Source organism: Perca flavescens, chromosome 18, assembly GCF_004354835.1.
Source record: "Perca flavescens isolate YP-PL-M2 chromosome 18, PFLA_1.0, whole genome shotgun sequence".
NCBI classification, from domain to species: Eukaryota; Metazoa; Chordata; class Actinopteri; order Perciformes; family Percidae; genus Perca; species Perca flavescens.
In genome coordinates, this window is record NC_041348.1 from 7,148,129 (window position 1) to 7,288,420 (window position 140,292).

At 40.1% G+C, this 140,292-nt stretch overlaps 1 protein-coding gene across 1 annotated transcript; it reads left to right on the forward strand.

Moving 5' to 3' along the window:
• The first annotated feature begins 35,086 nt into the window (after window positions 1–35,086).
• ptchd4 (patched domain containing 4) lies at window positions 35,087–116,900 on the forward strand. The gene is made up of 3 exons (XM_028605714.1): window positions 35,087–35,629; window positions 64,199–64,694; window positions 115,225–116,900. The coding sequence occupies exons 1-3, from the start codon at window positions 35,204–35,206 to the stop codon at window positions 116,898–116,900; spliced, it is 2,598 nt and encodes an 865-aa protein (XP_028461515.1). The 5' UTR covers window positions 35,087–35,203.
• Window positions 116,901–140,292: the final 23,392 nt, after the last annotated feature.

Below are 140,292 nucleotides of genomic sequence, written 5' to 3' on the forward strand. Positions count from 1 at the left end.
AGCTTTTCAATAGTTAAGGAAAGAGAGGGCACTGACATTTCAACATAGGCCTACACAGTCTGTCATTTAAAGGCTAGTCTCAGTGGCGGTTCTACATTGACTGGGCGAGACCGCCTTCGAGGAAGATTTATCAGTGTGTGGTTTGGGTCTTTAATGGGATTTATTGATAAAAAAATATAGACCAGCCTTAACCTTTAATCGATTAGTAGTTTTTTAAAGATAGAAAATACAGATTACTTTCTTATTGCATTATGACATCACAATCACTATATTTCACTACAATATCTCTAAAAGCATGTATTGGGTGAATTTATGTCAATATGGGGATAATACCCAGGTGTCCACTTATACAAATTATGTGAAAATATACCCCAGCACATACAGTAATGCTATGCGACATCCCAAACGGGACACATCTGAGAGTAACTTTTTTTCATGTAAAATGTGAATATTTCAATGGATATTCCAAATATATTTAAGACTTAGCCTATAATGAGCTATGTATGGAGCTAATTCTCTGCTTTGGTAAGACAGGCACACATACACAAACACACGCCTGTGTGCACATCCCATGCATGCACCTATGGCCGTGGGCGTCACTCCTCCTTGTGAATCCTTAATAGCGTGCCGAGCCGCAGAGTAGAGCTTAGCCCAAAAATTCAAGCCTGACCCTACTCGAGCCTGTGCACATTGGGCCGACAACAGTGCTGCAGAAGGGGGAGACATGATGTAGCACAGTTTACCTCACACTCAAGTCACTGCAGGACATACACCCAGAGCTACGGGAGAAGCTGGAGAGGCATAGCTTTCTCCCCACCGAATTAGGCTAATAAAGTAATGATTAAAAAAACACAAATGCTTGATCAAGGGCCAAGTTCTGGCTTGTGCTCAGGCAGAGAATCTAAACTCTGCCGCAGAGCTGGGTGGCATCGCAGGGTGTCTGGTGACAGACTGGAACAAAGACCAAATAGGAGTCATTAGCGCGGATACTACTGCCCACCGGCCTGGGAGTGCACCATCCCTTTATCACTATTAACTCACCGTTCTTTATTATCAACGTTTCATTCCTTGGAAGACATTTGGCAGAGCAGCATTGTCTTTTTTTTAACCTAGTTGGATTGCTCTCGTGAACTTCTACTATCTAGCCTACTTTTAGTTTAGTCTGTTTCAGCCCCCCCCATCTCTTCACCTCTGCCTATCCCTCCCTTTTCATCTGTGCCTGAATCTTATTTTGTTTTGTTTTGTTGTGCATTGTTTTATTATCTACCTGCCCTGTAAAGCGACTTTGAGTTCGTGAAAAGCGCTTTATAAATTCAATTTATTATTCTGTGCACTGCACCGTCTTAGCAAGCAGGGGCGCCTGCAACTTATTTTTTTAAGTACTCGTGCCGCCCCCCATGTGTCATGAAAAAAATGCCACCCCGGGCGGCTGCCCGCTTCACCCGTGCCAAAAACTGCTACTGGCTAGGCTTCAAAAGTCACATCCTTGCCTAAAGTTTTTGAAGTCATCAAAAAATTATTTAGTATTTGTTGAAGACAAAGGTGAGGAGGTTATTCCTGATGTAGCAACACAGCAGTCATCATCATCAGACCAAAGTGATGATGACAATGAGAATGACACGGAGCCAAGCCGTGTTGTGGAGGGGCAGACTTATGAGAGACTTCTGTATCATGCAGCCATGTCTCTCAAGGAGATCATACAGGACAAATGCAAATGTACAGCTAAACTGCTATGGCCACCAACAGCCCAAGACCTCAACAATGATAATGCTTTGAGAATGCTATCACCCGAGTTGTACAATGTTATTGCTTGGATAACAGGTACAACTTCAGAGTTTCAATCCGGTGTTTAGCGTGTCAGTGTTGGATGTGGATGAGACGCATAAGATTGGGTCAATGTGCAAGGACATCATGAATCTTGCCATGAGAGGAAGGTGGCTCATGCCAAAGCATACTGAGCACAGGTAATTGGGATTTTGAATGGTCTTGAGCACTCATAAGTGCTTGAGTATGACACTGCTCTCGCAGAGCTGAAGCTTGAAAGAGGTCGTACATACATCCCACCAAACATTGTACCTGAAATCTCTGCAACCCTTGTTTGGGACAACCATGACTTTGATGAGGAAACGCTGTCAGGAAAGGGCACAACGTATAACACCAACGGCATCATAATTCAGAGGCCCACCTCCAGTGATCTACCTACCTCAGAATTTGTATCGCTGCAGAAAAGCAGGAAAATGTCCCTTCAACCTCTTCCTATCCAAATTGACATCTTTACAAGAGGAAAAAGGGCCGGTCCAGAATGTTTTAGGTCAAGAATGTTTTAGGTCAAGAATTGAAGTTGGATGTGATATCAACATTCCAGTGCAGGTGACAGCAAGGACAATGGACAGTGCTTACTTCTTCATGAAGTCCAAAGAAGTGTTCTTCCTGGATGGACTGGCTACAATACACTGCTGCAGAGAGATGCAATTCCACCACAATCTAACATCAGTTACCTGCATGTCATTGATGCCAGTCCAACAGACATGGTGAAACATAAACATGGTGCACACCATCCTTAACACGTTCCATAGCTATAGCAGACAAATCAAAGCTGAACGAAATTGTGTTAGTAATGGATAAGGCCATATACTCAAAAACCCAAGAGGTTCGTTGGACAAACAAAACATTTTTCAGTGTTGGAAACGCAGTGGAACAACACTGAGTTAACCAATACTCAATGCTTCCTCAACCTCAGCACTAGTAGCAACAGTCTGGTGGGACTCGTACAGCCCCTCTTTATATTTTATAATCTCTTGCCTAATGTTTATTGTCTTGACTGTCTTGGGCCTTGATGGATGATTAGCACCGAAGAACTTAAATCTACGCTGTTTTGCGGGGGTTGACTCTGGAGCCTCTGTACCCTCATTTGCGACTTGCTCATAATCGGTCAACTGCTCTTCTTGTACTTGCACTCTTTGTGGCACAAGATGAGCAATGTAGTCCTCTGCCTTTCTGACAAGATTCTGTACTTCATTGTCATCATTTTACAGAAGGCTTTTAGCTACACAAAGGTCCACAAAGCATGCTGCTGCAGGAAGTGGTGAGAAGTTGTCAGCCGTTATGTCAAGAAACACACTAAAGCGCTTCTTACAGTCCCATTGTGTTTTTACTCTTTATATGTAAAGTGTTTGTTGTGTACTTTGAGAGCAAAGACAAACTGGAGTCAAATTCCTTGTTTGTATGCAAACCTGGCCAATAAAGCTGATTCTGATTCAGAATTAATAGCATAGTTTCATACACAGACTTAACTTACCTGTCATCCTCCCCTTCCTGATGCTCATAATCATCATTGGCATCGTTGTGCTCTGCCTCTGAGTCCTCTTCAGAAGTTGTGGGAACTTCTGCATGTGTGTGAAACGAAACCACCATATAGCTGCCATTGTCAGTAATCGTTGTGAGGACCTTCTCTCTGGGGATCCCACATTCTTCCATTGATTCCTCCACAAGTGTACTAATTGAATATGCGGTGTGAACCATCTCCTTCAGGTTCAGGAGTTTGTGTTCAGCCTTGTTGTCCTCAGGTTTGAAGTAACAGGCGCTGACTTCCAGAAGGATGCTGTAAGCCCCTTTTTAGTCCAAATATCCAACTCTGTGGCCAGGTTTTGTTTGATCTTTTCTTTCTCTTCTTTGTAGATTTTGTCAATCAAGTTTAAAATGTTATGACTTTTTGGCACTTTGAATTTTTTGTCAATTTTTGACATCATGGCAATGAACTCAGCGCTGGAAGTCCTGTGTGGCCTATCCACTGCGCTATCCCCTCCTCTTTGGTACGTTGCTCTGGGGAGCAGTATATTGCATGTGCTAAAACGCAATTAATTAGTGATGCTCATTGTCAGAAAGAAAAAGAGAGATCGATGTCCCTATCGCTGTGTTTGACAGGTGTTTGTGTGGGCTATGCCACCCAATGATATCAGCAGTGGAGAGTATGTGTTGCCGTGAGGTGTACGCGTTTTGGAGTTTAGTGGAACAGCTCGACCCGCGACCGGCAGATCTGACGTGTCTCACGCAGCATCCTGGTTTTGACGCATGCTGCCTGAACCTGTTTGTTTTACGAATAGCTTACTCTCATTTCAGGCAGGATCACGGTCCTCTTGAAGCCAGCACACATGAGTATGTTTACAATTGAGTTATTTCATTCATCACTTCTGATTCTAAAAAAACATATAAACAACGTTTCTACTGTATCCCTACCCCTAGGCAATACAGGTATACAGCATACAGGCAGGTTGTACGTTAGGCATATGGCATTCTGGGGAGGCATATACGGAAGCTGATACCGTCCTGCCTGGTTTCAGCCATCCAACATCACTTCCAAGCAGGTGCCTACAAAGGATTTGAATGGCCTCGTTTGGATGAAGATTAGCTTAATTACATATTTCAGTTTTTTAATAGTTTAGTGGTACGTTTGTTTTGTTGTGAGTTTACATCCCCAACCACCTCCATGAAATAAATAACTGATTATAAAAAACAGTAGACAGAAGACATGAATTTCATTTCAATAAAATTTGTTTATAGGTTACTCACATATGCACAAACGCATGCAAAGTGACCAATGAAAAATCACAATTAAAAGCTCACACCAACAGGTACAATTACAAGCAAACAAAAGACAAAGCAACATTAACATTAGTTTTGTAATGTAACAAAGTACAAATACTTCGCTACTGTACTTAAGTAGAATTTTTACGTATCTGTACTTTACTTCATTATTTATATTTCCGGAAACTTTTACTTCACTACAGTTTCCAAATAAATGGTATACTTTTACATTTACCCTGAGCATCTTCGTTACTCATTACTACAAAATAAAATCAGAAGAAATTTGTTACACTGGAAAAAAGTGTAACAAATTGCTCCTACTTTGCCAAGATAATGCATGCTCCATTCCAGTTGGTGACCTAATGCCTATTTGTTGCAAAGCGGCAAAAAAGAAATTAAATAAAACGTGTACATTTTAAAAATCACCCAAAATATATCTTTGTCATTTTTGTACTTCAATTTCTTATCACTTACCAACATACATACTGATAGCAACATACCTGTATTATATGAGCTGACATATCAATAGTTTAAAGGCTGAGCTGTAGTTAGGTATAACATTGACATTTTTATGACATTTGTATTACTTTTTCAACATACGTTACTATGACTTTTTTATCACATACTATAGCATGACTTTTTATGACTTACTATAATAATAATAAAAAAAAAAAAAAACTAAAGACGAAGAGGAGGAAGCATAATGACTGATAGTGTCATGAAAGCACCCTGTGCAGGCTCTGCTGCCATGGTAACAGACAATGATCTGTTACCTTTGGCCACAAAGTTCCCAATCAATGTTTTTTTTACTTTTACTTCTAATACTTAAGTATAATGACTTGATACTTAAGCACAGTAACTATCAGATACGTTAACATTTTTAATCAAGTAATATTCTAAAAGGAGACTTTATTTCTACCAAAGTCATTTTCTGGTAAGATACTTGTACTTTTACTCAAGTATGGCTTTCAAGTACTTTATACAAGACTGCTAACATGCGACAGCACACAATGAGAGACCATGGCAAGGATCCCACCACCAAGTAAAATTACAGAACAAACAAAGAAGGAGAAGGTGCAACCAACAACCAACCACTACAAGATTCTAAATTAAGCTTTTGCTGAAACGTGATTTCTGTGTGAGATAAAAGTTAACTGCTTCCTGTTTTGGAATTTGATTAAATTCCAAAACAAAACATTTGATTTGGAGATGGGGGCAGGTGCATTGCTATTCAAGGAAGCACTAGATTCTCGGAGAGCCTTAGGCGATCTGGTGTAGCCTTCTTGCAGAGATTGAATGAGTGCTGATGCATAACCTGGGGAAATAAAAAACATGTAGATCATATTCACTGATTACCGAGGTCTCATGCATACATATCCAAATATGATGGAAACTGCCTGAAACTGCTTACCATATGAGGCCTTCTGTTTAATTGGCCGGACTACATGTTCACCTTTCCGGAACCTCGGGTATTGCACGCCATATATTGCAACGCCATCAGTTGTTCGCACAACTTCGCGGCTGCCATTATGGTTGTAGTGCAGAGCTGCCAACAGAAGTCTATAGAAAAATCACATAATGAGGGCAGATGTTGAGCTAGAAATAGGTGTCTGTATCATATGATAATATGACATGTAATTCCTCCATTGCGCAACACTGACCTACTGTACATCCCAAGGTAAGAAAACCCGGTATGTTTGGGAGCGAAGAGGATGAGGGAGTGAAACGCCTCAAGGGAAAACGTTTGGTGCTGTGGAGACAACACATCCTTCAGCAAGGATGCCTTTGTCACAAAACATTTTATCCTGATTTAAAATGTATTAAAATACAGGTTCCAGCAAACAATCTCTCAGGTCACATCATCATAAAACCACAGAGTACACATATTTTATGGTGTATACCTGATTCTAGCCATTCCTTTTTCCGTTGCTCCCCCTCAAGAGGTGGATGAGCACAACAGGGAAAGGCAGGAGTGTCATGCTCATGGACGTCCTGTATGTGGTTCACCATGCGCTTCCACTTGGCCTCCATGACTTCTGGGTTGCCATCAGGATTGGAGGCTGCAGTCCAGTAGAAGTGGTTTATAATCGCAGGCCTCCACAATTTCAGGTCCTCACAGTCCTTTTCCTTGGCCATTGTATCCAAAGCCTTGCTGAGATCTTGTTTACAACAAATGGAAAGTATTATATTGATGGAAATGCAATTTCAAGAATTACCTTCCAACATCAGGATACATACCTTTCCCGACATGCCAGACATCAAAGAAATGCCTTGTCCCCTCAAGACACATCTCCTCTTGCACTCACTTTCCAACCTTAAAAAGTAATACACAAACTTTTAGGAAGCTTGCACTATCTTGCAATCAGTGCATCAGCATGAGTACATTATTCTGGCAATAGTGTAATTATACCATCACATCATTCAGGCCTGGTAGAATGAACAGCCTGTGGTCAGCAATGACCTCAAGGGGATGGGTGGTGACCTAATTGTTGCAGGTGACTGTAGTTAATGCACTATTTACATGGTCTGATATGCTTTGTCAGTGTTAGTGTATTAACCTGGCGATGCCTGTCGGTGATGAGTGTTGACACTTGAAGATCCTGCCCCCTGAGGAGGGTTATGCTCCTCTTCAAACCCTCTAACTCGCACCAGTTGCTATTCGGGACCTCTGAGCACTGCAACATGACACAATCAGTGTAAGTGGTGAAAGTGCACAAAAAGTTCTTTGTCTGATAACATCACACTTACCTGGACAAGCTGAAGGTTGACGACCTTGTTAATTCTCTCCTCAATCAGCGAGTAGGTCCCATATTTCGCACAATGTCCAGGAGAGTCTGACCTGGCTATGATTATAAATTATGTTAAAGACACAACATAGCACATCAGAACATGTCATTTGTAAACATTTTTCATATTAACATCAGGCAAATTGTGCATTACCTGCAGTCCCCTGCTACAATCAGGCCACCTATGGAGTTATATTCCTATCTTTATTCAAGAGCGCATTCTTTCAATTTGAGAGCATTTCTCACTGATATTACGTTCAGATTTTGTAATAATTTCCCTCAAAACCTTGCTCTCACACTCAAATGGTCATGCTCGCGTTTGGATTGGATAGGCTGGTAGTCTACAGCCCTGAACCCCAGACTAAAATCTATCCCTAGACCTACCAAAGGATTTTTCATCAGGTTTCAAATCACACTGTGACCCAGTGTGGCATAGGCCATGCAGGTGGGAGGGTTTCGGGATTGGGATTGTCAGGATTTTCTTCTTGGGGTGTTGCATTTTTCCAAAATCTTGTATGAAAACCAGTGAAAACAGGGCAGAATCACAAGCATAGTGAGTAACAAAGTAAGTAAACATGTATTTATATAGCTAGCACACTGTCTAACACAGTGGTCACTAAAAGAGCCTCATGTAGACGGACAAAAAAATATATATATAACATAGCCTTATCACTACTCCTAACTTTCAGCACCAGTGATGGCTAGCTGAGGTGTGATGTCTGCCTGCCTCGGGTATGCTAACGTTGCTAGCCATTAGCTACATTAAAATAGTTGAGACAGCCGTTAGCTAGCCTACATAGTAAAATAGTTGAGACAGCCGTTAGCTACATAGTAAAATAGTTGAGACAGCCGTTAGCTACATTGTAAAATAGTTGAGACAGCCATTAGCTACATAGTAAAATAGTTGAGACAGCCATTAGCTACATAGTAAAATAGTTGAGACAGCCGTTAGCTACATTGTAAAATTGTTGAGACTTACCATAGCCAGCTCAGCCAGCTCTCGCTTTCAGCGAGCACCCCGAAACTTAAAGGAGAATTCCGGTCGATTTCAACCCGTAGCTCTGTTGTTTGTAAATCAGGAGTACTGTCAGTAGCGAGAAAAACGAAAACAAACGGTGCCGCCTACACCGAGTTATCCTCCTGCTAGATTTTGCACCCAACAGTCTTAAACAAGGCTTAAACAGGGCAAGTTTTAAACGCGTTTTTAGCCTCTAAACGTGTTCAAAATGCCATTACTAGTGCTTAGCCATGTTCAGTTATTCCTTACGAGGGAACACAGCGAATTTGACGGCAGTAGATGTGACAGAAAGGCATAAAAGTTGTGTTAATCCTTACCTCTGTTTATGTACTGCTTTCCGGTCAAGTCCTCAACAATCGAGTGCCGATCTCATACAATCCAATAATCCAAAATGTATTTTTTCCACAAAAAAACGATTTGCCGAGGTCCTGTCCATAGTAATGAGCATGTATCAACAGGCTGTAACCTGACACCGCAGTGAAGCAGAGCTGACCTACAGTTCAAGAGTTCAGGAGCTCATTTGCATAGGTAACCTAGCAACGGCGGAGCCTGCCTGTGGCAGAAGCAGGGAGGAGCTCACAGAGCTGACAGACGGAGCTTGGAGTTAGATCAGGACTAATATCAGAAAATGCTTCGAGTTTGTGCCTTTCCAAATTGCGGCAACCAAATGAAGAGATATTTGAGCTTGAGCTTTCACCGTCTACAACCTCCGCAGCCGGGAGATTTTACGATTATGGCTGGTTGCACTTCAGCTCCCTTGATATTTAGAACAAACCGAATATCATGTGCTTTCCACCTCTAAAAAATTGCGGGTTAGGGTTAGCAATTGCTGCTTAAAAACCACCAATCTTTATTACATGGATAGAAAGCAAGCAAATTGCTAGCATCTGAGGCTTGTCAATGTATCGCCTCCCTCCTAATACCCCAGGTTAAGGCCTAGTCCACACGGACACGGGTATTTTTATAACCGTGACTTTTTTTACGCGGTTCGGCCTTCCGTCCACACAAAAACGCAGTTTCAGGGCACTGTAACCGAACATTTTTGAAAACTCTGTGCGACTTACTTACTTACTTGTGCGGCGCTAACTGCTTTGTTGATGATTCTTTGCAATGGCTTGACAGCGTGTTTTTGCGTTTTCATGTGGACGGAGATTTATTTTAAACCAAGCATGTGTGGACGGGTTTTTTTTTTTAAAACGGAGGAGAAAAAACTCTGGTTATAAAAATACCCGTGTCCGTGTGGACTAGGCCTAAATCTCCCAATGGAAATATATTAACCAACCACAAAGACGTTAATGATTGTTTCTCTACATTTTATACATCCTTATTTACTTCAAAATGCCCAGATAGTTCCTCTCTAATGGACTCCTTTAGGGATTTAGAGTTACCGTCTGTGTTATGGGAGCGGTTGGGCTTGTTTGTTGTCTTCCTTGTCCTCTGTGTCTGTCCATGTTGCTGGAGCGGCTGAAAGTAGGTCAAGGGGCGTGGCCAGGCGATCTAACTACCTGCACGGCTGCTGGCTATCCTGCAATCTCTTTCTGCTCAGCTGTTGCTGATTCTCTGATCACGGCTGCAGTATTTAGACCTGATTGGAACCTGTCTTTGGCGCCAGATCGTTACAGCTACCAAAGTGGTAACTTGGCTCCCAGTATATCGTGCTCTTAAGTTTTTTGCCTCGTGTTTTGTCCCTCGTGCTCCGCTTACCTGTGTTTGTTTTTGTCTTCTCATCCAGCCCTACACCCCTAGACCTGTGCCTAAGACTGCTGTGCCGCCAGCCTTTCGCTCCTCAAACTTTCCATCTCCTCGTTTGGAACCCTGTGAGAGTTGTTTTTGGACACGCCACGCTCTGCCCACGCCGCTCCAGTCCTGTCTCCTCCACCAGCGCAGCTGACTGTCTCGGGCTGCTGAGTTTTTGTTTGTGACGTTCATTAAAGACATTCTAAACGTTTTCCTCCGTGTCTGTGTGTGGTACTCTGTGTTCTGGGTCTTAGCCAAAGCCATAACAGTCTGTTGCTGACCATCTCAACTCTGAACCTGGGCGCCCACTAAGTCTTTCTGAAATAACCAGAGCAATAACATTATTTGTTATCGCTGTCGAACCACTTGCAATTTTGTTACACCACTGCCCTCACTTTAATGGGATTATTCGGAAAGACACTAAACATAAGGTTTTATTGTATGCGGATGACCTGCTTTTTATATCTCCAACCCTACCTCTTCTGTATCACATATTCTCTCTATTCTACAGTCCTTCAGTGAGTTCTCAGGGTATAAAGTTAATCTTTCTAAAAGTAAATATTTCCTGAAGCAGTGTGCAACCATTAATACATAATGGTCGCCCATTTTTGTCTACAGAAAGCATCAATCCTGAGTACGATTGTCTCTAACCCAGCCTTTCCTTCCTCCCACTCAGACAAAGCCTTCTGTTTGTAGTAAAGGAATGGAATAAAATGCATTAAAGACCTATTCATTAACAATACTTTCCTGTCTTTCGAGCAACTTAGCCGGTGGCTCATTCTTTCCAGGGCTCATTTCTTTTCCTACCTGCAGATAAGACATTTCACACAGAGCAACCTGTGTTCCTTCCCAAATTTACCCCTACCATCTGTAATTGATAGCCTTTTAGATCTCAATCCCAACATCAAGGGCGTAGTCTCCTCTATCTATACATAAATTAGTAATATAAACCCACAAATGCTGAATCATCTGATGGAGGTGTGGGAACAGGACCTGCAGGCCTGAAAACTTAATGACTGAATGCACAAGTCCTGAGCAACAACTGAGCAGTCCTTATCTGTCTCTTTCTGTCTCCCTCTCTTCCCTCCAATTCATTTAAATTTTATTATTATTTTACAATGTTTTTATTGGTTTCACTTTATTGCTATTGATAAATTGTATTTATTTCATTTAGTCATTTTACTTTATTTTCTTCTCTCCTTTTTACTTTTTTATTTATTGTAATATTACCGACACCATTTCTATTGCTATTATTACTGCTGCCAAAGTTTTGGTACAAAGTTTTTTCTATACATAAATATGTGTGTGTATACATCTTTATTGTTTAGTTATTTTTTATTAAATGTATTTATTTTAATACATTTACTTATTTATTCTATTTATGTATGTTTATTTTAAGATGGATACATTATTCATTCACAAAGAAAATTGGTGTCCTTAAAGGTTGGATTTTTCCTCATTTTTTGTAATTAAAGGAGAATTCCGGTCGATTTCAACCCGTAGCTCTGTTGTTTGTAAATCAGGAGTACTGTCAGTAGCGAGAAAAATAAAAACAAACAGTGCCGCCTACACCGAGTTATCCTCCTGCTAGATTTTTCACCCAACAGTCTTAAACAAGGCTTAAACAGGGCAAGTTTTATTCTTTAATGCCTTAAAGAATTCTCCTTTAAGGCATTAAGATCAATTTCCAAAAGATAATTTTTTATTTCTCTTTTTAGTCAACTTCAGCATGGGTATGTAAACTTATGAGCACCACTGTATATATATATACGTTTTCTTTTCTTATTATTTTTTGGGCTTTTCCGCCTTTACTTGATAGGACAGCTAGATGAGAAAGGGGAGAGAGAGGGGGAAGACATGCAGGAAATCTTCACAGGTCGAATTCGAACCCTGGACCTCTATTTCGAGGCATAAACCTCTCAGTATATTGGCGCCTGCTCTACCCACTGCGCCAACCTGGCCACAGGTTTTGATAATGAACAACTAAAAATGTTATATACTGGACCTTTAAAAGAAAATCTATGTACTGTCACGCTACAAAGGTGGCTCAGAAGGGGTGGTTAACTGTGTGTACTGTGTTACATGCTACTTGAATAATCACTGTACTGTTTCCATGTTTCCTAAAACAATAAAAAGTTTGGGGAAAACAGTAACACTCCATATCTGGGATCAAGTAAGGTTTCAATGCAAAACATGGGATCAGACTCAATGTGATTGAAGCGTTTGTTTATGGCCTCTAACAATGCAGTCTTTGTTGTTTTCATGCCATAATCACCGAGGGTCAATTTTGATGTCCAGCCGATACATCGGTGCGTCCCTAATGTGAATACATTAATATAATAAGTTTCAGATGTTTCAAAAAAGGTGACATGTGCCGATGGCAGTAGCCAAAGTTTATTTATTTTGCCCTGCCTCGTTGTTAATTGGTCTTACCTATAGAACAGTAGCCTAACCCAGCTTTCGAAAAAGGCAAAGGTGGGGACTCTGGCATGCCATAACGCAAGGGGGCAGCAGGTGCACACATGTGTGGTTTGTTTTCAAAACTGTCGGTGGTGTGGGAGTATTTCACTGTTTCTTCCTGTATGTAATCTTACTGTAAATGTGTTCACGTATCAAAGCCTGTTGACGATTTGTGAGTTATGTGCAGCTTTGAGGCAATGACTGGCTCAGATAAAACACTTCTTTCCGCTTTCCATAGACAAAAAAAACATGAGTTTGAGGAAGAATATGTATCTTTATATCTCATGTAGATGTTTGCTCTACTATACTGTACTAACAGCTTTGTTGACAGCTGTAGCATGTAAATTAACAAGATACTTTACCTATTTACACACAGTACCGCTGTAAACAACAGGGTCTGGAATAGCATCCATAGATAACTCTCACACACATACATACACCTTGTTTTATGGTTGAACTATGAGCACTGATAGATGACACTGTCAGAGTCACTGTCTAGAGAGAAATGATGATGTATTACTTTATTAAAGCCTGCCAAAATAAAATAAATAAAACATTTGGTTTGTTAAATTGTATTATGTGTAATTTGGGGAAAATGGAGGGGGTTAAACACAGATGAGCAGTGACCAGTGTGATTACATTAAGTTTAAATGACACAGTGAACTTTCTAATCACCTTGTGATCACAGGAAAGGAGCTGTTCCATAAAAGGAGTAATTGAGAGGGGCAGGGATGTGATAAAATTGGTGTTGCTGCTGGTGGATAAGCTGACAAGCATTCACATCTCAGGTAATTGATTATGACACCGGAGCTGGGAATATATCCTAAAATTGCTGTTGACCTATTTTCAAACAGCTACAAAATCGAAAAACATACAATGCCGACATAGGATCTCATTCAAATTTGTCTATTTCATATTCTTGTCAAGCGTGAGACATTCTACAGTATATTTAATTGTGACACCCATGTTCACTAAGGATGTAACGATGCATCGTGAATCAGTTAAAAATCCATAGAAATGTGTAAAGATTACAACTGGTTAAGATGAAAAATGAATCGTGACGCAAATTGTAGATGTGAACGGTCTACTAATTCTTTACTTTTGATTTCACTTATTTGACTTTAGACCTCACTATGTCTTCTTAGTTTGTTTTTTTTGCCTAAACCTGACCAACATTACCGACGTGTTTAAAACCGGGACCATTCACGTAACATTCTCTGGTTTAGATAAAAGGTTGTATTTCCTGCCACCGCTAGGGGCGCAAATTTATGAAACACTCTGTGGGTGGAGGGTGGGAAAAACAACAGCTATCGTCTGATGGTTTGGAGGACTTGTTGCTTTCTGTCACAGTTTAGCATCTTTTGGTGCATGGCTTGCATAATTTGTATAAAATGGTAAAGTAGTGCATTAATTTACTGTATACAAAATGCTCTGAAATTAGTATATAGTACATACTGTATGGTATTAGTACTGTGTATGGCATAGCAACACAAGTCAGGCTGTGTTTTGGTCTAATGGACATTTGGATATTTTGGAGTGAAACCAGTCAAAAAATGCACACAATAGATGCACACACACTGCATCCCGGATAGCTAAGATATCTGAGTATGTGCAAACAACGTCATGCATATGGATCAGTGTTCTTCCCGGTGTTCTGTGAAAGCCTCACAATGCCAGTTTTGGTGTTTTTCTTCATTTCCTCATTTTCTCAAATTTGAGATTTTTCATTAGTACAACATTTACATTTTTACTGTCTTCTCTACAGAATCTATGCTTGGAAGAATTCCCCCCTCAGTCTGCTAGGCACGAGAGAGAAGTGAACCCAAGTGTGTGACAAACAATTTCAATTTATAAATGCAAATCACATCCTGACTCCTCTGTCCTCTTATCTCTGTATTTTTCTTCCCCTTTTGTGTGTGTGTACATAGTAGTGTGTTTTTTCCAGTTGTGTCTGTCTTGCACCACACCCATTCTCTCTCTCTATCTCACACACACACACATACACACACACACACACACACACACGTATGTAATTATGGGCATGTTTCAGTAAGAATAGCTGCACACACATACAGTATATAAGCACATAATGAGTCCCATCTACCCTTCAACCCACACACACAAACACACACATATCTTCAAAAATAAAGGTAAACAAAGAAAAAGAGAAAGCCCTATTGATATTACTGTGTTTATTACAGTATTAATGTCTCCAACGAATAGCATTTTTAAGGGCCAAAATATTGTGCGTGACAATATGACACAATAGCGCCCCCTACAGATTTCTTTTAAGTCTCCACATCTAAATGTCTAACGGAAAATTAGTAGGCATATGTAACATTGAGATGAGAACATTGAGATGTAGAAAAAGCCTCTTGGGGTTGTTGCCAACAGAAAGTCAGCCATTTTGAATTGAGTTTTTGTCGAACAATGTGGTCGTGGCATGGCAGCCATTTTGCCAGAACTTTGCCCAAGGGTCAGCTGCGGTAAGGAGATTACATTTTCTCTCGTGCCAAGGCTGGGGTCTGACCATGAAATTGTTGTTTCCATCTCGGTTGCAACTGTCCAAGAGTTGCTCGTCCTCTCATATCTGGTGAAGTGTAGTCTTGCATTGCCAGACCTTCCTCCACAGCGCTGCAAAGGAGGGTCTGGCTAGTCCACACAGCATTCTGGGATGGAAGAAAAACGTGCTCTGGTTTATTGGCATGTCTTTAAACCAATAACAATTGTCTTGGGCGGATCACAATTGTTTTGGGTGGAGCTAAGCGCTGGGCAGAGCCACGGTGCCGCTGCAAAATAGCCTCGGGAAGGAACTAGTCTTGGTGGAACGTGTGTACGTTCAAAAGTGGTTTTAGTCGTGCAACAGAAAACTCTGATTGGACAGATAGTCTAGCTAGCTGTCTGGATTTACCCTGCAGAGATCTAAAGAGCAGTTAACTATAGTCCTCATAAATCCACCAGAGTTTAGATTGCAGACACAAACACATTTTTTTATTTAACCTTTATTTAATCAGGTAGGCCGTTGAGAACAAGTTCTCATTTGCAGCGACAACCTGGCCAAGAATAAAGCATAAGTGTGCAAGGCAACATACAGTTTCACATTCAATACAATACAAGAAAAACAGAATACAATAGGCTACATAAAGTGCAGATTAGGTAGGCAATAGAAAGCCATCGCGAAGGGAGGGGTAAGTGAGTCGAGGGTGAATAAGGTAATAACAACACAATATACATGAATATTCTATAGTCTATAACAATGCTGAGATGTATTGAAGAGTCAGTATATAGTTAGTGCAAATAGTGGGTGAAAGATGGATGAAGGAATAACAGTTAGCACGTGCAGTGAACAGACAGGATCTCAGACAGACGTGATTTGAAGGCAGTTAGTGGGATAAGGGTTTTAAGTTTCAGGGTTTTTTGTAGTATGTTCCAGTCATATGCAGCTGAGAAATGGAAGGAGTGGCGGCCAAAGAGGGTGCGGGCTTTTGGGGTGACCAAGGAGATGTAACAGCTTGAGTGAAGATGGTGAATGAGGCTATTGTGAGTGCTAGTGAGCTTAGGTACACCAGGACCTTGCCTAGTAAGGACTTGTAAAGGAGTTGGTACCAGTGAGTGAAGCGTTGTGTGTGTAACGAGGGCCGGCCAATTAAAGCATAGAGGTGACAGTGGTGGGTGTTAAAAGGGGCTCTGGTCACAAAACGTATGGCACTGTGATAGAGAAAATCCAGTTTTTGCAAGAGAGAGTTTGAGGCAGTTCTGTAAATGACATTACTGAAATCGAGGGTTGAAAATTGTCATTTTCACCAAGGCGAGTTTGGCTGCGTGAGTGAAGGAGGCCTTGTTGCGGAATAGAAAACCGATCCTAGACTTAACTTTAGATTGAAGGTGTTTATGTGTTGCTGGAAGGAGAGGGAACTGTCTAACCAGACACCTAAGTATTTGTACACCGCCACATTTTCTAATTCCAACCCATCGAGCATGGTAAATCTAATCGGATAGGTAGGGGTGGGATCGATTGAAAAGCATGAACTTGGTTTTGCCAGGGTTTAATAGTAATTAGAGGTTTCGGAAGGAGTGCTGGCTAGCATTGAAGCTCTCCCGAAGGCTTGACAGCAGAGTCTCCAATGAGGGGCCAGATGTACATAGGATGGTGTAGTCTGCGTATAGGTGGGTTTGAGAGTTCCCGACAGAAAGAGCCACACCATTGATGTATATGGAGAAGAGAGTCGGCCCGAGAATCAAACCTTGTGGTACCCCCATAGTGACATCCATAGGACCATTGGAGTGTTTTAGACAATGTTTGAAAGAGATAAGATATGGGCGTTTGACCGCAGACCCATTACGGGTGCATGCAATCAGACAATGATCACTGATATCCTGGTCAAAAACAGCTGGGGTGTATTTAGAGGCCAGGTTGGTCAGTGTCTATGACGGTAGCCTTGCTTACTGATTTGGGGTTGTATCTCGTAGGTTCAGTTATAATTTGTGTGTGGTTGAGGGCATCAAGCTTAGCAAGTATAGAAGCTGGGGTGTTAAGCACATCTAGGTTTAAGTCACCTAACAGTAAAAATTCTGCAGTAAGATGGGGGGCGATTAGTTCGCAAATGGTATCCAGGGAACAACTTGGGGCTGTAACAAGCAACGACAGTTATAGCCTTACGTCAGGAGAGCTGGATTTTTAAAACTAGAATTTCGAATTGTTTGGGTACAGACCTGGATAGCATGACACACCTTTGTAAGCTCTCTCTATAGTATATTGCCACACCTCCCCCTTTAGCAGTTCTATCTTGATGGAAAAGTTTGTAGTTGGGATTATAATTTCCAAATTTTTGGTTGATTGATGGTCCTGAGCCATGATTCGGACACAGCTAGAATGTCAGGTAGGGCCTCGATGAGGCTATGTCTCCTGAGGAGCAGAGGAGAAGAAGGATGAGTATGTGACCCATAGTTTCAAAGACTGGCCATTTAGTCTGACTAGTGGAGTGAAGTAACTTTATGGGTAGAGATGCACAAATTACAATTTTCTAGGCCAATTCCGATTTCAAATTTTCCATTGAGTTTGACCAGCCGATACCGATTTTAGCCGATTCCGATTTCATTTTTTCTAACCACTTTAAAGCACACACAAATATTTATTTTCTATCTTTTCTTTAATAGAAAATTTGACATTTTGCATAGAACATTTTTTGAATAGGTAATCTATCGCTATAAAATAGAACAATATAAATTACTCCTGGTGTGGGAAATACAACGTGTTGGAGGAATACGTCTCTTTTTTTTTTTTTTTTTACACAGCAGCCAGCGGGGTGTCAGAGGCAGAGGGACCACAGCGTTCACTAATGTTAGCTTCTTGTCTCATCTGGGGTCTGATAAACAGTAAATTCATCAAAGTCAGTGTGCCCAATGCTATTTTCCGATAAACTGTAGCTGTCATATTTCATGGGACCCACGTGAGTGCGGTTTTCATATTCCAGTTTTTCAGCCTCAGAGGGGAGAGAGAGAACGGCTGACTGTTTGCCTGAGATCAGTAGAGCAGACGGCTCTGCAGATTGTGTATAATTACGACTTTATTTCATAAACAGCTGATTGAGTGGCAGTGCGCCGCTGCTACATGCATATAGCGGAAACCCTGCATGTGCACGTGTGGTGCTGATGTTACGTGATGTAAATCATGCGGCGCCCGAGGGAATTTGACCGGCATAAAATCGGCATATGTCAGACTGACTGGCAGGTCGGCGGTCATGGCCGATGCCGGTTATCGGCCAATTCCGGTCACCAGTGCATCTCTAGTTATGGGCATATGGTCGTAGTAAAGAAAATTCAGGGCCGCATATGAAGCCAGGGGAATGACGGGAAGAGTGGTCAGTGAGGGTAACCTAAGGTATTTTGTGACAGAGAAGGAGATTGAATCGCTATACAAAATAGGTAAACAACATGAAGTTTCGGAAGTTATATGGACATCCGGCCGTAAAGAGTGACATCCGGCGGAATTTCCGGCGGCACCAGCACAATCCCGGAAGTGGAACGTCGTGGATATAGACTAGGTGAAGTGTTAAGATCCTCCCTTCCCGTTCAGTGATCTTCTGGCTCAGGGTAGAGCAGCTGGCAAAGGTCAGAAGAGTGGAAGCATCGTAAACTAGTCAACAACTTGAATTTGCATGTCAAAAATCACATAGGTTAAACTTAACATGAAAGATTTGCAGAGATTTATTTGGCAACTCCAACTCAATACCACAGACTGCGACAATTGCATTGTAATGAATTTATTTCTCAAGAAAGTTCAATTTCAAATGATGGTCTGGTTCAGTCAGATTGAACACTGCACCAAGCAAAAGAGGGGATGATAAATTGCAACAATAAAAGTAATATATATCTGACCTTCTTCACCAATAAAATTATTGGGGAGTGATTTTGGTCCTTTTTATAGGTTACTCTATTTAATCCTTTTTTTTTTTACATTTGGGAAATGGAACTGATTTTGCTACAAATCCTCCATACAGGGATAATATCATGTTAAGGAGCTTGGAGGCAAAGGTGTGATGCCTTTTTACTCTATAAAGTAGGGGTATACAGGATGTCAAACCTGAAAGTAAAGAGAAACTGATACAGAGAGTTTGGAGTTTGGAGCTATATTTCCTGTTCTTGTTTAGTTTGCATTAATAATTTTGGAGAATGCATCTTGATTTGGAGCTATTATAAATCTTAGAGTAGGAAGCATACATTACAGCATGCAAGCCCAGTGGGCAAAACTAGATTTTTGCAAATATACAAAACGAATTAAAACACAATACATAACGCATGCATAAAACAGCTTTTTGTCTAGCATATGTTTATACTGTGCACTTTCCATTTGTGTATTTTCCAACGTATCTCTTTTTTCAGGAACCCCCTCTGGATGAGGGACAATCTATTAAGTGTCATTCACGTGACTGAATCATGGATTTATGCTGCTGTGAAACCAGCAGAGGTTATCCACTCTTCAATCACTCAGTTCTCCTCCTTCTCCACAGCCCTTCGGTGGCTTCCCCCCCTCTCCCTCCCCTCGGAGACAATCAAATGACCTTCACCCAGACAGATTGTTTCAGGCTACATGATCAACACCAGCCACAATGAGTCACCTCCGCCACAGTGACGACAAAGGGAGAGGGGCGGATGGTTGTTTGACACAGGGACAAAACAGAGGGGAAAGACAAGTGTGAGGGAGAGGATGATAGGAAGACAGGTACATGGGAAGGAATAGAAAAAGATGCTATGCTGCTGCATTATTCATCTTCAGCGTGGGGGAGAAAAGTCCTCCCCAGGAAACCCCTGAGTCAATTAATTAGCAACTTCGCACATGTGCAAGATGGAGGTGTAAGGAAGGAGGACAGGAACGCCAGCAGAGGTGTAAGAAGGTTGGTAAGGCCTTTGGGAGCACGTAAGGAAGCAAGTTTATATTTTTTTAAAAAGGGACAAGAGAAAGAAGAGGAAAAGCTGATGGAAGAATGGAAAAAGAAGAGAAGAGGCATAATCTCTCATGGCTAGGAAATGTTAATGATTGCACCTTTTGTTGGGAATAGGGTTCACAACTTTTGATGCATTCATATATTTTATTAAAGGAATAGTTCAACACTTTGGGAATTAAACTTATTCAATTCCTTTCCAAGACTTAGATCGGTATCACTCTTACAATTACTTTCTTACAATTACTGTGTTGTGTTGTTGACCTGGCGGTAAGCAGAAGTTATGTTATAGGAAATAACTTCCACTTTAAGAAAGGGAGAGAATCTGCTAAAGGTGGAAGTAAAAGAAGGGTGGGAGAGGATCAGAACAACAGGTGGACAGGTGGTTCTAAGTAAGAAAAACAAAAAAAAGAGTAGGTGAAAGGGTACAGAGAACATCTAGAAGACTGATGGAAGACATGAATGAAAGACAGTTGCATGGAGAAATCCCCCTTCAGCCTGGAGGGCTATATATTTCCAGAAATGCTTTGTCAGCAAGGTGTCGTACCGGGTGCTACAAGTGCCAGTGATTAATGAGATTGGGAATGACTGCTTCGACGTCATTTAACGAGTAGCTATATTTTTTGACGAAGACCGCTTTGCAGTGCATTCCAGAGGTGGTTAGGCATGGGGACCTTGTACCTCCAGCTAACACAATCACCCCTTCCATCAGTGTTATTTATGTACCTCATGGAGGAGAAATATGTCATGACAATCTGTGTCGTAGATCAAGGGTTGTGGATACAGGCATGCAAATCAGATAGAAGGCTCAAATGCTTACGGCAGGTAGGTGTTCATTTTCCATATATTTAATCGTTTAAAAAGCAAGTGCATCTGAATATACCAATAAAAAAAAAAGACAAAACGGCAGAGCAATCATTTTCTATTCTCAATGCATAGCATCATTTTATCTTTACTTTAACACCAGCATATTCTAAAATCCTGGTGTTCTCCATCTCCCATCTGTGTCTGTACTAGCTTCATAAGTGAAACAAAAAGTTGTTAATAATACAGTGTTGCCCAAGCTGAATAAGGCCTTTTTTGTGTGTCTGAGAGTCGCTTGTTGTCAGGGGGCTCTGAATCCTTAGTAGAAGGCCTGGCTTTCTCAAGCTCAATGTGGCATCACTTATTCAAATAAAGACATTTTCTAAGCCCAGCTGGGATATAGCATTCAGCATTATGGATTTTTAGCTAAGCTGTCATCCCCTTTTAAAAGTTTTTTTTTTTCAACCGGGACCCTATTTTACCATGCACTGGTGTCTAAGTGACTAATGTGAACAAAAATTTTCAAAACTGGTCCAGTATTGAGGGAGAATGCTAATTGGCAGCCACGAACCCGGGCAAATGTGCATCGTCAATTTCCGCCCACTAAATGTGTTTGTTTTGTCACTGACAGGCTCAGATTATTATTCTAATTGTCAGACAACATTATGGAAAAGATTCCTACAGAGATAGACCTTTTTGTAAAAAGAGTAAGATCCTTTTTGTTTAATCAGAAACAGCTCTGAAATTACTATCGCCAAACTCACCAGATTCCATTTAAATAAACAATACGTGTACCATGTATACAGGTGAATAAAGGTAGACAATTTAAGGGTTTATTTCAACCAAACCAGAGCGGTAATTGATGGAACAGTGAAAATAAGAACCAAAAAGGCTTTTGATTTAGTTTCTGTTTCGGTGTTTTACGATGATAAAATTACTGTTTATTTAAATGGAGTCTGGTGGGTTTGGTGATTATGATTTTTCACAGTTTCATGGTAAACAAAAATGATCTTACTCTTTAACAAAAAGGTCAACCTCTGTAGGGATCCTTTCCATAATGTTGTCACACATGGAACAATATTCTGAGCATGTGTAACAAGCACTTTAAATAAATTGAAGGTGTGCAATTGCCCAAAAACCTACATTGTAGCTTCTTTCGCAGCTGCCCACTGCAGTGGTCTCGCTTAATACTGGACCAATTTCAAAGATTGTTGTTCACATCAGTCACTTAGACAGGAAAATAGGGTCCAGGTTAAAAAACTAAAACAAAGCTACCCTTTAAGACTACTACTTGTTACTGTATGTTTTAGAAAATTATAAATTGTTGTGCATGATCCATGCCAATTGTTAAGTTCAAGCTAACCTAACGTGGATTTTTAATGTCAATTACTTAATCTCAAAATATTGTCTTCTCTTCATTTATCTATATAAGTATCTCTTATTTTAGTTTTTTTCTGCAGTAGAAATCTAAGGAAGCACATTGAAATGTTTGATATAGAGTATTTGCATATAAATCTTCCTAGGGTCAAGATTAGTTTAGTGAATGGATAATTTCAGCCAATTTGGCTACCAATTTAGGCATTATCAAAAATACTTTTTGGCCTTGATCAACTGCCACTTTGCTTGTTTGAAAGCCATGATGTCTCTTTCCCATGGGTGGGCCAAATTCTCTGGGCAGGTTAAAGCAGTGAAAGGGGAGTTAACCTTGCTCCTTATGACCTCATAAGGAGCAAGATTCCAGATTGGCCCATCTGTGCTTTCATTTTCTCAAAGGCAGAGTAGGATACCCAGGGCTCGGTTTACACCTATCACCATTTCTAGCCACTGGGGGACTGGGGACAGGCTGGGGGAACGCATATTAATGTTAAAAAACCTCATCAAGTGAAATGTTCATGCCATTGGACCTTTAAGAATAGCACCTGCATATAAAATATTCCCCATTTGTCCCATACTGTCTTTTTCTTCCTCCAAGCTTGGGTCCAAGACAAAGTGCCGTTTCTTCATTGCTTCAGAATTGAGACGCTCTCTCTGCCTCCATTTTTTGGCTTAATGGGTGTACCGTGCTGGGAAAAAGCCTTACCCCTTTCGCTATCTCCACTATGATTTTTTAAGGGCACCGCCGCTGCATCCGGGGCTTAGCGCTGCCCAACATGAATGTGATTGGTTTAAAGAAATACAAACAACCAAGAGCGTTAAGCCAGACCAGTATGGTTTTCATATGGTAAATCTTTTGGACAACCCAAGTCAAACTTCAACATTGGTTCTAAAACCAGCAATCAGATGACAGCTGAAAACAAAGAAACTGACGTAGCATATTTTATTGAAGTCATAGATTAGAACAACAGAATTTACGCAGACTAACTGTTCAGCAGGTGGCTGATAAACTGTACTGAATGTGCAGTGTAATATAATTCGCCTCACACATCACACATTTGAACTAAATAAAATAAATGTTGAGGAGACAGATTGATAGGGGCCACTACTGTAAAGTCTTTTAGGCTTGTGAAAGCAATCAGAACCATGGAACGCGACAAGCCTCTACTGACTTCAGCACCAAACACAGCAACTGTTTAAATTTGACTGAAGAGTGGGAGAATAGATGAGAAGCAAAGATAATGGACCAATATTAAACCTGCAGCTCTGGGAGCAAACTATATGAACGTACCTACCCACTCCCCAAAATGTCCTTTTTCCATTCACTGTAGTACAATTACATTATTCAGAAATCTATAGCACATGTCAACATCACTGAGGCATACTTACATTAACCTACTGTACAACCACTGTGTAAGTTACACTGTTCACATTATGTAGGCTATTAGCTTAATCACTTCTGCTTTGACTCTTTATGGGCCAGTGTGTAGCTCCAGATCCTGAAGCAGATCCATTCTGGCAAGTTCAAAGACTAGTAAAAAAAAAAGTGCAGAGGTGATTGGGACTATGGCATCCATGCTCTTAGTTTTTTACTGGATGCCTGAGAAGCTTAGGGCAGCAAAACTGGTGTGATTTGACATAATTTCTCAATAAACATCTCTACAGACTAGCTTTTAAATATATAGATAATTTTGTATTATATGTTGTGCCTGTTTCATATCACATATGTATTTGTACTACAGCAGGCTCTTCTTAAAAAAATTAAATTGGTCTACAAAGACAGTCTTTGTGCAAAAGAAAGTTTTCAGTAGAGTGCCATTGTTACAGAAAGTAGGCAAAAAGTGACACTTTCACTGTGGCTACATATTTATACCACAGTTTTTATCATGTAATTTGACAGCAGTTGTAAATTTACATTTTGTGTTTTCTTTTTTGTGTTTACATTTTGTGTTTTCTTTTCTTTCCCACATTGATGTTTAAGAGTAGGATCCTTTTCTATAGCATGAAACTGTGAAAGATCCCAAGCCAAACCCACCAGACTCCATTTAAATAAACAGTTATTTTATCATCGTTAATTACACTTCATTTAAAGTCAGCCAAAACAAAGTAAAACTATAAAAAGCTGTGTTAGTTCTCACCACTGTTCCAACAATCACCACTCTGGTTTGGTTGAAATAAACCCTTAATTTACCCATTTATATGTTGAAATATGCTAAAAGTATTGTTATTTTTAACTTAGACACCAATGCATGGGAAATAGGGTCCAGGTTGAAGAAAAACGAAATTACCCTTTAAGACAGTAAATTTCAGTCTTGATTTAAATGTTCCACTTTCAGAATGTAAGAAATTTTACTTTGACAATACAGCAGACTAGAACACTCTTACCCTGTGGTGTTGCAGTTACCTGGATGATGAAGAACTAAGCTTATAAATATTACTGCACTCTGCAGTGACTGGGGAACTGTGGGTTAATGAGGTATATGAGTATTACTCCCACTATACCACTTAATGAGGCTTTGACAAAGCCCCTGAACCAGTAGGTGCTCCAGAGTTGTGCAGTAGCTAATGATACAGCTATGGTTGTACTGGGCAGTTTCTAGGTATGAATGACTCAAGTGGAATACCAGGAAGCCCATGGCCATGTCTATTGTAGGATCACACATTAAGATAGAAAAAACCTTCTCTGGATGGAACAGCCATTGAGCAGGCCCACTGCCATTTAAAAAGGATGGGCTGACAGAGTGTGGAGTAAAATGGACAGATGGCCGCTCTGGAGGTGATTCATGGTGCATGTTTATGTGTTTGTGTGTCAGCAAGTTCAAGGAGGAGAGGTGACAAGCCTTCCATCCAGGAACTGCCACGGCAACTGCTCGTAGCCTTCAAAGAAAGGATGGAGAGGACAATCGGTGCTTGAGGACTGTGACACATAGGTATGTTTTAGCAAGTTGAAAATCCTCCCTGCACAAACTGTATCTGCTACCTGCAAGTCCCACTCTTATAAGGAAATTGCTCTGTGCCTTTTATTCTCCTTGCAGATATAGTGATGTGATGTTAGAATGTCAGTGAAGCTCATTGGCCAGAAAGATGCTAACTCTGCACAGGGTTTCCTCCATCCCCCACACACACAGCGGCCGACTTCTATCATCTTTCTCCTACTTTTTCTCTACTCTCTGGCTCTACTGCTCTGTCTCTATGGAATAAAAGCTCTTTTCATGTGGGTAAGTGCTGAAAGAAACCCAGAAGGATATCTCTCTCTCTCTCTCTCTCTCTCTCTCTCTCTCCTGCACAACTTTAAATCCTTCAGGGGGTTGGTATGTACTGCATCTGCAGATTCATAAAACATGCACTGCATCGTCCTGAAGTGTATGCACCGCTGCATGTTCATATGCTTCCGACATTAAATATTAACACCATGCATTTGTGTTTCCACAGTTATTTCTAAGTAACAACGCAAGGAACAAAGTCAAGCAGGAAAGGACACATACTGCACATTTTAATAGACATATGGTGCATCAGAAAACAACATCAAATCTGTCAGATGTGTGCATGTCTAACTGCACACATCTGTCATTTGCAATTTGTCATTTGCAAATACAGAAGCAGCTGTGTAATTTATGAGGTACATTTGTTAGAATAAGATCAATTGGAGAAGATCTTTCAGGACATTTTAGGTTAGGTCTAATTTTAGTAGACACCTTGCAGCCAATCAGAATTGAGAGTTCACCCATACTGTGGTATAACACCAACTGATTGTTGATCGGTTCAGGCACTGTTTAGGCACCAGTATCGGAAAAAACCCAAATGATACCCAACCATAGTCTGGTCTGTGGGGAACAGTGGGGCAGAAGCACAATCAGTCAGTGACATCCACTACCGAACCTTCTAAATTTAGCTAAAACTGGAGGAAGTCTGTCTCGCAAGATTAATGGTCATTAGAGGAGAAGCTGAAGAGTATGAATCCATTGACAGTCTGAGTCCCTTTGCTTTTTTATGGGTATTAACGTCATTTAACTCAATGATTAAGGTCATTTAACAAATAAAACGACAACACCTCCTATGCACATCATGCAGTGCTCCATTGGGTGGATTCGGCAGGTTTAGTTGTGCTGTCATGCAGGAAGGAGGGGGCATTCATTAACTGTCACTACTCCTGAAAGTTATTGATATAGCAAAGACAGAATTAGAATCATAAAACCTCCTTCGGTGCAGAGATATTTTGGATACCAATGACACTTTTCTGATCTTCCTCGTGCTGTGAGCTATTTTCAGGGAGGTAGATGTGTATCCATTTTATTTCAGTATCAGAAACAGTTGCTTTTATACATCAAATTAAGTCATTGATGTGAATGCTATCTTCTTCAAACATCAAAACGTTCAGCTCAATCAGGACATTCTTAATATTACTTTCATCATTCATACCTTTCATACTATCCAAAATATTCAAAATTTTCCGGGAAATTTTCTCCAAGCGCTGGAACAGTCACAACACAGCATTCCAGATGCACAGAACCAAATATTTCAGAGAAGAACTACGACAGGACATTCACCCTACTCCCTTTCCTTGGATGAAACAACCAGCATTACCGTATCTGTTTGTGAGCACTTACCTGGGACTGATCGAACTTTTGGACATTGATTCTAGTGGTATTGTGGATGCTACATTGACTTTCTGCAAGTTAATGTGTTGGATATAGCGGATATGGTAGGCATAGCAACAGATGGAGTGAGCGTCATGGTAGGGAGACATGCTGTGTATACGCTGCTCAAACAGAAGCAGCCTAATTTACAGTTGATTAGGTGTGTATGCCATTTCCTGGGCTTAAAAAGCCATGCAGCAGCTCCCTAACAATGTAAAATATATGATCAGGAAGACTTACAACTGGTTTGCCCATTCGGCAAAGCGTCAGAATGACTACCGAACTCTTTATGGGACAGTTAACAGCAGAGGATGCCCTTTGAAATTGCTTTCTCCAAGTCTCACCTGCTGGTTAGTGACAGCAGATTGCATTGACAGAATCCTTGATGAAGAAGACCCTAACTTTACATTTCAGTATGGCAGCAAGCTCTGAACACTGCTATGCAGCACGACTTCTGAGTGAAATAAATAATTAAAAACAACTCAGGGGATTGGATCTACAATCCTCCAGTAAACACCTCTCACCTGCTGATGCTGACATGGGGACAACATTCAGTCAGAAGTTGGAGGAAAGCGCTATGCCACCTGAGAAAAAGCAAGTGGTCTTGACACGCTGCACAGACTCATTAAAGTAACTCCTGGTCCAGTACCAAATGTGTTTGCTTGCATACATGGAGTTTCTTCAGAAGCTGGAGCTCCTGTGCCCCGCTATTGTTGTGTCCAACAGATCACCGGTCTAACAGTTGCCTAAGGAGTAAAGATGCTGGAGGAAGCCACTGCTTTCACGATTTAGCACACGGTGAAATATGATTGCTCACTCTCCCCATATCCAATGCTCTCGTTAAAAGAGCATTTTCTCAAGTCACACTGCTTAAAGATGACACCAGAAATCGAATGGGGTTGCCACTCCTTTCTAGTTTGATGGATGTGCGCTCAGGACTGACACGGAATGGATGGACACCTGCAGCAATCCATCCTCCACGACAACTGTTGGCAACAGCTCAGCAGACTGTACATAGTTCTACAAAGTTGCATTCAGTTTTGTTCTTCAGCAGCCTGTTCAAGTTGCAACTGACAGCCAGTATTTAAAGGTAAGCTCTCACACACTTGTCAGTCTAAAATGTAATACTTACAGTATTTAATAATTATTGTGTATGTAAATAATTATCTTAAATATATAAAATAATGTAAATCTACCCTGTAAAAGTTAATTTTGAGTGTGTGTGTGCGTGTGTGTAGAGGATATTCTCATTTCACAGTGTCGTTAACAGTGTCTGAAAAAGGACTAAAAAGTATTTTTGGGCCAGATGGCATCATGTGATGGGCTGGAAGTTCCAAATCCACCTGCTGCTGTGTTCAATTTGCTTTAAAGCCAGGTGCACTTCCTTGGGGCCTGCACTAGATCTTCTGAAGTTATTTTGTTGCCACCTATTAGCTAAGCTGTGTTCCAAGGGGGACATTAATTATTTTAGCCTCCAGAGGACACGTGTGGGTGTGAATGCATACATTTGTAGATGTATGCATGTCTTTATGTATGCTTGCAATGTCAGTGTGTTTCTGTGCATAAAATTGCATTTGAACATCTTAAGGGCTATCTTGTGTACAGTATGCGTGTGTGAGAGTCTTTGAGGAGGTGCTGATGAATGGCTTTGATTAGCAGTGAGTATGACACTGGAGCCCTTGGAGCACCCTGCAGGATTACAGGACATCGCCAGCATTTGGGAAACAACCATCCAGGCAGAAAATCACTTTCAGAAAGTGACACACACACACACACACACACACACACACACACACACACACACACACACACACACACACATTAATTTGTACCTGTGTTTTATTGGTATGAGTCCCCCAAACGTCATTGCTTTATTTTAACACTTGTGACAAGTCTCTAGTTCTGTGGTTGAAATGAAAGGCTATACCTAATTTTAATTATGCCAATTGGTGGTGGCATTCACAATGTTCAGGTAAGTGGATATGGAACACTTGTTAGCAAACTGTTTCTTATTCACACATCCAGCCATCATCATTCATTTGGATTTATTATAGTCACCTGATGAGTGGAACTTTAATATTATAATTATTTAATTTAAAAATAAAATTAAAGGGACACTGTGTCAGGTTTTTTACCACTGGTGGCGCTGTATAAAAACATTGCGGGGCCCCTGTATGGTTTGCATATGGTGTTATATTAAATCATTTTAGTGACCCAATACACATTTCTACCAACTGTGCAGGGCATCAATGCTTATATAAAGTTGGTATTAGTATTGGAGCATGAATGTGCTATAGTAATAGAGGAGATAAGGAGGGTTGCAAATTGAGTCATGAAAAATGTATGTACAGTCTCTTGTGATAACATCCACCATCAACGTCTTGCTTGCCAGACCTATCTCCACAGCGCTGCAAAGTAAGGTCTGGCCCTTCCCCACTACACTCCTGGGTAGGAGAAAAAACATTTTTGTTTGTTTGTTTTTCTTTAAAGCTTTAGTGCATAACTTTTTGATATTACAGTTTTTTCCAACTGCTGTCTCCTTTTTTTCAAAACTCTACACACAATTCCTAAAACTGCACACACAAAATGCCAAATGCCTCACATCTCCTTCAAAATGAAACACTGCATTCAAAAAACCATGAACACATCTCAAAATGAAGCATTTGCATCAAATGGCAAACACTTTTTTCATAACAGTACATTTGTGGATATACCATGTACACACTGTTGTTCTAAATCTAAAGCTCTTTTGTCTTTCATAGGCTTATAGCTACATTTACAATGTTCTAGAGAGAAAGTAATCTGCTGAGAGGAATTGAAAAGTGCACTGTAAAAAACAAAATAATGTTACAGTAAAACAGAAAATATTTATTGGGCAAAACATTACGTTTATAAGAGTAGCACGGTGTTGTATACAGTAGCATGAAACAAGAAAACACAAGTACAAACATATGTAAACCAAAGGTATCAATTTTAGAATAAACAATATGTGTATATGTGTGTGTGTGTGTGTGTGTGTGTGTGTGTGTGTGTTGTGAGTGTTTGTGCGTGCTTGTGTGTCAGGGCAGGGTGTGTGTGTGTGTGTGTGTGTGTGTGTGTGTGTGTGGGGGGGGAATTGTATGCACTTTGTGCAAAACAAAGTCTGATTGATTTGTAATGCTGAAATAGTCATTAGATAGTTGCATGCAGTATGGATGCCACTGTAAAGCTACTTAAGATGGGCTTCTCTTACATGATGAATAAGTGTGGCCCTGATCTCATCAGAGATGGCTCTCCTTCTTCCTCTTCTTCCCTCCTCCTCCTCCTCCTCCTTGTTGTTGTCCCCTGTCTATCCCTCCTCCTCCCCTTGCTCTCTGTCTATTGTTGGCATCCATATTGTTCAAAACAGGAAATCTGACCTTTGACCTTTGTATAAGCCTATACTAAAGCAGTGATTGGTTAGTGTTGCAAATGTGTGGAGTGTGTGTGTGCCCTGGTAAATAAGTGTAGCATTTTGATTGGTTGTGTTTAGAAATGGAAAGCAAGTTACTTCTTGTTAGATTTTTGTGTCGAGGTAGAGAATTGTGTGTAATGTTTTGAAAAAAGTGTTTTATGCAATTGAAAACTGAGTGAAAAGCTGAGAAATAGCTTATGGTTTTGGAGATTTGCTGTGCAGTTTTGCACTTTGAGTGAGAGGTTTCAAAATTCGTGTGACATGAAAAGATTTTGTGTGTAAGCAGTTGGAAAAAACTGTAATAAACGTCTGTTTCATTTAAGCCATTGCCAAATGAGTTGCTACAGAGCTAATTAAGACTATCAGCTCCACACAACTCTCTCTGGATTTCTCAGTATCTCAGAAGCTCGAGTGAAGATAATTACCTCTTCTGAAGAGTCCATCAAGTTTTTTTAATCCTCCGTGTCCTCCTTGGCTACAAGTAACTGTGTGGGGTGGGGCGCGTGTGCGCTCACGGAAGGCTGTATCATGTGGGGGTGCCGACAGTTTTGTTGTCATTCCTTAGAATTCCTCATGGGGGAGACAGAAACTATGCACTATAGCTTTAAAAAGACAACGCCACGTACAATATTAAATAAAGTTAAATGTTCACACAATGCAGTAAGTAGCCATTGCCTGGCTACATGGTTAAAAGTAATTTGCTCTTACCAGTGCATCACCCATGTGTATTTTGGCTATAGCAAATCCCCGTCAATAGGTCCCAAAACATCCCAATTAGAGAGTAAATGCAGTAAACATATTGCTCGATGGAGTTTTAAGACGTCAACGTCTCCTTCCAGGCAGCGCTGCGACCGCTGACTTCAAGGCACCTAACCCTAACCCTAACCCTAACCATAACCATTGCCTAATCCTAGTGCTTTCCAGGCAGCGCTGCGTGGAAGGAGACCAATGTCTCCTGGCTTAAAACGCAGATAAACAAACATATTGCTCGTAAATCTTTACAATCATTCCCCGAAAGAACCAAGCTGGTTTGCCTTGTTGCACAATCTAAATGTTCTTCAAAACTTGCCATTTTCTGCATGTACGTTAGCTTGCTAGCTCGAAGGTTCCGCTTCCTGTTCCTTGTGGCGACCAGAGTTTAGAACGTAAACACAAAGAAAGCGAAAAGTGAGGGTCGTCGATCCAGACTAATTACAGTAAGTAAAGCAGTTATATATGTAGGTTTACTGCAGAACACTTTCATAATACTATCAGGTTACCAGCAGCGACTATCTCTCCTGTGATCAGAGACTTTGGTTTCTAAAGGGTGCACTTGGCATTCAATCAGAGGCTAAATGAAATTTGGTCACTGTGCGACCTTTAATTAAGTCCTTCCAGTAGGGGAGGATTTACTGTTCTGGAAGGAGAAAAAAATGAGTACATAGTATTTTCTCACCCACATTGTTACCACAAACTGTGCGTACAAATGAGGACTATTGCCTCAGTGATGTATTAACAGATGCATACAGCAGCTATATTATAACATAGTATATTTGCAGTGGCATGGAAATGAATGGCTGAATTTGAAAAGACCTCTCCGAGAGTAATGCATTAACATTTGATATAATACCAGTTTTAGACTACTCGCTATGCATGGGCATGGGCTTCTCGAGATGCACTGGATGCCACGCGCTTTTTGATTCCAATGCTTTGTGCCTAGATAAAGGTCTTTTGTCAAGGCTTCTCCAGCCCAGCTGATAGTGGATTACAAAGAAAGGTTGTTTATCTCAAGTCCTCAGCAGTGGAGACGTGTTCTGAAGAATGAATTTTTGGAACACTGAACATCTTAAAATTCTAAATAATGATTAATTCAACAAAAGTGCACAGAAGTGAATTCTGCAGCGTTCTTTGTGTAGGTCTAGTGAGCAGGGCCAGAGCTTTGTCATTTAAATGGGAAAATACACCCAAACATCTCCTGACATTCAAAAAGAAACAAATAAGGACAAATAACGCTTCTGCATCTTTTGCTCAGGAGGCCTGTTTGGCAGACTGGTGAATGAGGCTTTACTCATGCCAAGAAATTATTCAGGAGCAGAGGTAGTACTACAGAGGTAGGTACTGTACATGCCCTACTTTTTATGCTACATCGCCACTGCTGATGCTCCAATAAGAGTTGCTGCTTGGACAATCTAAGGCTCTACTAAAGCATGAGTAAGGTTTTGGTCAACAACAATGACATCAGTCTCCAACACTTATGCAATGAGATCTTGGTTGTGGGGGATTCTTCAGTGGCTTTCTATGTGCACAGACTAGGAACGGGCTTCGATGATGATTACCATTGTAAACCCAAGAGTATACAAATGGAATTTACAGTATAACAAGCATGACTTAATCCTGAGCTGTAATTGATTTTTCAGTGATGAGATGTTTACTGGAAGACATTAGACTAGGACGAGGTTTAATCCCTGTCTGTGAAACTGTTCGACAAGCAGGCAGCTACGTGAATGGGCCAGATACTGTAGTGTCTAATGTTATTAGTGCAAATTATTAAATTATTAATAATAATAAAAAATGATTAAATAAAACAAAAAAAAACATGCAATACCCAAGGTTGGATGACCTAGAAAGTGGGCAATTGCCCCAAACCCCCCAGATCCTCAAGGGGCTCCTTAATATTTACCCAATCGTATGGCTCTGTCTTGTAATGGGGCCCTGCGTCAAAATCCAGTTTTAAAGGTGCACTCCACCAATTGTACCTGTCAAAGTAGAACATTTTTGATGTTCTGGAGGAGAAGAAATTGTTTGAGGACATGATTATTTACCATACCAAAGATTGGCGACACTTCTCCACTTCCTCCCACTGTACAAAAGGGAAGCCAAATTATCCCGGCATACAGGCGATGCCATCTTGTAATTTTCTGCTCAATAGTGACTGGGTAGTATTGAAGTCCTGTTAAGTGTCTTGCTCAGGGACACATTAGTGGATATATTGCAGTGGGTATTGAACCCGGGTCTCCCACACCAAAGACATGTGTCATATCCACTGCACCATCACCACCCATCATGCTTTTGAGTTTTATTATGGGTAATGTAAGATCCATTATTTTTGGCGCCGGACCCATACAAGGGAATACAAGTCAGGATAGCTCTACCTCTGCATCTTTGAAGTTGGACATTCTTTTTTTAATCTGTCTCTCACAAGTCCCTTTATTTAATGGCAGTACAATCCAAAATGTTTGGAATGCCCCTTTATTACCTTTAATATTTCAGTTGTTATTATGCCGACATCGTGCATTTGTAAAAAAATTAAAAAAAATATGTGTTTTATTGCAAACTTACTCAGTGGGGGGATACTGGTTGGTTCTTGGGGGACTGGACAAAATAAGCTTGAAGTAATGACATATTTAGCCATGACAATGAAGGTCCCCTTACCTTGACAAATATTTTACCAAAACTGTGACGTTTCTCTAACCCCAACAAGTCTACCTTAAGCACCATAGAGAAAATATATGCCATATGAATTTTCTTTGCAATGGTTTTGGAAGGCAGTGGCAAACAAAGTGCATTTGATTTAAAAAAGACTTTCATGAAGGCATTGGCAAATCATTTATTTATTAATTTAGACTGGACATGTTGGTACTTTATGTGAAAAAAAAAACTGGTGTCAAGTAACAAAGCATGATTTACTCCAATAGAGTGTGATGTCTTATATTAAAGTTAATGCTAATCATGTAAAAGTGAAGATGGTGTAGGATTTACCTTGCCCTCTGACTGAGCATGTTCCTGCAATACAGGAATCTGCAGTTTCGGGACTGCATTCCTAGGGCCCTAAGTAGATGCTAGAATGTAGCTACCGTAAACTTAACCTGGACTGCAGCCCTGAAACTACAATTGACTCAAGGTCATCACTGCTATAAGACCTTGCCCATCAGAATGGCGGTCAAATGGACATCATTCAATTATCATGTCCAACCATATAACATTTTCACACTGGTAATGGAAGTCTGTCAAAAATAGACTGGAAGCTGCCATTTCCATGCACCTGCTCTATTTATTTATTGAAGAAAGCACAATAGATGGAACTAGATGTGTGTGTGTGTGTGTGTGTGTGTGTGTGTGTGTGTGTGTGTGTGTGTGTGTGTGTGTGTGTGTGTGTGTGTGTGTGTGTGTGTGTGTTCTGTAATAATCACAAACCACTTAAGCAGACAAATTATTTTTGAAAAAATTCAGGGAGGTCTGCTTGTTGCTGTCACACCACCCTGCCTGGGACTGTATAAAACCACTTAGCACGAAGCACACACGGTGGGTTTGCCCCATTCATAAAGCCAGCACTGACTCATCCGTGCAAGTGCTTTTGGTCATTTGGCCACAAGCAGGAACTCTCATGTTGCCTGTTGCCTCCGCTGTTCCTAAAATAACCAGGCATCATCATCCAGCACCTCCTCCCCTGCTTCAAACCCCGCCACATTGGTTACAGTTAAGTACATGAATCAGGCGCCACCGCTGCTGTAAGAGCCGTAGAGGCTGACAGGAGACACACATGCACTTCATACCGCCGCGGCTTGTCGCTGCTACTGCAGCCGGTGATGCGAAGGAGAATCGCGGCTTCACCCCCTCCCACCCCCCCACCCCCTCCATCACACAGAGGCGGAATGGCTTGAGATCAGACAACACGGACCCGTCTCGATCGGCTGGTGCACGATGGTTTTCTGACTGTCTGTATGTCTATCTGTCTGTGTGTGTCCGTGTGTCTTGCCGCGAATTGCTGCAGTGCTGTTTTTCCAGGTGTTGTGGTGCGTGTGTGTGTGTGTGAGTGTGTGTGTGTGACTGAGTGAGTGAGTGAGTGAGAGAGTGTGTAAATGTGTGTGTGAATGTGAGTGCATGGTGCTGTAGCATGGTGCAATTCTCTTACGAATTGAACTAAGCCGGGGAACGGAGTCTGATGTCACATGTGCTTCATCGGAGGAGACGGGGCATCTGGAAGCTGGATTTTGTGGAGGATGCTGCGGCAAGTGATACACAGAGGGCTCAAGGCTTCGTTCTACTGGCTCGGCTTATTCGTTAGCAGGCACCCGGTTTTCTTCCTCACTGTCCCCGCGGTCCTCACCATCATTTTCGGATCTACCGTGCTGAGCCGATTCAAGCCGGAGACGGACCTGGAGGTGCTGGTCGCCCCTACTCACAGCCTGGCTAAGATCGAGCGGAGTCTCGCCAACAGCTTGTTTCCCATCGACCAGTCGAAGCACAAGCTGTACTCGGATTTGCACACCCCGGGCAGATACGGCAGGCTGATCCTGCTGGCCAAGTCCGGGGGGAACATCCTGGAGCTGGCCGACCAGGTCCTGCAGGTCCACAAGCAGGTGTTGGATTTGCGCGTCAATTACAAGGGATTCAATTACACGTTCGCTCACCTCTGCGTGCTAAGCCACAGGGACAAGCGCTGCCTCCTGGATGATATCATCACCATCTTCGAAGATATCAGACTGGCTGTGCTTTCCAACAGCACTTTCCATAAGGTGCCCGTGAGCTATCCAAACACAACATTAAAGGTGAGATTTGATTTATTTTACACAATTATTACACTATTATTTCTTTTTTTTTTTTTTTTACATAGCCACATGTCAGCCAGGCCTGTAGCCTACACACTACAACAACCCCCCAGAAAGAAAAAATCTCTCCATGAGAGCGTGGTGACAGTGCAGCAGCAGTAGTCAGCATGGCTGGCCCTCAGAGCTTGCCATAATTTCTGAATGAATGCAGTGGGTTTGTATTCGCTCAGGCTGTGATGTGGGGCTGTAGATTGCTGGATATGTGAGGGAACCCTCTCCATAACACAGACAGCCGGCTTTTCAGTTGTCACCCTTCCTTGCAGGTGAATTGATTGGCTGCATGTAGCCCCTCACTGCCTGCTCTCTCTCTCTCTCTCTCTCTCTCTCTCTCTCTCTCTCTCTCTCTCTCTCTCTCTCACACACACACACACACACACACACACACCCTCACTCACACACACACACACACACACACACACACACACACACACACAGGGATATCCTGTTTTTTTTATGCAGTGTCTCCCTCTTGCCTTCCCCTGGCTGCACATGACATGGCTACATTGGCTAATAGACTCCCAGGTATTATGCTTGCCTGGATTATTCTTTCTCTCAGTTTCTCAGTGAGATCTGACTGCATATATATGCAGCTGTAGCAACCACACACACACACACACACACACACACACACACACACACACACACACACACACACACACACACACACACACACACACACACACACACACACACACACACACACACACACACTTTAAGCAGCACTAACACACAACAAAACATATGAGGATGCTGCATGTAGTGCAGATGTGCTCTGCAGATGGGGCCTGGTGCTATTTGTCTGATCAGGTGTGAGGCTTTAACAATACAGTGAAAATCTGTTGCATACTTGCAGCATTTGCAATAAGTAGACCTACTGTTTGCCTAGGTTTTTGTGTTAATATTCAACCAATTCCATCATTGCAAATGCAATGTAAGGTTATATTTTAAATTTGCTGCATGATGTGTGTTTTTAATTAGTTTATGTTGTGTTGCCTTGAAGCACGTTCACTGTACTGTACAGATTTGATAGAAAATAGACATAATGGACATTACAACAACCAGCTTATTCAACACTAGGGGACTAGATTGTGGGGTTCACACCACTGTACACTGCTTTTTCCCTATCTGCCATACACATACTGTAGGCGCAAACTGACACAAGTGCATATTTAATGTATCACAAGCTGAGTTGTAACTTCCACTGAGAGCTGCCACAGCAGTGTGAGCTATCCGAGCAGTACCGGTGTCTGAGTGGAGTAGTAAGATCATTCATCGTCGTGTTGCAGACTGTTTGCCTCCTAATATTCAGGTGAAGGGATGCATAGTGTTTTCTTGTTTTGGATGACAAGTGGGAGTCAAATATGGGTTGTGCAGTTTTTTTGTTCCAATACGCCTGTTTATTCCATTTAAAAGCACGATAGCATTCTCTCAAAAGAGTGATAAGAAAGGAAAATATGATTGCCTCTACATATTAGTGGTGGGGGGAAAGAAATCGATACAGCATAGTATCGCAACATTTTCCGTGGCAATACTATAGTGATACACAGACACTAAGTATCAATCTATTATTATATATGTGTTGGTCAGTTTGTCTGCTTGACAATCCCCATTTTCTCCCAAAGTGAGACGAACAAATAGAGAAATGCATCTTTTTAGATAAAACAGATGTTGAATAGTTTTCCTTTGGGGACATCATTTGAAATTGGGAAAAAGTTTAAGTTGCAATACATCGCATTAATATCATATCGTGATGATATCGTATCTTGAGGCCTCTTGTGAAATCATGAATCTTCAAATTTGCGGATTTAGCTTTTTTCAGAAGCGTTCCGTGGTACTTACTGTAATGGGTTGAGAAATTTCGACATCATAAGAGAAAAAAACATTTTAAAACACACAGAATTATCTGAAAATGCAGTATCATAAAAGGGCTTGGGTTTCTTGGCTTATACAAATTTGGTATTTTGGAGATACATGGTTTTCACAAGGCATTGATGATAATCAAACTTTTTTCATAGCAGACATTTTGACTGGTCGCAGCAGGAACCAAGGTGTAATTAATAACATTAATGATGGCTCAGTTCCATTAAGTGTCCCATTGAGCCAGCACACACAATACCAGGACCTCCCCTAAGTGGTATGCAGCCATCATTAGTGTCATTAAATACACATGTGTATTTCTGCTTTGTCAAAATGTCTGTCGTGAAAAAGGTATATTACTGTACTGTATCAGAACTGTGTCTCAGAACTGTGCACCTTACCCCCTTGTTTTTTTTTGCACTACTTATTTTATTCTATGTTGCTATACTTATTTTACGTACATGTTGGCACTGGAAAAGGCGTTTCTTTTAATCTCATTGTGTACAATGTGTATAGTGACAATAAAAGGCATTCTATTCCATTCTGTTCTATTCATGATACACAGTTAGTTACACAATGTATCCTCATATAGAAATGATCGGCATGAAGTTTATTATGAACCAGACAGACTTTAGTTCTGGAGAACGATGCAATTAGAATGAGTCACTTCCTGTCTTATCACAGGGAGAATAAACAGCCACTTAGGAGAGTCAGATAGTTTACAATATATATGTTTTAAATACCTTCATACTATAGACATGTATTGCAGCAATATCTATTTATTCCAAGACAGGAGAGAAAACATTAACATAGCAACAACAGAATAAAACAAAACAAACAAAAACTGACTACAGGACAAGAGATGCCGGTTGTTAATGTGTGTGCGTGTGCATTTATGCATGCACACATCAGGGTTTCTGTGGGGTCTTAAAAAGTCTAACATTTCAACTCAAAATTTTAGGCCTTAAAAGTCTTACATTTGCTGAAGTATTGTGTTCTAGGCCTTAAATCATTTTAAACAGGTCATAATTTTCGTACGTCCGTGCAACACTACCTCATTATGCTCATTGTTTTTGTTCCGTGGTGTTGTAGTTCTTTCTTTCACTAGTCCAAATATTATTTGCTGTATTACTACAAATGAGACCAACATGCAACTTATATTGCAACCAAACAGCTTTTGTGTTATCGGAGTGAGTATCTTTTGGATTGTACCACAGACATCAAACGGATTTTATTATTCAAGTGCAAGTTAAGCGATACTTGGCTTGAAAAAATTTAATTTAGTTAGTTAGTTAGTTAATTAGTTAATTTTAGCTTAGTTGATGATGGGATAAAGGTCTTAAACTTCATTCATAATGGTCTTAAAAAGGTCTTAAAAAGTCTTAAATTTGACTTGGTGAAACCTGCAGAAACCCTGTCGACCTCTGTAGTCGTGTGTGTGTGTGTGTATTTGTGTGTGTTTCTGCATGTATGTGTCTAAACGATCAGTCTGGGACAAAGTCTATAGAGTGGATGGGTGAGAGATGGGTCGGGGGTGATGGACTAATGGGAGATCTCACGACACATTTTTAAAAATAATAACAGTAAAAACTCAAAAAACTACAACAACCGCCAATACTACTGGTAAGTATTAAAGTAATAAAGTAATACACATATCTATAATGAAAGTAATACAAGTATATCAATAATAATGATGATAATAATAATAATACGAAAAATATTTGGTCGGGGCATCTTCAGGGAACTCCAGAGAGGGTCAGCAGAGTCATTCTGGCTGGGTCAATGGGTTAATGTTTTCTTTTGTAATTACCGCAATTAAGTTTAATTATTATTTTTTTTGACTGATTGGTCCAATCATCATCATTTCAAACTTTTTTTTTGCCCATTCAAGTGAATTCTATGGAGTATCTTGTATTGTATAAGTTGTAGATTGGCATTTTTAGTCATTAAGTAGATATTTTTGCAAATTTGGATCCAAAATTCAGCATCAGGAGTCTAGTTCCCCTTTGTCAGATTGTGATGCTATCCTGTAGATTTTGGAGAGGAGTATTTTTGAGGAGGGAATGTTAATCAATTCTGAGGTTGAGGGAGGAGGATCAATAATGGCCATAATGTATAGTTGTATTATGTAGTTTGAACAGATGCTTTAAGTTAAAGATATTCCAGAAATTGTTTGCTCCTGATGTACTTCTGGACCAACCGGGGGAATGAAACCAACATGTTATTATGGAAGATGTGTTTAAGAAGTGTGATGCATTTTTGGGACCATGTGTGGAAATTAAGTGGTTTGTTATTACTTGAGATAATCTGTGTTGTTCCATAGGGGGGGCTCAAAAAGTGGCATCTGTGATTTTGTGGAATTTCAATAGGCTGTCAGAGTTTCTGCTACTGTTGATATTTTAAAACATGGATGATGTTTTATGGATTGGCTGAGAAATGGTAAATTTAAATTCTGAATGTCTTTACAAGTGGTTTGCTCTCTATTTAACCATGTGTTATGTGATTGATTGGATTGATTGATTTATGGAGAGTGGCCAGTTTAATTCTTGGTGTCTTGTTTTTCCAGTAGAATTTGGAGTCTAGCGAACCAGGTTAGGGTGGGTTGAGTTGTGTATCATTTTTACCCATTATTTATCCAGTGCAATAGGAGATTCTGATTTAATTCCAGAAATGATGATTAGACTCCAGAAACAAAATTCCATTTAATCCTATGGTATTGTGGTGATGGCAGTAGTCTCAGATGCATTGAAGACACATTGGGCTCTAGGAAATTGTGATGGCCATTTTCCCGTTTTCTTATGTTCAAGTGAGTTATTATCGACTGAGTAATGAAAATAATCATAAGCGCTGCAACTAACAATTATTTCTGTTATCAATTGATTTGCTGATGATTTCCACTAATTGATTAATCATTTTGGTCAATAAAATGTCAGCCAATAGGGAAAAAACATTGATCACAGTTTCTTAAGGCCAAATGGGATGTCTTCAAATTGCCTTTTCCCCTCAAGACAGTCCAAAACCCAAAGATATTGTGTTTACAATGAAAGCAAAAAGTCCTTACAATTAAAAAGCTAGAACCAATTAACATTGGCATTTTCTTTAGAAAAAATGACGGTCAATCGATAATCTAAAGTGTATCTACAGAATGCATGCATATACTCAGGAACACTCGCGTTATCATTAACTTTTCTCCAACACAAATTCCAGTTTTACTATTTTTTAAGGGGTTAAGGGTTGATGTGACCTCCTTAATCTCCAGCTCTCCTCACTGTGTATTGGGCATTCGGCATTAACCATGTTCCTGAATCCTTCTTCTCTACGTCTGCCTGTTTGACGAGCTGTCTGGGCTAATTCATTTGCCTGACTTCTTATGCTTTATCCTCCTCTTTGATGTCACAACCGGAGTTTATTTCTGTGCTTTGAAAAAAAGACTCCTACTTTTTGCTGAGCTGAACTTTAGCTCTGTTCCCAGGAGAAAATGCTTAAAATATATATTCTTTGTTTTTCTCTGTCTATGTCATTTTCAGCTGTGTAGTCTTTTTAAACTGTAAGGTATTACAAAACCTAAATTACATTAAACAATATGATTAAAAAAAAGAAAGATACAGCAAATTGGGCTTCATTAACAAATACAATTAGACAATTTCAACATATTAAGGTGAACTATATCTAATATAGAAAGATGTATTGATATCAAAGTACAAATAAGCAGCAATAAGGAGAAATGTGATAAATATGAAGAATACCTGCCAGTTTTTGTACTTTGGTTTAATCCTGCATTCATACCAGCAGCAACCACATCTCCATGCTAATGTACGATGGTTTATTAGAGCTTGTTGACTGGTAGGTGAAGTGCCAAAGTTGTTACAGCAACAGACTGGACATATGGCAATGCTGGTATGTGCCGATAGGGCCCAAATATTAGTTTTCCCTTAATGACAGTCAAGGCACAGTTTGTCTCAGGTCATACAAATATGAACTTCAATTGCCAAAATGTACATAATATATACACGTGAGGGTTATAGAAGTAATACAGAACCAGAACAGCCATGGTTCAACGTTACATAACATTACAAGATTTTAACTGAATTATCTCATGATTATATCATGTTCAACAGATCAACAGCATCAGCTGAACAGTTAAAATGACCTTTGTTTATGTTTTCCTGAAAAGCGACCTTGTCATGTGAGTAATATAGCCCAACAGATACTTGATTTTTTTCAAGCTGACTCTGATAATGAGTATAAAAACTATAAGCTATAAGCTTCTTTTAAAAATATTTTTCTTTAAGTTTACTTTTTTGCCATGTTGGCTACAGGGATGGCACTGTCAGCTGGTTGGTTGGTCTGTCAGTCAGTCCACCACTTTGAGCCAAACTGAAATATCTCCACAATTATATGATGGATTGCTGATGGAACTTTTTCAGAAATCCCATTGACTTTGGTGATTGCCTGAAACTATGGAATCCCGTTTTATTCAATATTAAATAAATACATAACTAAATTAATAAATACATAAATACATGAATAAACAAATAAGCCTTTGAAATACATCATGAGATAAATAAACGAGGCAATAAATACATACATAATTAAATAAATGTAAATATTCATATAAAAATGAATCAGTTAGTTAAATAAATATATTAAAAGGTTTTACTTTTAATTATTTCATGGTACTTTTATTTCATAAGTCCATGTTTATTTCAAGAGACTTTTATTTCATAAATCCACATTTATTTATTTCCGTGGACTTTTATTTCCTAATGCCACATTTATTTATTTTTTCCAGTTCTTATATGCAAATCAGGGGGTGTGGCTATCTCTCACATTCAGAACAGAGCCGTGTGCACCACGACCGAGTGCACCACGATGGCAGCAGCGGTGCTCTGTACCCAGCGCATAGTCACCTATTCTGGAGAGAACTGAACCACCAACTAGCGCTGACCTGACTGTGGGTACAGAGCACTTTTTTAGTCTTCTAAATTATAGAAGACTAAAAAGATTTAGCCTATAATAAAATATTGGTTAACCTCCTCTTATCTCAATTTTAGATATCAGATCCCCTTCTAATGGGAGGCCACTCTTCTGTGGTCTCATATGTTATACTTGTAAAAGAACATTAATCAGTCCCTGTCGCGATCGCGCCAATTCACGCGAATTCAACCAATCACCGCGACTTTGGTGCGACTCGCAATTTTGACCAATCACCGCAACTTTTCTGCAACTTTGACCAATCATCGCGGTCTCCTGCAAAGCGTCGTCATACGTCAGCAAACTCACTTCCTTGTTTTGTTCAGAAGATGCAGCAGCATGCGCAGCAGACGTGTGCTGCCAACGTCTCACATTTACCTACAAAAATAACAGCAAAGGACCGTGAAAAACAGTATCCAGATGTTCTTTACGAAAGCGGGGGTAAACTGTTTTGCAAGACGTGCAACAATTTAGACTTTAACGATTTAAAAGTCGCTGCAGTTTCAATCCTGGCTGTCGGCTCTCTGCAGCGGGTGGGGCTACTACTCCGTTCCCTCCGCGACTGACGCTTACACACACACACACACACACACACACAGACAAACAACACACACGGTGGATGCAGGAGAAAAAGGAGATGAGAAGACACGATGACCTAAATTGAGGACAGCTACGCTCGTTATTGTAAGTGCAATGATAAGTCAAAGTCAGTACTTTATCAAACTGTATGAATGTGAGTCCCAGGCCAGGTTAGGAAATTAACTAACAATGTAAAGATCAACAAGCCACTGATAGATATTTTCAAATTTGATTCATTCAATAAATTATAATTTTTTTGTCTTAAATCCACCAGCCATTTTCATATTGTACCAACATTTACAGCATCCTGAGCCTTTTTGGTAAGGTTACTAGGAAAACTCAGCCCAGGATAGTTTTATTCTCCCCAAAACATGTTTCCTTTTTATTTTTAAAGAACTATAAAAAAAAAAAAATCACAACTTTTTTGCAACTTTCACTGTCTCCCGCAACTTCGTTGCAACAAACATACAAAATACATTGCAAATTGTATCGCAAGTGTTTACAAAAGCTCCCGCGAAATCAGGCATTTTGGACCGCAACAATCTCAAAAAAAAGGCCGCGAAATCCTGGAGGGACTGATTAATTTTAGTATTATGTGGGTGGCTTCATTGCTGAGCTATATATATTTTTTTACTGTTATGATTTTGCAAATAAAGCATTAATAAAAAAAAAGTAAAGTCATCGCAGGTTTCATGAAATAAACAACAAATGTTAACATCAGGGAGACAACATTAACATCCACAAATCTGCCAATAGGCTATGTATGGCTATCGTTAATTTAAGAATTTAAATGGCATTCAATTAATTGCATCATGCATCATGCTCATTGACTTAACCGTGACTTCATTTAGAAAATAATTCACGATTTCGTATTCTGAACATCTGAATTTACCGTCGTCGTAAACGAGATGAATGAGGACAGAAAGGTCCACATAAATAGCTGGTGTAGTGCTCTGTCAGGTCAGCGGTAGTTGGTGGTTCAGTTACCGCAGAATAGGTGACTGTGTGCTGGGTAAAGAGCACCGTGAGCTGCCGGTCGTGGTCCTCCGTCAGGTTTATTTATGTATTTATTCATTTATTTAATATTGAATAAAACAGCATTCCATATAAAACCACCATTAGCATCCAATCCACCATGTTTTTTTATTACCATAACCAGGACATTTTCGTTACCTTAATCAAGTAGTTTTGTTGCCTAAACCAGACTGCAATTGTAAAGGTGGCTGCTTTAATGGATTGTTTTGTGTTGCATTTACATGTGGCTCTTTGTAGTTGGCTTATTTGAAGCCAAAGTACTTCTCGATTCTTGCTGTTTGGAGTTTGTACCTTCATGGTTGAATGCACTTATTGGAAGTCGCTTGGCATAAAAGCGTCTAATTAAATTTAATGTAATTTAATATTTTGGAAGGTAATGACGATGACCAGCTTTTTATTTCATGTGCATTACAGCCATTATCCTGCAATAACATTTTTACTATGTTTTCATTTTGACGCATTCAATGAATCGATGAAATATCAAATGTAATAGTTCATGAACTCATTAACAATGCCATGGTTTTCTAACCTACCTCGGTCTAAAGTTAATCTATTCTTTTGTTGAATGAAGAGCAAATGGTGATTTCTTTTAATGTTTATAACAGAGTGGCACAATGTAATTTCTGCCTGCGTCAGACATAGATCACTGTGTGCTTTACCTGATATCCTGGCCCCTTCTGATATTTTCTGTCAGGCTAAGCTGTTTTACTTAATTATTCAGTATGACTATTGTATAGCATTTTAACAGCTACTGTCCTAATCAAAACAATTGAAGACTGCGTTCAAGTAGCTATATGGTCTGATATCATTGTAATAAATCAAAATTGGATCTAACAGGAGTGAGTGTTTCTATGACTTCCTGTACAGACTAAAGGTTGATTAAAACAGCGGGAAACTGTCTGACTTTACCGCAGCTTTTTTTGTCACCGCCCTTTCCTGCTGCCAGCCTGCTCCCGTCCACTTTACAGGCTAGGTGCAGCTCATCTTGAACAAGCCTATTCTGTTGTCCTTTTTCTGGCTCCAGCACAGGAAGATGACGTCACGATTATTTATCTCTCGTCTACAAAGTTCTGATTGGCTCGGCTGTTTCTCCCAATGGCAAGCCAGGGGGCACGTTCAATCTCAAAACGGTGTGCAACGTTTTGCTACGGTTTCCGTGTTAAACAACATGTTAACTCGTAACAATGTGCAACAGTGTCCAATGGTGTAGGGCTGGATCCAAATTTAAATATTCACTTGATGGGTAGGTATTAGATTTTCAATTTTGGGATTCAAATATTCGTTTTTTTTTTTTAAGACCAATTGAACTTTTGGAGGAAAGCAACCCGACTTCACCCTGCGGTGGACAATCATGTGTGAGAGTCCCATTAACGTTACTGTAAACAGGAAACATCACTGCCTCTATCGCTGCAACAAAAAAGGTTCAAGGTAAAAAAACAAAAACATTTCACTTCTGGGATTGCTCTGGTACTCAGGAAATTCTAGCCTGACGTCGTCATACTTATATGATACGATATCTTCTATAACAGGCGATGGTGGCATCTACACATCTCAATTCTCCAGCAGCAGCCAACTCTCTGTTGTAAACAAATTCAACCCAAGTGCTCTTTGGTGACGTGGTTGATTACGTTACTGTCGATCATCTGTCCATTATTGTATAAAGCCCGCCCTGACAATTTGATTGATCCAAACAGCTCTGGTTTGAGAATAGTTGCTCCACAACGGATCAAGTCCAGACTGAACTTCCCGACGGCCAAAAAATCGGCTGGCATCCAGGCTAAGGAAATTCTGCTGGATGCATGTCTTTTCACCGATGTCCGTTATCTTACTGCTTTCTTTGTGTTGGAATTCTAAACACTGGTGGTTTATGAGGACTATGGTTAACTGCTCCTCAGATCTCTGCACGGTAAATCCAGACAGATAGCTAGACTATCTGTCCAATCTGAGTTTTTTGTCGCACGACTATAGCAACTTTTGAACGTACACGTTTCACCAAAACAAGTTCCTTACAGAGGCTATTTTGCAGCGGCACAATGTGGAGCTTAGCTTTAAAGAAATGCCAATAAACCAGAGCATATTTTTCTCCCATCCCGGAATGCTGTGTAGACTAGCCAGACCTTCCTCCGCAGCGCTGTGGAGGAAGGTCTGGCAAAGCGAGACTAAGCAATAGGTGACTGTGTCCAGCAACAACAAAGCAAAGTCACTTCAACTGTCGCTTCATCTTTTTTGTCTTTCTTTTTCTCCGCTTCCTTCACATGCTGCTTTCATGTAAGCTTCAAAGTTCAAAAAATGGTGGTTCACAATCAGTAGCAATGTGTATGTAAACTCCTGGTAATTAAAAAGGCAGTAAGCTTGCACACACAGCAGTGTTCAAAACATGTTTTGACAAGGCTGAATGTGGCCCAGGTGAACACAACACCAGACCTATATAAATCACTATAAAATAAAAAAAAGAAGATAATTGCATTACAGGCTGAGAATGTTTGATTTCTTCAGATAGTATGATTAATTAAATATATCTCAAGATAATTGAATTAAAACATAAATGAAACATGGTTGTGATCAAGATTGTGATTTGTCTTGATCAGATGTGGTGCCTGCCTATGGTTTCAGCCCATTCTCCTGAGATACCAGTTTGATATCTCAAGATCAGAATCAGAAAGAGATCATCTTGTGATAATAAGATACCTTATAAAAGAGTCTGGCTGCCCTGGGCTTCTGTAGATAAAAGCTCCTATGGTCAAAATAGATTATAAAGGGTTAGGGTTATATAAAAAGGCAGAGGTGTGCCTTTTCTGCAGTATATTCTAACAATATTAAGATAGTGTTTCACAAGATCACGCTTCTTGTTCCATTCATGAGAGGACAGTGAAATTGAGTGCTGGATTGGATGAAGCTATCAGGTAGTTTGGGTTGGATGGTGCATGGCAATGTCAAGCTAAGGTCAACCTTTGTTTTACACCCCCCATTCTCTTTAATAAATCATAAAATTGGAAATGAGCGCTGCAGTGGCGAGGCAGTAAGAAAACAGCTGATGGGCAGAATGAGCTCTGTGACAGTTTAAATGCTGCAGTAGAGGGAACGTGATTGGAGGATGGGAGAACAGACGAGGCACAGGAATTAGCTGATGGGATTAGCTCTGTGTGTGTGTCAATAATTGGCTCGCCCTGGGGTGCGTTTGGGCAATAAAAAACAGTCAATACAATCCTCAGATGTCTCCTGAAGTTGCATTAAAACCCTTAATTAGGAATTGTCAGCATAACATAGTTTATTTTTATTGGCTTGAGTCATTAAGTAGGACAATATCATTTTATAAAATAAAAACACACTGATATCATTATGGTACAATCGACTGAAAAGAACTGAATAATTGCCCAACCTTGCCCCAATAAATAGAGTGGTTGCATGGCTGACAATGAATGAAAGGAAGACAGATAAGTAGGTAGCATCACTTCAGGATTATTTTTCACTGAAAATAAAGAAGAAAAACACACCCAATAAGGTTTTGATTCGGTGATGTCATCAAGAAGTGAAATGTTGCACTTTTTATGAAAACAACCTGGAGTGTTTTTGACTATTTCATGTTGTTCAGCTCTGTGGTATGTGGTCCTGCTACAAATACAATGAGTGTGTCTCTGTTTGAGAAACCTCTGATTTTACATGCTGATGGTTACCAACATGTATAAATACTTAGGCTGACAAAATAAACGTGATAATAACTAGTAAACACAAATTCCTTTTTAACTTCACAATTTTTTTTTTAGGTGCGATTAAGTTTTGGGAAATCAGGAAGCAATGCACCGCTACATCAATGCGCCACACTCCCCAGAGACTAATCACAGTCACAGCACATTATTTTGACCCACTAGTGGGAACTTGCATGCTTTGACTGTTATGAAGAGCACTTTCCGCAAGTAGCCAGACAGTGGGTCATTGCCAGCACTATGACCACCAGTGCCGGAGTGGGACTCATTTTAAGCCCTGTAGTTTCATGCCTTAGACCGGCCCACTTTATTTCACAACTGACTATATTTAAAAAATGTGATCAAAGCCTTAGTATATAAGTCTGCAATAGCGCCCTTTCTCTACAGCATTGTAATTCAGTGAATCTTTGTAATGGTGGGTAGGCAAACGTCAGTAAATATCGAGAGGTGTGAGCCGCAAGGTCTGTGGTGCATCGTCGTTGCAAATATCCCATTAACGTTGATTGAGTAGAATGGCCAAAACTCGTCTACGTTGGCTATAGCGCCCCCAAATGGGTGATCTTCGCCAAATTTGGTACAGAGCCTCAGAGCGGCATGCCAACCACGCATCACAAGTTTCATGTTGATAGCAATAACTAGGGAAGATAAATTGCAATCGCAAATGTCCCTTTGACATGCATTGAGTTATTGGCCAAAACAAATAAACGTTGATTATAGCGCCATCTATTCAATTCAATTCAATTCAATTTTATTTATAGTATCAAATCATAACATAGGTTATCTCGAGACACTTTACAGATAGAGTAGGTCTAGACCACACTCTATAATTTACAAAGCCCCAACAATTACAGTAATTCCCTCAAGAGCAAGCAGTGCGTCAGTGGCGAGGAAAAACTCCCATCTAATGGCTGATCTTCACCATATTAGGTAGAGATAGGATAGAGTTTGTGTTTGGTAGCTAGCTAGGAAAATTAGTTTGGATTTAAAATGTGCATACTTTAACGTAGCAAAATTCTTTTGACAAATTCTGGTCAGGTCCATCTGGAGATGCAACATACCAGGTTTCGTGCAGATCTGTCGCACGGCCCAGGAAGAATTTGAAAAAGTTGGTTTTGCACATTGCGCAATATTGCGGAAAAAATTCTTAGCGGAAATGGGCGGGGCCTATATCATGTGATTCAACTCGATTCAAGGAACACGTTAATGTAAGGGTTTCTAATGTGCAATGTGTAATGTGGGAGTTTTAAGCAAAAACACGTTTGACGTCATTATAGCGCCACCTAGTGGTCCACATGTCTATTTTTTGGTAGGTGAGATCCATGAACCATTGTAAATCTACCCTGAAAATGTAAAGTTATTCACATTAATATAAGTGGTGAATCCAAACATGGGTCGCATAGGCCATGCCCACTTTGACCAATCAGTACCCCACTATAGGGGTGGCCTCAGGAGTGGCCCTAGCTCAGGGGTGGGCAATTAATTTTCCCAAGGGGCCACATGAGAAACAGGGACTGTTGTGGAGGGCCGGACCAATAGGCTGAACTTGATTCTGCTCAATGTTAATTCTATCTCTTTATGAAAAGCAGTAAATTGTAAGGTCTTTGATAAGCTGCGACTGGAAAGGGCACAAATGAAGAGACATGAGGCAGACATAGTACAAAATGCCAACATTATGTAACTATTTGAACAGCATTCACAAAGCAATTGTGAACAAAATGATATATATATATATATATATATATATATATATATATATAATATTTTTTGCCATTTTTCAAAAAACATCATTAAGTTAACTTCATTCAAAGTGTCATTATCTTTTTGCTTTTTGTTTGTAGTCTTACTACCTCATTTGCTGTTTTTCAGTTATTTTTCTTGTTCAGTGAGATATGCGAAGGACAGCTGACAGGTAATCATCAGTGAGAGAAGATCTGTTTCTGGATTTGTTAAACTTCATCACTGAAAATGTTTGTTCACATATGTAGGTCGATCCAAAGAGAACCAACATCTTCTGAGCGTGCCTCCTCATGTGTGGAAAGTTCTCCTCTCTTCCTCAAGCAATGATACAGACTTAAAGTGCTCTGACAGCACTGTATCTGACTGCAGGTCAATGAGTTTGAGCTGAACATCACTAGGTGCAAATGTCCACACTGCAAGTGAAGGGAGAATCATGTGCATTTCACCCTCAACTGTCTTGAAATCGTCTTGAAAACTCACCATGCAGTAAATAAATACTTTGATGTCCATGTTTGGTTAAAAACTTGGCGCTCTGTATCAACCTTTCTTTTTTTCCCATGAGCTGACAGTTTTTAGGGATAACAGCTCATTTACGTCCATGCTAACGTCTCCCGTGAGCTCATTTAGCACCGCGGCTCTCCGACACATTTCAGTTCTTCTTCTACTTATTTTTAATTGCGACTTGCAACCAGAGAAGAAGAAGCTGCATACGTTCGCACAAAAAAAGCAACAACAAAAAGTTGCCTTCAAAATAAAAGCAAGGCAGTTGTATTCCATGCATGCTGTACACTTATTTACGTTTGATTGATAACTTCCCATTGACCTCATACGAGCCGGTTATGGCTTCCCAAAGGGCCAGATGTGGCCCGGGGGCCGTACAATGCCCAGGTATGCCCTAGATAGTACCCTCCAAATTTCGTAAAAATCGGATGAGCCGTTCATGAGATATAAACGTTTTGTACTTTTTGCACTACCCCCTAGTGGCCATTTTTTTAACATGTGTGGGGGACCTCCAGAGGGTCATGGCAAACAATAATCTAAAGTTTCGCGTTGGTAGCATTTATTTTGGTCGAGATATGGCAAAGTTGGTGTTTACTTGATTATGAAGGAAAATACTGAAAATAAGCCACCAAAATTTTGAAATGTGTATTTTGAACATACAAAGTTAAATGAGCATAAGAACGTGCAATACTTTTTTAAATAACTTGAAAATGAAATACCAAAAATATAAATGATTACATAATTAATATTATTATTATAAGTTATTAAATTAATACATTTTGTATGCCCTTTTAAACAATGACATATAAGATGGCTAATATAATTAGTGTTTAAAGCTATAGTGCATAGTTTTTGTCGCCCCCATGAGGAATTCTAAGGAATGACAACAATGTGGCGAGTCCACATGAAAGCAAGCCTTCCGTGATCTCGACCCCAGCCCCCAAGTAGCCAAGGAGGACACGGATGATTAAAAAACATGGTGGACTCTTCAGAAGAGGTAATTATCTTCACTTGAGCTTCAGCATGGGAAAGTCAGCGAACGACAATATCTTTTGAACATAGCCATACTGAGAAATACAGAGAGAGTTGTGTGGAGCTGATAGTCTTAATTAGCTTTGTAGCAACTCATTTTGCAATGTCTTGAATGTAACGTACATTCATTAATATCAAAACGTTACACACTAAAGCTTTAAGTTACAAAATAAACTTTGTACAACCTCTGTTGTCTGCGTGCTCTGAACCCCTCTACACTTCTGGTAGCCTACTCACATGACCATATGCAACATGCGCTACTGCCTAAACAGACCTTTTTGTGGCTTTCTGACGAGGGGCGCTCTTAATACATCCATGGGACAGCGTAACTCCATGGGCAGATTCAACACAAAACCATGAATCAGGCATTAGTGAGAGCGAGACCGGCAGGCATTGAGTGGTGAAGCGAGGAGAGTGACCGTGAGCAATGTCGGACTTAGCTGTAGCGGCTGAGTGAGAGAAAAGCGAGAGGAAAAAGCAAGTTAGTTTAGTTTACAGTAAACGAAAAGCTTCTTAAGACACGGTGGCTTCATCTATTGTTAATACTGTCAGTAAAGTGAAGGGTGTTACAATGTGGAGATTGCAGTGCACACAGCACACCTTTTTGTTTACTTAAATCGCACAATTTTTGCGGTTATGTAATCACACAGAGTGACATCGCGATTGCCATTAGATTAATCGTGCAGCCCTAGCAACCCTGGAATAGCAGACAGATATGTGAAAGAAAGGACTCTGTTAGCTGTTTGGACAATCAGCAATTACGACCCGTATTTACGTTTTATTGTTAGGCATTAGCTCCCTCCAATGGCCATAGTAGTTATAAGTAGATCCTCCAAAATCCCGTAATGCAACTCTATAGCATCTTACATTAGAGCTTCCTTGCCTAATAAACATCCACATTCACCCTGTTTGTAAGAGTTTGTAACCCAGTTGTATCTGATTTTTTTTCTTATACTCCTTTATATTTTATTCTACATCACACTTTGACATGTAACATTAGTTGAGGGCCCCGTTAACCAAAGGCTGTTCATACACAAACAATATCAATATTAGGTTGCCTTAGAAAGCAGTAATAGCATATAAATCTATAATTATTTGAATTGAATGGTTTCTCTGTTTAAATGTGTTAATGAAACCTGGAAGCTTCTCTCTCTCCACCTCTCCCACCTGCCACCTCCATCTTTTCTCAGAATGCTCATGAGGTGTCACTTCCTCCCTTTTCACAAATCACTCAACCGCTCACAGAAATCACATACTTGCTTTTGTGTGGTGCCCCATTCCCCACCTACTCTCATTTTGTTTCTCACATACACACACACACACACACACACACACACACACACACACACACACACACACACAGAGAGAACTATATTTTGTCTTTGCTAAAGGGTGCCAAAAACAAGAATAGAAAACATAGCTTGAGCATTTTGAAAAGCTCAACCGCACAGGCAGTTTGCAGTAGATATAGAAAGTGTTGCCCTAAATATGTCTCATTATTCACACATTTTGCATGTGTTCCAGCACTGCACACTGTATAAGCATGTATTGGCTCAGTGTTGGCTGCAGATGTTTATAGATAAGTGTGTTGTAACTACCGATATTCATTTGAAATGCGCAAGTAAACTTAAAGCTGAAACTTTCAGACTTCCCTTAGCGATGGCTGAGTGATTACATTACACAAATATACACTGTCATGAAATGACAAATTTGAAGGACTAAGTAGGAGTGTTTTGAGAGTAATAATGTAGCACAGAAATAATGTGCAGATCTTGCCTGTTAAATTTGATGTATTAGAAGAAGTCAGTTATAGAATGTTTGGCTCACAGGAAAACTGGCTATTGACTTATGAATGTTATCAATTATGTGTCTTTGAGTTGCAGCGTCCACCACCACTAATTTATCCTGCTGCCCACATAATAGCTCCATCAGTTTTCTTTCTCACTGCAGTAAATTGTTTACAGAAATTGAGGCAAACAATCACTGGGATTTATTTATCTCGAAGCGTGAGATTTATATCACGCTCCCCACTGTGAAACAGCATACTGCGGCTGTTTGATTGTGCTGGATTATTGTGTTCAAAACAAGATAAATCATATCTACAATAAGCTGCAAATTAACATTGACATTGTTCTGGTTGCAACAATAAAGCAGGAGTTCAAATTCACATCAGAATATTGTGTGGGTGAGTGACATAGCATAAAGTATAAAGCTTTGATATATCAGCTAACTACATTAAACATAAGGAAATGCTGCTTTTTAAAATGGGTCATACACCCAGGTGGCCAGCATAATCCCCGAAAGCTAAAAAGCCAGTGTGGAAGCTGAACTGTATGAACTGGATACAGCGTTGGAGGCGGAGCCTCGTTCATTCCTATAAGAGTTTTTCAGTGGCACATGAAGCCTTCATGGAGCCTATACTGTAAATACCCGGATCTTCCACTTTGCTTCCACATTGTGCGGCCCATAGAGCAGGCACACTAGAGACCTCCGCCAGCCGAGCCGGCTACTTCTGGTTTAGCGCTCCACTAACTTGAATGGAGATTAAATGATTAAATGATAAAAACTCTTCTACACTTTCCAAATTTTATCTGACCGAATGGATCAAATTCGGATAGTGAAACGATTCATTTTACAGGGGGTTGTGATGCTCAAAAAAATGTATCCACTGATTTACAGAAGTCTCTCACCATTTAAGTCTATGGGAAAAAGTCCTTTTGGGCCAGAGGGCATCACGTGACATTGCAATTCCATCTTTATGTTCAATTTGCTTCGAAGCTAAATTTTCAGCTTAGCTGTGATATACAGTAGCTTCATTGCTGGTTAAATGTGCTTTGAATGTATATTCCATTTTTGATAGCTATTTAGCCATTTACTTAAAACTAGCTGTGGCTCAGTAAACAGAAAGAGACTAATCTATTGGGTGAAAGACAAAGAGTTACTGAATGTTATCAGTGTCAGATATGTTAGTTCAGCTAACAATAAAAAAGGACTGTTTAAAGATACAACACTTTAACATTAAAATGTCTAAAAATGACTATACCTATATTTTATATTTTATTTTGTGTGTTTCCAACAATTTTCAAACCCAGAGGTTTCGCCTGTCAGTGGCGTCATATAACCTTTGACCCCTCTGGATCCACTAAATTCCGTCAAAACACGGGAAACCTGATGGTACATTCGAGAGTAATTGTAAATCATACAATGCCACAGAAAGAGTTATACTCAGTAACCATAATACAGTTTTTTTCTGCCACACGGCATCATTTTTTCATTGATTACATGCCACTTTGCAACACAGTAATACAGCAGAGACCTTATTTATTGATATTGATTGATTTCAATATCAATCGATCTAGCTTAATGTTAGGCTACTACAATGTGCTGGTTGACAAGAAGCTAATGCTAATGCTTGGTGGGTAACATTATAAGGTTACAACATCGTTCAACATGCTCATAAAGTTATTTTTAGTATGATTGTTTTGACCACAGTTAGCAGCACTGGCTTAACCCATGAATAAGTTCATCAGTAACGTTAGCTGTATAGATAGACGCTTAATCTGATGCTATTTTAGCCAGCTAGCACACCCCAGTCTGTTTGCCTTACTCCTACGGCGCAATGAGACTTCAGTCGGGATGAGAGCTGACAACAGCCACGGGACATCTAGTTAACGTTAGCTCCCAGCCAGCTAGCAGCCAGCCACTATTATTATAGCAATCCAAACCTGGCCTGCACTCCATTGCCAGGTTCTAACAACGCTAACAGCAGTTTAATGAACCGTCTGGAAACAGACCATATCAGACCCAGGCACCCGAATCATAACAGCAGCCATCCATCCTTTTAGCTGTCTTTACAGTTAGCTAAATTAACCCGACAAAAGGGGGTTCCGCCATCCATTCCGACATACTCCCACTCCAACATTGACGTCTAATTGTCGGAGTGGAGGCACTTGCATTGTTTTCAAATGTCCCACCACTCCGACAATTTTTGTTTTGTTGTTTGAAACTTAGGAATGTAAGTGATCCAGTAATAACAGCTATCGAGTCGAAAATGGGCAAAATATTGCTCCAAAGTTAAGCAAAATTGTGAGGGGACAACATGGACATTATCATTTTTCCTAATTTCAATAGGCAAAATTCAAAACAATGCTTTTATTACACTGTTATACATACATGTAAAATATAGTGTGAAGCACTTTCATTTCCAGTTTACCTGGAGAAGCTGGATAGCACCCTGTTGTTATCCCAGCTTAATCTCCAAACTTTGCACCCACATCCTTAGGGGAAAATGAAGACAGGTCACTGAAAGGCACATATATCAAAAGGCACATATCAATTCAAAATCGATGCAAAGAACCAATAAAAGCAGACCATATTTTAGTTGCATGCATTTATGGTTTGAAAGAGATGTTGTAAAACAACATATATACTGTATATGTGCCTATATGTTTTTGTGATATTGCTCATATGTTACAAATGTGCATCATCAGTTTCGTCCACTGAAAGTAGTGTTTTAGCCACTGATAGGCTGGCTCAGGTTCTGAAGCAGATTGTTATTACATTACAACAACATTATGAAAAAGAAACCCATACAGGTAAAGACCTTTTTGTTAAAGAGTAAGATTGTTTTTGTTTAACCAAAAACAGCTCCAAAATCACTAATGCCAAACCCACCAGACTCCATTTACTGTAAATAAGAATTTTTATTGTGTATAGAGCCAGCATATTTTCATATGTAAATGGGTGAAATAAGGTTTTATTTCAACCTAACAACAGTGGAAAGACAAACCAAGATGGCTTTTGATAGTTTCATCTTGTTTCTGGCAACTTTGAATGAAGTGTATTTTATGATGATAACAATACTGTTTAATTAAATGGAGTCTGGTGGGGATAGCGATTTTGGGGCTATTTCATGTTAAACAAAAATAATCTTACCCTTTAACAAAAAGGTTGACCTCTGTAGGGATCCTTTCCATAATGTTGTTAGACTTGGAACAATAATCTGAGCACTTCAATGATAAAAAAAAGAAGCACTTTTTGTGGACGTAAATTGAAGTTGCGCAATTGCCCAACAACTTACATTGTAGCTTCTGTCGCGTCCTGCCTAATACTGGACTAATTTCAAAGATTGTTGTTCCCATCAGTCACTTAACACAGAAAAGCATAGATGAATAGGGTCCAGTTTAAAAAAAAAAGGAAGTTACCCTTTAAGAATGAACGTCGCACAGTAATGTTGCCTGAGGTTTACACTACTATTTTGCCTAGATCTTTTTCCATTGTTAATTGACTCAGAAATAACAAGTACGAACCTGGCGAATCAGCTCTCATGTCACTACCCAAGGTGATGGGCTTTCCCGGCTGATTTGCCTTCTCAATGACCTGCTGCTACTCAGCCCTCCGCTGCCAGAGGATGGTTGGTTGGAAGAAAGCTCTCGGGTGATTGAAGTAGTTCCAGGAACACATGCACTCTATATGCAGTGATGGCAGTACCTTAAAAAGAACATATACCACACTTAGCCACACCATCAAAACATATCGCATCTTACCTAACCATAATCCATTTAGAGTTTACCAAATGTAAATTAAAAAAAAAAGTTAAAAAAAATGTATTCATGTTTTTACGTTGTGAGTCTGAATGCAAGAAGCACCGCTGCAACTGACAGCTGAAGATTGCCCGCTGTAATGTTCCTGATGTAAAGCTGGCTTTTCCACTGTTTTTTGTGGTGGCAGTGAAAACCTATTGTAGGCCTACCTGTGTGTCATGATTCAGCAATATGATGTATGTAAACAACAGCCGGTTTCCAGGTAAAATAATATGTATGCTAATACTGTGTGTTACAGTTTTTCTTGATTGCTTTGACCTGCTTAAAGAAACTGGGATCCACTTGGTTTTCATCATCACTGTCTCAGCAGAGCAGAAGACACCTCTTGCAAATGTGTTAACCCTTCCTCATTGGATTGACACATTTTCCCCCATCCTTTTGCAGAACAGTTAACACAGATGTCATTCAAGCAGTCCAAACTCCATTGTTTTAGCTATGGTAACCAAACAGAAAGCATCTGTTCCTAACTATTTGAAACTACCTACATCATTATGAAATCACTGAAGCACCTGTTTGACACTCCTTCACACAAATCTTCAATTAGCAATCAGTCTGCAGGGTTAGGCCATGTGGCCCCATCATCAACACAGAAGAAACTGAGTATCAATAGTGGCTATTTCTTATATTTTACTGTAATAGATTTTATTTTTATTTTCTTAATTTCTTATACTCTAATAGATTTTATTTTGGTTTACATGTATCATGTGTAATATTTACAGTATTTCAGTTTTCAGCCACAGTTTGAAAATAACAATCAAAGGAATCAATAAAATTTGCATCAAAGCATTTCTGATTCTGGATCCAATTCTTTGCAAGAAGGCAAATTTGACAACAAATGGCACTGGCATGAAAGCTACGTACAGTAGGCTACAATGACAAGCAATGGTGCACTGATTCACACTGAGTGCTGTATTTTGTATTTTGTTGTCCACTGTGTAATTGTTGATTGGAAGAGCTCATACACTACACGCAAGTTGTGTTGTTTGAAGGCAAAATTAGCTTTTGTTGCATATTTAAAATGTTTTGGCACGGTTAGAGCCTTTTGCAAACAAAATGTGTCATTTTGACCATGAGTGCCACTGTTTCGGCCTGTGTGTTAACTGTTTTGAAAATGTGGAGTTTGAGTTGACTGCTGCATCAAAGCAATAAAGAAAAACTGTAATACTATTTGGTCTGTAGTAAGATTGTGATTACCTATATGGAGGATACAAGGGTCACAAAAACAAATGTTTCAGTTTGGCACGTGAAGGTGCATGTTGGGCGCGTCTTTAAGAGCTGCATTAGATCTTTCTCATACACCATACTTTCTTGTGTTGTACAGCGGTAAATAAGCACTGCTGGGTCCTGCTTGTACACATAGGAATTGTATCCATAGGTCTGGTTGATAGCCATCTTCACCTTTTACTCTGTGTTTACTCTAGCGTCTCATAGCCACGTCATCAACTAAACTTTCTAAAATAGAAAATTCAGTATACGTTTTGACTGAAGGGGTGCGCTCCTTCTAGGTTGAACACATTGTTAGAAAAATTACTGGTGTTAACTTCTATAACAGCACTACATTATCCAGTTTTGTAGCAAGATAGGTGCCCCAGAACTACACACAGTGTTGTAGTGCTATTTCTGGTAGTTGTCGTGCTACTACTGCATGGCTATGATTATATTGTGTAGACAGTGCCTACATTTGGTTTATCATCCCTGCACCAACCCACACACACCCTGCACACAGTACTGAAGCCTACCTTTCATGGTCCTCTTGTGTCAGATCAGGCACATAGGTAGCCCTGACACACCAGGTCGGTCAGCTTATTGAATCAATGCAAACAAGAAAAACGGAAGTGAGGAAAGATAGCAAATGACGAAAGTCTAGAGGGCATCTCATCTCATCGGATTAATCCAATACACGATAGGGCTGTCTAAATTGAGGCCCCGATGGTGTACATCGGCAGGATGTGTTCATCAGGGAGAGAGAGAGAGAGAGAGACAAAGCCCATCTTATGCTCCATGTAGTTGCTGAAGCAGTCCACTGTAAAATGCCATGTGTATAGTTTGAAGCTTTTACAAATACTGCTTTCCTCATAGTGAACAAATTCTAGCCAGCAGGCCCCTAGTCTTGCATTGCCAGACCTTCCTCCACAGCGCTGCGGCGGAGGGTCTGGCTAGTCCACACAGCAATCCAAGATGGGAGAACAACGTGCTCTGGTTTATTGGCATTTATTTAAAACAATCACAATCGTCTTGGGCAGCCACGGTGCCACTGCAAATTAGCCTCGGGAAGGAACTTTTGGTGGAACGTGTACTTTCAAAGGTTGTTTGAGTGCAAACTGAGCAATACATACCACCATCCTCGTCACCCAGGGGTACTGTGTTTTCCATGACGCTAGGAACACACAATTTTATATTAACATCTTTAAAATGTTCAGTAACACTTTACTTGAAGGTATCTACATAAGAGTGACATGACACTGTCATGATGCCATTTTTAGGCCTTCATTGACAGGACAGCTGAAGAACTGAAAGGGGAGAGAGGGGGGGATGATATGCAGCAAGGACTTCTATATATGGGCGCCCGCTCTACCAAGTGAGCTATCCGGGCGCCCATCAATCAGTTCTTAGTTGTTTGGATGAATCATTACAATGTGTATATGTTGCCAATTGAGGCAAGTAAAACTTGGATCTAAAGGGAAAAATGTTAACTTGGACACTGATTTTAGGGAAATGGAACAAGGTTTGAGGTGGACTTTAATTTAAGAATACGAAGACATGGATTTGTTGTATTTTTTGGCATATATTTTAAAGTAGGTGAACAATATGACTGGGGGTGTGATTTATAAGAGTTAAACATGCATTTTTAATTTCCTCTGGACTTTACTTAAGACATCCTTTGGTCACTGTCTTCCTCAGCTGTACTCTTTTTTTTTTTTTTTTTTTTTTTTTTACTGCTGCTAACAGGCTACTTCAAAAAATGAAATATTGTAACTTGTGGCATAGTGTAAATATTCAGAGCTACATTGGCAATATTTTCAGTTTAAATATAAGAAAGGTTGTGCCAGCAATACAGTTCTGTCTTTATTCCTCACAGACCCACTGTTATTGCCTCACTGAGCTCTTCACTGCTCTGCACAACTCCTATTGCACATTATTTCCAAACTCTTGTCACTGTGAGGTCTTGCATGCGCTATGAGTCATTACAATGGAGCAGCACATCAACCTTCATAAGCAGTTCTGTCCACAGCTGTATGGTGAGTTTAAGTTAAACGGTAAATCAACGCTGAAGCAAATAGGGCAGAGAACTTGTGTTGCACTGCTCTGTGTGGGCTGGAACTTTCCAGTATATTATACAGCTGGCTGCTCCCCAATCACTGGTGTTTGCTGTCTGCTGCAGGCACGTGCACACATAGTCATCAAAAGGGGATTGAGCACCTGCCCGTTTTCTGCCTTGGGAGAAAGTGCAATGTTTTCTGGATGCATGCAAAAAAATAATGTATTCATAAAAATACCCTATATATACTATATTCCGGTTTGTACACAGCTTCCCTGTCAAACAAATATATTTATTGAAGTATAAAATCTAAATATCAGTTTGCGAGATTAGACTTTGTCGATCCCTCTCTCTCTCTCTCTCTCTCTCTCTCTCTCTCTCTCTCCCTCCCTCCTCAATGCTTCACCTGGCGCACGCACACACACACACACACACACACACACACACACACACACAGAGAGGTAGGCAGACAGACAGCAGTCCTTTCCAGCTCCTACCTCAGAAAGTTCTTTTTGGCTTGTGTGGAGATGAGTGGTAATGAACAAAAGACTAAGCAGCCAGTGCCCCATGTTTACAGCTAAGTAGCCAAAAAATAAAACTAATAGTTAAAGTGCTCATATTATGCTTTTTGGCTTTTTCCCTTAACTTTATTGTGTTATATATCTTTTTTGTGCACATTATAGGTTTACAAAGTGAAAAAGCCCAAAGTCCACCCCAAAGGGACTTACCATCTCCAACAGAAAACACTGTTCATAAACTGCTCCAAACAGCTCTATTGTAGTCCAGCCTTTACTTCCGTGACGAACGTGCGCCACTTTGTAACACACGTTATAATGCTCACCTAGCAGCTAGCGTGGCATGCCCTCATACTCCGCTTCTGATTAGGCTAGTAGTCCTTACCTAGCTACTGAGCATGTGCAACTCCCAACAAAGATGGAATGGAAGTGACATGCCTCACTCTGTAGCTAAAACAGAGAGCTCAACATACAGGGTGAAAAGAGAAGCTGCAGCAATGTGCAGTTCACACAAATATATATATATATATATATTTTTTGTGATACATTTTTTGATTTTTTTTATTAGCACCTTCAGACATACAAAACAATCTCCACAATATGTGACAGATAACGTCAGATGGCGCACAGCAGAAGAAGAAAAAAATTGAACAAGAACAAAGACCCTCACTCACTCCCCACCCTCTGCAGTCTCAAGGAAAACAAAACAAACAAACAAACAGAAACCACACCTTGCCTAATCACTCTCCTCTAGTTCTGGTGGGGCTGTGGTCATTAAGTCTGATATTTGTGCTGCTGCGCTTTCCCATAGGCTGATAGTTGATGATCTGGCTTTGTTAATCCTTGCTGTAGAGAGCTCAAGCATAACTATGTCCAGAAAATATGCCAACCACTGTTTTATACAAAGCGAGTGAGGGGGGAGCCAGCGCTGAGCTATAATTTTCTTGGTTGCAGTTGAGCCGGCTAGCCAAATTTTCCTCTGTCTCCCAAGCAGGTGTAATTTACAGTCGTCATTAAGTAACAAAACAATCGGGTCAGTAGGAATTTGACATCCTATCACATCAGATATTATTTATGATGTTTTATTCCAAAACTCATGCACCTGTTCACACTCCCAGACCATACGCAGGAAAGTTCCAGTTTGTTCAGGTTGACATAATTCGCAATAGGGAGTGGGAATGACTTTATAGACGTATCTCTTCTGAGGAGTCCAATATGTCCTATGACATATGTTGAAGTGGATATACTGGTGATTTGGATTTTTGGAACAGTGGAAAAGTCCCAAAACTGTCTCCCAATTAATTGCCTTCCCCTCAGGGCTCAGCTCTCGCTCCAATTTCTTTACATCCTGGGCACTAATCCTCTCACAGGAAAAAACATTTAATGACTGACGCGTCAAGAATGTTCCCCCGTGGCACTCCATAACATTTTAGGGATGATCTTAAGCGCAGATAAAAGTAAAAGGATGTCCTTTGGACCTCAAAACTATCTCTCAGGTCTTCAAAACTCAACATACCTTTCTTATTGAATAGCTGGTCTAAAGTATAAATACCTCTGTCACTCCACTGCTTACAAGCAAAGGGTTTGTTACCAGACATTAAGTGTGTATTGAACCATATTGGGGTGTTCAAATGCCACTTATTGGTGTAACGTAGTTGTTCCTCCACCTGTTTAAAGTTGGTCAGTGCGTTGGTGATAATAGGGCCATAGGCTAGCATACACTTTTTTGGACACATGCCTGCAAAGGCAAGGCCTTGCAGTCTTAGACTTCCAGTGAGGCTTTGCTCTATTTCTCTCCATGGAACTGTAGATGAGGGGTCCATCCACACTCTGAGGGCCCGTAGCTGAAAGGCTCTGTGATACACTTTAAGGTTGGGGAGGGCTAGGCCTCCCGTGTTTGTGGTACATTGCAGGGTAGAGTATTTTAGCCTAGGTTGTTTATTATTCCAAATATACTGCCGAATTAAGGTATCAAGTTTCTTCCAGAAATTTATTGGTGGGGGTAAGGGGATAATTGTACTTAAGAAATTCACACAAGGAACTATGTTCATTTTAACAACAGCAATCCTGGACCGTAGTGATGCCGGCCACACAGACCAATTGGCCAGATCCCTTTGAACACTACTTAATATAGTTTCATAGTTGTCCTGGACAACTCGCTGTAGCGATGCGTGTATGGTGATGCCCAAAGATGTAATTTTGGTTTGGGTTGGTATTGTACACTAATGGCTGATATTACATGCTTGTTGTTCAATAAAAGAAAATTTGATTTATTCCAGTTAATTTTATAGCCGGAGATAAAGATCTTAAGAAGTTTTGGAATAGAGTCCTCAAGATCAGAGATGTACAACAAAATATCATCAGCAAATAACGATATTGAGCTGCAATTGGATTTAATCTGGACATTACGGATTTTATTTTGCCTTATGGCTTGGGCTAACGGTTCAAGAGAGATTGCAAACAGCATGGGTGAAAGCGGGCATCCCTATCTCGAGCCCGCTTGATGGGAAACAGCTGAGAACGCAAGCCATTGGTTGAGACTATGGCCGTGGAATTCGCATATAAAGTACACACCATGTCAAAGAATTTGGCCACCAAACCAAGCCTCTCCATCTGTGTCTAATAACATTATCACTAATAATAAATAATAACTAATAACTAAACATATCAGCACAGAACTTTCCCAGTTAATGAGTTAAGAGTCTTTTCCCCTTAAATGTTAGGTTAAAATATGTAGGTTAATTTAAGAAGAAATCTACAGATGTAGCCTAAAATAAATACCATCTAAATGTGTATTTTGGAAGTTTTACTTTCATTAGAGTAAAAGAAGACATGGAAGTAACATAGACCAAAATCGGCTCCTACACCTATTGTCCAATCAATAATAGGCTCCTCGTCTAATAAAGCGTTTTTTCATTATTGGTGTAGCATTTTTTCCTGTAAAATTAACAAAATTGCAGCAACAGCTTTTTTCAGATTAGTGGGTTGATTTTTGTTGAGATTTAAAAAAAAAATTATTTGAAGTTTTATTTATTCCAATAACATTAAAAGATTTAAAATGATTTATTGCCATTTGCAAAATAAACAAAACAATTTCCCTCTCCTTGGTGCAGTCACTTATTCTAAATATATACTTGAAACTAGTAGCATAGTAAACATGCACATTGTGGCAGAGTTTCCTTTGCTGTTTGTGATTAACCTGGTGAATATAAAAAAATTTCTCCATGGGAACTGATTATTTTGTTAAGTATTTATTAAATATATTAAACAATTGTGTAAGGGAAATAAGATAAATTGGTATGGTAGTCAGAGTTGTGTTAATATATTTAATGTTTTGTTTAAATTTCAAATAAATAATAATTTTTTTTTTCTTGAGCCCCTGCCGCCCAAAATGTCTGTGCACGTCACTGGTCTGCTGTCAAGGCCAAGATAACTGGTTTAAAGTCAAATTGGGTAGAGCATTTTAAACAGGTCGAATTATGTATTTTTATGAAAACTCTTATCAGAGCTAATGTCAGATATTTGTAAATCCCCAACAGGATGGCCGTGTGTCCTTCATAGGCCACCAGCTGGGCGGTGTGTCCTTCTCAGCTAACAGCCGCGACCAGCAGGTCAAGTTTGCCCGCGCTGTCCAGATCACCTACTACCTCCGCAACCACGGACCGGTGGTGCAAGATGCCATTGCCGAACGCTGGGAGAACGAGTTCTGCACCCTGGTCACCCGGCTGTCCATGGCCGAGGCGCCCCACGCGTCAGACCAGCTCCACATCCAGTCGCTCACATCCTTCAGTCTGTGGCGGGACTTCCATCAGACGGGCGTGCTGGCCAAGGGAGAGGTGCTGGTCAGCCTGGTGCTGGTGCTCCTGGCCGCCACCATCTCCAGCTCCATGCGGGACTGCCTGAGGGGGAAGCCGTTCCTGGGCCTGCTGGGTGTGCTCACCATCTGCATCGCCAACGTGACGGCCGCAGGGATCTTCTTTATATCGGACGGGAAGTTCAACTCTACACTGCTGGGGATCCCATTCTTTGCCATGGGTGAGTTGAAGCAAGGGTTATGTGACTGATACTGCCTGTGTGTGTGTGTGTGTGTGTGTGTTGTGTGTGTGTGTAGTGGTTGGTTAAGGGGCTTATCAGGGGTTGACACTCATGTCATTGTGATGGGCTTTTTCTCGGAGGGGATGCAGTTCATTGTAGTTCCGTGTGTGTGTTAGTGTGGACCTTGCAGCTGCATTTCTGTAGCACATTCCTTCGTCAGGTAACTTTCTGTGACTTTTGCATTAAGGACACATTCAATTGTTTACTGAGCTTCAAGTGATGTTATCCCCAGTGTAGTGGATTTGATAATAAACTCTATTACAGTGTATATCAACCACAAGAGAACTAACACAAGGCTAACACATCAGACTCCCGGGAAATGGAAAAATGCTGGAATTGTATTTCAGTGGTTTCGCACACAAACACTGGTTGTTGAGTAAGCAAGGAAAGTGCTTTTTGGGTAAGCTTGAACTGATAAAACTTCTGTAGTCATCAAAATGTATTAATATGACGCACTGTAGCACAGCTGTTGTGTTTAGGGACAAGGCATTAGGGATTTCAGTGGCGAGCATGACTTGTAAGGCTGAAGGTTACAGTATGGCATGGGGATGAGGTAGGGGATGTTCAATAACCTTCTGAAGGAATTACAGGCTAGATCTTTTAAAAGTAATGAATTTTGATATTAAAAAATAGCTTTGTACATCTGGTTCCATTAATGATTAAATAAAACCCCCAAACTACAGTATATTATCATGACTGTTTTTAGTGGTGATTAAGGCATTACATTGGCCTTTGGAAGTACTAATCATTTTTGTGATGACTCATTGCAAAAGCTAAAACCTTTTAAGATGTATTCTTTTTGCCTTGATTAGATAGTGACAGTGTAGATACAGACGGGGGGGTGTCGACATGTCTAGCTGGAATCATACTGACTTTGCGGTTGTATGGTAATAACTAGGCCACCAGCACTGGGTTGCTCCAGCTGTGTGGAGGTTCAACAGCGGAAATAGTTTGAATGAAGGCATACGCTATAACTTAAATCTTACACCTAGCCCATAGTAGTTGTAGTCCTCAGTAAACACCCCTTTGATATTTTTTGATGATTTGAATTAATACAGTATTTTCCGGACTATAAGTCACACTTTTTTTCCTACTTTGGCTGGTCCTGCGACTTATAGTCAGGTGCGACTTATATATCAAAATATATATAATTTAACATGTTTTTACATGTTAATTCATATTGAAAACATTACCATCTACAGCCGCGAGAGGGCGCTCTAGGCTTGTGACAACTAGAACGCTCCTCCTAAAGACAACTGAGAAAGAAAAGAAATAAACTGCAGGTAGTAAAATATGCAGCCAAAAACGGTAATCGAGCAGCAGAAAGAGAGTTTGAAATGAGGGAGAAACTTATGAGGGAGACTGGCGAAAAGGTGACTCTTACTGCAATGAAGAAAACAAAGAAAGCTAATTGGCTAATCGTGGGCTGAAAGCAAGACGGCCAGAGCTGGAGGAACGAGTCGGGAGGGGCTCGTTCACGGTGCAGTTACGTCTCCACGCCTTTTAATACCTCCATGCTTCACGCCCTGGTAGCTAGTTGTTGTGTGCTATTGTATAGTTCAATAACTGTTAATGTGTTACGTTAACATACCGGACACCTACCGTATTCAGCGTATTGTTCTGTGTGCTATTGTGTAGTTGAATAACTCTTGTATTTATATTCTAAATAAATGCGACTTATAGTCCGGTGCGACTTATATATGTTTTTTTCCTCTTCATGACGCATTTTTTGACTGATGCGACTTATACTCCGGAGCGACTTATAGTCCGAAAAATACGGTACTCACGCTTTCGTTTTCCTTGAGCAGAGATATAGAGCGGAGATCTTTAAGGGCCGTTACAGAGTCAACGCAAGCAACACGAACAAGCAACGCGAACAAGCAACGCGAACAAGCAACGCGAGTGACGTGCTCCCTTTCATAGTCTAAACAGCGGACGCAAGTAGACCCAAGCGTCACAGGCGATGCGTGAAATGCAATACACCGCCCAAGCAACAGGGGGTAGCAGAGCCAGACCCTCCCGGAGAGTAGCTCTTGTCAGGGAGCGGCTGGCTGGCTGACTTCTTTTTATCAGATGCTGGCGTGTTTCCCCACCAGTACAGAATGCTACAATTGGGTAGCACTGACCAATACATTGATAAAAGGTAGCTTAAACATGGTTTAGCAGGTTTTAAAAATATATAAATACATTTGGGTCTCTCTCTCGCCTCTTGAGGAGGGCACACAGCATAGACTACACACACACAACGTTGATACATATCGAAAAATGTGACTCAGTAGTCCTATGTTTGATGAATTTGCTCAGCTAAGTTGATTCAATATTTTTGAGTAATGTACAATACGTGCAGTGTCGCCCCCACCGACAACGTATAGTATTGTGCGCATTGCGTATCAAAAACTGAGACGACACATTTGGCTACGCATCGACGCATAATGGCGGCCGAAGCATAGCGATGCGTATCCTTGCGGACGCGTATGCGTACCGATGCGTTGACTCTGTAACGGCCCTAACAGGCTCCTTTGCGTCGAAAGCAGCCAGTTGAGGTAGTTTGGGCATCTGGTAAGGATGCCCTGTGTGCGCCTCCCTAGGGAGATGTTCCAGGCACGTCCAGCTGGGAGGTCCCAGGACTAGGTGGAGGGATTATATCTCCAACCTGGCCTGGGAACACCTCAGGATCCCAAAGTTGGAGCTGGTTAATGTGGCTCGGGAATGGGAAGTTTGGGGTCCCCTGCTGGAGCTGCTGCCCCCGCGATCCGACCCCAGATAAGCGGACAAAGATGGATGGATCTTTAACAGGGGGTCCGGGACCCCTAGGGGGTCCTCAGAGTTACTGCAGGATGGCCTTCAAGTTATTGTTAACTTTTGAAAGTTTTTTCAAAAATTCAAATGTCTTAACATGAATCAAACATATTATTAACTATAAATCCCCACCGATGATAACTGGCTCATAAGGTAGTCACCAAGCCCATCCACACATACAGTTCATCGTAAGGATTCACTGTGCCACATGTATGTTTAACATTAAAAAATCATGCCAACAATTATTATTTTAATAGCTTAGTATTCATTTGTTAAACACAGTCTACATACAGTCTATGCCGTAGACATATATAGTTTCTGACTGGGAACCCAGAAATTCTGACATTCCCTGTCAAATTCAACACAACATAGTCCGTGCTCCTCGCCTGGCATCATGGTGGTACCAAATGTTGGATGATAGCGGCAGATACCTATTTGATTATGAAAAGCAAGTGCCTTTCAGTGGAAGGTGGTAAAATATGTGGACAATTTATTAAAGGGAAAAATCCCACAAATTTGAATGTACATTTGAGAAGCGCGCACAAGGAGTCTAACCTAGCCTACCTTAACAAGGTAAAGGAGAACGCAAAGCCCCCTTTCACCAAAACAGAAACTAACCCCGGTACAGGGCATGGATGTATGGGCAGAGGGCATGGATGTATGGGTACAGGACCAGGCAGCATGACGGAGACAACCGCAGGACAGAGAACACTACAGGCGTGCTTTCACCGGCGACCCGATAGCTGCTGGTTAGTAAATACGCAGGAACACCACAAGCGGGAGTAAGCATGGGTTAATATGTGTGTTGATACTGGGATGTCTACACAACTGTGTGAGTCGATTGACTTCAAAAAGTTATTATTACACAATATTTTTTTTGACCTTTTTGAATCTTGCCCCTTACAAATAACCCATATTACAAAAAAGACTAAAACTAATAAAAACTAAGCATTTTCAAAAACTAAAAACTAAACTAAAACTAAACTAAACTAGCAAACCTGCTTTAAAAACTAATTAAAACTAAAAGTCAAAACGAAATAAAAAATAAAAACTAATGAAAAATGAAAAACTATAATAACCTTGTCACCAACACACTTGTGTATGTACTTTCCCCATTTTCTAGTGTAGGCATCCAATCTGGCAAACTGTTTCAACATGATCTCACAGAATTCTGTGAAATGAACACGGCCCCTTAACTCAAAATCGGTGGCAGTTTCACAGAATCGCAAAACATTCCGTAATGGGCCCACGAAAGAATTCCGTGAAATGAACACGGATTGCCGAAAATTCAGTGATGGGCCCACGGAAGAATTCTGTCAAATAAACACGGCCCTTTAAGTTAAGGAAAAGGTCATAAGGGCTTACGGTTCGGTGACACGCGTGAAGAACGGGATGGTTCAGTTCAAAAAAAGGGTCGTGGGTGGGCTTACGGTTCCGTGACACACGAAAAGAACGGGATGGTTGGGTTTAGGAAAAGAAGAAAGCGACTTAAGGAAACGTGACATGCGGGATACAAACCCTGGTCTCCTGGGTGAAAGTCCTGTGTTTGACCCATCCACCACCCCAACCAACCTCGGAATTTCAGCCTTACATACTACTCGCTACCTTAATACTACATCATCTTCTCATTGACTTTACATTGAATTTTCCGGCATTCCGTGCCACCACCAGGTAATGAGCTGTTAACAATTCATGATCATTTCACGGAATTCTGTGAGACCAGAGGCCTGTACTACGAAGCAAGATTTGGCGTTAACGAGCTAGGATGCTTTTTTTTCTGTACCTCGACGGTGGATTAGTTGTTACCGGGTTCAATCGCCGTGGTAATTTATGCTGCATGCCTAACCTGGTCTGGAGCAGATTAAATTGGAGATTGGAGATCAACCAGTGTAAAAGCCCCACCTAGTGACCAATCAATACTCGACTGATAACGGTTCTTATAGAAGATCAGGCGGAGCTCGGTGCGCAGAGAGAGAGAGAGAGAGAGGCAAAGAGGGAGAGGGGGAGAAAGGGGTGCACACATAAAAGTTAAAACATTTAGCTAGAGACCGACAACCCCGTTAGCATTCCCTGATGGGTATATTTATGAAATACATAGATTGTAATGGGAGGGAATTAAATATCGGCTTGGCTTCTTGAGCCGTGTGTTGCCAATGCGCACATTAGTTTGAATTATGTTTTTATATATTTTATTTGCTCTCACGATCGATGGCTTCCCACTGCCAGGGTTGCAACTGAAATAATAGCTTTCCTTTGCCAGCTTTCCTTCCTGTTTTAGGAAGCAGCGACTGTATTGCGTTTTGCCTGCAAAACCGTGTCTGTGTTCTTCATATTTATGTAGAATTATAATTTCCTCTTTTTATGTAAAATATGCAGCTCTGGTAGATGTTTGTGATTGGTCATGCTGTGCAAACACCGCCTCTTTTATGTGCCTCTTTTCTGAGGGGAGGGTGAGGTCTGTGATCCGAAAGTTCTGATTGAAAATAATGGCGAGGCCACCTCCACGGCGGGAGGTGCGGGGTTTGCAGGGGGACAGGGGAAGCTGTAGCCAGGGATGATTGGTTGAGGGAGAAGAAGTCATTGGGTTGTTGCCAGGTTTCGGTGAGCAGAAGGAAGAAGGAAGTCCAGAGTGTTGTCAAGGATTAGTTCATGGAGGGTAGAGGCTTCATTGTTGAGCGAGCGGGTGTTGGCATGGTGAGAGGGTTGGTAGTATGGGGGCAGGCTGGAGAGATCTGAGGTTGTCCCGGTTAACAGTGCGTGTGGTCGGTGAGGAGGGGGGGTACTGCAGTTGAGGGGGGACAGTGAGTGGATTTGCAAATGATTGGACAATAGGTGTATGTGAAGGGCGGAGAGCACTGTAGTCCAGTCCGGGTTTTTTGTGCAGCCTGATGGTGTGTTCAGCCCTATGTGATACAGTGGTGGCAGCATTCTGATGACATGGCAGAGGTGCGACAGAGCATGCAGATGACCAGATGGATGGAATGGATCGTCAGTGGTGGAAGTAAACAAGCTTGCGGCGAGAGCTTCTGTGGACGTAAGGGGGTCGATGTAGATGTCCGAGCTGTTTGATGACTGGGATGCAAGATGGAATGGAGTAGTTGAAGAGTAATGACATGCAGCAAAGTGGCGCAGGTTGGAGTTGAACACGCGTCCGCTGCGTCGAGGACTAAGCCTCTTTCTATGGGAGTGTGCTCTACCAGGTGAGCTACCTGGGTATCTTTTTAAATGTAGAGAGGTTAAAGGTGTCACTAGCATATTTATTGACACAATTGTGTGTTTTGAAGACGGCATATGTAATATTAAGGTTTCAGGCAGCATTGTACATTTCTTTCTCTTTCAGTATGGGGATGTTGTGCATGGATTAAAGCACATATTTCTTTAGGGGCTTCATAGCCAACCGGCAGTAGAGGGGCGGTCGCAATCACCGACACAGATTTTTTTGTTTTTTTTTAATTTTAAGGGGAAATATGGGTTTGGATCTGTGGTTTGGATTCTGGTTTTCTAAAAACGTATCAGTCTCACGGCCTTACTTTCCAGCTATAGCTATTTCTGTACACTCCATACACGGGCTGTTAATAAACATGATCTAAAAAAAATGACAAAAAAATATTGTATCTGAATGCCCCTTTAGCATGCATTGCTTAATAAAGCTGCCTCTCTACATCAGCAAGCCAGTGTTTGTAATTATTTGGTCTAGTCAACAGACCAACCTACAGTAAGTACGTTGCCATGAAAATTGTGTCCTTTTCACAATTTAAAATTAATATTTTGCATAACAGACAAATGTTCTGTAGACTCTAACAGTAATATATCGTTTTTCTTTGCTTCTTAAGATATACTTGGTCCACTTAAACTACAGTATATCTTTCATTTCCTCCCTGTGTGTTCCTAAGGTCATTGGATCCCTGGGGCTTTGGTACAGCTCTGCTGCAGGCCGGCTGACATAACTTAAGTTTAAGTAAGACTCAGGAACAGGAGGCTGGATCAGCTCCATGTGACCTAGAGGCTGGGAAGGAAGGTGTGGTGAGGGGTGGGGTGGTGAGAGAGGCTAAAAAGGAGTCAAGGAGAAAAGAGCGAGGAGAAAAATGCATGTGATGTATAGGAGTGAACAAAAGGAGGGTGTAGAGGAAGAGGGAACAGACAGAGACAGATACAGAGGGGAGAGGTAGAGTAGAGGGGAGAAAGTCACATTGAAAGGGAGGAGGTTGAGAAGGGCATAGGAGATGGAGAGGACTTGATTAAGTCTGTAATTTCATGTGACAGGACCTCAAAGGCAGCAGATGTCCACCCTCCTCTTGGGAGGTCCTGCCTGAGACACACCCCTATCACTATATCAACGCCACATTGGGGCAGACAATAAGAACTGAAAAGGATACTGATACCCAAGCTGTAACGGCAGTGTGGCGCCCCCTGCTGAGACGTTATCATTAGGGTTGATTAAAAAGTAGGCGTTGAAAAGTTATCTTATGAGTTTAAAATGATGGTTTTGTTTATTATGGTATATATGAGGGACTTGCTGTGAAAACACACCGGGCGTGTAAGGGTAGCCCGCAAAACGCAGATACGTGCCTGATTGCGCGTCTGGCCATTCATACCGGGCACTTATTTCTCCACGCTGGTCACAAAGCGATCCTTCTCTGCTCTCTCCTTCTCTGACAGAATGAGTGGGGAAAACTGTGGTAATTGTAGCCTAAATGTGTGTGTGTGTGTGTGTGTGTGTGTGGATGTGGATGCGAATGTGGATGTGTGTGTGTCACTCTCTCTGTCCATCCGTTGGTCTCTCTCTCTCCATGTGCCTGATCGCGTGTCTCGCGTCAAGACAGCCAAAATCACCATGATCCTAGGTGTTTTATTTTGAAATGTGTTTTATTTTTGTAAAGCATCCGGCTACACTGTGGTCTTCCTGTATGTGATTACCTGCCTGGCTTGACACATTCTCTCGCGCTTTGCGCAAGAAATAGAGGTGACGCCGGAAAGATCGCAGCAGCGCGTGGGTCAACGATAACATGGGCGCCAAAATGCTTTGTGCGACGAAGGTTTGCGCGACGTCCCCGGTGTGTTTTCAGAGTTAGTATCCTTACAGCGCACTCTGTGGTAGTAGGCTGTAGTGAGTCTCCCGTAGGGATGGGTATGAGTAAAATATATAGAAAATGAGATGAGATGAAATGAAATGAGAAATATACATGAATGTCGTGCATTTAGTATGACGTTATTATATGGACTGATTTTCTGTCAGCACCCCCTACTCTGACTGACTTCCAGCGTACCTTCAGGTGATTGTCACTGTACCATGTGACAAATCTCTCCTCTACTCGTCTGTACATGTATAGTCTTTAAAGGAACACGGCAACTTATTGGGAATTTAGCTTATTCACCGTAACCCCCAGAGTAAGACAAGTCGATACATACCCTTCTCATCTCCGTGCGTGCTGTAACGCTGCCTGACGGCTCCAACATTAGCTTAGCCTAGCATAGATCCTGCAGGTAACTGGTTCCAACTAGCCTACTGCTCCGAATTGTGACAAAAGTAACAAAATAACGCCAACATGTTCCTATTTACATGTTGTGATTTGTATAGTCACAGCGTGTACAAAAAACAAGGTAACATGAGACACAGCCATCTTCTAACAGTAAACAAACCGGGAACTATATTCTCAGACAGGCTTGCTGCGAGCATATCACTCCGCCCAAGTACTATATTCTTCCACCTAAGAATATAGTTCCTGGTTTGTTTACGGTTAGAAGACGGCTGTGTCTCATGTTACGTTGTTTTTTGTACACGCTGTCACTCTATAAATCACAACATGTAAATAGGAACATGTTGGCGTTATTTTGTCACTTTTTCGGAGCAGTAGGATTACTGGAACCATTCACCTGCATGTTCTGTGATGGGCTGATGCCATCAGACAGCATTACAGCACGCACGGAGATGAGAAGGGTATGTATTGACTTGTCTAACTCTGGGGGTTACGGTGAATAAGCTAAATTCACAATAAGTCGGCGTGTTCCTTTAAGTGAATACAGCATCTCACTGGAAATTATTCACTGGAATCATACATATAATTACTTTTCGTCAAAAAATAGCTTACATTTAGGGTTCAAAGTTCTTGTATATTGCCATGTGCACAACAATAACAGAAGTACTTGATGGAAATGAAAACCCTAGGCATCAGGCTTTTAATGGCATTTAATACATTTATCAAATTCCTTCAACGTCTTTACTACATTAATGAGTCTGGACAGACATGGCTGTAAACTGAAACTTGACTGGCTGGCGGAGTAATTCAACCGCCAGGTGGTAATTCTGGTTTCTTGAAATGATTGCTTGAAAAATCAGGGTTGTATTATATTTGAGGTGTAGACAATTTTTACTTGTAGACAAGTTTTATTCACATCATTTTTTTTAATGGAAAAAGTGTCTCTTACAAAGAGTGTTGCATTGCATGTGTTGTTTTTGTAGCCTTAAAGGTCCCATGGCATGAAAATGTCACTTTATAAGTTTTTTTTTAACATTAATATGCGTTCCCCCAGCCTGTCTATGGTTCCCCCAGTGGCTAACACCAGGACATACAACGGTCTGCAGCTTAGACACAACCTAGCACTATGGTCACTGCTGTTGTCGGAAAAACAACACTAAGACTAAATTCTGCATTACTTACTTAAAATTCTGCATTTAATACCCCTTTCTCGTCTGTTTTTGTCGTTTAACAGCAATTTACAGGTGACATAAGTTATTATTGTTATAAGTTATTGTTATTACATTATTAATAAATCATTTAAATTCCCCCCTTTTTTGTGCTGATTTGAAAAATTATCCAATCCGTGACTCAAAACGATGATCCGATGACAGAGGTCAATCTTTTTGTTAAAGAGCAAGATCCTTTGTCATTACTTAGATTCCTCAATGGGGCGACAGAAACTACACACTTTAGCTTTAAAAGTTGCTCGTTAATTAACTTTTTCCAGTTTATATTCATTGTCAGTTGTTGGCATTAAAAGGCTTTTAATCCAAATTTTTTGAGGAATATTTTAACTTCACTGTTATCCTTTGTGCTAGTAAGTTAGCCTGCAGCTTCTGATATCTGTTGGCCACAATCAGGCCTGCCATCAGGGGACAGATGACCCATGCGAAAACTATGGTGCTGGAATGGGTTGGATGAAGATTTTGTCCCCGTCCACAGTAATTTTGCTGTTATATGATTAATTTGTGCTGGTTATATACCAGCCTAATTACCAGCCTGTAGATCTACTTATCTTATCTGAATATAGTCTCTCTGGCTTTTTAGCTTGTTCTGGCTCCCTTCATCTCCTCCATGGAGACTACAATGATACTTGGGATCATAGAGTGCTATTTAAAGCCACTATGTGTAGAATTATGTTATCATAAAACCTTTTGTCATAATTATGGTGGTAGAGGCTTATGTTTGTAGAAAACAATAAGTGCCACAGTGTCTTTTTAAATATACCTCCACTAAATGCTACACATAGACACTTAAATGTTACCTGAATCACTGACTAATATTAAATAGTATGTTTGTTTATTTATTTATTTGGCAGCTTTCAAGAGCAGATGTTAAAAAGTGCTTCACAACTAAAGACTGAACAAAAACAAGTCTTAACAAATTAGAGCTGTCAATCTTCCTCTGTAAACCATTCAAATTTGTTATTTTTTTGAATATTCGGATAATACTTGAATAATGAATGCTCAAATGCAGCCTGTTATTAATATGTTTAGTTTATTTATTTAAAAAAGGGACAGTGTAAGTTAATGAACATTTCAAAGAATGTAAATATACAGGATTATAGCCAAAGGCTAATTTCCATCCTTAGTCCCAGACAGGTTGATGGTCCTCATAAGTTTAACATAAAGTGCCCATATTATGAAAAAAAAACACTTTTTCTGGGATTCGGGGTGTTCTTTTGTGTCTCTGGTGCTTCCACACGCATACAAACTGTGAAAAAAAAATCCATCCATGCTGTTTTCAGTGAGATACGGTTTCTGAATGTGTCCTGCCTTCAGTCTCTGGGTAAACTGTTCAAAATCGGCACGGCTTGTGACTTTACAAGCCAAAACGAGCTGGGTAACCGCAGCCGTTAGCTCGTAGTGTAACGCTAGCATGCTACCTTGTTCTCAATAGCAAAGCACTGCTACAACACACACAAGTTCACCATAATCTACAAAAGAACTAATTACATGTGTGCCCTCATTTAGAAGTCTCCCAGCTAATCCTGCCTTGTAACTGACCGAACAGGCTTTCTTTTACGGTCTATGGAGCTAGCTAGCTGACATGATCTACATATGAGCTACTGCGCATGTGCGAGTGCAATCAAAGATAGTACAGAAGAAGAAGAAGAAAAGAGGTCTCACTCTGTAGCTAAAACAGAGACCAGGTGAAAATAGGATCTGCAGCAGTGAGAGAGAGCTGTGCAGTACAACAAAAATATGGTGTTTTTTGAAAATTAAACCATGTAAACCTATTCTGGTACAACCTTAAAATACAATTATGAACCTGAAAATGAGCATAATATGGGCGCTTTAAATAAATAAAACAAATCAGAGTATAACATCACAATAAAAAAAAATACATAAATTACAGATCAACAAGAGAAGACAAATTTGTTATGGTTTCAGTATTTTGCTTTGTATTTTGTTCCATTTCTGTTGCCTGTTTGTAGTTGTCTCTATGTTTCCTGTTTTTGTATATTGATTCTGTATTTCCCTGTTCATGTTCTGTTTCCTGTTTTATTTTGATAGTCTTTTCTCTGTCTTGTCATGTCTAGTTTTACTTCCTGTGTTTTTCCGCCTTTGTTGATTACCCTAGTCTCTCCTAATGTGGTTCACCTGTTGTCTCACCTGTCCCTCATTTGTTCATTACCTCATGTATTTGACCCCTGTGTTCCCTTTGTCTCGTGTCAGATCATTTTGAGTTTGTGTTGGTTCCTGTTTGCTCCTGCCTATAGCTATGTTTCCATCGACCCGTTGTTATCCAAATTAAGTGATATCGAATGAAAAATGCCTTATGGAAACAGTAAAATCCGATAGAATTCCATGAATATCGACTCAAAGAAAATACGCTCGGTCTCATTGGATTTTCTCTTGATCGATATACGGCTTATGCGATAAACGCTGATGGAAACGTTATTTGCCGAATAAATAATGAATTGCGATTAAGTTTTAGGTCATTTTATGGTTGCAACCCACAACAAAAACGACAAACGAGGAGACAAGATACTTTTTTAATTTAATTTACCAGAGAAATATAACAGCTATTTTAGATAGCAAAAATCTAAGAAACACCATCATTTATCAGGAGCTCGCGAAGGAAATGACCAACAAAGGTTAAAGCTTAACGTGGTTTAATGTATCTAAACAACAATCAAACATCACCAGATTTATCACGGTCATATCTTGTCATGAACACTTAAGCCTGTCAAAAAAACTAAATCGAAATCCAACGATTATAGAAGTTATCTCACGTTGTTTTCTTCATCAGTGGCCGTATGGCGAGGAAAAAGCTTAACGTGGTTTAATGTACCAAAACAATGATCAATCATCACCAAATTTCTCTCTCATATTACCCATCATAACCACGGAAAACTGTCAAATAATCTAACCCAATGTCCAATTATTTTGGACGTCATCTGACATAAAGCGTTTCTGCTTCAAGGCAGCGGAGCGGCTGGGGGTTGACTCTCCACGGTTCTCGTTGGCTTTATAAGTCCTAATGTGAAAAAGCTTAATGTGGTTTAATGTACCTAAACAACGTTTAATCATCACCAAAAAAATCCTCTTCTATATTGCTCATCATAACCACTTAAAATGGTCAAATCTAACCCAATGTCCAAATATTATGGACGTTATCTGACACATTAACGTGAGATAACTTCTATAATCGTTGGATTTCGATTTAGTTTTTTTGACAGGATTAAGTGTTCATGACAAGATATGACCATGATAAATCTGGTGATGATTGATCGTTGTTTAGATATTAAACCACGTTAAGCTTTTTCACGTTAAGCGTTTTAGAATGTCCCTTACAACAAGCCGTGGGAGTAGTCTAAATGGAAGGCGCTCAAACAGATACACGGCTCAAAAAAGAGAGTTGTCTCGCAGCGGTGCCAGAGGGAAAATATAAGGCAAGTTCCACCTTTTTGATGAGCTGGATCAGATCCTCAGCCAAAGGCCCATCGGAGCTTATAGCTTGGCTTCTAATATTAACAACAACAACAACAACTGTCTAGCAAAACTTTGTTTGCAAAAGTTTGTTTGAATCTTGTGCGATTCAGTGCAAAAATGAATGGAAACCCCTTAAAATGTCTCAAATCAATTCGATATACAAATTTAATCGCAAAACAGCATGTGACGTCATTACGCACAGGTTTTTATTTGCTTTAAAGCTGTTTGATGGAAACACACTTTCACCAGCTTTATTCGCTTGAGTTTTTTTACCGAACTTCAAATAATTCGATTGAAAAGGGGATGGAAACTTAGCTTGTGTCTTGCCCGTCAGCTTATGCATGTTATCTCCTATCGCCGTTGCTTTTGATTTCTCCCTGTGTGGTTTAGTGAGTTTTTCCGGTCTCTGTACTGCCGGTTTTCGTTATATTAATAAATCCGGAAGTTCACACCATCTCTTGCCTGCCTGCCTCTCCCTGCATTTGGGTCTTCTATCTCCCGCGAACCTCAACACAAATTACTACACTACTCAGGCACGCATAAGCATTGTCAACAGGATTGCCAACATTAGTCTGGCCTTGTGGGGGTCCTACGTCATGGCACATTGCATTTCTTGCACACCACTTTGTTTACATTAATTTTCCACCAAGATCGCACAGTGAGAAACACAAATCAACAGAGAACTCTGTAATGAAACATTATCTTACAAGTGTATTGAAGCAACTCTGTTGTAAACAGTGCTCGGTTAATGACATCAACGATTTGTCATATACTGAGTAACAATAGTGTTAGCCACGATGGTGCTGTCACATTTTTTTTAATACAGCTGTTAGAATGTAATGTAATATATGAAGTTGAAGCTAACTCTGACAGCTGTAGGGCAGCTAACATAAACTTTAGCTTTCTCCATGAAGCTTCCAGCTAAGCTCCTATAACTCGCAACGCAGTTACGAAACAAGAACGAGCTAACTAATGATAACATAAGCATTTTGGCTTGGTGGATGTGGATTTTAAAGTCATGTTAAAACTATTTCCCAACCTTCTTCGGATTTCCAGCCGCAGCCTGTCCCTCCCCCCTGTACTAATGTTACTTGGTACGTAACGTTAGCTCCGTGACCTTAAGACCTCACAATGCCTTGTGTTTCTCACTCCCGCTAACTTATTGTTCATCACATGTGATATTAAAATAGCATTTTCGTTATCACATGCGGGTAGGCCAAGTCGAGAAGAAGGAGATTAGCTAATGCTAGCTAGCATATTTATAAAAAAATCACATTTAAATAGTAATTTCAGCATTCAAATTGTATAATTTCTTTTTTACTATTCAAATTATATTTGACTTTCCGTACAAACCTCAAAAGCAGTCTCCTTTTGTCTTGAGCGAGGAACAACCAACAAATCCTAATTAGAGGACATCGGAGAATTGTTGCTGGACCAATTTTAAAGACCCCCTCCAGTGTATTTTGACATTTTTATATTTTTTTAAATTTTTCTGAGCCAGTGTTAACTTTATTTTTTGCTCAAAGTTAAAAACAGAAGGTTGTTGCTTAAATCGGAATATGATGTATGACAGTGATGTAGTAGAAGCTGCGGATCATATTTCATCCTCCAAGCTTGCACAGTTAGCTAACTTAACAGTGTAGGGGCTTCATTTAATTTTTTTTAGATTCCTCCACCTTAGTTTAGTGTTGTTTTATGTATGTAAATAATAGCATTTGTGTTCGTGGTGAACGGATGCAATCAATGCACGTAATCAAACCTGCAGAAACAGCACAGCACACCGAATGTCTCTCTCTCTCTCTCTCTCTCTCTCTCTCTCTCTCTCTCTCTCTCTCTCTCTCTCTCTCTCTCTCTCTCTCTCTGGCTCTCTCTCTCTCTGGCTCTCTTCTTTACCGGCTCGCTGTCCACAACTTCCACAACAACCGCAGGACGGATGGAATGCTGCTGAGGTCCGCTGTTTGGAAAACAGTTTTGCCACTAAGTGGAACACAATCTGCCCTGCCATATGTCATTCAATAATAAAGCAAAGTTTATGAGATCTGCCGGCTATGGTAATAATAACTAAGCATGATTGATTTTACAAGGTATTGTTACATTAATTGCAAAACATATAAGCAACATCGCTGCAGTCGGCAGTCAGCAAAACAAGCTGTAAGTTATTGGGCAACTGCGCACCTCGATTTACTATTAAAAGGTGCATGTCTTGCCACTGACAGGCTCAGATTATTATTCTAAGTGTCTGACAACATTATGGAAAGGATTCCCACAGAGGGCGGCCGTTCTGTTAAAGAGTAAGATCCTTTTTTAAACATAAAAACATCTGCATAATTGCTATCGCTAAACCTACCAGAAACCATGTAAATAAACAGTAATTTTATCATCGTAAAATACTTCATTCAAAGTTGAAAGACACAAAATAAAACAACGAAAAGCTATTTTGGTTCATTTGTTAGATGGTTCCAACAATCACCACTCTGGTTTGGTTGAAATGAACACAGAACTTACCAATGTACACATAAAAATATGTTTTGGTTATTTAAATGGAGTCTGGTGGATTTAGTGACAGCAATCTCGTAGCGGTTTCTGGTTAAACAAACATTTTACTGTTTAACAAAAAGGTCTATCTCTGTAGGGATCCTTTCTATAATGTTGTCAGGAACCTAATAACAGTCTGAGCCTGTCAGTGGCAAAAACGGCACTTTTAGTGGGCGCAAATTGACGATGCATTTTGACCATGGCTGTATTATTTTGACTGTGACATGGGGAGCATTCGGTCCAAAATGGCAGATACACTGTCAGCGCGCCATCGTGTAGCGGTTATATTATTATAACCTCTTTGCTGTCACTATACTGACCACCAAACAGCTGACACACCAAAGTAAGGTAAACATAGTGCAGCATTTAGAGGTTAAAATGACAGATATTCCCCAGAGGAGTGCAGAATACAGCTAAAATAAAAGTAAATATTGGAGTTATTGGATGCAATGAATGCTAATTTTCTGTGTTTGGTTGAGGTGTAAATAATAAGCAGCAACCTCCGGGGCTGAAAAAAGAAGCCAATGTGGAAGTGACAAAAACTCCAGTTTCTCCAATGGCTGGGTCCAAAAGTGAGTTAATCCCTATAGACTCCCATGTCAAAATGCCCAACTTTACAGCAGAAATAAACATGTTTACAAAAAACGATTTTGATTTCTATAACTAATTTATCCATTCATGACAACTTTACGGGTTGTAATTTTTTATTTAACTCACCCATTTTAATTATATAAGACTTAAAGTTAATCTTATTAAGGGCTTGGTCGCTTTGAGTGACAGGTGAGTGCTGTCACAGGTGGCGAGCATAAACTGTAAGCCTTATTCGGCCCACCTCCGTTCCATCCACACATTGGATTAGCCGGGATTTAAGCGTTATCAGGCACTGCCGAGATGGCAATGGCCGGAACCACCAGGAGACGGCTAGTTTGGGCTTCATTTTGGCTCTTAAGAAACCTATGGAAGACTGTTTATATTTTATACAGCAATTGTTGGCTAACATAAAAAAAAAAAACAATTAATGCAGTTTTACAGATATAGTATTCGTCCTGATTTTGAATAGTTAGTTACAATTAAAGGCTCGCTATGGACATTTTTTTAATTTGAAAGTTCTGTTGGGTGCTATGACAACTTTTACAATCTGTATTATCGTTTGCATGAAATTTGAGCTAAGATGCATTCTGTCTCATCGAGCCATCCCTAAACTGACCTGAGGTAGATTTGATTGGTTGATGTATTTAGAAAGACACACCTATGCCCATCTGTCATGTGATCAGTCGTCACAAACCCATTCAACACATACAAAACATATGACTGCCCAACTGGTGGAAATGTGTTGGCACTTTGAGAACTCTGAGAGCATGATGCGAAAAATCCAATCAGAATGGAGAGAAATTACACCGACCAAAATTCTGAGTGCTATGTGCGGTGGGGTACCGTTCATCACTGTGAGGCATGGTATTGGCAGCACTATGCTACTGGGAAGCTTTTATTAGGGACCAAGGATGCGGTCAAATAGTCAATTTAGCATAGGAAGGTTCCTAACGCAGTGAAATGACTAAGTAGTTAAGTGGCTGCCATGATACGAGCCGTTGGAATTGTCTAAATGATAAGGAAAGGTGCTTCATTACTTCCTTTGTTACCTCCTTTAGCATAGGATACACTGGATCATCCTTTACAAAAGGAAAGGAGATAATGCCATCCCACAAGTCCTTCCGGTAGCACACTTTAAAGCGACGCATCACCATTTTGCCGTTAATAATCAATATAAGGTGCGCAGTAGCGGCGTAATCCTGTACGCACCGTGCACAGCCTACATTTTATTTTCTGTGAGACATTGCAACACATAATAGGCATAAAAAGGATAATGTACTTTATGGCACTGTTTGAGTGGTTTAATAAACTGGTTAATGCGAGAACTTTACTCTCCTCTCCAACACGTAAAAAATACAGTGAGTATGTGTCCTACAGAACTGTGATGAATGGATCGCTGAATCCAAAGTTACACAGCACATCAGACAGCGGTTTATTTATAGCCAAGAGCAGCGTCTGAAACAAGGTACCTGTTCGCCCCTCATGGCTTATTTCAGTATATATGTTTTGTTAAAAGTGACTACAGATATGACTACACCATTATGACCATGTGAAAAAGTAGGAATAGTATGTGGCAACTGTGCCGTTGGCTCTGACATCATTGAAATCAATTACCTGAAATCCCCCACCCACACCCACCCAAATAAGTTATTTGCACCCTTTCTACAGTCTATGTAGCCTATTGCTTTTAAATGATGCATTGTAGTGATGTATCAGTGTTTTCTTTAAAGAGTTACTGTGAGAAAGGCTGTTCTTTTTTAGTAAATGTTTCCAAGAGTGCAGTAATGTCACTGTAGCTGATATCGTGGGATATTTAAACAGCAAAACTAAAATCTGTAGTTATAAACTTGACAGAGAAGGCACAACTCAACTTTTAGCTTATGAAATAATCAATGGAGTGACGCTGTGGACTGCTGTCCTTTAGAGAATATTGTCCTCAATAATGTATTTCCCCCCCACCCGCAACCATCTAACCCTTATAATATAGAATATGAAGCCTACAGTAGATTCGTAGGTCTAACGTGTTCTACAATCGTCCTAATCGGGATGCATTTGGATAAAAATGAGTGGGCAGGACGTGAGTGTGAGCCGACAATAATGAAAATCAACTTAATTTGCTGAACACCTTTCATACAAGAAACCTACACCCCAGTGTTTTATAATAACTTAATGGCATGCAGTTAAACCACATCATTATTGCATAATGAGAAGGGGAATAAAATGGGATGAAGTAATGTTTTCCATCGGGTTGTCCACGTTTATTAAGCCTGCATGAAATATCACGTTTAGAACACACGGGGAGAAGTATCCAGATGCGCATGATTACGCAGCTGAGTGTAAAGGCAGTCAGATTCCCCTTGCACCACGTTAGTCTTTTCCTAATTCCTTTTGAATTCTCCTTCACAACTTTTCCTTGACTTCATGACGTTTACCATCGGTGTTAAGGAAAAGTGATTAGGAAAAAGGACATAGGAGGTAATTTTTTTACTTTTGACCGCAGCCTAGGTCTGGATGAATTGTCAAGATTGAGGGAATGATGACACTGAATGAATGCCCAAAACAGAGAGGAAACTTGGAAAAAAACACTAACTGCACACAAACTCAAACGTGGCAAAGTTTCTTGGCACAACAATAGGCAAGACGAGGTTGAGTATTGTTTCAAATGTTTCCATACTTTGTCAATCAACAAAATACCAACCATGGCTAATAGAAATGGAGTTTCAAATTAAATAAATCATGATTTGAAATGAAAGACTATACAAATCTGACCAAACATTCAATGCCAACCACTTTACCTAACAGTTGTCAATACTCCAGGTTCCATATCCAATGCTACAAGGCTCACAATGCACAGAAATAACCAAATAACACGCCGTGTGGAAATTTGCTTCCGGGTATACAAGAGAGACGTTTCTCCCTTCTGAAGCTGAAAGTGGCTCGCTAAACGTAAAGCTGTGTCATAATTTCCCTTTTATCTGCTTCATCAAAGCCTCCTTTAACATTGTAGTAAAACTAATCCATTATTCTCTCTGAACAATCTAGCTAATGTCTGTTATCTATCAGGCTTTGTGAACCATGTAGAGCAGGGTTATTCAACAGGGGGTCCTCAGAGTCAATGCAGGGGGGCTTCCAAATTATTGTTAATTTTTGAAAGTTTTTTCAAAAGTTAAAAAGTTGTAATCCAACATATTATTAGCAAATATAAATCTCCACTGTGGATAGGCTTACTGTGATATAGGAAAGGTGGTCACTAAGGTAGCCATCCAAAGATACAATTAATCCTGAGGATTTAATGTGCCACATGTATGTTTTAAAATGAAAACCTGGTTTATAAAAGCATGCCAACAATTATAAGGCTATTTCAAAAGCTTAGTATTCTATGCAAAAAAAGGTATGTAAAAAGGCTTTAGGCCGCCCCTACACGTAATTGTAGACCCAGTTTAATATGCACCTTTTATTTTCTACAATATATGTAGTAGGGGGTCCCTGCTCCATCTCTCTTTCAGTTAAGGGGTCCTTAGCTTAAAACATGTTGAAGACCCCTGAAGTATAAGAAGAAACTCTACACAGGGATGGTGGACGTGTGGGTAGACCTTGGTTAATTATGGAGCAGCTTCTCCTCCTGTCTGTGTCCCCTGTGTCTATCTGCTATGTCATCTGCAAACTTGCCAATTACTGCTGACCTGAGCTTGTAACTCTCTTCTCTCTCTGGACAGGCCTAAATCTGCTCAGTATAGTCTTCCCAAACTGTATTTTAGTTACTTGCCACAACATGCATCCACCGTACATCACAAAGGGACATGGTAGTAGGTAATCCAATCTTTTTCACCTCAGCCACATTTGCCTCACAGTAAATTGTAAATTGTTTCAAATGGCTACATTACCTAAACTGTGTACAGGTGTTTTTGTTTTAGTTTGCGTTTACCAGGCGGAGCTCGGTGCACGGAGAGAGAGAGGGCGAGAGAGGGGTGCGCTCATAAAAGTTAAAACATTTAGAGACCGACAACCCCGTTAACATTCCCTGATGGGTATTTTTATGAAATATATATATTTTAATAGGAGGGAATTACATATCAGCTATTTCTTGGCTTCTTGAGCCGTGTGTCGCCAATGCGCACATCGGTTTGAATTATGTTTTTATATTTTTTATTTCACGATCGCTTACCACAGCTGGGGTTGCAACTGAAATAATAGGCTGAAGCAACAACAGTTTATGGAAAGCACAAGTGTAATTATGGTCAGATCTTGTGCCTGACTCATGGGGAAGTGACCAGTGTAGTCTAATGTAGGCTATTGTAGTGGGTGTACTATATATTGGCCAGAATCTGCCTTTGGGGGAGGAGGGGGGCCTGGATGTCCTCCCCCAGGGAAGTTTTAAGCATCAACGACTTTATTTCCTGCATTCCGATACACTTTAATGCACCAATTTATGGTAAAAATACCTTTATTCAGCCTATATATGGTAAGAAAAAAGCACGGATGACAATTCAAAATTTATCAAAAATATAATGGAAACTAGCCATCTTGTTACGTGTCATTGGGCATTTTTAAGTGGGCATAGCCTATATAGAAATCCTGGACGAAATCACGTAGACTACACCACTGGAAGTGATATTGATAGGATACTGTAAGTGTTGTGATTTACGTAAAACAGCGTCGGGTTTTTTGCCAGCTTTCCTTCCTGCATTTTGGCTGTAAAACGTGTCTGTGTTCTATTTCGTATAGGCTTCGCCCTCTAAGGCTACGCTATTGGGTTTATCCCTTCGCGCATGCGCAGTCGTAAAGATTTTCTTTCCCGCCCTTGCGTGCAGTACGGGCTTCAACTACGTCCGCAGATACTGTATATGTACAGAGCGGACCCGTTGTTCATCTCCCACTTTTTCTTCAAGCTAGCAGTATGAAGACAAACTCGACTTCCAGCGGTGTTCGCCTCTGCTCCAACTGCCGGACCGGCTACATCCTGTCGTCGGACCTCCATCCCCGCTGTGAGACCTGCCTCGGTGCCGCTCACGCGGGCCCGGCTCTCGCCCCCGACACCTCCTGCCAGTTCTGCGCCTGCCTGCCATCTAAAGAGCTTAACCGGCGGGCGGAAGCTTTTCTGGTTTGTCAGGCTAGCGGGGAAGGGGATGGCAGCTGGGCAGACAGACGGCAATCCGTCAACACCCTGGATCCGCACGACTTCCAGCGGTGTTCGCCTCTGCTCCACAGTCTGCCGGACCGGCTACATCCCGCCGCTGACCTCCATCCCCGCTGCGAGACCTGCCTCGGCGCAGCTCACGCCGGCCCGGCTCTCGCCCCCGACGCCTCCTGCCAGTTCTGCGCCCGCCTGCCATCTAAAGAGCTTAACTGGCGGGCGGAAGCTTACTGGCTTGTCAGGCTAGCGGGGAAGGGGATGGCAGCTGGGCAGACAGACGGCAATCCGTCAACACCCTGGATCTGCTGGAGGAAGGCTTTATCGAGTGGATAACCCAAATAGCGTAGCCTTAGAGGGCGAAGCCTATACGAAATAGAACGATAGTTACGTTATTGTAACTCCAGATTCTATGAGTATAGGCGTAGCCCTCTAAGATTCAGGCCACCTGCTCCTATTACATTAGCTGAAGAAAAAGCTGATGTTGGGAGATGAACAACGGGTCCGCTCTGTACATATACAGTATCTGCGGACGTAGTTGAAGCCCGTACTGTACGCAAGGGCGGGAAAGAAAATCTTCACGACTGCGCCTGCGCGAAGGGATAAACCCAATAGCGTAGCCTTAGAGGGCTACGCCTATACTCATAGAATCTGGAGTTACAATAACGTAACTATCGTTCTTCATATTTATGTAGAATTATAGTTTGCTCTTCTTGTTTAAAATATGCGGCTCTGGTAGATGTTTGCGATTGGTCGTGGTGCGCAAACACCGCCTCTTTTATGTGAATGTGCGCGCCGCTGGATTAGGAAACCCTGAGTTAACTTAACTAGTTGATAACCAGCGTCGTGATACAGCTTATGCGGGACCGCGGTTGTTAGGTTAGGTGAAGCCGGATAACTGAAGGTAAATTAAGCTAAAAAATCAACATAGTTCCCCTTTAAATAACCATCTCTGTTGTCCATCAATTTGTGTACACTCTTGGGGAAATCAGAGGTGGAAGTACAGTTTTTTGCAATTGGTTACACATTTCTTAACACTAAGCAGTTGTTTTTTCAAAACGTATCAGTCAGCAAAACAGAACTCAATGTGGACTAAACTGTGGATCACTTTTCATTGGTTTGTCACAAAATGCTCTCTCAAAATTAACTGTTTACTCACTCAGACTCACCACCACTAAATTGCACATTTACATGAAATCCCCCACTATTGTCCATACTGTAAATTTACGTTCAAAACATAACACAAACTAAAGATAATAAGAAGGCATTTCATTCCATGAGGAAAGGGAAAACGATTCTTTCCCACGTGTGTTACATACGATGTGATGTGGAGAAGAATGTGGCCAAATGCAAAATAACAGGTTGAACCTTAGATGTGAACAAGGTATAGATAAATGTGAGTTTGCAATTGTAAAACATTGTAATAACATTAATGATGGCTGCATTCCATTTACAGTAGGTGAGCACGTTCCAGAGCTGTGGTGCATGCTTACTCACTGATATTCCCTTACTGGGACACTTAAAGGTTAATTTCAGTATTTTTCAACCTGGACCCTATCCCTGGTCCAAATCAGTTGATGAGTTTGTAAACTTTAAGTGTTTCCCAACTAGTGCATACTTCTCGCATCTCCATGTATGGTGCTCTACGTCTACTCACCGCGACTTTGCTCTGCCGGCGTCTATCTCCAACTTAAGCTTGACCACAGTCTACTTCTGTAAGAGAAACATTGCAAGTTGCTACAGTTTGCTGCATCAGAGATTACAAAGCACACCTGACTACAGGAGATGTTTAGCTCAGACTTGTGGCGTAGGCTACATTTCAATTTATAGTATCAAATCATAACAAGAGTTATCTCAAGACACTTTACAGATAAAGTAGGTCCAGACCACACTCTATAATTTACAAAGACCCATTCCAGTAATTCGCCCAAGAGCAAGCATTTAGTGCGACAGTGGCAAGGAAAAACTTCCTTTTAGGTAGAAACCTCGGACAGACCCAGGCTCTTGGTAGGCGGTGTCTGACGATGCCGGTTGGGGGTGTGATGAACAGTGGCAATAATAGTCACAATAAAGATAATTGAACTATGACTAGAAATAGTAGTTGTAGTAGTTCATGGTGTAGCAGGGCACTGCAGGGTGTAGCAGGGCATAGCAGGACGTAGCAGGGCTTAGCAGGATGTAGCAAGGCACAGCAGAGCGTAGCAGGGTGTAGCAGGGTAGCGGGGCATAGCAGGGCACGGAGCAGGACCACAGCAATAGCTGCAACCATGATTTAGGTGCCATCCTAATCCAAGGAAAACTGCTGGGTGACAAAAAACACAAGGACTCTAGGGAATAAGCTCCCCAGAGCTAGGTTAGAAACAAGCATTTCTGGGACATGGATGCACACAGACGGAAAGAGAGAGGAGAAAGGAGCTCAGTGTGTCGAAGGAAGTCCCCCGGCAATCTAAAACTATAACAGCATAATTAAGATCTGGTGCAAGGCAAACCTGAGCCAATTCTATAAGAGTTGGAAGATCTGAGGACTATGAAGAGAAGCAGAAAATAGAAGGGGTGCCGTGACTGTAACAATACACCCTCCCCCGCTGGTCTAGGCAAACGCTGCAACACCTCACTCCCTAACTATAAGCTTTATCAAAGAGGAGAGTTTTAAGTTTACTCTTAAATGGGGTGACGGTGTCTGCCTCACAAATACAGACCGAGAGCTGGTTCCACAGGAGAGGAGCCTGATAGCTGAAGGCTCTAGCTTCCATTTTACTTTCTCTAGGAACCACAAGTAGCTCTGCATTCTTGGAGCGCAGTGTTCTAGTGGGACAATAAGGTACTATGAGCTCTTTAAGATATGATGGTGCTTGACCATTTAGAGCTTTGTAGGTCAGGAGAAGGATTTTAAATTCAATCCTGGATTTTACAGGAAGCCAATGCTTATAAGGGAGAAATATGGTCTCTTTTCTTATTTCTTGTCAGAACATGCGCTGCAGCATTCTGGATCAGCTGGAGAGTCTTTAGGGTTTTATTTTATTTCATCCTGATAATAAGGACTTAGAATAGTCCAGGCTGGAAGTAACAAATGTATGGACTAGTTTTTTAGCATTGTGTTGAGACAACACCTGGTAGTTGGGGCGGATCAAAGTCGGATCATATTCTCACCACAAACGAAACGTACCGAAGCATACCAGAGTTTGTTTGTAACTGGACTGGCAGCCTAAACGAACCGCACCAAGGGGTAAATGCTCCATGGATTGCTTCAACCAAACTAAACAAGGCAGGTCTGAAAACACCCCTAGTGACTAATGTGAACAAGAATCTTTGAAATTGGTCGAGTATTGAGCAAGAACACAGTAACCGGCCACGAACCAGGCTGCAATGCACATCGGCTTTTTTTGCCACTGACAGGCTCAGGTTGTTATTGTAAGTGTCCGACAACATTATGGAATGGATCCCTACTGAAATATACTTTTTTTGTTAAAGAGAAAGATCCTTTTGTTTAACCAGAAACAGCTCCAAAATCTGCAGCATATTTTTTACATGTAAATGAGTGAATTAAGTGTTCATTTAAACCAAACCAGAGTAGTGATTGTTGGAACAGTGGAAAGACAAACCAAGACACCTTTTGATAGTTTTATTTAGTTTCTGTCAACTTTGAATGAAGAGTTTTATGATGATTAAATTACGTTAGCGATTTCAGGAGTGTTTCATGCGAAAAATGATTTTATTTTTAAGAAAAAGGTTGACCTCTGTAGCGATCCTTTCCATATTGATAAGATAAGATAATTCAGACACTTAGAATAATAATCTGAGCATGTCAGTGGCAAAACAAGCACTTTTTGTGGATGTAAATTGAAGGTGTTGAATTGCCCAATAACTTACATTGTAGCTTGTTTCGCCGCTGCCTTACTGCAGCGATCTTGCTTAATACTGGACCAATTTCAAAAAATGTTGTACCCATCAGTCACTTAAACACAAAATCATGGGAAAATAGGGTCCAGGTTGAAAAATACGGAAGTTACCCTTTAACTAAAATGGAGCAATTGCTTTTCCTGCTTTGAAAAGTCAAAATGTCTGCTGTGAAAAAGGTCTTTAGATTCTAGGCTCTATAGGTTGCCAAAATAAAAGTACAGTATAGCTATTAAGTTGTGGTGATATGCTCTTCAAACTATATACATAGCAGATTGGGCGATTGAAGGGTCATTAAAGATGTTTTCATGATTCAAGTTCTCTCCATCATGCCCGCTCTCTGTGTTCTGCCACATTGATCTGAGCCTGTGATGTTTCTGCCAGTGTTGCTGCATGATTTACAAGCTGTTTGGAGTGTTCTTTTTCTGGACCTTGATGTTTTTACGGACTGATGTTTTTTTTTATCCTCAACGTAAGGGCAAGATAAATAGTGACACTCGGCATTCGCAGCCAGTCATGTGCGGCTATCTCCGCTGACGGTGAAAAGCGCCCTGGGAATTCCTGCCTGTTTCTATTCATAGGGCTGGATGACTGATGATCGATCTATGGATGTTATTGCCGTGAGTGGCTCTGGCATGATGGAAGTGTGACAGCTTTAGGGTCGTTATTAAGGACTGCAGGGAAGAATCATAAACCAGGTCTATACATCAATTAATATAGCTATATGAGTATATGGTCCCAGATGGAAAAATATGCTTCTTTCTGGAAGAGCAAGCCATTTGGAGTCTGTACAATATACTCCTCCTTATGTTTCCACCACAATTTTATGTTGCCATGGGCAATAGGATTTTTTTATTTCTTATTCTGGGAACTAGGTTTATTTCTGGTCCCATTCCCATTATCATGTTCTTGTACTGATTTTACAGTTTTTTACAATCACTTTGGTGCTAATTTCAGAACCCTGACGTCATTTTTTAAAACTCTAGACACAAAACTCACAACCAATGATCAAAATGCACATTTTTCAACACTTTTTTCAATTGCTTGGATACAATTCACATAAACCTAAGATCATTTGTTCATTTAACAAAGATCATCTGTTCAATATGACACAACTTAACATCAAAGTACTACTATTTCAAAAAGCAATTCACACATTACATTTCAGATGATTGTCAATTCATTTCAATAATCTAACTATCAATTGATACAACTGCTCAAAATGATAAGTAAATGTTGCGTTACTCTTAATGCATAGTTGTATGGAAACAGACAAACAATATTCCATGTTTAGATCATGAAAGTTTCAAGATAACGAGATTCATTGTCACCAATTAGCGTGGAGCATGAACCAATTAGAATACATGATCTATGGATGTAATATTTCATCATTCTTCTTTACTGTAATATATTACTGTTTATCAGGCACTGTTTCTATGCTCCCGTGTACCACCTTTAAGACTATTTACTGTATTGACAGTACTGCACTGTATGGATGCAGGCCCTTGGAATTGCTGGTCCAATTCTGCCAACTCGTGACAGATGATTGAGATATATATATATATATATATATATATATATATATATATATATATATATATATATATATTAGGGCCGGGACTCGATTAAAAAAATGTATCTGATTAATTACAGGCTTTGTAATTAATTAATCGAAATTAATTGCATTTTAATTCCATAAATATTTGACCTGAGAACAGTGAGAAGTAATTTGTTTCACATGGATTTTTGGTATACCATTGAATAATGACTGAATACATAAGCTTAAGCAACACAATATTGTTTATTTTTGTTCAACCAAGTCCAGCAGACCAGTGCAATTTTTGCCATTAAGTGTAGCAATAGCATATTTAGAAATGTAGTACATTTCAGAAATTCAGGTAGCCTATAGGTAGGTAGACCTTCTGTAAACTATGTTTTTTTAAGTAAAACACAATACTTTCAAGTACATTCAGACTTAGTTACCCTGGTCCTTAAACCAGTCATCTGGTGGAGTGTAGGTTGGGTGTGGCTCCTTGTACTCGGAGTCGGGCTAACGTCCACGCTAGCTGCTAAATGTTTTGCGTCGAGGTGATACTTGAGGCTCGATGTGCTGCGGCGATATGCAAATTCCTTGTTGCATAGCTTGCACACAACCATGCTCTAATCGACGCTTCCATCCGTTCGTTTTTTATAACAAAATTTCCCATCCACGGGGCCAACCAAAGCGGTCTCGTCAGCTTCTTCGTTCATGTTCACTGTGGTTTGTTGTCTGAAGCATTGACATATATAAAAGGTCTGAAGTCATGAACGCTAGTTGGTGCTCCAGTATAATCGGTCCGCCGAAACTCATCCAGTGAGAAACGTCCCGCGGTGCAAAAATAAGTGTGATTAAAATGCGTAAAAAATGTTTAACGTGTTATTTTTTGTGTAATTAATTAACGCATTAAAGTCTGTAATTAATTAATCTTAATTAACACGTAAATAAAGGGTAAATACAGTATATATAGATAGATAGATAGATAGATAGATATAATAGATATACTCATACCACATTGATCTGTAGTATTCTCTCTACTACTGCAGTACTTTTACAGGGATATATTTATATGTAGTACCATAATGAAACATGTATCACCTATTTTGTAATACAATATTTAATGATTGTACGAACGATGACACAGTGAAACTGTGTAGCTTGTGTGTGGGTGATCTAAAGTAACGTTTCAATGGTATTTCACAATAAATTTGTTTTTTTAACCAGTGATTGTGCAAGTGCAATATTTCTTTAAAAATATGAATGCACAATGCAATGTTTTGAACAATGGATAGCCTGTGTTACAAGTGATGACCGTTTTGAGTTTTGTGTCTAGAGTTTTGAAAAATGACATCAAGGTTCTGAAATTAGTAGCAAAGTGATTGTAAAAAGCTGTATTTATCTTTTCCACTTATTTCTTCCCTCTTGGTTCAGAATTATAAAACCAGTGTAAAGTATTCTGCCTCACAGCACCTTTAAGTGAAGCATGTGGCTGTATTTATAGTATAAAGAGAGTTCTTGCAGGTAAACCTAATTGCAGTGGCAGTAAGAAAAGTGTCACAGTTTAATCAAAGCAGAAACAAGATTAATACAGTTTGTGCCTGCACCATCTCTGCACATACCCATTGTGATCTGGCCTATAGGTAAACCGAGGAGATCACTTTGTTTCCTATAAAGATGAGATTTAATTCTGTTTACCTCAAAGTACTCTATTGCCCTGTTTCACCACTGTGGTCAACGCATTCGACCACAGTTACATGGCCGTTGAAATTTAGTCGACAAAAGGTTACTGGGAGCCAGCTTTAGAGCATGGTGAACTGTCTGTCATTTCAGAGGCTGTTGCTGAGTTGAGTTTAGCTGACAAAAGGTGACTTTAAGGCAGTAAAGGACATTTTGATGGTTGTTTTAGCGGCCATTACAGTCAAGTTTTTCCAACATTAATTGAGTTTCCTGCAGCAAAGAGAATAAAGTTTAGGCACCAAAACGACAAGTTAAGATTAAAACACTCCCGGGACACAAACACTATTTCCTGGGTGAAAATCTTGTATATTTGAAAGTCTTTTATGAGAGTAGGAATTTTAAAAGCTAAACTACTATTAAATCCATCTGCTGATTATGGGACCTGTCAAAAAAGCGATCTGCTCTATGTTTATGCAGAGTAAGCATGGTAACATATATGTGCATCAACATGTGAGTGCAGGGATTTTTCTGATCAATGAGAAAGTAAAACAGTATTGAAACTGTTTTGTGCTTCTGTCCTCCATTTACGTATTTTCTAGGCAGTTTCTCAATAAAAGTGAAACATAGCGACCAGCAGCAAACTATCCATCCGTAATATTATGGTGCAAAACATTATGCACATTATGTTTTCTTCTCTTTGTTTGATGCAATGGTACAAGTTATACAATTTTTTTCATATCCGTCAAAAGCCTGTGATCATGCAAAACGTCATCGAAAATGGCATCTGATAAGCTGATTCAAGTCTCCCTACACAAAGCACTTTACAATGAACCAACTAAAGTGCTTTAAAGTAAAACCCAATCTTCAATTCCATTTAGGATATTGTTTTGTGTTCATATTACAAATTACATCCAAGTCTTTTGGTTCACATTACATTAATGTAAAAAGTCTTCACTTAAGTCTTTACTTACATGTAACAGCACAAGGCATTGAGGAGAGAACTATGACCGAATAATAATTTGAAAAGGAATACAAGGTTTTACCTAGTTGTAATCAACTGAAATTTCATTTGGTATTGCTGGCCATCACTTATGAAGCATTGATTGTTGACCTTACTAGTACACTGTTAATCTCAATCACACTAATTGGAAGAGAGGAGGCACCAATTCATTAGAATGTAGCTTCATTTTTCATTTGGCAAACTGCCCAAATGGTAAAATCATCACAAGCCACCCAAACCATTTTCACCCACCCAATCAAATAAAAAATAGCCCAATTTGGCAGACCATATCCCAATCTGGTAAACTGATTTGCCATTTGTGTGAATATTGACTGGGATGAGAGCCACTTTTACAGATAACCGTAAATGAGCAGGTGTGTTGTGGGCAAATGCATTTTTTATAGATTCAGCAGGAAGGACTGCTTTTAACAGCGCTAAATATAGCATCAAAGGGTGGTGAGCTCTTGCATATTTATTGGATCAACAGAACATCAAAAAGATCAACAAAAAGGTCTACCTATGTTCACTGTGCATCATACTTCTTGTGACTGTATATTTTGGTCTGTTGTGGTATTTTTGTGCACTGCATGTGACTAATTGCGTGTGAACTAATTTCACGTCAAAGGTGAGAGAGAGAGTCACAGCAATGTTTTTCTCATGTTATTTCAGACTCATTGATAGATGTGGGTTTTACTTGACAATTACGTGAAATATCATTCGGGAAAAAATGTGAAACACACAAAGGCATTCGATTGGTTGGAAGGCTGGGTGTAATGGTGCTTTTCCCAACAGGGAAGTCGGAATTTACAAGTTCCCAGTCAGAACACTCCCTGAATTTGGATTTCCAACTCGGAAAGTCAGAGAACTTCACCAACGAAAGAAAGAAATTAAAACATTGCACATCACGGCACAAAGCTTTTTCACAAGGCATTTTTTCCGATACTCAATACTATAGAGGCAATTTGGTCGGTGCCTAAAAAGTACTGAATTTGGTACCCATCCCTACTCCTCTGTGCATCAACAGTGTTTATTAGCACTTCTGTCTTGTCTCATTGAACCAGTTGTACACACAGTACTGTACAACTTCTATCTGGGGACATGGCGAAAGTTTTTGTATACACAAAATACATGCCTAATGTGTTGTTATCAACAGGTATTGCTAACAATGGCTAACCTGGCTAGAGCTAACCCCACTGTGAACAAATGGTTAATTCCGACTTGTTGTGTGTGACGTCTTTCCCAGCTCTGGCTTCTGTCTCCTGAGGTAAATGGAACGCAGATCAACTGTAAGTGCTTACTGCACTCTCTGTTGTCATCTGAAACTTTAAAGAACAAAGGCATCCAATACATTATTCTTTCATTTAAGCATCCCAAAGCCCTTTTCCTCTCTTTATTTTCTTTTTTCCAGATTCAGTCAAAAGCATAAATGGCTCAGGAAAACTCCAACAAAATGCTATAAAGCAGACACTTACTGCAATGTATTATTTAAGATCAGCATCTCCAGTGAATTAATCAACTTTCAGGATCTGACTTAACAGACCTTTCTGCCAGACTCAAGGGAAAACGCATAAATCTGATTCTGTATAGACAGACCATCAAGCAGGAAACCTGAAACTTTTTGACATGGCTTTTATTGTCTGTGAGTTTGAAAATGTCCACCTATGGAAGTGGAATCAGCAGTTGGATAAAAACAGGCTGTTATTTGCACACTTCAATTGATTTGCTTAGTTTATTTATGCTATTCAAAATTCGAAATTCACCGTTTTGAAACCAGAATGGGTCACCTAGGTGATTTGTGCAGAAATATTATATAATAGAATAGCACCTGGGCCATTTTCAGCTCAACCAATGTTACATACCCTATTAGGAGACTTTAAAGGTCCAATATGTAATATTTATACTGTAATAAATCCAAAAATGACACCAATGCCTCATCAGATATTAAGGAAACATGTTAAACTGAAATACTATCTTTTCTGACAACAATGCTAATTTCAGTATTTTTTCTTTTTGAAATTTACATTCCATGACGGAATTTATGTTTATGTTTTGGTCTGTGTGTTGTTATCAACGGCCCAGTTTGACAGGCAGGCCGGGTTCCAAGATATACCTGTAAAAACGTAAACCCAGCACGCTACAGCTGTAACGGTAGTACAGCCATGAAAGCAGCAAACAAACGAACAGGATCATGACATAAAAAAAAGAAAACGGCATGTTTCTAACAGTTGCGTGACCAGAGACGTAACAACCCCCTGGTAAATATTGGAGATGTATTTGAAAGATGGAGACAGCTTAGAGCCCAAAAGGACGCAGAGTTGGCTTATTTTCTCCTGAACAGGTAAGCATTAGCTTCATGCTAATTTATCACAGCTACTAGGGACGGGCATTTTTTGTCATTTCAACATTTGTGTACTCACATTGAATTATATAGCTAGAGTAACCGAGTTGGTTACTCGCAAAAACAATTGAGACATAGCCAGTAAAGTGATCCCGACTGGGTGATTCTCACGAAATTAGACTTATGAGGTGTCATGAAGCATTTTGATGATAAAAGTAAATGCTATCAAAATAAGAAGAATACAGTTAGAAACATCTCTTCATGTACTATTTTGCACATGATTTCAAATGACATCATAATCATGTTGCCATTTTCATTTTTTGATTACTATATACCCCATAATGGTCTAAATATAAAAAGTGTGGGAAAGTTTAGCTAACCCTCATTTAGCTTCCACAGTTAGCAAGAATGTTTAAGGTCACTCATCCTCCGCAACACCATTATCATTCACCGCAACAATTGAAGGCCTGTTGCGGTGGAGAGACTCAATGTTTCGGTAATGAGAAACAGACTTATGAAGGAGGGACATGAGCAAGCTCATTTCAATATAACTTGATATTTGCCTTAAACACTTCTTGAACAGATTGCGTAAACAAATTAGCTATTACAAGCCCCCCAGCAGGGGTCACTAATTTTACATTTTTATGTAGTACTTCCACAAAAAGCAGTATGAATGCAGTATAGGCCACCTACTATAAATGTAATATTATTTGATATTAAATAGTTTTACTGTGAAACAATGTATTTCTATGTCTTTTTACGAAATGTTACATTCAAGATGGCTATTGTGTATTTTGTTACAGGCAAGCATCAGTTGAAAAGAAAAGGGCATCAGCGAAAGACAGGCTGGCAAAGCTTAGAGAAAAAATATACAGCAATCCAGTGTTACTGGAGGAGTACAGAAGAACTGGGAATGATCAGGTAACCCTCCACACTGGGGTACTCTATCTTAGTAGGGGCAGAGTGGAAGCCTTTGCATCCCTCTCAGACTGCCTAGCACGATGCAGTGGCAACCTGGGCTCATCTTGACCCAGGGCTGAGATACATACGAGGAAAGTATCCTGAAGCCCACAAACTACATTTCATTTCAGATGGCCCAAATTCCCAGTATAGAAACAAAACATCTTTCTATCTAGCCTCCCCTTTATGCATGGATTTCAATGGGTGACCTGGAACTATACTGAGGCATCACATGGCAAAGGTGCACCAGATGGAGTAGGGGGGGCCTTGAAGAATCTTGTGGACAGAATTGTTTCTTATGGGACCAGTATTCCTGATGCAGAGTCTCTGTATGAGCAGCTGAAGAACAATTCATCAGTGACTCTGTACAAAGTATCAGAGATGAAAATAAAGGCCAGCTGTGACTTGGTTCCCCCCAACCTGAAAACAGTTCCTGGGACACTGAAAATACACCAAGTGAGTCAACATGTATATTAATTATATGAGTAAATATGAAGACATTTAATTAAATAAGTAAATGTAGTTGCAGAAGTTAAATAAATAACTTAAATTCCCCATGTAATTAACCACACCAGTATCTGAAATAATCTCAAAAAAGAATGTCTGTAACTTAGTCAATGTGTGATACTCCAATTCATCTTCGTCTTTTTGAATTCCACCCTAACAGCTGACATCCACAAAACCGGGAGTCATAAACACACGGGAGGTGTCATGCTTTTGTGGAAAAAATTGCCAGTGCTTTTCTGCAAATTGCCACGTGCCACGAGGGAAGACATGAGGACCCTGAGAGAACCGAAGCCACCATAGAGGTTGGACAGTGAGTCCTGGTTGAATACGATGGTGACTTGTTCCCTGGTACAGTCACACAGGTGAATTTTATTCTGTTAATATGTGAATATTTCTCCAGTTACATTATAGTACAAGCTGTCCAGCCAAAATGTGTAGAGACTATAAAAATGTTTCTTAAAACAGATTGCTAAAGGGCAGTATGAAGTCGACACCATGACTTGTGCAGGGGAGAATCGCTTCTATGTGCCGAGCATCAGATTTCCAGGAGGAAGGGTCTGGTACTATCGTCAGGACATACGGGACATAATCCCAGAACCACTTCCTGCCACCTCCTTTGCTAGACATTTCTGCATTTTACCTGACATATGGGCAAAACACAAGAAACGCTCATGAATGAGTTACAGTTGGGGGAAAACGTGATTGGTACAAAGCAGTCGTTCCAGTTGTTTGTTTTAGTTGTTTGACCAACTCATAAATTGAGTTGCTGCTATTCAAGTTCTTCAGATGAAATTATTCTCAGAAAAAGGTTGTGTGGTTGAATGTCAGGACCAACGTTTTTTAGCTAACAAAAATTATTTTACAAGAGCACATGATGCTGTTACATTTAAATGTTTCTCAGGACCACATGATGGTATGTTATACTAGAATGGATAAGATTTATACTAATGGTTGTATATTTGTTAGTGCTACAGTGTAGGCTATATGACATGATTCTTTATGAGCATAAGATTGTAACTTGTAAACACAACACTTGTTAACACAAGGCATGGTATTGTGATGATTACGATAAATGAGAAAATTAAACACTGTTTATGAAATAAATATTCTTTTAAAAGTTGTATGTGTTTTAAATATGTAAAATAGGGTTAGGCATCAAACCCCTTTGTCAACATTCTCTGTTGACAAAGGGGTTTGATGCCTAACCAGCTAAATCTCATTTCCGAAACATTGATCGTCATTACCGCAACATGCATATTTTTTACAAATTAAGTAATAATTAGATAATCATATTTTGTTTTAAAATGTATATACATATTATACAACACTACTTATTTAAGGTCTGCCACATAACAAATGGGTATGTTATCTTTTAGAATAACAATTAAATAAAAGAAATTGTAAATCATCATGTGTGTTTCGGTAATGAGAGAAAATTAGGAAATTACAAAAAATAATAAATATGAAAAAGTAATCTCTCCAGAGTTTTACATAGCTATGAGCATGAGTAATAAGAGTCTCCTTTAACATTAGACAAAAATACACATTCTAACCTTATATTTAATGTCATGTTGCGGTAATGATAATTTTTGATGGACTTCATCTAAAAATGTAAATATTTCCATAGCAAATATTTTTTTAAATCTTCTGAAAATAATGGTTATAATAAGTTCAGACCTTAATCTTATATGTGCAAAAAGAAAATTGGCTTTAAGGGCATTTTAAACATTCTGATGCTGGACACCTTCTAAATCTGGATTTCGTGAGAATCACCCGACTGGAGAGGACAGTGAGGTTGTTGTATTTTTAGCGGTTCATACTGTAATTTTAAGCCGAAAAAGTGTGTCTGTCAGTTGGTTACAGAGCTCCGCGTGAGCACGGGCTTTTATGACTGTCAATATAGCCAGCATCTAACGTTAGCTACTCCGCTGTGCTGTGGAGTAATGTCTGGCTATGTGAGACTAGCATCTAACGTTAGCTACTCCGCTGTGCTGTGGAGTAACGTCTGGCTATGTGAGACTAGCATACCGTTAGCTACTCCGCTGTGCTGTGGAGTAATGTCTGGCTATGTGAGACTAGCATCTAACGTTAGCTACTCCGCTGTGCTGTGGAGTAATGTCTGGCTATGTGAGACTAGCATCTAACGTTAGCTACTCCGCTGTGCTGTGGAGTAACGTCTGGTTATGTGAGAAAAGCGACTGGCAACATTGTTGTGAATGCTGCGGTCTCAGCCTGGCAACCCCCGTGAACTTCGAGTCTGGGCAAGAGGGGGCGGGGGAAACGACTCTCCAGTATTTTGAATTGGTAGTGCAGTAACTATTTTAACCGCTAGCTGCCAGTATTACACACAATATTACATATTGCACCTTTAAGGAACAGTGTGAAATACCCTATATAATCATTCTATCACCCCTTTAGGTGATGCTTTGTACTTAAGCTGCAGATCACCTTGCCTTTGCTGTCTCAGAGAACGGTCTAATAACGTGAGAATGAAAAGGCTTTCCTTCAGAATGAGATTTTCGTCCTTTGACACCTGTTGTGTACTTTTCAAAGAATGAGTGCTTAAGGTCCTTGTTTCACAAAATTAATATTACATGTACAGATAGGATGCTCCATATGTAATAAGTATTTATAAAATGAAATTAGCGTGCAAAGCTTGTCCTTTTGATGTGTGTATGGTTAAATCGCTTACAAGAACACAACATTGTTTACAAGAGCACAGATTCTACATAGATCTAGCCTCTTAAGTTTGCTCTCAAAGTGCACCAGATTGATGCGTTAAACTTTAAAATGTACAACATTTTCCCCCAAGATGGTCAGGGAACCTCCGTATTTTTCTCACCTTTTTTACGCATGCCTGTATTTTAGTGTGGTGGATAACAACTTTGTGAGTTATGTATTTGCAGGCAGACACAGAATGCACAAACAGAAGCCTATAAATAAATAAATAAATGCAGTCACGCATACACAATGCTCATTCACCTAAAGATAAAAGAATTGTACGTAAGGCTATTCTCAAGACATATTAAGCTACTTAAATAAACAATGCTTAAAAATCTAAAAAATTCGAGCACAATTTTACAACAACACCTGCTGCTGGAAAGCGACACGTAGGTGTACATGTTTTGCTACAGAAAAGCTGTAGGAGAGAACTTTAAAATGCAAATGACCAAATTTACTGTTTCACACGTGGGGGCAAACCGAGCCAGCCTACTAAAAATCCAGGACAGTTTGCTGCTGAAATTATGGAGCCTGCAAACAACCATAAACAAGACTAGTGCAGCTTCACATTTGAACAGCAAAAGAAATGTCCCACGTACCGTCCCAGTCGGGACTGGACAAGTGGGAGGCAGAGTGCACCGTGTGCAAAGCTGGCACATATGTTTCAGTGTCTTTATTATTTATCTTATTACATTGAAAGTTATTAAGAGATATTTAGTTGAACCTGGATTTTCTAACACAGAAGAGGTCATATTTAGAACATTATTTCATTTTATTTATTTATTTTAAAAGAGAGCTATTGTTTTGTTACAGGTTGTTACAGATTTTATTTGATTTTATTACAGAAGTTTTTTTGCACCATTGAGGCATAATAAAGCATGTTCATTAACCTCTGAGAAGCCTGTCTGTATTTGTCTCGAGGCCGGGCCGAGTGTAATTTCATTATGGTCTAAGGTAAAGCTAGCTAATCTCAAGTGCATCTAAATGTTTACCACAGGAAGTCCATTTTAAAGCCCGTGCAAACTTGGCAGAACTTTTGTCTCCCCCCTCTGCCAGTGTAGAGTAATTATACAAATACTGTTGACTTGCTTCAAAAAAGCAGTGGGATTCATAGTAATGCCGTGTAACTAGGGGTGTCATGATTCTCCAAATCCACACATTCGATTTGACTTTCAAATCAGTGATTTGTGATGGCAATGCCACGTTAAGAGCCACAAGATGGCAGAAGGGTACTTACAAACAACACTACAACAACAATTTGAGTTTGTCAAAATTACGAAGTGCATTTGAATGCACCATTAGTTTAATGAGGTGCACATGAACACACCATGAAGTCCCGTTGGAGCCCAAATGCTTTACTTTCATTGTTTGCTTCCATAACTTACTTGCGGGGAAGCCAATATGTTGCCACACCGGTGACTTCAGGGAAGCAGGAGGATTTTCCAGTTCTGTTTCTCTGTTTTCCCGTTTTCTCAGACTCCGTCATCGGCCATAGTGTCTAGAAAAGAGCAGCTACAGGCTACCGTAAGCTAACGTAACCCTGTGTCTATTGCTGCATGTTACTAGTCGGTAAGCTACGCTGAATCTCTTTATTTTCTCTTTGTATGTGCGCAAGTACATGTGCACCCCTTTGCATCACTGTAGTCTCTCCCCCCATTCCTGCCTGTAAAGGTATTGGGTATTATATGTAGACTGACATACCGTATAACCAGAAAAAGCAGCTATGCTGTGAAGAGCTGTGAGGGAAGTGAAGTGAAGAGAGATATCTCTTGTGTAAAATTACTAAAACTGCCTTTAGCTCATAGGAAGAAGCTAAATGAGAAAATAGTTTTTTGGGGCCTTTAAGTGTGATTTGAAGCCAAAGAGGAAGGAGTCCCTGAACGTGTTAGTTTTCATTAATTGTAGTCTGATGCTTTGTCTGGAAGCTGTATGTGAATCCCACCCTGCATTCTGGTGACTAATGACTTTCATCAGTTATTCCTTCTGTATGTAACCTACCGCAGCAGGGTCAAACTCACCTCCAGCTAAAATAAAGTATGAACTACATTTAGCCAAGCCATTAAATGTAGGTAGCACTGTGAAAATGTGCATTTAAAATTAATAGTTTAAATTGACAAAATATTTATTTGGATGAGAAGATAGCTTTTTGCCCTCCCGTGTTCATTCTCACTTTCACTCCCATCATCTGTTTTTATTGAGTTTGGATCACTCTTCTGCAGCGGGACCTCCTCCTTGTGATATTGGCTCCTCTGTCATCTTCACCTGTGTGACAAGCCGGCATCCTGATTGGATGAGTTACGGTGGGCGGGAGCAACTGACATGCTCTGTTGCCACGTGAAGCGGGTCTGCCTGCCACAGAGATTTTAGAGCAGTAATGTAGTTCAATGACTCGGTGGCTTTTTGGTGTGGGCCAGGAGAGGAGGGGAGGGTGAAGGCAGGCTGGGCCTTCATTAAAGGAGCAACATGGTCAGGCTGTGGAACTGTAATGCTTTTTTTTATCCCCCTGCCTCTCTTCTCGGCAGAAAAATAGTCTGCTGGACAGCCGGTGACAAACTGCCCTCTTACAATCTATTCAGGGATGTACCTGCATCTGGAAGAGGCTTGAGATACAATGCCTCTTGCCTATTCATCCTTTCATTCTGAGCTACAGCTTCCCATCTTTCTTTCTCTCTTTATCCATGTCTGCTTCCTGATACACTGCTGTGGTGGCTGGCAGACAGCACAGGCTGTCCTCGATTAGAGGGAAGGGGAAGAGGTGATTCATTAAAAGGTTGCAGAGGGTGTGAAGTTGTGCTTTGCAGCTGCTGTCTTGGTGCAAAAGTTCACCAATGTTCCAGGTAAAAATGAGCAAAGGATATCACCAGCTAAATCAGTAATAATGGTCAGAGAATTACTAGAATGAAATGCCCATGCTATCAGGGTCATAGCCACGATTTTAAAAATATTGAGTCATGAGTCTGAGACTCTCATACAGTGCCTAACAATGGTCAGGCCTGGAAGAGATAAAAGCATGAATGACTTGCTCCAGGTCTGCAAATGAGAGGATCATGACCCGATTTTGGCAATATGCCTCGATTAAACCAAGTCTACAGTACCTAAGTGACATGTGCATCACATTACAGCTCAGAGTAAAAAAAATAACATGGATTACATGCTTCTCATTTAGATAGATAGAGCACTCAGACTAGACATTAGACTAACAATGCAGGTACTAGTACCAGGGGAACTACAGTATAGGGATTTTATTCAGCTGGACATCCAGCACTTAACATCAGCGATGTAAAAGATAATGGAGGACAAATCCATAGCACCAGGCTTCATTGGGAATTACAATTGACCCACATTAACCTCAACACCTGTTACTTATTGTTGCTAAGTCTGTCAAGCTTTTCAATCAAGCCCTGCAAATATGCAGTTTACAATGATAACAAGATTTACCACTCAAAACTTAAAGTTATTTTTTTAATGTGCCCTGATCATAGACCAAGCGGCATCATCCGGGTCTAAAATGTGAAGCCAATGCAAAAGTGCCTTAAACCTGCATTCTATCTAATTACCAGCAGAGGGCAACTCCACTGGTTCCAAAAAGAAGTCCGTTTGTATAGAAGTCTACGGGAAAATGACCCTACTGCTCACTTGATTTATTACCTCATTAAATATTTTCCTAACGATTATTACGATTTATGGTCTTTTCTTCAATACAGTATGATGTTCATTTTGTAAATTATGATCCAATTTATTTTAAAACCAACGATAATGCAGGGGATGTTTTAAGGGCATGGCTACGTCAACTTGTCAATAATAACGGAGGCTTAGAAATGCTTATCCATGGCACTAGAGTTGGGTACCGACAATCAATGCTAATATGGCACCGATGCCTAAGCGACTGCTATTTAAAGGACCGAATAGTAACGCAGATTTTGTTGCCTCATTTCAGTGCCACTGAAATGCCTGCGCTTCTTTCTGATGCTCCGAAATGGACAATATAGGCAAGAGAAGCATAGCTGCATGTCACGCTAGTTAACACTACACTTGACACTATTATTTTGTAGCTGGATTAAACACATTTATATTCTGACAGCTAATGTTAAACGATGAACGAAGTTCCTACACCTGGACATAAGTCTGCAGCTGCCGTTGTCCAAAAAAAACAAACAGATGTTCACTTGAAACTGCTAGCCTAAACCTTTAATGACTTCTTTTTTTGTTATTTTTTAAACTTTTAAAAAAAAGTATCGGTTCAGGCATCGTTTAGGCACCCGCACCATTTTAAAAATATCGCTTTAGATATCGAAAAAAAAAAAAAACAATACTCAACCCTACATGGCACTGTGTACTGTGCCGTGGACTTGTTTTTGGGTGTTGTCCATGTTTTTGTCTCAAACTTTGACCCTCTCACTCTGTGTTTTCACTTCATCAGTTAATTGGAATATTTTGGTATATTTAAATCGGTGACTCGTCACTCTTTAGCATTTAGCTTAGCGCAGCACCATTGCAACCTTAAACAACACTGGCTTAGATGTGTCATCCTCCCCAGCTCCGCCCCGTTGTTCAAATATAAAAATACTGAAAAATGAAAATGCAAACCATGCAAGAGGGTCTTGAATATCAATTTGATGATAACATACATGACATGATTATGTAATAATGCAAAAAAGACTGAGGCTTAAGCTGCATTTCCCAGGCAAAAAGTCAGCTTCTTAATAACTGAAATTTCCCATTTTTGGGATCATTAAAAATCTATCTATCTAATCCATATGGAATGAAGTAGGAACAGTGTTCTTGTATTGCAGGATAACTAGTATTATATTTTAGTATACAGAAATATTTGTTATATTCTTTATAACATTGTATACACACTTTATACCACCATGCAGATGCCTACTATAGAAATACATAGGATACATTTATGTCTTATTGTCAGTATTTCCAGGCAATATGTTTCCTTTTCAGAGAGGGTGTTGATGAAGACCAACCGATGATTTGGCACACTTATTTCTGGTAAACTTTCCCAAATCCTATAAAGAACAGATAAGACTGTCTAGTCAAGTGTTACAAGAGTGGTGTTGCAGTGAATGTGTCGATTCTGGGGATTTTATTAATGTAACTTGTAACTCCACACAATAACACAGTTATTTCTCGACTGATTTTTTTTAAACCAAAAAACTTCTGAACAGCAGACAGCTCTTCTCTTGGGGAAAAAGTTATGTTGGTGCATCTCTGGTCCCTCTTTCTTCATCCTCCACCTGTCTTTTCTGTTTTTTTTTTGTTTTTAACCTTTATTTATCCAGGTAAACTGTTTGAGAACAACTTCTCATTTACAAACATGACCTGGCCAAGAGGCTACAGTAATAAATGAAAACGTACTCTACAACTAAACATATACATGTCATACACATAACACACAGAACAAGCAAATAAAAGTAGACAGCAAAGAAAAAAAATAAAATGCTTAAGTATATGTGTATAAATAGGATTCATGTTTATCAGCAGGAACAGGAATCGACTATGCTGTTTTGAAGATTAAGCTTAAAGGTGGATATTGGGATCAGAGACGTAAGTTTCAGAGTATTTTGTAGTGTGTTCCAATCATGTACTGCTGCAAAGCAGAAGGCATTGCGTCCAAAGGTAGTAGAAGTAGAGGGGGTACTAAACTTAATAAAATTACTTGATCTTGTGTGATAAGTGTTATGAGCAACATGAAAAAGATGACAAATAGAGAGGTGTCTTGCCCAAGATTGTCTTGTATATGAAGGAAAACCAATGATGATTAGACAAATCACAGTGATGAGTATGAAAAGGTGCATTAGTGGCGAAACGGATGGCTGAATGATAGAGTGTATCAAGTTTTTTTAGAGCTGTGTTTGGAGCTGTTCTGTAAATAGTATCGCCATAGTCCAAAATTGGCAATACTGTCATCTTAACAAGGATGCATTTGGTAGCATGAGTAAAGGAAGCTTTATTGCGGAAAAGAAAGGCTAGTCTAGCTTTGACTTTAGTTTGAAGGTTCTTGATATGTGTAATAAATAACAAAGATGAATCCAACCAGATACCTAGGTATTTAAAATATTCTTGAATGTGCAGTAGCAACAGAGCCTCTCCCGGATGTTAACAGACTGTTATGCTACCTGGCAAGCTAGCAGCTATAACATTACCCTGCATGCCGTTGGTAATGTAAATTTGTAAATGTACAAATACAAATTATGTTACAAATTATTGTGGGCCATGGTTTTTTACCCTTTTAAAGAGCAAAAGAACTAAATTGTTGTATTATATAACTTTAACCATGAGTGATTCACTCACAGCTTCTGACCGTAGCGCTTTTAGCAACTATGCACTGGTTTTGCGGTATATGAGATATCCCCTGTGGCTCAGTTGGTAGAGTGGTCGTCTAGAAATCGGAAGATGCTCTGCATTTACATATTGTACGGGAAAATGAAACTTTATACCGCCCAGTACTAGTTGACGGTTGCCAAACTATGATTGGGCAGTTGCTGTTTAAGGGAGGTGTTTAGGGAACAGTCAGTTGTGTAGCATCTACATTACAATGGCAGTCTATATTGTGTTCGCAGAGAAGCAGCATGTAGATAAAGAATAACAGAGGACCCAGGATTGACCCCTGAAGGACCCCACAAGAGAGAGGAATAGTTGAGGAGGCGCAGCCCCAACCAAGACAGATGACCTGTTGGACAAGAAACAATAAAATGTAGAGCAACATCACTTATGCCAACATGGGGAGGGTTGATTGATTGATTGGGTTGAGAGGGTTGATTGAAACAACAATTGTCCACTTGAAGAACTGAGCTGAAGGAAAATTAAAATTATATAAGCAGGCCTTTATTCAAATTAAGAGCGTGCATGTTAGGTTTTAGTAAACTATAGACGCTATATAATTTGAAACTTAAAGAAATACATCCTCGATAACCAGCTATGTGAGCATCAGCACACTTAAAAGTTTACAAATGTAATATTGAAGTAAATGTTTTTGACTATGTTGTATATATTTTAGGCTGTGATGGTTTTTTGATTAGTTTTCATTTAAATATCTGATTAGTGTTTAACTAATCTTGCATGTATTTGTTAATACTACTGACAGTTATTTGTAATGTAATGTTTTAATATTGTGTGCACCTGTCCGGGGACTGCAGATGGAAACTAGCATTAGCTAACTCTGGTACAAAACATATTTTTGTAAGATTAATGAATTTTGTACATTGTCCCTGACAAAAAATTTAAATAAAAATAAACCGCCTTTACTGCATCAAACGTTTTATTATTTATTGGTTATAAAGAATTGGTGCTAATTTTGTCTGACTTTCATTTCTGTCTTTCATATTTCCTTGTAACATGAAGAATATATGCTTTTAATAGCCTATGTAATTATCACAAATGATAAGCCTGTCACCTCATGTGCACATGCACTTTTTATTAATGGATTTTGTTAAGGTTTCATGATTGATATGAGCACAGCTTTCCACAAGCGTTCATTACCAGCCAAACAGCCAACTGCTTATTTAAATACTTTATACTGTATCATAAATATTTGATTTTAATAAAATTGTTTTGATTAAAGCGTGTACATTTTACGACCACTAGTCTCCGCTTCAAAACAATCAGGCATGATGATATAAATGAGCCTGTCTGTATCAGTTCCGCCCCCACATGCTCTAGGCTATATTCATACATATACATGTGTGTATGTGTGTGTCTGTGCGCGTGCATAGCTGAAAGGCTGTGTCCTGCCTAGAGAGTGGAGAGTCGTCTTCATTGTTTGACAAATATTAGCAAAATAATTTATGACGAAACACAGAAAGAATTACATTGATAGCACACACAGGGAACATCCTCATTAGACGGACTAACACAAGACGGGAAACACCGGGAAACACCAGAAAACACAGTTGGCAGCACCCTGACGATTGGCGGCATTAAAAATGCCCCCCCACACATTCCAATGTCCCTGTCCCCACAGATTCTAAAACCCCAACATTTCCAGAAAAAAAAAAAACACAGAGTACATCAACTCATTGTCCTCAATAGCAGCTACACTCGGGATACAGCTAAACCATGCAGCTTGAAAAGCTCATTTGGAATGTTTTTGCAGGTTGCTGAAATCAGGATTTTATTACCTAAACACAATCCCCAGTCAGTGCACTCAGCTGTTCACAGATATTGAGGACCAAGTGCTGTATGCCTTCACTGCAGCTGCCAGAAAGTGTGTTACACCACCTGCAGTCTCATATATAGAAAAAGGGAGGTGAAAAGGAGGCAAACTAGTTCATTTGCAGTCTGTATGTGGGTGTTTGTTCCATAGCATCTGTGTGTGGGTGAAAATGGCCAGAGCAACAGCAAATGAGAGTGTGGGCTTCCCTGCAGACTCATAGTCGTGGCTATAAAGTTCTCGGAGGGTGGTCATGCCGTGTGTGTGTGTGTGTGTGTGTGTACCATATTGTTTAGAGGACATGACGGTGACACTGGTTAAGTTTTATCACTGCATTAATCGGGAATGCAATCTCTATCTCTGTCTCTGTTGCTGTGTTACCTCACCCCCGCTCTTCTTTCGTCATCCATTCGTGTTGCCCAAGTAAAAATGTGGACATTCAGTTTTGCATCTATCAGCATTCAGACATTGAGAGAATTGTCAGTTTCCTCCCAATCTGATTAACATTGAGCGGCAGTCATGCTTCCAGCCATGTGCTCCACTCCCTGCTGCTTCTTTCACGTTTTCATTGATTAAAGCCCCTGCAACGTCCACACTGACCAGGCCTTTTTGTTTTTCCTTTATTTATACCACTGAAGGAAAGTTTTCACCACTGGCTCATTTCGGGCACTGGTGATGTGTTTATTTTCACTTAGTGAACACTTACATTATAACTAAGCTAGGTTTGAACATACAAACAGCTGGTGCAACCAGCCTCTGCAATCCATCTATCTCCATTATCAAGAAAAGGATTGAGCTGTCTGCCAAAGGATAAACAATTCACGAGAAGGCAACATTTGATCTCATGAAGCTTAGCTTAAGTTCATTCAGGACGACTTCTACGCTTCACATTTCTATCTCTCCCGACGCAGCTGCATTGTCATCTGCAGAATGTGGCCGTTTATACTCTCCGTTTTATCTCCGTGAGCTATCGCATTGTTGCATTCAAACTTTAAACCGGTTCTACTCTTTGCTGCTGTCAGTTGTCATTTCAGGCAAAAAAACAATGTGACCCTCCTCCTGTTCATCTCCAGTTCTCATATTCCCAGCACCCAGGATTCCTCCATCATCAGAAACCCCACTCCACATCACATCCATCCAGATCTTCCTTTTCGTATCACGGTTTTAGGGTCATGGTTTTCGGTTCTGTACGGTTCTTGTTATTTTTTCTTTTAATCTTTAACACTCCAGAAATACACTTCAGCATATGATATATAGCTAAAATTAGCATATTGAATGCATGTTGCACAATGCTTGCACACAGTGGCAGTTCTATCTATTGTTTTATTTCCGCTGTCATCATAGGTAACATGAAATCCAAAATGTTCCCATACACCAGACTTATATGACACTGGCGCATACTCCAACTCCGGATATCCTTCCTTATCTCTCCCACTTGACATTTCTTCACGTGATGTGACCTGCAGCACTCCACATTCACTCCGCCTCACAAAATCCAACGACAATCTTTTAAACTGACCTTTGTCGATCAAAAAAACTAACAGATTCAGCAACTGTATGGCCTATTTCTTGCTTAAAATGTCTGTTTTCAGAAACAGACGCCAGTAGTGTCTGTTTTGAAATTCTGGAGCAGCAAGACCCACGTTACGCATTCGTCAAATCAGCTGCCATTTGTTGCGTATGTCCCGCTCATCCCGCTCGTTATTTCCAGTAAGTGTTTTAACATAGGTGTCGAAAGTGGGCACTACGGCAGTAAGTGGTTAGTGCACATTAACAGTGTACTGACGAACCGTGCGACGCACACACGCTCCGAACCAAGACAAGCAAACCGAAGGGTTCGAATGTTTTTTCATGAACCGTACCACCACTACTTCCTTTATCCCTTCATCACCACCACCAATATCTAGACTCCATCGGGGGGATATTACTATATCCATGGTCTCTATACCTTTTATAATTTAACATTGCGATGGAGTCAAATCGCCAAAGACTCTTAACATATCAACATATTATGCACCATGTTAATTAAACTAAAACTTAAAGTAAGTCTCTCCTGACTTAGTCCCTCCTCCAAAGCACGCTGGAGGAGAATCTGGATACTCCACATAGCATTTGGGGATGGGAGGAAAACGTGCTCAGGTTTATTGGCATATCTGTAAACTAATCACAATCGTCTTGGGCGGTGCTAGGCACCGTAGAAAAGCTGTGGTGCCGCTGCAAAATAAGCTCGGAAGGCAGTTCTAGTTGTTTTAGTCATGCAACAGAAAACTCAGCTTGGATAGATAGTCTAGCTAGCTGTCTGGATTTACTCTGCAGATTTCTGGGAAAAGGCTATATGCCAACACAAAGGAAGCCCAAGGCAACGGATATCCGGCCTAAATTAGTGAAATCCGGCGGATTTTCCGGTGCCACCGGAGCAATCCCGGAAGTAGAACGTCATGGATATAGACTATTCCTGACTGTACTAGTTGTCATGTTTCATAAACAATTGATTCCCCCAAAATTGATATTGATACTCCTTTCATAGAATACAGTCATCATGTCAAATATCCTGATAGAGGTAGGGAAATATGTGAGAAGGTAACACTAAATATTTGATTCACTAAACATGAAGAGATGCAGGGTGCTGTCCTTGCTGTTCTCGTTGCTGAGTTTAAACATGTTGCCCACCTTAGTGGGTCTTACAAGGGTGTGAATACCTGTCAGCACAGTGAGCGTGTTGCTGTTTTTATTCTTTGCTTGCTTTCAGTTCTCTCTCAGTATCATCCCTTCAAATTGGGATTCTTCTAACTTTTGAGCATGGAGCTATCAAAGACAAAAGGTAGTTTCACAGAGAGCCAAGACAGATGGGAAATCTCCCAAGAAATCTCAGGATAAAAGGAGTGCTGCTCTTACTAGAAAGCAGACTTGATCAAAACACAGTACCACTATAGTCTCAATGCTTCAGTCTATTTGAAGGATCTGACCAGTTTTTTTTGAATGTTTTATCCTATATACTACAAATCCTAGTTTACTTTAGTATAACGTGCTTTTAGATGTTGATGTAGACATAATGGTCTATCAAGCACATTTTGCATTTTTGGAAGTTTCATGCTATACTGAAATGATCTGTGAGCAATAGCTGTAAAATATAACTAGCTACATCATTGTTGGTTGTTAACGGAGTAAAGATGCCCACAAGTCAGCATTTATACTTTTTTTCATGGTCATAGCTGCGGTAATTTGTGTGTGTGTGTGTGTGTGTGTGTGTGTGTGTGTGTGTGTGTGTGTGTGTGTGTGTGTGTGCGCATGCATATTTGCTGACATTTGTAGATTCATTGATAATAGAAATAATTGTTAAATGTATCCCTACTATTAAAATAACATACCCTTATTATTGTAGTTGTGATATTTAAGCCATTGAAAATGGAACACTTCAGTTTCCAAAATTTTGCAGAAAATAAATCCACAAGCTTTTTAATAAAATTGATTAAATGTGTATGTTCAACTTTCTTAACTGTAAGGATTTACTGCCATTCTCTACTTGGTAGTCAACTCAACTCAACTCAACTTTATTTATATCATTGCAAATTCAATATATTTTGGTTTTAGACTATTGGTTTGTTGCCTTTTTAAATGTTTTACTGTATCTAAAAGTATGCAGTATCAAAGTACCTGTTATTACTGTTCATTGCATTACTTTTTTTAGAGTCTTCAGTAACTTTAGTGATGATACTAACCAGGGACACTTTACCAGATGGGCTCATTGGTATTCTCCATTTCCTCCTGCCAGCAATTAATCACTGCAATAAATCCCAGAGCTTTTCCAAATCATGTCTAGAAAATGACACGCTACTTAAAATCCAATTTGGTAAATGGGAAACCCATGCGAACACCACTGGCTCTCAATCCCTCATCCCCAGCCACAGCTATGACATTCTTCCTCCATCGGACTATCCCTCCTTTCCACATCACCTGACTGCCACACCCATCCACTCACCTGCATGAGTCAGTAGGAATGGGTATCGTTAGGATTTTATCAATATCGATATTGCTTATTAATACTAATTTTATCAATACTACTCTATAATTTGGTGCAAAAAATAAAGACATGAAAAGATTTGACCGCTATTTTACTTTTACTTGCAAAAATAAGTTAAATTGTTACTGTATATATAACGAGGAAGGAGCAATTGCTACAAATTCAATTCAATTGTATAGTCATTGACACAATGTGCAGGCATATACTGTATGTAACGAAACGTAGGTTGGTTGCTTCCATCAAACAGAGTGGGCAGTGGGCACATGTCTGTTCTAACAACTATAAGCAATACTAAAATTGTTTATCTGGTTGTCAGAACAGCTCACACTCAGTTCAGTTGAGCAGCTTGTCACTAAAATGAGAATAGCTGGTCCACCTTAAGGTCAGCTTGCGTTATTGAGCCTGGACTGCAATAGCTTGACAATAACATCGAGGCTAACTCCTTTTACTTACAGTAAGTCAGCTATAACTGCTCAATATTCACCACTGTCTCTCTCTCTCTCTCACACACACACACACACACACACACACACTGCACTGCTACATTCATAGCTAATTGCTATCTTCATACTAACCGTCACACACATGTTCTTTGTCTCTAAACACATTTTAGTTTAGAAAGCATTCTTAGATGCTTAGCCCCAGCGGGCGCCCAGCAGCGCTACACAAAAACCAATAGCATGATCGTTTGTCCAGGAGGTTATCGATATTTCGGTACTGTCCAGTCCAGAACCGGTACCAGGTTAGTACGAGTTCTCGATACCCATCCCTACTCGTCAGCCACTCCCCACAAATACTGGTCCACTTCTTTTGTCCCCTTGTCGGTTTATCATTGTTGCAATGTGGTTTCTTGCTGTGATCTGTTACCTGTCTGCCTCTTACCTGCCTATCAGATCTACTGCTTCACTTGGACTATTGATGCCTGAAAGACTATCCACACTTGTTTCTTCAATAATCCACTGAATTCATTATGCTGCCTCCTCTACTATCTGCATTAGGTTCCAACACCATGACAGATGTAATGTTGGAAAAACCCTGGGGCATAAATTTCCTTTCTCTCCACACCCTCTAAACCAACTGACACTAACTAATTGACTTGCAGCACAGCGTAATAAAACTAAAAGCAGGAAAAGCCATCTAGCCAACTCATTACAAATGCCTAATCCTTTATAGTTAATTTACTTCCTATGTATCAGACAAGGGGAAATTTACAATGCTGTCAAGGGTAGCAATCCCTTTCGCTGCCTTGTCCACCTGCTAGATTTGAAAATAATATGTTAAAGCTGTTTTTGGCCGAGAAACATATGCATGGGCTAAATCCTGTGTTCACTTGTTCTGAAATATTTACATGGTAGAGGACCATTAAACTGATTCTAGTGTTCAGAAATTTATAGCACATTCCCTTGCAGCAGTTTTCCCCTCATCAGAAATGCAGCTCCGGCATTTTACAAACAAATGAACAGTGTGCGTGGGTGGGCGAGTGTTTCTGTGTGGGAGATTTTGCACTATTGAGCATATGCCTTTGAACGTTGTGTGTTCATGTCTATATTTTCAACTGGTGAAATTCCTACAGATTTGACTCATGAATGGGCCTGCTGCAGATAGATTTGGAAGCTGCTTACGAATGCATGGTAGAGAGGACTCAGATATGAAGAGAAAAGTAAAAGCCCATGTCTCTATTAGAGGAATCAAACCAAATTTGTATTTGTTTATTTTTAATTTTATGTCATGATGCTGAAAGACTGTGGTTTCCTGCTTTTCATGGTCAGCTTTTGAAGCTCGCTTTGGCTTATGTATCAAGTAGTGCTTCTTGCAGAGGATAATTTAAGGAACTGTTGACATATACAGTAAAAGGAGATTTTGGGGGGGATTTTTGCTAAAATTTTTGCCTCTATTGAATAGATGATAGTAGTGAGGCAAACAGAAAACTTGAAGAGAGAGAGGGGTATGACATGTAACAAAGGTCCCCAGCTGAAATCTAACTGGGGACATTGTGGGTATGTACCTGACCCAACCACCACCAGCCAGACCAACCCAGCTAGCGGAACACCCAAATTATATTTGTTTTAAAGCAGTGTGATTTCCCTTTAGTGCTTGTTTGCACAATAATATTTTGTATATCCTCTGTTGATGCTGCTTGATAAAATAGTTTTTTTTGTAATTTGAATATAGTGTGGCAGCTCAGTTCAATCTGCATCTACATACATTTAGTTTTAGGAATCTAAATTGATATTACTCAGTGGTACAAAAAAACGTTGCTTCTGAAATCATTCTGTGACATGAACCATTTCACTTCCTAGGAATGACTATATCATGCAAATAGAACCATTTTCCAGACCATGTAATCTTTTGATGAACACAGTGCTAATACATCAGTGCAAACATAATTCTTACTGAGTTCTCTCTCTTTTCTACTAGGCCATGGAACCAAAGGGGTGTTCGAGCTGCTAGCAGGATGGAGGAGAACAAGGGAAAATCTCCCCTTCAAGGAGCGTGTGGCGGACGCTTTTGCTGATGTGATGGTGTGCTACACCATGACCAGCTCACTCTACATCATCACCTTTGGCATGGGAGCTAGCCCTTTTACCAACATCGAGTCAGTGAAAATCTTCTGTCAGAGCATGTGCGTTGCCATCCTGGTCAACTACTTCTACGTTTTCTCTTTCTACGGCTCGTGCCTGGTCTTTGCCGGACAGCTGGAGCAGAACCGCTACCACAGTGTTTTCTGTTGTAAAATCCCCTCAGTGGAGTACCTGGACCGCCAGCCCACATGGTTTAAAACCATGATGAGTGACGGCCATGACTTGTCCACGCACCACGACAGCGTCCCCTACCAGAATCACTTCATCCAGCACTTCCTGCGTGAGCACTACACAGAATGGATTACCAACACCTATGTCAAACCCTTTGTGGTCATTCTATATCTCATCTATGCCTCTTTCTCATTCATGGGATGTTTACAAATCAGTGATGGATCAAACATTGTGAACCTGCTGGCTAGTAACTCTCCCAGTGTTTCGTATGCACTGACCCAGCAGAAATACTTCAGTAACTATAGTCCCGTGATTGGGTTTTACATTTACGAGCCCATTGAGTACTGGAACTCCACGGTGCAGGAGCACCTGAAGACTCTAAGTCATGGCTTCAACAAGATCTCTTGGATGGACAACTTTTTCCACTACCTGCGGGTGGTGAATGTGAGTGCTTCAACCAAGAGCGACTTCATCACCATCCTGAAGGGCTCCTTCCTGCGCAGCCCGGAATACCAGCACTTCACTGAGGACATCATATTCTCCAAGAACCGTGAGACCGATGAGTACGACATTATTGCCTCACGGATGTACTTGGTGGCACGGACGACAGAGAAGAAGCGGGAAGAGGTGGTGGAGCTTCTGGAAAAGCTTCGTCCGTTGATGCTGATCAACAGCATCAAGTTCATTGCCTTCAATCCTACGTTTGTGTTCATGGACCGCTACAGCTCCTCCGTCATCTCACCCATCCTGACCTCAGGCTTCAGCGTACTCACAATCCTCATCCTCACTTTCTTCCTGGTCATCAACCCCTTGGGGAACTTCTGGCTCATCCTCACGGTAACGTCCGTGGAGCTGGGCGTCTTGGGTTTGATGACCCTCTGGAACGTTGGCATGGACAGCATCTCAATCCTGTGCCTTATTTATACCCTCAACTTCGCCATGGATCACTGTGCGCCACACCTGTACACTTTTGTGCTAGCCACCGAGCACACTAGGACGCAGTGCATCAAGTTGGCACTGGAGGAGCACGGGGCAGCCATCCTGCAGAACGCATCCTGTTTTGTGATCGGGATCATGCCCCTGGTGTTTGTGCCTTCCAATCTGACCTATACACTGTTCAAGTGCTCCCTCCTCACTGCAGGCTGCACCGTGCTGCACTGTTTTGTCATCCTGCCTGTCTTCCTGACCTTCTTCCCGCCGTCCAAAAAGAGACACAAGAAAAAGAAACGGGCAAAGCGTAAAGAGCGGGAGAGGGAGAGGGAGCGGGAGAGGGAAAGAGAAAGGGAGGAGATAGAGTGCATCGAAGTCAGGGAGAATCCTGATCATGTGACAAATGTCTGAGTAGTTTGTAATTTTAGCATTGAGTATCAGTGGTTATCCGTCAGTTATTGGTGGATTAGAGGTATTCTCCAATGGTGAGTTGCCTCTTGAGGTGCAGGGGAGTCTGAAATGTCCCCTGAGGAGTGGGAACTGGTCATTCCCAACCAATAGCAGCTAGGCCGGCCAGAGTAGAGCGCAGCCCCACTGGTCAGTCATTCAGTCCTTGACAGTCTGGACAGTGTATCTCATTTGCACAAACTGCAATAAGCTCACGGTTCTAAACCTCTTTCCCAACTATTTGGTTTATGAAAACAAGTTAGTTCCCAGAACTTAAGCTTGCTAAATCTGTAAGTAAATTCTAAACAAACACTATGTTAGTCCATTACCAATTTTATGTTCATCTCCCTAAGCCCATATCTCAAAAGACGTGAGTGAGGATCATAGCAGTCTGTTAAGCCAAGGACATTCAAGTTGGTGAAAGTAGTTAGTGTGATCATACAAAAGTGTACAAATTAAACTGTGCAGGAGACAACTGTGCACACATCTTACTCACACCTGGATAGCAGGAACTTACCAATACCAAATTCGGTGGAAAGAGAGAAACTGTGGAAAGCACACCGCAAGCTTTTCTGTGACATTAAAATAGCTGAAAAGCTGAACTTGGCAGATGGCATACACTGTGTCCATTATGAAGAATTATCTTGCACATTGCATTGTGAGAATATAACTGTTGAGGTTTATATTAGCAGGAGACCCATATTTCTGCTTTATTCCAGAGATCATATAAGGTTGTACGCAATGGCAAAAGGAACTGCAGTGGGCTGCAGCTATGAAGAGGAAGTGATAAGTGACACCTGTTGTGCAGCAGTATTTGAAAATGCAGTAAGCCTGAGTATGACTTAAATAACTGCTTTTGCACCAGACCAGTAAAACCAAAAGTGAAGAGTGTTTCAAAGGCTTGAAATATTTAATTTTCTAGCAGGTTGATAACAATGGACAGTTTCTGTGAGAGTATGAGTGTCTTTGTGATCCACTTACAAAAGCTTACTGGCATGGCACTGGTAATTGGAAGGTCTGAATGTGATTCAAGCTAGCAGTGGTGCCAAATAGTGTACATATTTTTTTTTTGTTTGACAGTTCTATAACAACAACAAAAAGCTTGGTAAGTTTGAACTTTCATATAAATCAACCATTAATCATGAATTATTCAAGCTAATTTAAATTATTGCTATTTAATGTTGTTGAGGTTTGTTGAGCAGTTTGTGAAGCAGGCTTTAAATGAAGCAGTGAGGCACCTTTTGTTAAGTACACTGTGTCTGAATAGTTTTAATTGCCGAAGTGAAACTAGAACCTCCGGGTTTTGTTCCAGAAGCAAGAAAACAGCATTCAAAATGATTGCCATTTGTAATAAAACAAATTACTATAAATCCAGCCCTACAAGATAACCTGTTGTATTCGTTCACCCCATTTGTTTAGACATGGTTAGTACGTTTTAAAAGAAAAATGCATAATCATTGTTTATTTAATATTTCTGTTTTTACCAGCCTTTAAAGCTGCACTTATCAATATTTTTATGTTGACAATGGATCAAAAGACAAAGTGTAGATAAAGGTGTTGATCATATTGACCAGGTCACAGAGAATTATTACCCAACTGCAGAGCATTTCAGCATCTATTAGCTCATTATTTTGTGGCCAGCAACCTAACAGTATGGTTCAGTCTCCCTACTCTCATCAACCGCGTTTCCAGTAGCAGGCAGCTTTTTCCTGGGAAAAAGCTTTGATATGCCCTGTCTTCGCTATCGTCCCAGCAACAAACAGCAGACAGACAAAGTTGGTGGACACAGTGGAGCATTTAGAGGCTAAAGAGCCACATCCCTCAGGAGTCGGTGGAGACCAAAACAGAGCTTAAAGAAGTGTATATTGGACTTACATTGATCAGGCTTTTAGAAAACACAACGCCAAGTGATTGCTAATGTTGCTCTGTATCTGCCAGATGTGTAAATAAGCAATTGCTTGCTAATACATGCTAACGTTTTGAGGTGATCATTTGTCAAGATGTGTTTTTCAGCATGTTCCAAGGCCCCCACTTAACCAAAAAAAAACTGCTTTACCCCAAGCCTATGACCATCCAGGGTTAAATTAAACAGCTTGAGAGACTAGATATGACAAACACTATATAAGGAAGAAATAGTTATGATTATGTATAATGTGTGCAAGGCCATGATAGAAAGATGTCATAGTTTTGACAGTTTTTTAAAGATAATTCTAAAAGACCAACTGAACTATCCTGGCCACGACAGTTATTTAAATGTTAACAAATCAAATATTTTACTTTTTGGACAGTAAACCCCATGAAGCAAATTTGGATTTCCTAAGACGGCGAAGGCATGGCCTGTCCTACTCTGCCTCTGATTGGCTAGTACTATTTGCCTTTGTTTGTTAGATTGGTTTAGGCATGAGGAGTGAGAATGGTTAAGGTAAGAATACCAGGGTAAGCCACCCTAAATGAGAGATTCTATTGAGTTATGAATGCGAGTGCCTAGTCTAGCCTGAAAGTGGCTCTCTATTGGGAAGATTGCAAAAGTGAAGGAGCTGACCACTACTGCCACCTATAGGCCTGAAGCTGGTTTTGTCCATGTAGTAAATTAGTCTATTTTTGCCCTAATACTTCAAATAACATCCCATTAAAAAATACTCCACATACCACAATACCCTTTTTCAAAATTCAGTCTTGAAGTCTAAAATGGCTGCTGTCTCGCCAGAGAGTAAACAGTATTATCCATGTGTGCCAAGACCTGATAAGAATCTCTGTTGCAGTCCCAAAACAAACACGGTCAAGGTCAGCAGCTCTGACAGATACCAATCTCACGCTGACCTCTTGCAGGCAGATCTTAGCTGGTTGCATGTGATAGAGAGGCCCCATATGAGAGAGCAGATGTGGCTGATTGCAGATCAGTCAATACCTTGTTACAGGATTGTCATTGAGGGGACACTGCTGTCTTGCTTCTTTGTGGTGCCACTGAGGAAGTGAATGGCTCTCAAAGAGGACAGCTAAACAGGCAGCTGGGGGTAGATTAGAATGTTCATATTGGACCAAACGTCAGTTAGAAATATGTGTTTGACAAAGAAGTGCGTGAGGGAAGATTAAACCCACTTCTTTTCTAAACTCATATCAGTAAACAAATAAGATGCAAATGTGTAAAAGAATCATTGTTTACCTGTCATACTTTACCACAAACACATTCCCTGCTTTTGTGGATTTGTGGAGAAAGTAATGTCATATGATAAGAACCTTATAGATTTCATCAACCAAACATTGCCCTACTTAGAAGGGAGGAGTTTTTGGCTACTTTCCTGCAGCAGCTGCAGTGAATGTCACATTATCTATAAGCCATGTCATGTATGTATAGCAGGAAGGCATGAAATGTTTGAAACACGGGAAAGAAATCTTAAATAATTTACTTCCCAAAATGAACTGTTTGCATGGCACTGTACTGTATGTATGCATGTATTTAATTTTTCTGTATGAAGTCTACGTATTTTTATTTTTGCTACGTTGAAGTGACCTATGTTTGTTGTTTCGATGCATATTCTGTAACACCATGCTGCAAAAGAACAAATTTAGTCATATCTGTTCCAAAACAAAAGCCAGAGGATATTTCTTGTGTAAAATAACTGTAAATTACTTTTTATATATTTGCTAAGAAAAAATATACTATAGAAAGATTTTTAATGACTGAATTTTCTTAAAAAAAAAGAATAAAAAGGGAAAAACACAGTAGGCCAGTAATAAACAGTGGAATGTTACCAGTATACTAGATCGTATTCCTTGCACACTGCAGTGTCAATGTTTGTTGATTCACGTTTTTATATGGGAAACTGTGGCCACCATTTTCTTGTTTGTTTGTGTGTTTTGACTCCTTTTATATTCTCTACTTGGCCCTCAGATTTAAGAAAAACATTCATTCATTTCATCATTCCTAAATATACTGTCATTGCTGCCTAGAAAGCTATTGCTGTTACCTAGCTACATTAACCACTTTTAAGCTTTCTTACTATTAGCATCATTCCCAATGCTGAATGCCGTCTAATTAGGCTTCTGTGTATTTAAATAGCATCATTAGATATTATTAGAACATATTCTTCTAAGGCAACACACTGAATCTTACCAATGGGTTACTGAAACAGCATGTGATATTGATATTTACAATACTTTATAGTGTCTTCGGTCGTCTTTTGAGAAAAGCCCAGCTTAAAGTATGAGCTTGGCATTATTCAAATTGTTTTCCTTTTACCAACAAATCTCCTAAAAAAAACAAAACCAACAATGTGTTAGTCCGTCTCCCAATACTTTCCAACTTACCTATCACATTACCTACTCGATCTGTAGAATCCCAAGCCCACAAAAGCTTGGTTACCATTGGTTACACTGTAGTAGTTAACACATGCTACTCAAATAGGACTAGGAAATGTAGAACTATTTTCAGCTTTATATTAATATGCATTTGGTTTGCTACTCAGCAATGGAGCTCTATGTCACATTGGTGGTTTTGGTCTTTTCATTGGATTTGTTGACCGATAGATACAAAACATTGCCAGACTTATTCTTTAAAAGGTAAACTGGCCTGCTTTATAACTAAATTTGATGAAGGTACCAGATGCTCTTGAAGTTGACATGCTTTTGCTATAAAAAGCTAAGCTTTGTATGTTTTTTTGTTGTTGCATATTTCCATCTGAGTACATCACTGTGTACAAATGTAGTTTGACGCCTATACATTTGTAGTACAATTTGGTTGTTTGAGTCACATTTATTCACTTGCTTTATAATCATGTAAAAACTAACCATCCATAAATTATTTTCAAAAAACAGATAATGGTGACCATACCTCTTCAGTTTCATTGGATCCATTCTGTAAGCTCTTGCTATAGGGTGTGTTTGTGTGTAGCCCCTCTTTATCTTCTATGGCGATACCATAACTAAATTGTACTGTATGTGATACATTACAGCTAAATATCCATATGACAAATGGGCATCAATTGGTATGTTAGGTGAAGTTGCCTCCTAATAAGTACAATGCATGCTCATCAAAAAGCCAAAACCGAATTAAAATAGAAAAAAGTCTGCCAAAATCTTTGCTGGTATTTTAAAAGTCAATGTTTGGCAGGTAGATGGGTGTACTATCCTTTGTCCATGCACCATCACATTTTCAGTTTGTACAACCAGGAACAGCACAATATTTCCACAATACCGGGCAATAAAATTATGCAATCACCATCGCTTGTTTTTATAATCTACACTGCATCTTCAGCCTCAGAGGACAAATTACTTTTTTATTGCAACACATCTAACTTGTATGTCAACTAACTAAACCAAAAAAAAAAAAATAGGCTCATATTGCCCCCATTCATCAAACCTGTTATTAATGGATTCTACTTCAACATTTTTCATAAAGTTTCAAAATTGTGCAGAAGGTAACAAGCTCAAAATGAAGTAAGGTTATTTTAGTAACCTCAGTCCCATTTGAATTCAAATCTATCTATCTATCTATCTATCTATCTATCTATCTATCTATCTATCTATCTATCTATCTATCTGTCTATCTATCCATCCATCCATCCATCCATCCACATAAAATCCATATAATTATTTGTTCACTTCACATCTGAAATAAGGATAAAATACACAAGTATAATGTGTCCATGTATGTCCATGGGAAGAGAATGCACGGTTGTTTGCAATTTATTTTGAGGAATCGGATCTATTTGACTTTGGCAAAGTCTAAGCCTTATATACTGTGTCTTAAAAGGATATAATGTACCACTCAGTTTAAAAAGGTACATATGCTATGTGGGCCAATGGAAAATTCAGTCCAGTTCTTATTAGCATGGTCAGCTTTCCCTCAAACCACAAAATACCCAGAAATAACAGTTGCTTATGGAATTGTTCTTGGAACGCATGTTGAGGTAAGAAGAATGCTCACATATGGTTACAAAGTAATGACTGTCAGTTATTAACAGGTGTAACTTTTAGAGTCCTAGCCTGTGGGAGGCAAACTTTTTAAGCTAACTTTGTAGGCTTGTAGACAACTACATCACATTACACCAATCTAAGGGCAGATTTAGGACTGGTTTAACCTTACAGACCAGTCTTAAACCAGCTACTGAATGTGATAATAGATGTAGTTCCTAGAACATTCTTTAAAGCAAGACTATGTGACTTGGAATAAAGGTAAATGCTAAAAGCAGCAAAGGTATAAAAGAGTGATCAAGTCAGTGAAATGGCTTAGTAATGCCAGTTATACAGCAAGAAACCTTTGAGGCTACTATATAAGAAGTTAAAGGCAGGGTTGGTAACTATTTCCAATATAGACTTTTTTAATACATTTTTAAAATGGTACTTATACCCGACAGCAATAAATAACTTATGGGCTCTGAAAAAGGAGAGAAAAAGAAAAGAAAGTCTTCTGTAGCTAAGTAATCCTGTAAAAACTCCCAACAATCACTCGTGGTCTGCACCAACAAAATGCTTCCTTGCCCCACTGTACATACTCTACCCCTCCCCTGTACATTGGGCTGGGTACCATTACATTACATGCCATTTAGGGGGAGCAACTATGGGTTAAGTGTCTTGCTTAGGGACACATTGGCTGATGTATTGCAGTGGGAATTGAACCCAGGTCTCCCACACCATAGGCATGCATCATATCCATTGCGCCACCCCCATACACAAATTTGATACTTTTTAGGCACTGACCGAATTGCCTCTAAAGTATCGAGTATCGAAAAATGCCTCGTCATTCAATACCCAATTTCGATACCTTAGGAGTAAATCTCATCAGCGTCAGTGAGCCAATAAGCATGCAGCCTGCTTCTACCAAGATCTAATAATGCTGGTGATTTGCTATCTAATGTTACACGTCGTAGAGACACTACGAAATACTCTAGGTTATGCACAGAGACAGGGCTCATGTAGTAGGAGCTGACAAATAAATAAATAAATAAAGTTGTGCCATAATGTGTAATGTTGTAATTTATTTTTGTTTTATAAATTGGTATTGAAAAAAAGTATTGTTTAGGAACCGGTTTCAAGGTCACAGTAATGGTATCGACACCAATATTGAATATTTTTGAACAATACCCAGCCCTACCTGTACAAGCCTGAACTCAATGTATGTTGTGGCCGCATTGCTAACAGAAGATATGTTTGTTTTCAACATTCGGGATGATATTAGGTTTTTGCTTACCGGTGAATGAGACATGGAGTAAAATTGCGTTCTTTCTCTGCTCTGCTTTGAAGCAGCGGTGCTCATGCACATCTGTGTATGGGGCGGAGCCCAGAGGGCAAGGGGAGGGGTTAGACAGAGCCCTGAGGAGATGCTACTTTCAAATCTTGCTAGCTTTTCAACCTTACCAACACTGCCTTTAATACAAGGGAACATTTTGTGCAGTATTAACCTCAGTGTAGAGAAATCAGATAAAACAATTTCATTCTACAGTTAATCTTAAAATGTAGTTCAGATTGGGCAACTTAGAGTCACTTTCTGGTTCTACTTAAATGCTGTTTTTTTGGTAGTCATCTGTTCTCTTTAGCCTACCTGACTTGAATGGTCTCTCAAAGTGAGTGGTAATCCTCTTGTAAGGGTTGTAACTGCCTGGTAGCTTCATAAATCTGTGCTCTTTATATTACCGGTGGCATTACCTTACATACTGTATGTTTTCCAATATTTAAATACAGATATTGATATATTTAAGGTGGAGTATTGTTCTTACATTGTGACTGAGAACCAGGTGCAGTAAAAATACACTGTGACGAGATGATAATTGTTCCACAAGTTGTTGGTTATTTGTGTGTTGTTTCAATAGGTGAGTGCAAGTGTATTAAAGGTGCACTACGAGTTCCTGCATGGTTACTTCTGTTGACGTTCCAAGTAAACAAAACAGAGCAAGCTCGCCCCTCCCCCCATGTTTCCGTAACTGTCATGACTAACTGTCACTAACCCCCACCCCCTCCCCCAACCATCTTGTTGGTGATTGGTTGGAGTGCTTTGTTGTATTTTGGTGCACAGCCTGTGCCCCTAGTGTTTGTTTGATGTTTACTACACCTGTGTTGTCTCCCGAGACCGGTCTTTTTGTATTGTTTTGGGGCTTTTTGTACTCAGTGTATTCAGGGGGCAGGCAGCTAGCAGATCAAGGAGAGATGCCTACGATTTGAGACAAAAATGAAATTGTGCTGAACCCATGCAGGAACTCATAGTGCACCTTGAAATTGGAGGGTAACTTGATATTTAATATTGTTACAATACTGTGAAATTTAGGTTACTAAATGCTGTTAAGTATTAATGCCTTTCTCATAATTGTACATCTTACAACAATCACTCACAATCATATGAATTTGTACATTGCTATGTTGTTGCTATGAAACAGAGAAAAGCATGCATGTTTGTGCCCAGAAAAGATGGTTCACATGTCGGGATTTTCTTAAAGAATACATTTTAATCCTCTTTTCACCACCTTGAGTCACTGTTAAAATTCCCTATGCTGTGTAAATGCGATTGTCGATCACCTGTTAGACCAGTGTGCCAACAAGTTCTCCAAACCATAGTTTGCTTATTCCTAGCGGTGGCAAGAAATCTATATCCAAAGTAAAGTAAAAAAACCAGCTGTTTACGTTTATTTTCAAACGGGACACAAACCCTGTTCTCCAGGGTGAAAGTCCTGTTTGTTTGACCAATCCACCACCCCAACCTGCGTCCTAATGCGGAATCTGGCGCTCTTATACCTTAGTTCCTGCTTTGATCATGTAATAATTATGGGAGGCCACTAGAGGGCACCACCTCTATAAATGTAAATATGAGTCATAATTGGACTTATGGGAGCGTTTTCCGGAGAAGGACAGTAGTCTCCGGTGTACAGCTCTGCATGGCTTTGTATCGCATCCAAACCAAAACAAACCCATGTGCACACATTTTGCCGAGGTATACTCTTCAAAAAAGAACGGTTAATTACCAATTTCGGTCTTTGGGTTGCTTGTTTTTCTGGTTGCCTTCCTAGGTGTTGGCAGAGCTTGAACTCTGTTTTGCTAATCTATGCCTCTTACCAAGCAGCAGGAAGATTTAACCTCATTTGACTGAAGTGACACAGGGAGAAATACAGAGGGAGAAAAGAATGACAGGAGAAGGACGAGAGAAGTGTTAGAGGGAGGAAGAGATAAAGATAAAAGCATGCCGGAAAAACAGGAGGTAAGCCCTTATTTGAATTTGAGAAGATTCCAGCAGTAGGGATGATTGGACGTTTTCTTGTGACGGGAGATGGTGGATGCATGAAGGGTGAGAAATGCACATGTGGAGTCCTTTGCTGATGTACAGTAATGGGTCTAAGAGGCTTATATTATTTAAAGCACGTCAAAAGTTGCTGTCTGTTGTCACAGATGCAGATTTGCTCGTTTCAGAGGAAAATAGTGTATATCCACGACCTTCAACTTCCGGGAATGCTCCGCTTTCTTTGTGTTGGTATTTAAAACTGGTGGATTTATGAGGACTAAGGTTAACTGCTCCTCAGATCTCTGCAGGGTAAATCCAGACAGCTAGCTAAACTATCTGTCCAATCTGAGTTTTCTGTTGCACGACTGAAACAACCTTCGAACGTACACATGTTCCACCAATACAAGTTCCTTCCCGAGTATATTTTGCAGAGGCATCGGGGTTCTGTGACGATTGTGATTGGTTTAAAGAAATGCCAATAAACCAGGCCACGTTTTGCACCCATCCCGGAATGCTGTGGACTAGCCAGACCATCCTTTGCAGCGCTGTGGAAGAAGGTCTGGCAATGCGAGACTAGAGGAAAGTGATGATCTTAAAAAGAGCTGATTTCTCCCCTACTCAGCCTCTCTGTTTTTTAATAATTCTAAAATCAAGTTCAGTTGAAGAAAATGGAATTACCTCAGAATTATCAGATTTTATAGTATGTTTAAAGGAAAGGGATATCCAGCATGTTAGTATTACACTTCCAATAAGGTGGAGGAGTTGTGAGAGACAGATTTAAAAAACAAAAAAGAATATAGCCAAGGCCAAGATAGCCTGACAGAGCAAATAAACCACTATTTTTACCATTACCCTGCCCAAGTTTTGCTGTATGTCACTTATGTTGCCTGTCACATTTAATCATAATATGATTTCAGTTGTGGGGATGTTTTTTTTATGTTGCCAGACCACCTAGTCCTGATTAAGCAGTTTGTGATTGTACAATAAACTATTTCTAAACATAAACTAAAAAGGTTTTCTACCCAACATTAGCTCTGATTGTGGCTTATGTGGTCGTGAATTTTAAATGTCGTCGTATAGACAAAATTAAGATTTAAAGAAAGTTTTTGGGGGTCTTTAAAGGGACAGGGGCCCTCCATATGATCAGGGCTTACTGGAAGTGCACCACGTTAGGGTCTTTAACCATTGCAGTTTTCAATAAAGAAAAAAACAACCAAAGAAGTAATGAATCAAAGTATCACAACGTAACTACTACACAGACAACCTGGTACTTTTAGGGGCCCGGCGGCAGTGGTTGGCTTTCCACAGTTGGTAAACCAGCCTTGCCAGTCTGGGTCAAGCACTGAAAACACTGGATGCTACACTCTCCTTTGCATCGTTCATTCAACCCTCAATGTCTAAATGTCCACATCTTTCACACTCTACTGGCTGTTTTCGCATAGTGAGTAGTGCTCCCCATGACAAATAAACTGAACATAAACTGAATGTGTAAAATTGCCGGAGTGCCCCTGCCCCTTTTAATGATCAGTTTTTTTTAAATAGATTTTTCTTTGTGCTATAGGGTGTCAGTCAAGTTGGGATTCATCTGTATAATCGAGGGCAGTGCTAGTCTAGTTTTTGTCCCATTTGATGTTATATTAACCAAACATTCTATGTTTTACAGGCAGTAGAGAAGGCAAATACTCTAGTGTGAGTCTAGGCTTCATACTGGAAGTTTTACTGTACACAGCAACATCAGAGTGGCTTTTTATAATGCCCCTAATGTTTTACTTCCTGAGCCGATGGAGACTGGCAGCAGGAGTGGCTGCTGTCGTGTTGTGCTCTGTTGCAACGTTATTGCGCCAAGCTGCCTTGGCCGCGGATATTTTTGGCTTCCAGCGTCTTAATCCTGTCGTGATTCTCTGATGGATTATTCATGCTTCCTCTCTCCTCTCTTTCCATCCTGCTTATCCCACCTTCTTCCCCGCTCACCCCACCTCCTCCCCTTTGTCGCCTTCTCTCTCCTTTCCAATCAACTTCTCCTGAGCGCCTTCATTTAACACCACCACCAGTCTTCCCCTTTATATATCTGTGTCATCATTGTTGTGCATGCATGGGTGTCAGCTCCCATGCTATGTAACAATCAGTTGTGTATAATGTATTAATTTATCAGGTTACATAATATATCTGCAGTTCTCTCCCTCCAAATACATAAATAAATATGTCAATAAATGAATGATCTTGTTAGCACCAGTACCTTACCTTAATCCCTCCACTCTATCCCCTTCATTTAGATCACTTTTATTCACGACCTATTAAAGAAGTCTGAATTCCCTGCCGAGGACTGCTGTGATAATTACTTCCATAGAATCCTATCTTTTGCTCTTTTTCTCTCCACCTTTAAAGAAATCCTAAAGACTTTTTGTGATAGAGATGAAGACCATACAAATATATATTTCACTAGAGACTGAACGACCATCAGCCTTTGCTGAATGCGAGAGAACAGTGAGTAAGCGTGCTCTGTGAAATCTGTATGTTATTTGATTTACAGTTTGTGACTATCACTGTGCAATGTTGCTAACATATGATGGATTCGTAACAGGATTTCTTTTGTATACTGTGTTGAGAAAATATAACTCTAATTCTATTTATATATCTAGTTAATGAGTACGGACAAGTATTGCAACTTCATGACCATAGCATGCATCCGATCCACTTATTTTAGACCATGTCCACACTGAGCCAGCTAAATTTGAGGATGCACTCTCCATTTTGGCCCACCGATGGTACACAGTCGTGCACCTGATTGGACGAACACTTTGCAAACCTGTTTGCTTCCGAATTTCAGAATAGACCAACATGGCAGCTCGTTTGGAAACTTTCCCACATTTTCTGAAAATAGTTTAACCTAAATGTTTTATCTAAAAACATTTTATGTGATAATAAGCTATGCCATAGCTGAATCTGACGTAATTTTAGATCAACAACAGTCAGTTTAAAAGATTTTTGGGAGTTTGAGAGGCTGGACACACCTGATTTGCATGACGCAGCATCAATTCACCTCTATGCAAATGAGGAGTTGGAAACTGGACGTCCCCTCTCTTGAAGGTCGCCACAATGCTACCAGAATGCATTGCCCGGCTGCTTACATATACAATGAATGGGATGCATGGAAAAGATGCTCCCGGTTAACGTACGTTAACGGTGTATCTACACAGGTTGGGAAGGGGCATTCCAGTTGTTCCAGCGTTTTTCAGTTGTTGCAGGTGTCTGAATGTTTTAATTGTCACTTCCATTTCCTTCTGTTAGCTACAGGGATTGTGTGTTGGGCTCTAATATTATCATATTTTCCGGACTATAAGTCGCTCCGGAGTATAAATTGCATCAGTGTCAAAATGTGTCATGAAGAGAAAAACATATAAGTTGCACTGGACTATAAATCGCATTTATTTAGAAATTTATTTCACAAAATCCAAGAACAGACATTTAATCTGGAAAGGCAAGTTATTCAACTACACAATAGCACACAGAACAACGGGCTGAATAGGTGTCTGTTATGTTAACGTAACACATTAACAGTTATTCAACTATACAATAGCACACATAACAACAGGCTGAATAGGTGTTAGGTGTATGTTAACATAACACATTAGCGGTTATTCAGCTACACAATAGCATAAAGAACATACCTGGGAGGCTGAATAGACTAAATTAACATAACAAGCCAGCGAGTCCGACAAGCAAGTTACCGGTAAGCAAGTTCACCAAGCTCCCAATCTCATTCCACATCACTGAATCCATTGAATTCTTCATCCTCTGTGTCGCTTCTGAACAACTCCACCAACTCCGGAGGAAGATGAAGGGGGTGCTGTTGTCAGACTACCAGGGCGTGGAGACGTAACTGCACCGTTGACAAGCCTTTCCCGGCAGCACGTTGTTCAAGCACCCATCTGTGGACTCGTTCCTCCAGCTCTGGCCATCTTGCTTTCAGCCCGCAATTAGATTTCTTTGTTTTCTTCATTGCAGTAAGAGTAACCTCTGCTTTTCGCCAGTCCCTCACAAGTTTCTTACTCACTCCAAACTTTCTTTCTGCTGCTCGATTACCGTTTTCGGCTGCATATTTTACTACCTTCAGTTTGTAATCTGCAGATTAAGATTTTCTTTTTGGGGGCATTTTGTTTGTGTTCAGTCTTTCTCAGTTGTCTTTAAGTTAACGTTTCACTTAGTTATGAATCAGTCAGTATGAATTAACATTTAAAAACATGTTAAATTATATATATTTTGATATATAAGTTGCACCTGACTATAAGTTGCAGGACCAGCCAAACTATGAAAAAAGTGCGATTTAAAGTCCGGAAAATACGGTAATTGTCACCGAACGGCAGTGCTTAATTTGTAAAGTGGGAGGTCCCGGAATGCAGCGCGGGGGTGGATCCGGCGACTCAAAACGGGGGTTGGAGTTAACGGAACAAAAGAAATGACACTGCCTACGTAGCTTCTCTGACTAAATAAAACTAAACAACACTGTGTGTACATCAGGGCAATGTTTATTTTTATTTTAGAACATGCAAGGCATCGGTGCGAAATGTAAAAAAATTAAATAAATACACTGCAACAATCGTTTTCACAAGCAGCAATTATCCATCGGACAATTAAATTAACCAAAAAAAACACTGTGGTCTCCAGATTCTTGATCGGCAGAAATTTTTTTGCTTGTTTGGGATCCGACTGGCCAGCGTATTTGAAAAAGTTAAGCAAACTTTGTTGTTTTTTTGACATTTCCCCCCTAAGTTAAATGAGGCTGTAACAGCAATCTCAACCAGCACAAGCGCATGTGTCACTATGTAAACATAGCCGATTTATGGGGAATGGTTCTCATGGAATAATAATATTTAAAGGGAAAGATATTTACTATGAGTCAGGTTATGTTCATGGGAATAATAAGACTTCTGACATGGACCTACAGAATAATGTAGAGGGTTAGATTAGATTACACTGTGCAGGTCCTATTGAATCATACATTCAGTGCATGCCAGGGGGTGTGTTTTGAGATATACACTGCCAGAAGTTTGGAATCACCTGTTATATTGAGGTTTTTCTTCTTTCCTTCGATTATGGCTTTTTTAACATTGATAAAAAAACGTATATTTCAGGCATCAAACGAGGAAGAACGAATTAATGAATGAAATGACTAAAACTTCAAACTTAGTCAATGTAAATGGACTGTTTTTATATAGCGCTTTTCTAGTCTTAACGACCACTCAAAGTGCTTTTACATAGTACAGGAACCATTCACCATTCACACACATTCACACACTGTGGCCGAGGCTGCCGTACAAGGTGCACACACATTTACATTCAATGTCCCCCTAGTGTTGCATGATAGGGCAAAATACTGTCGGAACCCTTTTTTCTCCAAATTACCCTTTGATTTTGAATTTCTTTTCCAGTCCAGAAAAGCGTAAGTGACCCTAGATCATTATTAAACCACCACTGGGCTCTAAATATTTTTGGAACCGTTTTTTTCCTTTGGGTCCTCGCAGTCAGGGGCTAGATTGAAAAGGTTTAAACTGTGATTTGTCAGTCCATAGTAATAGTTCAGCTGATATTTCCTGATCCAGATCCAAAAGTGCTAACCCTAGACTTGACTAACCTTCTAAATATAGCTGCGCAAAAGCATCATGCCTTTTAATTCTGGCTTGTATTAGGCTGCATTATTGTTCACTTGACACTAAAACAGGAACCTGTTTTGATTTAAATCTACACACGTTTTGATGCTTAGTTTCTAGTTTAATTTACCTATGACTGCTGATTTCTTTATTCCTTATTCATACTGTTGCTCAGAGGGATCTTTGTCTCGTTCTGCCCTTTCAGTTGTCAGTCTGGTTGAAGCATCGTATATCCATGTGTAAAGATTACTTTCTACAACCTAAAAGCATAAAAGACCATTCAAAAAGATCAGTAGTCCTCTCAGCCATCTTACTGTGGCCAATCAAGCTTTTGTGCCAGGCGATTACTTCTGAATGGCAGTATTGTAATGTAACTTGTGCTGTCCATCACAGAGGAATTGTACAATGGTGACGTGATTGTTTTCAGTCTATTAAGTACAACATATGGGACATTGTAGTATTTTCAGTATTAGAGCAATTTTTTACGTTTAACGCAAAATGTTACTGCGAACACCTGTTGTGCGAAACAGCATTTTAAGAATTAGCCGGCGTAGTATGGACGGAGCGTCAAATGGCTACAAAACTGGTATAGCTGCAAAGTTGCTGGTCTTTAGTCTGGAAAGATTACTTTCTAATCTCTAAAACAGAGGTCTTCAATGCTTTTCAGGCCAAGGAGCCCTAACCTGAGAGAGAGACAAGCAGGTACCCCCTACTACATATATTGTATAACATTGAGCTAAGTTGAATACTTAGCTATAATAATAATTATTATTTACATATTCAAATATCATGTTTTATTGTCAAACATGTGGAAGGCACAGTGAATCCATAAGCTTACCTGTATCTGTGGATGGCTACCATAGTGGCTACCTTACCTATAGGCCAGTAAGCCTATCATCAATGTTGTTGGAGGTCGTTGCTTTCTACGAACAGGCCGATTTATCTTTGCTAATAATATGTTGGATTCATGTTCATGTATATTTTCCTACATATTTTTATTTTTTGGGGGGAAATAAGAATTTGTTGGCCCCTCTACAGTGACTCTGATGACCCCCTAGGGGTCGAGGACCCCCTGTTGAAGATCTCTGCTCAAAAATAAAGAAATAGCACAACACAGTCTGCCAAAAAATGTAAATGGAAAAGAGAACTAACTGTGCACACCTTATTTAAATTCACCCAAATCTTACATTGCAGTTCAAAACTTACAGTTTTGATTAAAATGTGAACCAGCATTATCCCACTGCAACTGCTTATATAATACAAGCATTAGCAACATACTGTATGCTATGATATAGCTGCAACACCAACAGTATGTCAATACACTGCTATGTATTGGCCCTGGAATAGAAGTTGAACAAAGTAGAACACCCATGATATCCAGTGAGGATTAGATGAAATGATGTAAGCTTGTGTATATTTTTGTGATGTGTGTGCCCTGTCCTGTCTCAGATGTCTCATCAGCGAAAATGCGAAGAAACACAAATGGCAAATCAGCAGCAAATGAACAAGCAGTCTTCCATAAAATGCACTCATCTAGGTGATAAATTACTAGCAGAAAAGACATCCTAGCTTAGACATCTCAGCTGACAAAAAAAAAAAGAAAAGAAACAAAAATATATCAGACGTGTGAGACTGAAATCACATTGTGTCAAAATATTATCCCACATGCTTTTTCTACAGCTTTTCACAGTAATTGATTGAGCTCATCCAGAACATTACAGCATATTCCTAATAGCCCAGCTCTGGCACTGCTCTGGACCAATTTGAGCCCAGGCTTGCACACTGTATACATTTATCTTGTAGTGACGAGCTAACCAACCACCGATCAGACCAGCCAAAAGTAGAATCATAGTGAGTTGATGATGTACAGGAATGTCTCAGTGTCAAGTTATTAGAAGACGTATGCTTTTGAATGCTCTGGATATTTTAAATGTAAACTCTTTTTCTACTGCCTGCTATGTTAAAGCTATAAATAGTATGCATATGATCAATCTTTTTTACTTGACAGAAAAGTACATGATTTTCATTAAAAGAGCTTTTGTCTATGAAACATGTGAGTGACTTTTTTGTTCGATTTCATTGTAATTGCACGAGTACATTTCATTTTATCATTATCTTGAGATGTCAATGTAATTATGCAATTGTAACAAATGCAGACTTTATTGTTTTTTTTAACCCTTGTGTCATCTTTCGTTTGACAAGTGAAACTTTTAGTTTTTTTGTTGATCTTTTTTTCAAGATTTTGTTGTTCTTTTTTGACATTTTTGCTATTTTTTAAACATTCTTTTGTCATTTTTTTCTTCAAATGCTATAAAAGTGAATAAAACACCCACATTCAATAAAAGTAGTGAACTGATCATTTGTGGCATGCAACCAAAGTCTGGATCTGGCGACTCACACAATCTGATATCACCAAGTAATTAACAAGCCAGTAGAGCACGGGAACATATTTTGAATTGGGGGTGCTGACAAATTTTCCAGAGTGAGGTTTTCAGCCAAAGTCAACAACCACACACCAAACTGCATCCATCACAATTTATTGAACTGTATAGAGATTACATTTTTTTTTATAAATGGCCTTTCCAAGACAATAATTAGCCTGTCATAGGCTACTGATCCCGAAACGCCAGAAAATAATAGACCTTTGTCGTTATTCAACCAAGTTAAATTTCTTTCATACCCATACTGTCAAGATTAAGACAAAATATCGCTATTTATTAAAACAAAGGCACTTTGTGGTGTCAAAACAGTACTAAGGCTTTGGTAATAAAACTGTTCCAGTTTAATACACGCAGGTACAAGCTCCAAAAGCGAAAAAACAAGAATAAAGTCCAAAATCCAAGACAGAACAAACTAGGCACGGGTAACGCAGGATATAGGCACAAAGCTATGACAACGGTACAGAATATGCCTACTACAAGCTCAAAAACGGAGCCACAAAACACAAGGGTATAAAACACAGAACTGAATTAAATCAAATCAAAGATAAGCAAGCCAGTCTGTGGCTGCCCTGGTGCTGCTAGCTTGGCTTACAAGATTAGCTCCCTCGTCGTCTGTTGCTAGCAGGGTCGTTCTGGGAGTGACAGGTGTAGAGGTGCTGCTGATACTTCTTTCGGTTACAGTTGCTGAGTTTTCTGCCCCCGGTCTATTAAGCTTTTTAGCCCGTGGTTGATTTATAAAGAAATCCCAAATGCGCTTTTGTGCCATGGATAGCTAACTTCTGTATTGTTGACCAGCTGGGAAAGTTCCCACAACTATCTTCACTCATAGTGTTCTCATGCAGCCAAGTTTCTGTCTGGCAGATGACAGGGCAGTTCCTAAAATCCCGTTGGAAATGAATGCAGGCAGTGAGCTCATCCTTCTTGTTTGATAACAAGAGAACGTTGGAGAGAATAGGGCTCGGTAGGGCTAGCCGGTGCCCCCGGGGTCTTGCGTGCCGAACGAGTGCTCTTGCCTCTCTTCCTTGGCCGGTGTTTTGGGGCGGGAGATCAGGGTGTAGATCCGGCAGAAATGACTGTGAAACCTTAAAATTGTCTCGGAGTTTGGCTCTGTCATACCGAATGAGTCCATTGCAGGATTCCAGATACAAACAAAACAGTAGAAAAACGAAACAAATCGAGAGCAACAATTAGTGTAGCACGATCACCAAGTTATTAACAGGCCAGGATCAATGACAAAGTTGTTTGCCCTGGATTAACATTACAACCAACCAATCACCTGTAGTATCTCACAGTTAAGTGCATCCCCTTTTACCTACCAAGAGAAATCTCCTCTGTTATCCTGTGCGTAGTCTACATTCCACCGAGTGCTGCAACGGCGACAGCGACACACCAACTGGCTGACCACATCTCCGCTGTAGAAAACTCCAACCTGGAATCGGCTGTCCTGGTGCTGGGAGAGACAACCACCTCTCCATGAAGAAAGCTCTTCCCAGATACAAGCCTCAGATGCATATTCCCACCAGGCTGGATAAAACACTGGACCAGTGTTACTCCTCCATCCCGGACGCGTATCAAGCTCTAATCAGAGCTTTGAACGGTGAGTCTGATCAAAACCCATATTCCTCATTCCCAAATACTGTCAGAAACTCAAAACATCTAAACCAACGATAAAGAGGGTCAAGAGGAGCTCTCCCCCGACTAAAGACATGCTACAAGACTACAAGCTACAAGTTTCGATATTACTGACTAGAGTGTTTTTGAACATGATATTGACATTTTCACTGACACTGTAATGTCCTACATACTGTAAGTCTGTGTGTATCCCCACCAAAACTGTCACCAGCTACAGTAACAACAAGCCTTGGTTCAACAAGGAAGCACGGCGCCTACACAGGGAAAAATGTTGCATTTAAATGCGGTGACAAAGTACAATACAGACTCCTTAAATACCAACTTCAAAACGGCAGTTAAAACAGCTAAAGCCACTTATAGAGTAAAACTTGAAAACAAGCTCCAAGTCCATGACATTAAGGGAGTTTGGCAGGGCCTGCAGATAATCACTAACTACAAGACCAAGCATCATGTTCTAGACTGTGACCCCTCCCTTCCTGAGAGGCTTAATGGGTTGTTTGGTCACCCCCCTTTTTCAATCTCAGAGCATGACGTCAGAAGGCTGCTCTACCGTCAAAATATCAGCAAAGCGACAGGGCATGACGGCATGACGCCAGCCACGCTGAGGAGCTGTGCAGACCAATTTACTCCCATACTCACATGTTCAATTGGTCTCTCACCACATCAATAGTACCTGCTTGTTTTAAATCAGCCATGAGCATCCCAGTGCCTAAGAAAATAACATCACCTGCCTCAATGACTACAGGCCTGTTGCACTCACGTCTGTTGTCATGAAGGTGCTTGAGTGCCTAGTCTGTAGGATCTTAGAGCACTAGATCCTCATCAGTTTGCCTACAGGGCAAATAGGGGAGTGGATGATGCAGTGTCACTATGTACACATTTAATTCTCCAACACCTTAAAACCAAAGAGCTGATAGTTGACTTAAGAAAGAAGGGAGCCCAGCACCTTCCCCTCTCCATCAATGGCCAGGTTGTTGAGAAGGTCCCCTCCTTCCACTTCTTAGGCACCACCATACACCAGTCTCTCTCATGGGACCTGAACGTCAGTCTCATTATAAGCAAAGCCCATCAGAGGCTCTGCTTCCTCCGTCAGCTGAGGAAATTTGGGGTTAGCCAGAAAGGCATGACTCATTTCTACAGAGCTGTCTTGGAAAGCACGCTGACCTTCTCTATCCTGTCCTGGTACGGTAACGCGACCAGCCAGGATAAGCAACAGCTAAAGAAAGTAGTCACTGTAGTCTGCCTACCATAGCCTCACACTATGACACCAGAATAATCAGAAAGGCTATTATTAAAGGTTTATTTAGATAGGGACAGATACAAAAAACATAGATAAGCTTCAACAGTCATCTGATGTATGTATCATAGTGTTTTTAGCCAAAGCTAATTTACGACACTTGGGGCTTTTGGTTAAAAATAAAAATACAGATATACATTAAAAATAAGACAAGATGAAATAAAATGGAGAGAGCACATTTTGGTATTTCTTTTGAAAGTGGCTAATATTGGGAAGCAGCGGTATTTAGGCATTTGAAGACCAATTTAACAAAATGCAGGGAGATAAAATTAGCAAAACTTTCTCTTCTTGTCCAGGACTTTCAAGGCTCAATTATAAAGACACTCTATGGTCTTAACTGATGTCTGGTGAGCTTGAGACCATGTGGTTAAGCCATACGATATGTGTGAAAGAATCATAGAATTTAAAAAAATAAAAGCACAGTCAAGAGTCAGGCAGTTTCTTATCATCATAAAACAGCCCAAGTTGGCCTTAATGGTTTTACAGATTTTCTTGATATGACTTTTGAAATTCAACTGATAGTCTATAATTATTCCCAGATACTTCACTTCAGGTACTTGTTCAATAAGCTTCCCATTAATTAGTACATTCAAGAGTTGTGTTAGAGGTAGTTTTTTAATGGAAAAGCAGACAAAAAGCAGAAAAAGCAGAGTTTGTTTTCTTAGTGTTTAAAGTTAAACAAGATGAGCCCAGCCAAGATGATATGTTGTCTAAGTTGGCATTTAGCTTGTCAGCCACAGAAGTACAGGTATTACCAGATACATACACCACTGTGTCATCTGCATACATCTGTAGACCTATATCTGGACATACATCTGACAAATCATTAATGTAGAGGCTGAAAAGTATGGGTCCCAAGACAGTGCCCTGAGGGATCCCTGTTTAAATTTTGAGAAAGGTGCATCTCACATTATTAATTATAACACACTGTTCACAGCCTTTTAAATATTCAAACCAGGACAATGACTGTTTGGATAAATTGAACTATTTTCGGTTTGATACAAGTTGCGAATTCTGTTGAATGATTGTGCCTAAATCCAAATTGCAGAGGACTCAGATAATGGCTTGTCTCAAGGTAGTGCATCAGTTGTTTTGAGACAATCCTCTCCAGGACTTTAGACAAAACTGGAAGAAGACTAATAGGTCTATAATTACAAGACATCTCCAGATTTAAAAAGCGGTATTACCAAAGCATTTTTCCACCCATCAGGGGATTGCCCGGATTTAATGGAAATATTAATTAGACTGGTGAGAGGCTGGACCAGAATGCTACTATATATATTTTTTTAAGAAGAGCTGTATCTAAATTATAAATATATTTTTAGAAGGTGCTGTTTAGGTCCTGTATAGTTTTCAGAACAGCTGTCTGACTGACCTCCCTGAGCTGAAATGAGTTGTCTTGATCTTCAAGCAGGTCTATTATTGTTGGGCCTAAATCATTCCTGCTTGGAAAGCTTGATGCAAGGTTATTAACAGATTGTATGAAGAAGTTATTGAATTCATCAGCAACTTGTGTGCACAAGTTGCTGATGAATTCAATAACTTCTTCATACATCTTGTAATTATATGAGTGATGATGTTTTACCCATTCTAAGTTCATATTTGTTTTGGGTGGCTGTTTTAGTTGTTTCCAAATTATTTTGCCATTCCCTTTGGCCTCTGATAGAGCTTGAATGTAATGATTTGATATGGACCTTCAAACCTTTAAATAGTTTTAAATCAATGTTGCTTCAAGTCTTGATAAAAGTTTTCAGGGCATGGTCCCTCCTTTTCATTAATTTTCTAATATCATTCATCCATGGTAGCTGGAATCTTCTCTGGGATTCTTTTCGCTATTTAATGTATTTATCAACAATACTCCCAAAAGTGGACATGAGCTTATTACAGCAGTCGTTTACTTGGTCATATTGTTGGAGCTTCTCCCAGTTAACACCCTTTAACTCGTTCTCAAATTCATTCCGTTTTTTACGAGGGATTTCAAGTTTAAATGAATTCTGATTTCGATTTATAAACCTAGCCAGTCTTTTCTTTGTCAGTTTTCTTGCAATTAAAATCATATTATGGTCAGATAGACCAATGACTAAATTATATGTTTTTATGAGGTTTGTTCGTGAAAATTAAATCTATCAGTGTTTGAGTATTCCTGGTGATACGTGTAGGGGCTTCAATCATTTGACTGAAGTCATGTTTGGATGTGAGATTTTTCAGTTTTTTCCTGCGTTTGTCTATCCAATTTGTATTAAAATCTCCGAAGAGAAAGTTCTTAAACAGCGCATCCAGGTTTTCGCATAAGCGTTGCAGTGCACACCAAGGGAGGATTATATTAACCTGACTCTGCCAGATGGATTTGCTTCACATTTGCTCGGCATATCCATCTGGGAACTTTCCGTTGGAGAACTTTTGGGAAGGGGCAAAAATACTGGTTAGCTGATTGGATGAAGCATCTGTCTATCACTATGTTGGTGATAGACGGGCCAAATCAACCCATTTAGATCCACGAAGCGTATGAAAATACAACCACAAGCCAGGCTACCCCGGCTGCTGCTGCAGACAAAGCATAGCTCGTTAGCTCAGCAAGCAAGCAACATGTCGGTAAAGGATATTTGCCGTTTTTGTAACGATAATTTAGGAATAAAAGACATCATTTCAGGTTCCCTGTCTTAAAATACTGGTTAGCTGATTGGATAAATCATCTGTCTATCACCACCTAACCCACCTCAAAACCAATGCTGATTGGCCCGGTCGTTTGGCGAACGGCTCCAAATTTTCTCTATTTCAAGATGCCAGACTGATCTGCAAGTGGAAAACTGGAGCTTGCGAGATCAGGATGGTCTCACGAGGCTAGGATTATATACCACTAAAATATAAAATTGCATGTTTTGTGATAATATTACATTAATACATAGACATTCAGTAGATATTTCAGCAGTTGGAAACATTTTCTTTGCATTAAATGAGTCCTTAATGTATATCAGTACCCCACTCCTGCCCACAGTCCAGTCCCTTTTAAAACATGTATATCCCAGAACATCAATTATGCTGGTAGGAATTTTATCATGTAGCCAAGTTTCACTAATACAGAGAAAATGGATGTTGGACTCAAACAACAATATCCTGATCTCGTCTTGCTTGG

What these genes read in the sequence shown, in the direction of transcription:
- ptchd4 (XM_028605714.1), top strand. Translation starts at nt 35,204, where the DNA reads ATGTGCTTCATCGGAGGAGACGGGGCATCTGGAAGCTGGATTTTGTGG. An exon ending in AGCAGGTGTTGGATTTGCGC is followed by an intron (nt 35,630 to 64,198) that starts GTCAATTACAAG and finishes AATCCCCAACAG; the next exon opens with GATGGCCGTGTGTCCTTCAT. An exon ending in GATCCCATTCTTTGCCATGG is followed by an intron (nt 64,695 to 115,224) that starts GTGAGTTGAAGC and finishes CTTTTCTACTAG; the next exon opens with GCCATGGAACCAAAGGGGTG.